The 144179-nt window shown below is 38.1% G+C and overlaps 1 pseudogene; it reads right to left on the reverse strand.

The window, feature by feature from the left end:
* Positions 1-5991: 5991 nt before the first annotated feature.
* On the reverse strand, positions 5992-74721 carry LOC131276043 (signal peptidase complex subunit 2 pseudogene; annotated as a pseudogene).
* Positions 74722-144179: the final 69458 nt, after the last annotated feature.

Raw genomic sequence — 144179 nt, forward strand, 5'->3', positions numbered from 1 at the left:
TTTGGCTATTGAGCACAATGGAGCATAATATTTCAATTTAAAATTTCTTTTTTTTAAAAAGGTACCGGGGATTGATCCTGGGACCTCATACATGAGAAGCAGGCACTCAATCACTGAGCTACACCTGTTCCCCTAAAATTTCTTTTCTTTAATTAGGTTCTCATGTCTGTGTTTTGGTGAATATCTTTGGTTAAAAGTCAGTAGTTACTGCAGGTGGCCTCATCAGTGGAGTGGGATTTTGACATTTAGTTCCAATATCATAGGCTATATATCCTATATATCTGGATAAAAAGAGTTTTAGGTATTAATTATTTTTTTAAATACATAACTCCTAATATCTTCCCTACAGTTTAAAAAGCTTGAAAATCAACTGACTTGATAGAAGTTAACTATTCTTGTGTTTAATATGAATCTCACTCATACAATTCCACATCTCTAACTGTAGCCACTATAATTGGGTTGTGCAGGTTGTGTGGGATGCCTTTCACAATGGGATATTTTCAATGGGACACAGGAAAGGAAAATTGATGGTAGTACCAGGCTTCTATCTAGTTCTATCTAGTTCATTGACACCTTTTATGAGGATCATTAATCTTTAGTATTCTTACTTGGTTTACTAGAGCAGAGTGACTTTTTCAGAGTTATCCAGCAATCCTTAGGTGCAAAGTTAATTGGATTTTAAATCTCCTAGCCTCCCTCTTCCTCCCATACATAAGCACATTACTTAAAAAGTACCACTGGGAACACAAGACTTGTTAAAGGCTGCAGGCATATAGACAAAAGGCAATGGAGGGATTTACAGCTGACAACAAGGTGATATTTCCATTTAAGTTTTCCTTCTGTTTTAAATTCCAGGTTTGAGACGGTACGGGATCTGGTTAGGGACCCATAGTCTCTACAGAGTCTCTGCATATCTACATGGCTTGGAGGTTCACTGAGGGAAGTGATAACTTTGTACTCCCACCGTGCCTGGAGGTGGGAAGTCAAATAGGATACACTGCAGGAAAGGAATGGGGTGAGGGCCAGCAGTGCAGGGAGAGTGAAAGGCTTTTCTCTTCTCACATGCTCAAGTGGTGGGTAAGCATGGAATTTCAACATTTTTTGTTTGTTTTTGCAATGATGTAAGGAGAAAAATGTAGGAATAGCATTATTATTTTAAATCAGGAGGCATAAGTACCTGTGAAGAGGGCTTTAAATTATCATCCTAAAATATGAAAGTATCCAGAGAAGGGGAAGAGGTGGGTAATAAGCAACTCTGAGAAATATGGGAGTAAATATGGTATCTTGCTTATTTTTTATTAATATTTATTGATAACCCATAAGCAACACTGGAAGGTCAATTAAAAATATGAAAGTGTCAAGAAATTCCTAATAAATGATTTCATAATATCAGAATATCAATTTTGGGGGGGATCTCTAAACATATCTAAAAGAGTCAATATTTCCCAGTATTTAAGAAAAAGCACTCATTTATACAAACGATAACAAATGGATTATGAACTCACTGTGGTTATCTAATTACTCATTAAAACCTGGAGACCTTCCCAAATTTACAAATAATATCTATTTATAAATAATCAAAAGGAGACCATTTCTTAGTCTCATAACCCATACCTGTCTGCCATTAGCTTGAAGTAATAAAATCTCACGTTATCTCAAACTCAAATTCCGATTATGTTTAAACTAGCTTTTCTGGGTCTCAGCATTGGAAAATACACCTCACCTGCCTTAGCCATCTAATAAGGATGTGGTGAATGCAAAATAAGATAAGAATTCCAGAAGTGCTTTGAACCAAATGTATAAGTTAAGGCTAAAATCGTTCCCATGAAGTATAAAGCCCTGTGTGGCTCATATCCCCTTGCTTACCCCACTGACATCAGCTCTCTGGCGCTCTCTCTTGCTTTGCTCCAAAGCCTTGAAAGATGGGCAGGGAGGCTGGAGCACAAGAAAGCCCCCTAAATGCTAACTCCGTTCTCTTCTAGAACTATCACAATTCCTGTGCACTGATCTACATAAGGGCAGTGATCTTAAAACTCTCTGCCTCTAAAACATAGGTTGTGCCCACTCACGTTTAGTTCCCACCATGACTATTAGAATTTCAAGGTAGTATAAACTAATGATAACCAAATATATGCCATTAAACTCTCACTTTTCTCTTCTCACTACCTGTCCCTGCTTCTTAGCTTTGTTTTCTTTCCACAAGCATCAGAAGTGGAGCAAAAATTGTAAAACCAAAAAGAATTTGGGGTGTAAACTTGATGATTAAAGTAGAAGACTGCAATCAATCTTGTTAATCAGATTTACTGTGAAAATTACAGTTGATATAGAAGCAACAATCATATATGAAGGGCATTAACATGCACCATCCTAACAGGCTGTACTCTTTTCTGACAACTGGTCTTTGTTTCTGCGCATACCCTTCACTGACAAGGATTTTGAAACGCTTTAAAAAGAAGGGCACTTGCTGATGGCATTGCAATGACAGGAACTCGAGTGACTCTGGCCTTTCTGCTTCCCTTTAACTGGCTGATCCTATAGCTGGAGGGGGAGCTCTATCAGTTTAGCTAGAATTTTCTTGATACTTGCACAGTAGGGATTTTTAGGACTCCTTCAACCTGAAGGCAAAGAAAGCAAGGTCAATCCTCTGGGTAATGGAGCCAAGGAAACCAAGAAAACTGCACCAACTGAACAACACATGGTTCCTTTAATAGCAGGAATTTCTCAGATTTTTACCTTTTTTTGGCATAGAACTTCTCTAATTTTCTGGTAGAGGATGTAAAGATGCAAAGATCATTCTGAGTGTTTTCCCTCAAATCCTATTTCTGATAGAGTTTGATTAGTGCATTGGAATTGAACCATTTATAGCAACTTCTTTTCATAGCCCTGCTGCACTGGTGGATATGTTTTCCACAACTTTCCCTGGAATACAAGCAAAATCTAGAAGGGTAAACTTAAAAAAAAAGTTTTATTATAGTAACATACACATAACATAATATTTTCCACTGAAATACTCAGATCTTATATGAACATGTAATCAGTTTGGACAAATTATACCAAGACAGAGTATTTCCATCAACTCAGAAAGTTCCTTTTTTGCCCCTTTCCAGTCAACCCCTGTCCCCAAAAGCAACTACTGATCTTATTTCTATTACTGTGGGCTAATTTTGCCTATTGTAGAATTTCATGTAAATGGAACCATAAAGTATAAATTTTTGAGATTTATCCATATTTGATGCATCAGTAGTGTTCCTTTGTATTGCTGAGACCTCTCCCCCCATTTATTTATCCATTTTCCTGTTGACGGATATCTGGGCTATTTCTAGTTTGGGGCTATTATGAATAAAGCTGCTATGAACATTCTTGTACAAGGTTTTATTTGACATACATTTTCATTTCTCTTGGATGAACACCTAGGAGTGGAATTTCTGGATCACAGAATAGACATATATTTAATTTTATAAAAACCTGCCAAATGACTTTCCCAAGTGGTTATACCATTTTATACTCCCACCGATGACATATGAGAGTTTCACTTGTCCCATGTGGTGGTGTCTCTTGTCTTAATGTTAACCAGTCCATTATCCATGCATTTCCTTTTTTTTTTTTAATTCTTTTTTTAAATGTGTGTATTTTTAACTGTATTTTTTTTGAAGATACATAGATCACAAAAAAATGTTACATTAAAAAATGTAAGAGGTTCCCATATACCCCACACCCCACCCCCTGCCATTCATTTCCTTGATGACTAATAATATTGAGTTTATTCTTGAGTTGCAGGAGATTGTTAGATATTCTGAATATAGGTCTTTGTCAAATCCATGTGTTGCAAACACTTTCTCACAGTCTCTGTGAAAAACCCCACAGCAGCCAACTTAGCTGACTGGTCTTCAGGTCCTATGTAGTCCTCACCCCCTTTGAGCTGGGGCTAATGTGGGGAGCCATAGAAGGCTGTGGGAGTGGCATCTGAGGCTAGGTCATTGGACTCGGAGCTGGTTTGCTCAAGCAGCCTTGTGAGGAGGTCATGCCAAGAGGAACAAGCTCACAAGTCGTAAGTGAGCCATCTTGAAACGAATTCTCCTGCCCTGTCAAGCCTTCAGATGGTCATAGTCCAACAGCTGACTGCAACTTTGACAGAGGCCCTGAGCCAGAACAGCCCATCCAAGCCACTCTAAAAGGGCAGCCTTTTATTCCATATAATATTAGGATGGAAATTAAATATAGTGAAATTTTTAGAACCTATGCTCATTCTGTAGTGTATCGTGTTTTTGTTATAACAGCTTTATTGAGATATAATTCATGTCATAAAATTTACCTTTTAAAATATACAGTTCAGTGACTTTTAGTATATTCAGACTTGTGCAACCATCACCACTAATTCCAGAACATTTTTATCACCCATCACCTTACAATAAACCCTTTCCATTAGCAGTCACTCTTGATTTCCCCTTCCTCCCAACTCCTAGCAAACACTAACCTATTTTCTGTCTGTATGGATTTACCTATTCTGGACATTTCATATAAATGCAATCATAAAATGTGTGTTCTCTTATGTCTGACTTCTTTTGCTTAGCATTATGTTTTCAAGATTCAAGATGTAACATGTATCTGTACTTCATTCCTTTTTATTGCCAAATAATTGTATAGATATATCACATTTCATTTATCCATTCATCCATTGATGGGCATTTGGGTTGTTTCCACCTTATGGCTATTATGGATAATGCTGCTTTAAATATTAATGTACAAGTTTCTGTATGAACATAGGTTTTTCATTTCTCTTGGAGTCACATTACTAAGCCATATGGTAACTCTTTGTTTAATATTTTGTTAAACTGTTTTCCAAAGTAAATCCACTAGTTACAATCCTTCCAGCAATGTAAAGGGTTTCAATTTCTCCACATCCTTGTCAACATTTATTATTGTCTATCTTCTTAATTTTAGCCATCCTAGTAGGTGTGAAATAGTATTTCACTGTAGTTTTGATTCACATTTGCCTACTGACTAATAATTTTGAACATCTTTTGATGTGATTATTGGCTATTTTATATCTTTTTTTTGGAGAAATAACTATTCATATCATTTGCCCATTTTTAAATTGGGTTATTTGTCTTTTTCTTGTTGAGTTCTAAGAGTCCTTTATATATTTTGGATACAATTCTTTTATCACACATATAACTTGCAAATATTTCCTCCTATTCTATGCATAGTCTTTTCTTAAAGAAAAGCTAATTATGAAATTTGTGCATAGTTTTTTTCATTCTCTTAATAGTGTCCCTTGAAGCACAAACATTTTTACATTTTGACAAAGTTCTATGTTTTATTTTTTCTTTTGTCCTTTGTGCTTTTTTCACATCTTTTTTTTTACTGAAAAAAATTTAGAAAATGACAGGTGATTTGTTTAGTGGAAAACAAAGACAATAAAAACTAAAAATGCCACTAGCTTCTTTAATTGGTTAAAAGCATAAAATGTATCAGACAGAAGATATTGTTTTAAACAAATGAAAAGCTGTTTTTTCTTAAGTCTCCCCAAGTCAAGTATATACACACTCACAAAAATGGTGTGTGAAGGAAAGCTTTCATGCACTAAAAGTTGTATCCTGAATTCCTAAAGGGAACAGCTATTGAAACACGAATTAACACAATAACGCCAGCAACAGGTTTAATAATTTTAAAAGCTGATTCTTTAAATACTGAATACCACAAAGTTATATTATGCTAAGTATGAAGGAAGAAGTCTGTATGGCTAGTAGCAAAAATACTTTTCCAGGAAAGCAAATCAAAACTGCAGTCAGCAGATCAAGGAAGCTTCAGCTAGATAGCAGAGCTACAACTTCTTGTATCTGTGATAGAAAAACTTATTTATCTAAAAGACTAAAATTTCAGTACAAAACAGGAGCATTTTAACTTTACTTCACCTGTTTTAAGTTCTCTGTTTGTTTTCACCCCCACCCCGTAATTCAGCATGATCCAGCAGAAAGCTTTTAGAACTGACTATTTTACTTTTCTTTCTGTGGCGAGACTGTCATGGAGCCTGGATATTTCAGGCTCATATGCATCCATGACCAGTCTCCTGCTGTGTTTAAAGAACTTAGCAATGGATTCCGTGCATTTGGTTTCCTGCTGTTGCTTTGTTCTTCCACTGATAAAGGTCAACTTTAGGGTATATTTGTTATACAACTTTTTGAGACAGAAGTTCAGTTGCCAAGTATCCTCCTCAGGATCCACCCCTGGGTCTTTCTATGAGCCACAGGAAAGATGCTCTTCTCCTGATATGAGGTATAAGCAGTCAGGATTCCCATCAACGCAGAATAAGATATGACACATAAAGCCAAAACAGGCTTGAACTCTGGAAAGGGGTGCATATAATCACAAATCAAAGCTACTATGAGGAAACAAACAACAACAACAAAAACTCAGGAAAGTTAACAAATGGTGAGGCGACCATCAATTAAACGAAAATTCCCCACATACTTTTCCAGAGGAAGCTTGGTAGAATCATCCAAAGAATTTTTCACGGCTGATCCATCCCACTTGTCAATTTTTACAGGCTTATCATCAATTTCCCTGTATCCAACAAGCCATTGTGGCTACTGCCTGTCCCGCTGCTGGAGCCGACACCAGTCTATCACTGCTTTTGCCACCACCATTTATCCCACCCTCTGCAGCCACTACTGCCACCTTATCCTCCTCTCTGTCCTTAGTGCTTTTGATATCATGTCTAAGAAACCCATGTATAATGACAAATTCATGAAGACTTACTTCTTTGTGTTCTTTTAAGAATTTAAAAGATTTAGTTCTTATGTTTACATCTATGATCTATTTTGAGTTAGTTTTTGTATATGGTATAAAGTAGTGGCGCAATTTCATTCTGTTTGGGGATATTCAGTTGCCCTAGCACTTTTGAAAAGACTCTTCTTTCCCCATTGAATTGTTTTGACCACTGTGTCAAAAATCATATGGCCAATTGATTTTCAACAGGCTACTAAGTACATTAAATGGGAAAAGAATAGTCTCTTCAACAAATGCTTCTGGGAAAACTAGACGTCAATAAGCAAAAGAATGAATTTGGACCCCTACCTCATAATTACATACAAAAATTAAACATAAATAGATCAAAGACCTAAACTAAGAGCTAAATACCATAAAATTTGTAGAAGAAAACATAGAGGGAGACTTTCATGACCCTGGATTTGACAGTGATTTATTATATATGACACCAAAATCATGAACAACAACAGAAAAATTAGATAAAATGGACTTCATAAAATTCAGAAATTTTTAATGTCACAAGACACAATCAAGAAAGTGAAATGACAACCTACAGAATGGCAGGCAGACAATAACTGCTAACCTTATATCTGATATGACTTTAATATTCAGAATATGTAAAGAACTGCTACAAATCAACAAGAAAAAGACAAATAACTTAGTTTAAAAAATGAGCAAAGGACTGGAATAGACATTTATCCAAAGAAGATATTAAAAAAAGCCAATAAGCACATGAAAAATGCTCAACATCACTGATGATTAGGAAAATGCAAATCAAAACTACAAGGAGATACCACTTCATATTCACTAGAATGGCTATTATTTAAAAAAGAAAAGAAAAACAGAAAATAAATGCTGGTGAGGATGCAGAGAAATTGGAACCCTTGTATATCGTTGGTGCGATTGTAAAACAGTGTAGCCATGTTTTGTAGAAAAGAGTTTGGCAATTCCTCAGAAATTTAAGTATAGAATTACCATTTAACCTGACAATGCCATCTCTAGGTATATGCCCCAAAGAACTGAAAGCAAGAATGCAAACAGATATTTGTACACCAATGTTCATAGCAGCATTAGTGACAATAGCCTAAAGGTGAAATGACTCAAGTTTCTACAAACAGATAAATGGTTAAACAAAATGTAGTATATACAAACAGGAAATATTATTCAGTCATATAAAGGAATGAAATTTTGATATATATGATAACATGCATGAACCCTGAAGGTGTCATGTTGAGTGAAATAAGTCAGACACAAAAGGACCAATAGTGTATGATCTCATTTATATGAAATACATAAAATAAGGTATTCATAGAGACAGGAAGTAGATTGCAGGTTACCAGGGACTGGTAGGGGTGGAAGGAGAGTGAGATGCTATTGCTTCATGGATGCAGAATTTCTGTTCAAGGTGATGAAAAAGTTTGGGTAATTGATATTGGTGATGGCAGCACAATATTTTGACTGTAATTAATACCATTGAATTATACATTTGAAAATGGTTAAAATGGAAATTTTGAGTTGTACAGATATTGTTATAATTAAATTTTTAAAAACATAAATTGTAAGAAAAAGAAAGGAATGGGTGATGTACATGCAGATTAAAAAGCACTTGATAGAACTGTCAATTTTTTTTAATGGGCAAGACTAAACTATAGTGTCTAGGGATGTTACACTTGGATGATACAACTATAAAGAAATGAAGGAAGTTTTTACTGTGAAAGTCAGGATAGTGGTTACTTTTGGGGAAGAGGAGAAGGTGAGATTTAATGGAGCACATGAAGAGCCTTCTGGGGTGACCCTCAAAATTTTATTTCTTGACCTTAATGGTGACTACAGGTGTGTTGCTTTATAATTCATTAAGCTGTATTGTGTTGACAACTCTGATGTTAATCAATTGCTGCTGGTTGTTTTTGACCAATGTCCTAGGGATGAGGCTGTTTGCAGAGTGAGCACTGAGACCAGTCCAATAAAGACAAACTGTGAAAATGAAAACCATGAGACCTGCAATTCTTACTGAGATACAGCCATGCTTGTTTGTTTTGCATAAATGTTTCTTGGATTATTTAAAGTGTTAGGTTAATTTCCAGCATTCTGAAAAAGTTTATTTTGATTATTTTTGCCAGTATTCTTATTGCTTTTATGGAGGAGTAGATTTTTGAAAGTTCTCGTTCTACCATTCTGGAAGTGCACCTCCATACTGTATTAATGGCATATGCTTTGGCATGACTGAGTCACTACCATTTTAAACTCTCCCAATCATGGTGAGAACTATATGAAACTCAAGCACTGCTGGGACATCATCATCTTGCTATTCAAATGTTTTGCTTTCCTAACTTGATCCTCTATTTCTTCTCATGCCTCCTTTCTTAGATGTAGTTTTTTTTCAATTAATTTTTTAAATTTATTGAAATATATCACTCATGCATAAATATAAACAATAAAAGTATAATATTTGTGAACTTACAAAACAAACATATATAACATCAAACAAACATATATAACATCTCAGCCCACCAATAACTTGCATTGTTTTTAGACTTTTTAAACTAATGATTAAAGGGCATGGTCAAAATATCACTACTAAACAAAGTAGTTTTCCCCTAACCAATCCAATTGTTATTATCTTTATATCATTTATATATGAACATACATAAAAAATTAAGTGTATAGTAAAAGTTGTGAACTTACAAAACAAACATGCATAACATCATACAGGGGTCCCATATATCAACCTCCCACCAACACCTTGCATTGTCATGAGACATTTGTTACAAACTGTGAAAGAACACTGTCAAAATCTTACTACTAATCATAGTATTTATCTTATATTTGGGGTGTTTTTCCCCTAACCCACCCTATTATTATTTTTTAAATATACATATTTTTATGACAGAAGTTGTAAACTTATAAAACAACCATGCACATTTGCAGAATTCCCAAACAGCACCCCTCCATCAACACACCACAATGTGGGGTGTCATTTGCTACAGATAAAATATCATCTGATTATTGCCATGTCCATAGTGTACATTTGGCTCACATTTTCCATACTGCCTCAGTATCAACACAGTACATCTTTTGTATAGATGCAAGAATATTATATTATTACTACTAACCACAGTCCATAGGTCACTCCAGCTATATTTTTCCCATGCTTCTCCACATTCCCAACACCCCGAAGGAGTGATATACATTTGTTCAAGCTAATAAAGGACACTCTTGCATCTGTACCATCAGCCACAATTCTCACCTACCTCTTGGTTTACTGTGCTATCCAGTTCCTAGATTATTCTCAAGAATTCTGTCATTTGGCATTTACATAATTAGACTACCATTTTCAGTCACATCCCCATTTATAAACTAGCTGTTACTCACTGTGTTACCATTTCCACAATTTTACAGTAAAGCCAATTAAAACTTCTACATACATTAAATATCAGTAGTCCATTCAGTCCTTCTCTTATCTCCTTTAAGAATCCACCACCTACCACCAGATCTTGAAGATATTTTCCAATAATTTCTTCTAGAAGTTTTATGGTTGGTTCTTGCTTTTAGTTTTAGTTTTTTTTTTCTTTCCATTTTGAGTTAGTTTTTGGATAAGGTGTGAGATAGGGGTCCTCTTTCCTTCTTTCAGCTATGGATGTCCAATTCTTTCAGCACCATTTGTTGAATGGATTGTTCTGCCCCAGTTGTGAGAGTTTGACAGGCTAGTCAAAAATCACCTGACCATACCTGTGAGGGTTTGTTTCTGAACCATAAATTTGGTTCCACTGGTCTGTTGTGTCTGTCTTTAGGCCAGTAGCATGCTGTTTTTACCACTATAGGTAGGTATTATGATTTAAAGTCTGGAGATGAGGGTTCAATTTTCCTTTTTATGATGTTTCTGGCTCTTCAGGACTCCTTACCCTTCCAAATAAATTTAATGATTGTGTTTTCAATTTTTGCTTTAATGCTAGTGGAATTTTTATTGGGATTGCATTAGATCTGTATATCAGTTTGAGTAGAATTGACATCTTAATGACGTTTTGTCTTCCAATCCATGAGCATGGAATGTTCTTCCAGTTATTTAGGGCTTTTTTGATTTGTTTTACATTGAGTTGCAGTTTTCTGAATACAAGTGCTTTACATCATTGGTTAAGTTTATTCCTGACTATTTGAGTTTTATCTGTCATATTTTATTTTCACCACTCTTTTGACCACTTTTAGTTACTTTTAATGATATAATCTTCATTTCTAGACTCTTTTCCAGGTGCCTCTCTCCTGTCTTTTCTTTTCAGGCTCTAGCACACCCTTTAGTATTTCCTGAAAATCTGGTCTCTTGCTTAGAAATTCTCTCAGTTTCTGTTTATCTGTGAATATTCTAATTTTGCCCTCATTTTTGAAAGACAGCCTTGCTGAAAAGAAGATTCTTGGCTGGAAGTTTTTCTCTTGTAATATCTTAAATATATCAGACCACTGTCTTCTTGCCTCCACGGTTTCTGGTGAGAAATCAGCACTTAATCTTATTGGACATCCCTTCTATGTTATGCATTGCTTTTCTCTTGTTGCTCTCAGAATTCTCTTTGTCTTTGGCCTTGGACATTCTGATGAGTATGTGTCTTGGAGTTGGTCTATTTGGATTTTTTCGGATGGGAGTATGTTGTGCTTCTTTGATAGGGATATTTATGTCCTTCAATAGGGTTGGGAAAATTTCTACAATTATTTCTTTAAATATTCCTTCTGCCACATTTTCCTTCTCTTCTCCTTCTGGGACACCCATGACACATATGTTTGCATGCCTTTTGCTGTCATTTAGTTCCCTGAGAACTTGTTCAATTTTTTCCACTCTTTTTTTCATCTGTTCTTTTGTATGTTCACTTTCAGAGACCATTTCTTCAAGCTCACCAATCCTTTATTCTGCCTTCTCAAATCTGCTATTATATGATTCCAATGTTTTTTTTAATTTCATTGATTGCACCTTTCATTCCTGTAAGATCTGCTATTTTTCTATGTATGCTTTCAAATTCTTCTTTTTGCTCATCCAATGTTTTCTTAATATCCTTAATCTCTTTAGTCATCTCATTGAATTTTTTAAGGAGATTTGTTTGAATATCTATGATTAGTTGTCTCAACTCCTTTATGTCATCTGGAGGCTTCTCTTCTTCCTTTAACTGGGCCATAGCTTCCTGTTTCTTGGTGTGGATTGTAATTTTTTTGTTGGTGTCTTGGCATCTGGCTTACTAGAGTATTTTTTCTGGGTGCAGTTTTTCTCTGTAGCTTAGGACTTTTTATCATTTCTCCCTTGCTGGTTGTGCAGTAGGAGCCAAGTATGTAGTTGGTGCTGTAACCTGTGGAGGCTCAAGCTGCTCTCATTGCACAAGGGACCAATGAAGCTTCTTCCAACTTTCTCCTTTGTGAGGGGAAGGAACAGAGTCACAACTATGTGGAATAATCCATGTGCAGGCCTAGACTGTAGTTGCCCAGAAAGACTGATGAAGCTTCACATCCCTTTCTCCCTCATGTGGGCAACAATCTATGCAGTGCAGGTCCTAAGATGACTGCAGTCGCCCTGGTAGACTTCTGGTTTTCAGTCTCTGCCAGCCAAAGTTACCTGCAGTTACCTGTACAGGCTAGTGCAGGGCTCCTCAGCCTCCTTCCTGCCAGAGGCAGGGTTGAAGCCTAGGCAGGCTGCAGGCTGATCTGCATGAAAGAAACTGTCAGCCTGGCTTCCCCTCAGGCTGGGGGCTGAGTCAGAATGGTGATTACTGGCCTCTTTCTGACTTGGACTGGTTCCCATCCCAGCTGTTCCCAAGGTTATCTCTGAGCCAGCCAAGTCTCCCAATCAGTAGCTGAAATCGGCAACCAGCTGTCTCCTCCTCCCCTCTTTATGGGAAATGGAGCTTCCAATTCCTGTCACAGAGCAGCTCCTGGGAAGGCTTGTGCCCCCAGAGTAGGATATAATCACCAGCCTCCACGGCTTGGCTGTTAATTTCCCAGAGAGGCTGTTGTAGGTCTTAGCAACTTCCTCCCTGCTGGAGGTGGCTCTGGGGCCTAGGCTAGACCTGCAATATGATCTGGATGGGAAGAAGCTGGTTCTCACCAGCACTGGGGTTTTCAGTCCACCCCGCTTCCCCTCGTGCCAGGTGCCTAGTTAAGATGGTGGCTCCCAGCCTCTTTCTAACCTGGACTTAACTGTTCTCAGGATCAAACTGTAGCTCACTGAATTTCCTCATCATAGCTGAAATTGGTGCCCAACCGTCTCTTCCTCCCCCATTTTGGGGAAGTGGAGCTTTCAATTCCAGCCATGGAGCAGCTCCTGAGGCAGCCTGTGCCTCTGGTGGAGGATGGGCACCAGCCTCCAGGACATAGAGCACTCTACTTACAAATCTTCTCTGCAGATGGGCAGTGTCCTCCTTCCACTCCCCCAAGGATGTTGCAGGATGCTCTTCTGACCTCCTGGAGCCCCCAAACAGATGCTTTGGCTAGCTTCAGAGAGCTCTGGGTGTTTGCTAACTGCCCTGTAGCAGGAGTTGACTCTAGGAGATCCTTACTCTGACACCATCTTGCTGGTTTTCCTCTTAGATGTAGTTTTAAATGAAGAATAAAGGAAAGAAGTTCTTCCAGAATACAAGGGAATGGAGGCTAAATCCATTTATAAGAAACTCTCTAGAATGAAACTTATCAGGCTTTCAGGCACCTCCCCCCCAAAAAAAAATGAAAAGTTTTTACTGTCATCATTTTCAGGTGGTTGTAGTTTTCCCTCTAAAGGCTTTTGAAGTGAATATACTATGTTACTTTTAAAAATAGAAGTACTGCAAGATCATATGTATTGGACTGAAGGCAAAGTAACTATTATTGCTTTTTTCTTTATTTAAAAATATTCAGTAGTTCTGTATATTTTCTCAAAATAGCAAGATATTAAGATAAGATTTTGTCTTTAGGTCTCTTGTTTTGACACTAGCTTATATACTGCAATTAAACACATATATTTTTTTAAGCCCAGGCTGGACTTAAGGGAATTAATTATATTAAAATTGGTAATAATAATTTAGCAATGTTTTAATAAGAAAGAATATTGGGTAGTATTTCTTATGATTTAAGATAGCCAATCTCACCATAAAATTTGGAGATTGTGAATGTTTTCTATCAGACTAATTACCACAGTTCTTATTAGGAAGACATTTCCTATTTTTAAGCAAGGAGCAAAGGACAGTGATATAATTAAGTGTCTTAATTAATTCTATAAAGCAACTAAATTCAGACCACAGTAATTTAGAATGTCATTATTCTCATAAGGCAGAGCTGAAGTTACCTTTAATCTCTCGATATTAAAAAAAAAGTGTTTGCTGAGCAAATTAATTGAGTAAGTAAATTCTCAGGAATAAACTATAAAGTGTAAGAATATATGTCACTAACATACTACTTTGAATTATTATTATTTATCTGTTAAAGCTGGTCAGAAAAATCCTTTATTTGGAAACAGTTTAATAATTTGCATCAAGGTATTTATTTGGTCATTTATCCACCCAATAAATAGCTATTTAATGCCAACTCTGTGCTAGACACTGGAAATATAACAGTGGCAAACATGGAACATCTTCCTAAAGGTAGCAGAAATAAAATGAATTTGAGCTGAAAGAAGTGGGGCAAAGGCACCAAAAGAGACTGAGGTATAAAACAATAACAGGGGTGGGAATGGTTGCAAAGTACCTACAAACTGGAGACACGCAGTCACGGGATGCCCCTCTGAGGGGAAGGCCGAATGGATGAAAAGTGCTGGGTGACTGAAGAGAACCATGTTAGGCTGAGAACCCACATGAGCAAGAGTCCTGAAGTTGGAAAGACCTTGGAGCATTCTAGGGACTGAGAAAAGGCCAATGATGCATAGTGAGTAGATGGCATGGGACTTGGGGTACAGTGGGCAGGTGAGTGTCATGAGATAAAATTGGGGCAATAGGCAGGCTACAGATCAAGCAAAGCCTCATAGGTCATAATATGGATGAAGTTGAGGGTTTTCCTTCAAGATATAGAGCTTACATTTATTTAGTGAATTAAAATATTTGGGGATAAAAGCAGACTGGACAATCCTTAGGAATTGTTTCTTTGAAAATAGAACAATACAAACATTGCTTCCCAAAGTATCTCTGTCAGTGAATTAGAAAAAACTGCAATCTCTTTTTTGGTTCTTTAGAAACCCTAAACTAATTTAGAAAACTGCCAGGGTATCACCTACACTGGATATATTTACCTGTATCTGTGGGAGCTCAGAGGACTTCCTGAGTCCAATCCTCATGGCCTAAAACATCTTGGATAGTATAATAATGAGATAAGACCATTTAGGACTGAAAAGCAAAGAAGATATCAAAGTCCCAACAAATAATAATAACAATAGTAGCTAACACTTATTGAGTATTTACTACATGCCAAGATCTGCTTTCAGCGCTTTGTATGAATTAACACATTTAATCTCCATAACCTGGGCAACTACTATATTTATCCCCATTTTACACATGTGTAAACTAAGGCAAAAAGAACTTGAAAAGTGACTGAACTGGGATTTTAAAAATTTTTAAATTTTATTTTTAAACAAGCTTTAGATTTACATAAATGTTACATAGAAAATATAGGGAATTCCCATATACCTCACTCCCCACTTCCTCTCCCTCCCCCACTTTCCCCCATTAACAACATCTTTCATTAGGGTGGTGTATTTGTTACAATTGATGAACACATATTGAAGCATTGCTACTAACCATGGTCTATAGTTTACATTATGGCTTATTACTTTGAACTGCACCATTTTATACATTTTGACAAAATGTATAATGGCCTGTATCTGTCATTGCAATATCATGCAGAACAATTCCAGTGTCCCAAAAATGTCCCATGTTACATCTATTCTTCACTGTCCCTCCCCTCAGAACCTCACTGCCTATATATCACTGTTACAAGTTATTCCATTACGAGAATAATAAGTATAATTTAGTCCGTAGTTGCATTCTTCCCTTATAATGTTCCTTTTTCAGTCTTGAGGATTTGGGGATGGTGATGCCCACCCTGCTTCCAACTGGGAGAGGATTTAGATCCTGTGGGGCAGATGGATGGGACTGCCTTGCTTGAAGTTGTGGATACTCTGTTTTTTGTGATGGGTGTTGCCCATCATCATTCTTTTATTAGTTGGTGATTACGGTGAACTGGAGAGTAGGTGTTGGCTGCAGCTCTGCTGAGATTCAGGGCTTAGCTGGCATAAGAACAGCCAGAAGATTTAAGTCTCTGGGACATGTATTTAATGGGTATAGTGCTAATTTCAGGTTCAAGTAAAAGGGGCATAAGAACCATGACCCAGGGTTTGATTCCTAGGGCTTCCTGGTGAAGGCAAGCTGGCCTGTGTGACAAACTGGCCCAAGCATAGAGTTGGCCTGCATGGCATGCTGGCCCACACAGGTGTGCTGATCCATGCAGAAGAGCTGGCCAGCAGAGTGCCGGCCCATGCGGAGAGCTCGTGCAGCAAGATGATGCAACAAAAACAGACACAGAGGAGAGGAGAGACAATAAGAGATGCATCAAACCAGGGAGCAGAGGTGGTGCAAGAGATTGAGCACCTTACTTCCACTATGGAAGGTCCCAGGATTGGCTTGCAGTGCTGCCTAAAGAGAAGACAAGCAGGCATAGAAGAGTACACAGCGAAATGAACGTAGAAAGTAGACATTGAGCACAAAAACAATGGGGTGGGGTTGGAGGGAGATAAATAAATCTTTAAAAGAAAACCATGCTATTATAATATCTAAAAGAAACTTAAATGTATTAGTTATTTTGCTTTGAGCATGTAATGTTATTAATACAAAATTGAGTTAGTTTCTGACCACAGAAATCTTTAGAATGCTTTAAAGTATTGCCTTCCTACATCCACAGTTATTATAATTAAATGACTGTATTAATGCTTCCTACAATGTGTTAGCATAGTCAAAGTATTGCACTTTACATGAAAAGATGACATTTTATATATACTGTCTTTATATATATAAGACAGTAAAGTGTGACAGCACAAAAAAGGTATTATTAAAACTATGTTGAATTGAGGGACATGATATAAACATACTCATAAACCTGAGATTAATACTGAAATTATGTAGAATTAGTAACAATTCACTTGCTCTGTATGTAAACCAACAGTCGTGACATTTCAGAGCTCTCGGAATTGAAACTATACTTGTCCAGGTTGATAGATACCTTACAGATAAGCCCAGTACTCTAAAACTTCACTATGAAACATTTTAGATTCCAGACATTTTCAGGTAGAATGGCAATCCTTGAACCTTTGCTAATTTCAACTTCTAAGTGGTGAGCAGTTTTAAGTAGACATTGTTTTCCATTCCAAGTTATAATATAATCTGGTGCCTTTTGAAATGCACATCTTGGTCAGTTGGTTAGAAATATTTACCATGTGAAATGTATGGACACTTTCTTATCAAACATGCATTTTTCTATCCAATCTATATTAATCCACAACATGAAAACAACTGCATATAATTCCACAAGTATTATCTGCTTTACTCATTGAAATGTGAACATCATAACTTTTCTACATAAACCTAATTTAAAGCTGTTCTTTAGAAAAGGTTTCCAGAGATAATTTTGTTAATTTTAGATTGTCAGCTACACATGAAGCATATTTGTGGCTAGAAATACAAAAGGTTCTAGTTATTATTATTTCTTATAGGGGTAATCTTCACTGGTTTTGAAACGTTATGACAAGTAGTCAGTTTTTCAAAAAAAGCTTAATTTGTTAGCAGCATTTTGCATTTTGTTTTCCTCTTTGTTATTTCGAAGAGATATGACATTATGTCTTAAAATATCAGCATTAGTTGATTTCATGAAACATTACGAGGTCTGCAATTCTAGAAGCTTGATATGTAAGTAAAGGTAGTAAATATTTGTTTGTAGAAAACATGAATTTCCAATAAAATTTTCAAATTCAAGCCCTTTGTTGCATCATACAAGATTCAGTGGTTTCCCACAGAAAAGCTTCAAGTATTAATATAAAGAAGAAAGCTTTCAATTAATAATCAGTAGAAGAGAAGCAGGTACAAAAAGGATGCCTGAGGCATAAAATATTATTAGGATGTGAAAATATGCTGGGAATCCTCCACTGGAGAGAATACAAAACCACAGATATGGGAAGATGAACCAAAAGCAGTCTTTTAGAAAAAGTTAATAATAGCAGTTGGCAGATAAGAATAGTGGGTGCAGTTCTTGAAGGAGCACTTCCTAAACTATGCTCCTTTAGATACTAATTGTTATCAGTTGAGTAAAGGACTCCCGGGTCAAGTAGATATGTGTGAGACACCCGGGGCTAACCAACAATAAAATGACTCCACCACCCCAAGACTACTCAGAGTTTGCAGTAGGTACATTTGTTAATTACCAAGAGGACACACGCGGTAGGCAGGGTTTCTGAGAGCGCTTTGCCTATGGATCTTTTGTAAATTTTTACATCACCAACTTTATTATAAAATACACTTAATGAGGTTAATTTAAATCTCAGAAGAATGAAGTAATAGTACATGAGTTTCAACTCTTTTCTCCATGAATAGTCATTTCTCTGTACTTATTACTGTGGAATGAAGGAAATTTCATCTATTTTGCAAAATATGAAATTATTAATTAATAAACAAAAGATATTAATTTCAGCTTTTAAAAGTCTAATTAAAATCTCCACCAACATAGATCAATGGAGCAGAATAGAGAGTTTAGAAATAGGTCCAAGTAGATACAATCAATTGATTTTTTTTTATAAAGTTGCAAAGGCATTTCAATGGGGAAAGGATAGGATTGTCAACAAATGGTGCCAGAACAACTGTATATCCATATTCAAGGAAATCAAAATCTATACCTTATATACTATATGCTAATTAATTAAAAATGGATCATAGACCTAAATGCAAATTTTAAGAGTATAACATTTTAGAAGAACACTTAGAAGATCTTGGTGACCTTGGATTAAGAATTGAGTTTTTAGATATGACACTAAAAGCATAGCCCATTTTTAAAAATTGATAATTTTCACCAAATAAAATAAAAATTTTGCTATAGGAAAGACACTGTTAAGAGGACACGAAGACAAGCTACAGGCTGGGACAAGATATTTGCAAATTATGTATTTGATAAAGGACTTGTATCTATAAAACTCAAGAATAAGAAAATAAAGATTTGAATAGATACTTCATCATATAAGATAGAAGGATAGTAAGTAAACACAAGAAAAAATGCTTTAAAATTGTTAGTTGTGAGAAAAGTGCAAATTGGAATCACAATAATATACTACTACATGCCTATTAGAGTGGCTAACATACAAACAAAAACAACAACAAAAAAGTTAACAACATAGAATGCTGGCTAGCATGCAGAGCAACTGGAACTCTCATACACAGTTGGGAATGTAAAATGGTACAATGACTTTGGAAAATAGTTTGACAGTTTCTTATAAAGTTAAACATTCACTTACTAGACAACCCAGTATTTCCACTCATGGATATTTACCCAGGGGAGAAGAAAAGCACGTTTACACAAAAACCTGTTCAGGAATGCTTATAGCACCTCATAGTAAAAAGTTGGAAACAACCCAAATGTCCTTCAGTGGGTGAATGGATAATCTGTGGTGCATCCATACAATGGGATACTACTCAGCAATAAAATGGGACAATATTATTACATGCAACAACTTGGATCATTTCAGATGCACTACGCTATGTGAAAGAAGCCAAACTAAAAAGCCTGCATGGTTCTATTTATATGACATTGTGAAATAGGCAAAACTAGAGGGATGGAGTAGTTACCAGGGAATAAGGGTCAGTAAGGTTTGATTGTGGTGGTGGTTATGTGACTTCATGCATTTGTTAAAACACAAAGTACTATACTCGCAAAAGAGTGAATTTAAATATATGTAAATTTAACGACAAATTTTTAAAACCCACCAACAATAAAAGGATGAAGGGGAAGAAGAGTTTTTAACTACCTGTACAGAAAACCATGTGGCAAAAAGGAGACTTTGTTGCTTTCCTGAAGATATAAAATGGGCTGTAGTGAGGTATACAATTAGTTAAATGGGTGTTTAATATAAAATAGGGGTAAACTCAAAGCAGAAAATTTCAGTCATTCAACAAATATTTATCGAGATGCAAGGAACTGTTCTAGATCATGAGTATACAGCAGTGAGCAAAACAAAATGTTGACATGTGGCTGGCTTGTAATAGGGAAAAGGGGCAATAAAGATGTGTGTGTGTGTTTTCAGCACATTAGATAAGTGATAAAAGCTAAAAATAAAGCAGGAAAGTGGGATAAGAAATGTTGGGTACAGCTCACGTTTTATAGAGACCAGAAAAGGCTCCCCTTAGGAGATGACGGGGTAAAGACTGAAGGAGTGAGGGAGTTAGCCGTGTGAAGGACTGGAGGAAAAGCCTTCCTGACAGCAGGGTGCCTGATAAGTTCCATGACAGCAAAGAAGCCCATGTGGCTGGTCCAGTTAGTGAAGGAGAGAGCAGTAGGTACTTGGGTAAAAAAATAACAGGGGGTGCAGATTGTGTGGGTTATTTAGATCATGGGACACCTCTGGAGGGTTCAGAGCAGAGGAGTGACATGGTCTGATTAAGGTTTTTAAGGACCACTCTGGCTGCCTTCTTAAAAATACTCTGCAGCTAAAAAGGAGAGAAGCAAGGAGGTGAATTGGGAAGCTATCACACTAACCCAAAGATGGTTCAGACCAGGGTGATGGGTAGTGGCGTGAGGCTGGGTATATATATATATATATATAAAAGCCAAGTGCATTTTTTTTTTTTAAGATTTATTTCTTATTTATTCTCTCCCCTTCCCCCACATCCCCATTGTCTGCTCTCTGTGTCCATTCGCTGTGTATTCTTCTGGGTCTGCTTTCATTCTTTTCAGTGGCACAGGAATCTGTGTCTCTTTTATTGTGTCATCTTGCTGCATCGGCTCTTCATGTGTGTGGTGCCACTTCTGGGTGGGCTGTGCTTTTTTTCTTGTGGGGCGGCTCTCCTTATAGGGTGCACTCCTTGCATGTGGGGCTCCCCTATGCAGGGGACACTCCTGCACGGTACAGCACTCCTTGCACGTGGCAGCACTGCATGTGGGCAGCTCACCATATGGGTCAAGGAGGCCCTGGGTTTGAACCCTGGACCTCCCATAAGGTAGATGGATGCTCTATCAGTTAAGCCAAATCCTCTTCCCCAGGCTGTGTATACTTTGATAGAATAGCTAATAGAATTTGCCAATGGATCAGACGTGAGTGACAGGAAAAGAAGTCAAGGATAGCACTGCTGGATTTAGTGTAAGCAAACAGAGGAAAGGAACTTTCATGAACTAAAAAGACATAGGCCACTAGAGGAGTGGGCTTTGGGAAGAAAGTCAGTTCAGTTTGTGGCTGTTAGACGTGCATGTGGAGATGTCAAGAAGGCAGTTTGACATGCAGGACTACAGGGCAGAGGAGTGGTAGAGAGCCACCAGAAATTATAGTCCTGAAAACCGTTGCAATCACCAAAGGAGAGGGTATAGACAGAATGGAGAGTATAGCCAAGGGCTGGATCCTGGGGGCTCCACCTTTAGATGTCTGAGAGATGAGGAAGGCTAGGGGAGCCCCTGAGAAATGGGCGGACAGAATGAGAGCCAAGGGCACTTGCCACATTGTTTAAACCTCTAGGCACCAAGGAACTGGGTCCTTTGAGGGCAGCATAAATTCTAATGACCTTACACCTGCAAAAAATATCTCCACTAAGGGAATATCAGAGAAGGGTAGTTGCTAACTAGTGAAATAATGGCAGTAGCACATCTTTATTGAGTGTTTGCCTGTGTCAGCAATGGCGTTAAACAAATTTAGGAAATTGGAACTATTTTTATCTTCATTTTATACAAGAAAAAAGTGAAGATCAAAGGGTTTAAATTACTTGCTTGAGATTACACCACTAGGATTTGTTGAACTTGGATTAAAAAAACTCAGGCAGTCCACCTTCTGAGCCAGAGGAAACTGACAATTTATTGATACTAAAATTAACGCATACTGATTAGGATCATGACTATAGTGTCAGGATGTCTTGGGTTCTATCAAGATCCCTAAGAGAATTGTACACATGTTAAAATTTGGGAAGTACTATTTTAGAGGACTGTCAGGGAAGATGAAGACACGGGTGGTTCTCAAGGTGTGGTCCCCGTATGAGGAGCATCAGCATCACCTGGAAACTTGTTAGAAATACAAACTCTCAGGTCCTACCCTAGACCTAATGAATCAGAAACTCCAGGGGGCTGGGTCCATTATTCTGTGTTTAACAAGGCCCTCAGGTGATGCTGAGGCTCCCTACTGTTTGAGAACCACCTACCTACAGAGACTGCCAGTCATCAGTCAGGAGGCTGTCGGCATTGGGTTTAATGAAGTGGCATTGTCACAGCAGTTAGGAGAAAAGGATGCCGGACCCCGTAGCAGTCTGCAATTAATTAGACTTATGGCCTTGGGGAGGTCACTTGGCTAGTTAACTAGTTACCTCACCTGCAAAGAGAAAAGGGTAGAAGTTCCTTAGAGCTAAAGTTCTCATAGTGTGCCTTGTGGGGGTCCAGGTGCATCCAGGTGGTTCATTGAAAGCCTTATAGGCAGTTTAGTTATTTCAGAGATATCAAATAATAACAATAATAAGCAACAATATATTTTGCTTAAAAACATTTAATGATTTAAAATGTAAGCTATAAATGTTACAGAACTAACCTTATTAAACATCACTGTACATTTGCTGTGAGGATTGGGTTGATAGAGGCTGATTAGGTTAATCTAAGCTAACTTTCAGTTAATGGCAGGGTGCAATCCATTTCATTACTGTGCTTTCACATTATTTGCTTAGTACCATTTACATTTGTTATTTTCCTATTTTTTATTTGTTGCATCTATATTACATTATACTTCCAGTTTATAAAAATGGTTCACTGGCTCATAAGTTATTCATTGATGCATGAAAGTGCCAATAAAGGAGCAACATAAATGCCATTTCAGAATAACCTGTGAATGTAGCAAACAGCACTTTGGTGTGAGTGTAGGATTCAGCCACAAATGAGTCATCAATAGGATGATTTTGCTCAAGCAATAGAAAGAGTATGAATATGAAGTAAAAAGACAATCTGAATATTTCTCTCTGTCTTCATCATGTTGTCTGTTGTGAAACTTTGAGAATAATGTCATGAAGCCATTGAAGCTATCTTTTCATTTTTAGACAAAGTCCAGTGATTGCTCCAGTGGACTAATCAAGTTTCTCAGATAAATAACTGCATATTAGTATGTTTAAAAACGAAAATAAATTATGCCCGTATAGGCAGAGAAAGTTGTGGCTTTGCTCACTGCCAAAAGAGATAAATGCCATACTACTTCAAATGAGTGTGAAACCACATTAGTGACATAATATTAGATAGAAAGGAGATTAAAAAAAAACCTCTGGCATGTTCTTTATGACAGTGTTTGGCAATAGCACAATCCCAGAAATGCATAACAAAGAAGATCCATTTGTTCGGTCCCACTGAACCAGCAGTAGGACTCACCCTGAAAGAAGCAGTAGGGGGAGAACCAGCTGGGACTGCCCCCAAATGCTCCACAGTTGGGAAGTAGATGTGGCTCAAATGATTGAGTTCCCACCTACCATATGGGAGGTCCTGGGTTCAATTTCTGGTGCCTCCTAAAGAAGATGAGCCAGAAAGCAAGCTAATGCGATGGGCTGGCATAACAAGCTGATGCAACAAGAGACACAAAGAGGAAACACAATGAAAGATACAACAAAGCAAGGAGTAGAGGTGGCTCAAGTGATTGAGTGCCTCTCTCCCACATGGGATGCCCCAGGTTTGGTTCCTGGTGCCTTGTAAAGTGAAGATGAGCAGACAGAGAGATCACCCAGCAAATGGACACAGAAAGCAGATAGCGAGTGCAAAACAAAGGGGTGGAATAAATAAAATAAATCTTTAAAAAGAAGTGCTCCACAAAGGGGCCTGCTGAAATTCCAAAGGAGACACTGACTGTCAGGGTGATCAGGCCTCAAGCATTTATTAGAGGAATTTTCTTAGCGAGAACTTCAGCTACTTCAGGATGGACAGCAAGACAGCAAGAAGTTCACTAGATTATGTCTGCAGTATGGCAACCACTCTAAAGATTATATATGGCCGAGGGACAAAACAAGATATGCTCAGGGTGGGCAGCCTTCAAGGTTACAGCAGCCAAAGCTCTGCATGCTTCCAAGGACTTATGGAGAGGAATGGGTGAGGAGAGGAGGCAAAGGTGAGGTCAGTCCTCAAGTGGGAGATGCTATATGTATCATACACTATTATGAATATGTGTACGCTAAGCTGAATGAAACCACCAAAATGCAAAATATGAATCTCCTCTGAGCACACATACCTCATGCACATACAATGGAGAAGAACTCAAAGACTTTTTATTCTTCTTTTCACCTGTCACCCATGTCACGTAAGAAGAGGTTTCTCACCTAACCAGGGCTTATTTGTTTTCTATGATGTAGATTGAAAAGATACTTTGTGGTCAGTACTGATGGAATGGCAGCAAGCTAAGAGCCCTCCCTGCTTTGGGAACAGAAGACCTAACTTCTGAGTGCAAACTGGTCACTGCTCCATTCACAGGGAATATTGAACCTTCAGTAATATGCCTCCTGATCTGGACTCAGCGTTGATGAGTTGAATAATTGTGGATATGATCAAATCATGACCAACAAGAGAATGCATGTTAAGTGGGTGAAGAAATGGGCAATGAGTTCAAGACTCTTTTCCTGTGCCCACTTTTCATTCAATTACTCCCCCTCATTCCCAGTTCCTGGCAACCACTGAGTTCTTTTTCTGACCCAATAGTTTTGCTTTTTCTGGAATGTCATAAAGTATGTGTACTTTGGAAACTGGCTGCTTCTCAAATATAAGTGAATTTCTGTATGTAGTATGAGATAAAATAATATTTTTAAAAGCCATTGGGGTTTATTTCTTTGATTTCATGTGGTATGCTCTACAGCAGAATTTAAGCAGAATGTTTTATCTCAAATGCCTAAACTCATCACTTCATAACTGACACACCAGGTTTATTAAGGAATCAACTGTGGGTCAGATGCCCAGATTGACAAGGGTCTGAATCTTTCCCACAAATTAGATCTCTTTTCCCTCACATACCTAAGAGAGAAATCCATGATTGCTCTGGAAACCCACAACTTTGCTAATAAAGAAGAAAAAAGCACACACAGAAATGCTTCAACAAAGTATAAAAAATGCTCTCCAGAGCTCCAAACAACCCGAGTGGGTTAAGGATCCATTAGCCATCATCTTCCAGGTTCCTTGTCCAATCTTACAGCTTTGTGGTGTGCTGTCTATTTGACAGTGCACTGTAAAGGGTCTTCAGTGAGAATCCTATACCATGATTCCTTGGTCCATTCTTATTCAATGAGCATATCTAAACTGTTTAAGCCAAAATTCCCTTGCCACTGTCTTACCTTTAGTTTAAAATGTTCATTTTATCCATAGTTTATAAAATGTTCTCATCATCTGTCTAGTTTTCCCTTATTTACATTTGTAGTATCATGATTACTTTTACTATACTGTGTGGTATAAACACTTTTGTAGAAATATCATGGCCCACAGTGGCTTTCGAAGAAACCAAGGATCATTTAATATTTGGAGACTGCTTTCATATTCTGGTGCTTTCTATGGACCATGGGCAGGCTAGTTTCCTAAAGAAGTGAAATTCTCAGCTGAGATGTTCAGGAAAGTATTGACTATTGGCTGAGTCAATGAGTTGCCATGAGAAATTAAATATGCAAATCATTTTTACACTCACATTTATGTGGGAAAACACCTGCACATCTGGATCCCCAGCAGTCCCTGCTGATTAATATGCATGTAACTCACAACTGCCCATTGCTGGATAATAAGACTTTAAAATATACTTGGCTTATTTTCAAGTAAATCCCAGGGTCTTTTGTATTGTAACTAAATGTGCCAAGTTAGATGATCATTTCATATTAAATCTACTTCTTATCCTATGAAAGAAGCCACTTTTGCATTCAATATTATTTTTTCCTTTCCTTTGGTGGAAAACGACTCTAGTTAACAGCAAATAATTGGCTTTACAACATAAAGAAAACCATCTGGTAAACTAGATTGTTTCATGGAGTGATTTTAAAAAGTAGGGAAAGATGGCTCCTGTCAAGCAACAGCTGAAAGCCCAAATGCCATAGAAAAATACAAACCAGCTGGCCAGCCTGCCACCGATGAATGATACCTTCCTTTTGTGAACTACTTAAAAATTTTAAATTGTACATGCATTCTTTCACTTGGTCATCTACAAAGCCTCAGAGGCAGGTATATAGCGAGTAGGTTATTTCTTGAGGTGAGGAAATTGAGGCTCAGCATTTCAGTGTCCCATTCCAGGCTTTCCAAAGCATATGGAAACAATGACCAGAAATAGGACTCATTATAATTCACTTCCCTGGCTCATGCCTCTGCCACCATGCCAGGCCCTTCTTTTCTTGCACTGCTTATTCTAGGTACTGTAGAGAATTTATTCTACCTTCACTAGAAAGAAAACTTCAAGCTCTGACTTTGTAATTTAAAAAATATCACATATTTAGTTCTTATTTTTTGAAACAGATCTCCAGAAATCTCCAGACAGAGAATTTCCAGGAATTCATGATCCTACCATATCAGACTCTGAAAAGTATGATGTTCAAACTGGTTGACATGACTTGCAGATAGGGTTACCAAAGAAAATGGTTTAAGAAATGAATAATAAGTAAGTCTGCTACTGTTTATTCCAAACGAAGTCTGACACATCTTTCAAAATAAAATATAGTATGTAATAAAATAAAATATAGTATGTAATAAAATATAGTATGTATAGTAAAATATACAATATAATATACAATAAAATATAGTTACTGTAGTTATCATTCTTTTTGTATCTCCAATAACAGCTAATGACCATTTACAATCTAGCCTTACATTAATATGTAAATACTGATAGAACTTGGTTTAAACCCATGTGCATTTGGGGTAAGTTCTTTCCATTTGCCAAGTGTTACGTACTTAATTTATTTCACTTAATTTAATCCTCAAAACATCTTTATGAGACAAGTAGTATAGTTATTTTCATTTTCCACATAAGGAAAATGAGACCTCCAAAGGGTAAGTAACTCCTTTAACTTTACTCAGCTTTCACCTGCTCCAGCAGTTTGATATTATTGATAAATTCCAAAAGGAAATATTGCATTATGTTTGTAAACTGATTTTTTCCTCCGGGCATATGAGATTATATTGGCTTCATAGGTTTCCTTGATATGGTTATGAATTCCAAAAATAGATATTAGATTATGCTTGTAATCTGGTCTGTACCTGTGCATGATTAAGTTATGATTAGGGCTTTGATTGAGCCACATCATTAGGGCATTGAGTTCCTACCCTTTTGTGGGTGGGGACTCGCAGATAAAAGGCATGGCAAAGGACAGAGTTGAGGGCTTTTAATGCTGGAGTTTTGTTGTTGGAGCTTGATGCTGAAGTTTTAAGCTGGAGCCTCGGGAGAGAGACAGAGCCATTTGCCTGATAGTCTGCAGCTGACCTTGTGGAGAAAACAGAGGTGCTGAGCCAGAGGAACACAGGAAACCTGAACCCTTGCAGATGTTGGCAGCTATCTTGCTCCAAAACATGAAAACAGACTTCGGTGAGGGAAGTAACTTTTGCTTTATGGCCTGGTATCTGTAAGCTCCTACCCCAAACAAATACCCTCTATAAAAACCAACCAATTTCTGGTATTTTGCATCAGCACCCCTTTGGCTGAGTAATACATCTGCTGCTTCCGACCCTGCCAATAAAATGTACCTACCCTTGCCTCCTTCACGTATTTCAACTTCTACTTACTTCTTTTGAACTCAAGCTAGTACTTATGATAGGGTGAAAACAAATTAGTGTAGAAAGTGTAGAAAGTAAGCAGCCTTGTTAAAGAACATAAAAAGGGGTGACAAGATCCATAAAATTTTCCGAAGAGTTAGTTCTAGTTTTCTAGCTTTTGTTTTACTAGTTTTGTTTTACATCTTTTATAACTTTTGGAGCTCTGGACTCTACAGTATTTCAGCTGTGTTTTTTAAATTTAATTTTATTTATTTATTCCCCCTGCCCCCATTGTTTGTACTCACTGTCTGTTCTCTGTGTCTTCTCTTTAGGAGGCACCAGGGACCTCTCATGTGGTAGGTGGGTGCCCAACTGCTTGAGCCACATCTGCTTCCCTCAGCTGTGCTTTTATATTTCACACTTTTATATTTGTCAGTGAAAATTTTCCACTTTCAAAAAATTTCCACTTCTGATACTATTCTACTCTCAGGTCACAACACAACATCTTCTTCTTCCAATTCTCTTGATTCTTCCTGATAATTCAGTTCTTTGACAAATCTGAGAACTTTGTTCCTTTCTGGTTCCTATCCTTTCCTCCCCTGCTTTTAATTTCTTGCACTGTTCAGCTTAAAATTTGTCTGTCAATAAATAAGCACCCTTAAACCCACTGGCCTCATGCCTTCTCTTCCACCTGACTGACCAAAACCCCACAGTTGAATGAGTCCAAGAATCTAACTTCTTATCCAGACTTTTGAGAAATGCTAGATACAGCTGTGCAAATTGGGGCCAACATGTATTTTGTTTACTGACCTCAGATGGCTTGTGAATTATCTCCAAGAATCCTACATTTCATTCTTAGACAACTCATGCCCGTTCTTCACAGTATTCACCTCAAATATTCTCCATTCTTGTCAAGGCTTCAAATCCCCATCTCACCATCATATTAGAAAAATGAAGGCCATCAGAGGAAAAGTGCCTCGCCCTTTTTTCCCTCCAAATCCAAAAGCTTTCCTGTATTGTTGGATCTCAGTTGGAGTTCACATGATACACTTAATTCACCCAGCTATAAATTGGGACAACATGTGAAATGCTGCCTCCCAGAGAAGATTATTATGGGGGACTAGTCATGTAGTTGGCCTCTGTCTTGCACAAACCTGAATTCCAGACTTCCAGAAGGAAAGCAGGTATTCAGCATAAACCACATCATGTGTACAGTTTGGGCATGGTGAGCCTTTCTTATCATGGAATGGTTGGAACCCACCTGAAATTGAAGTACTCAGGCACCAACCAAGGGCCAACCTTGTAAGCAAGGCTTTTTAAGAATACTGTGTTAGCTTGCTCTGTTAACTCATTTCAACACAGTGATGATCCCTTAAGTTTCCATAGCTTTTTAAATTTTCATTTTTAAAAAAACATTTTTATTCAGAAGCTCTGAACTTACAAAACAATTATGCACATGTGTAGAACTCCCATACAACAACCTTTGACCAATACACCACACTGTTGTGGAACATTTGTTACAGATTTTGAGATATCATCATCAGACTATTTCCACTAACTATAGTCCATAGTGTATATTTGACATAGTTTTCCCATACCCCCCTTATTATTAACACAGTACATCTTTGGCATCAATACAAGAATATCACAGTAGTCCTGTTAACTATGGTCCAGAGGTCACATTAATTGTATGTTTCCCATGCTTCTCCACATTCCCACCACCCTGCAATAATGATGCATGTCCATTTTAGTTCACAGAAGGACATTTTTGCATTCAAAATATTAACCACAATTCTCATCCATCTCTGGGTTCACTGTGTTATTCAGTCCCCAGATTATTCTTTCTTTCAATTGACATTTACATCTCTGGACTACCCTTTTCAGCCACAATCCTAGTTATAAAACAGCTGCTACTCACTATAATGTGTTACCATCAACTCTATCCATTTCCACACATTTATAGTCAAGTTAATTAAAACTTCTACATACATTAAGCATCAGTACTCCTTCACAGCCCTTCTCTTATCTCCTAATAACCTATATTCTAGGTTTTAACTCCATGCATTTATTCTTTATATTTAGTTAATATTAATGAGTCAATGCAATACTTATCCTTTTGTGTCTGGCTTACTTCACTTAGCCTAATGTCTTCAAGATTCCTTTATATTATTATATGTGTAGCAATTTCATTTCTTCTTATGGCAGCATAGTATTCCATCGTACGTATATACTTCATTTTGTTTATCCATTCATTGGTTGATGGACACTTGGGTTGTTTCCATCTTTTGGCTATTGTGAATAATGCCGCTGTGAACATCAGTGTGCAGGTGTCTCTTCGTGTCATAGTTTTCAGTTCTTCTGGATATATTCCTAGTAGAGGAATTGCTGGATCATATGGCAGATCTATATTTAGCATCCTAAGGAACCACCCAACTGTCTTCTACAGAGGCTGCACCGTTTTACAATCCCACCAACAGTGAAGGAGTGTTCCTATTTCTTCACATCCTCTTCAGGACTTATTTTCTGTTTTTTAATGAAGGCCATTCTATGAAGTATGAGATTGTATCTCATCGTCGTTTTGATTTGCATTTCCTTAATAGCTAATGATATTAACCTTTTTTTTCTTGTGCTTTTTTGCCATTTGTATTTCCTCTTTGGAGAAATGTGTATTTAAGTCTTTTGCCTATTATTTAATTGGATTGCTTGCTCTTTAATTGATGAGCTGTATGATCTCTTTCTATAGAATGGAAATCAAACCTTATCAGATACATGGTTTCCAAGTATTTTTCTGCCATTGAGTAGGCTGCCTTTTCATCTTCTTAACAAAGTCCTTTGAATCACAAAAGTGTTTAAGTTTAAAGAGGTCCCATTTATCCATGTTTTCTTTCATTGCTAGTGCTTTCAGTGCAAGGTTTACGACTGCACCACCTACCACCAGGTCTTGAAGATGGTTTCATAGATTTTTTTTTTTCTAGGAGCTTTATGGTTCTAGCTTTTATATTTAGGTCTTTGATCCATTTTGTGAGATAGGGGTCCTTTTTCTTTCTTTTGGCTATAGATATCCAGTTCTCCTAGCACCACTTGTTGAACAGAATGTTCTGCCCTGGCTGGCTGGGTTTGACAGGCTTCTCAAAAATTACTTGACCATATATGTGAGGATCTGTTTCTGAACCATCAGTTCATTTCCATTGGTCAATGTTTCTATCTTTATGCTAGTACCATGCTGTTTTTTCCATTGTACATAGGAAATATGATTTAAAGTCCTAAAGTGAGAGTTCTCCAAAGTTTTAAGAAGTTTCTGGCTATTCAGGGCCCCTTCCCCTTCCAAATAAATTTTATAATTGTGTTTAAAAAATGTTGGTGGAATTTTATCAGGATTGCATTGACTCTGTACATCAATTTAGGTAGAACTGATATCTTAAATGATATTTAGTCTTCCATTCCATGAGCCTGGAATCTTCTTCCAATTATTTAGGTCATTTTTTAAAAATTTCCTTTAGCAGTGCATTGTAACTTTCTGAATACAAGTGCTTCACATCCTTGGTTAAGTTTATTTCTAAATATTTGATTCTTTTAGTCGCTGTTGTGAATGGATTTTTCCCCCTGACTTTCTCCTCAGATTGCACATTACTAGTGTATAGAAACACCACTGATTTCTGCATATTGATCTTGTATCTGGCCAGGCTACTGAAATCGTTTATTAGCTCTGGCAGCTTTGATGTAGATTTTTTGGGGCTTTCTAGATACAGGATCATATCATTTGGGAAAAGCTAAAGTTTTACTTTTTCCTTTCTGATTTGGCTGCCTTTTATTTCTTTTCCTTGCCTGACTGCTCTAGCTAGAACCTCTAACGTTATATTGAACAATAGTAGTGACGGTGGGCATCCTCATCTTGGCCTTCATCTTAACAGAAAAGCTTTCAGTCTTTCACCATTGAGTACAATGTTAATTGTAAGTTTTTCATATATGACTTTTATTATGTTGAGAAAGTTTCCTTCAATACCTATCTTTAGTTGTATTATTTTATCAAGAATAGATGCTGTGTTTTATCAAATCCCTTTTCTGCATCAATCGATAGTATCATGATTTTTCTTCTTTTATTTATTAATGTGGTATATGCACTGATTGATTTTCTTGTGTTGAACCACATTTGCATGCCTGGTATAAAACACACTTGATCGTGATAGATAATTCTTTTAATATGTTGTTGGATTTAATTAGCAAGTATTTTGTTGAGGATTTTTGCATCTGTATTCATTAGGGAAATGGGTCTGTAATTTTCTTTTCTTTCTTTTTTTTTTTTTTGGTATTATTTTTACCTGGCTTTGGTAGTAGGGTGATATTGGATTCATAGAATGAGTTTGGTAGGGCTCCTTCTTGTTCAATTTTTTGGAAGAGCTTGAGTAAGATTGATATTAAATCTTCTTTAATGCTTGGTAGAACTCAGCTATGAAATCATCTTGTCCTGGGCTTTTCATTTTGGGGAGTTGTTTGATGACTGTTCCAGTCTTCTTACTTGTGTTCCATTTGTTGAGGTCTCTTTCTCCTAGGGTCAGTTTAGGTTTTTTGCATGTTCCTAGGAATATTTCCATTTCATCTACATTGTCTAGTTTATTGGTGTATAATTGTTCATAGTATCCCCTTACTTGTGTTTCATTTGTTTCTGTGGGGTCAGTAGTAATGTCTCCATTTTCATTTTTTATTTTATTTATTTCTATCTCTCTCTCTTTTTTTCCTTATCAGTGTAGCTAAGGGTTTGTCGATTTTATTAATCTTCTCAAAGAACCAACCTTTAGTTTTGTTAATTCTATTATAATTTTTTTGTTCTCAACTTCATTTATTTCTGCTCTGATCTTTGCTATTTCATTCCTTCTACTTGCTTTCAGAATAGTTTTTGTTCTTTTTCTAGTTCCTCCAGCTGTGTAGTTAGGCCATTGATTTTAGCCCTTTCTTCTCTTTTAATGTAAGCACTGAGGGCTATAAATTTCCCTCTCAGCACTGCCTTTGCTGCATTCCATGGGTTCTAATATGTCGTGTTCTTGTTTTCATTTGTTTAGAGATGTTTATTGATTTCTCTGGCAATTTCCTCATTGACCCACTGATTATTTAAGAGTGTGTTGTTTAATTTCCATATATTTGTGAATTTTCTCTTTCTTGGCCTCTTCTTGATTTCCAACCTTATTCCATATGATCAGAGAAAATACTTTGCGTAATTTCTATCTTGTTGAATTTATTGAGATCTGCTTTGTGACCCTACATATGGTCTATCTTAGAGAAATATCCATTTGCACTTGAGAATAATGTATATCCTGCTGTTTTGGGGTGCAATGTCTGTATATGTCTATTATACATATAGTCAAGCTCTCTGTTTCTTTATTGATCCACTGCCCAGATATTCAATCCAATGCAGAGAGTGGTATTGAAGTCTCCAACTATTATTGCACAAATATCTATTTCTCCCTTCAGTTTTGCCAGTGTTTGCATCATGTATCTTTGGGCATACCTGTTAGGTGCATATACTTTCATGATTGTTCTTTCTTCCTGGTGAATCATCGCTTTTATTAATATGTAATGTCCTTCCTTGTCTCTAACAACAGTTTTGCTTTTAAAGTCTATTGCATTCAGTATAAGTATAGCCACTCCAGCTTTTTTGTTGTTGTTGTTGTTGCTGCATGTGTGGAATATCTTTTTCCAGCCTTTCACTTTTAATCTACTCATATCTTGGGTCTAAGGTGTGTCTTTTGTAGACAGATTTTGGTGGATCATATTTTCATATCCATTCTGCCAGTCTGTGTCTATTGATTGGGGAGTTTAATCCATTAATGTTCAATGTTATTACTGTAAAGGCAGTTCTTATTTCACCCATTTTGACCTTTGGGTTTTATATGTCATATTTTATTTTCACCACTCTTTTTACACTTTTAGTTATTTTACTGACATAATCTTTATTTCTAGACTCTCTCCCAAGCCTCTCTCTCCTGTCTTTTCTTTTCAAACTGTAGTGCTACCTTTAGTATTTCCTGCAAAGCTGTTCTCTTGATTATAAACTCTCAGTTTCTGTTGATCTGTGAATATTCTAAATTCATCCTCATTTTTGAAAGACAATCTTGCTGGCTATAAGATTCTTGGCTGGCAGTTTTTCTCTTGTGATATCTTAAATACCACTGCCTTCTTTTCTCCTTGGTTTCTGATGAGAAATTGGCACTTAATCTTATTGGGTATCCTTTATATATTATTGATCACTTTTCTCTTGCTGCTCTCAGAATTTTTCACTTTGGCATTTCACATTATGATTAGTATGTGCCTCAGAGTTGGTCTATTCAGATTTGTTCCGATGAGAGTATGTTATCCTTCTTGAACATGTGTATCTATGTCCTTCAGTAGGGTTGGGAAATTTTCCACCATTATTTCTTCAAATGTTCCTTCTGCCCCTTTTCCCACCTCTTCTCCTTCTGGGATACCCATGACATTATGTTTGCACATCTCTTGCCATCATTTAGTTTCCCGAGACACTGTTCAATTTTTTCCATTAATTTCTTCATCTGTTATTTTGTATGTTCACTTTTGGAGGCCATGTCTTCAAGCCAATCCTTTCCTTTGCCACCTCAAATCTGTTGTTATATGTTTCTAATGTATTTTTAATTTCATTTATTGTGCCTTTCATTCCCATAATATCTGCTATTTTTCTATGTATGTTTTCAAATCCTTCTTTGTGCTCACCCAGTGTCCCCCCCCCCCGATGGTTCTCTCATATGTTCATTGCTTGCTTGCTGAACCCAGGACCTCCCACATGGGAGGTGAGTGCCCAATGGCCTGAGCCACATGCCCTCCCTGTTGGCTGCAGCATCTTCTCCCTTGTGGCATCTGTTCATTGTGGTGGTACAGTGTCTAGCTTGTTATGGCAGGTGTGTCATCTGTTTGTCTTCTTTAGGAGACAAATGGACCAGAACCCAAGACCTTCTATGTGGTAGGCAGGCACCCAACTGGTTGAACCATATCTGCTTCCCCCAGTGTCTTCTTTTTTAAAGTTTTTTTAAAGATTTATTTCTTTTTATTTATTTCTCTCCCCTTTCCCCCCACCCCCCATCGTCTGCTCTCTGTGTCCATTCACTGTGTGTTCTTCTGTGTCCTCTTGCATTCTTGTCAGCATCACCAAGAATCTGTGTCTCTTTTTGTTGCATCATCTTGCTGCATCAGCTCTCTGTGTGTGTGGTGCCACTCCTGGGCAGGTTGTGATTTCTTTGCCCATGGTGGCTTTCCTTGCAAGGGTGCACTCCTTACACATGGGGCTCCCCTACACGGGATTCACCCTTGCATGGCACAGCACTCCTTGCGTGCATCTGCCCTGCATGTGGGCCTGCTCACCACACAGGTCAGGAGGCCCTGGATTTGAACCCTGGACCTCCCACATGGTAGACAGATGCTCTATCAGTTGAGCCAAATCTGCTTCCCTTTTTTAAAAAAAGTTTTATTTACTGATTTGTACCTCCCTCATTGTTTTGCGCTTGCTGTCTGCTCTCTATGTCCATTCTCTGTGTGTTCTTCTGTGTCTGCTTGTCTTCTCTTTAGGTGGCAGCGGGAACCAATCCTGGGACCTTTTGGAGTGGGAGAGAGTTGCTTAATCTCTTGTGCCTCCTCAGCTCCCTGGTCTTCTGCATCTCTTATTGTCTCTCTTCTGTGTCTCTTTTTGTTGCATCATCTTGCTGTGCCAGCTCTCCACTGGGGAGGCTTGTGATGCGGGCCAGGTTGCCTTCACCAGGAGGCCCTGGAAATCAAACTCTGAACCTCCTATACAGTAGACAGGACCCCAAGTGCTTGAGTCACATCCATTTCCCACCAGTGTCTTCTTAATATCCTTAATCTCTTTACCCATCTCATTGAATTTATTAAGGAAATTTGTTTGAATATCTATGATTAGTTGCCTAACTCCTTTATGTCATGTGGAGACATATCTTATTCCATTGACTGGGCCATATATATCTTCCTGTTTCTTGATATGGATTGTAATTTTTTGTTGGTGTCTTGGCATCTGGCTTATTAGATGTATTTATTCTGGGTGCAGTTTTTCTCTTTAATTTAGGGCTTTCTTGCCCTTTCTCCTTTGCTGGCTGTGTAGTAGGAGCTAAGGATGTAGTTGGTGCTATAAGCTGTGGAGGCTGAAGCTGCCCACATTGCCTCAGGGACCAATGAAGTTTCTCCCACCTTTCTCCTCTGCCAGAGAAAGGGTCATAGCCATAGCCATGTGCAATCCAAGTTGTGCAGGTCAAGATTGTCTGTAGTTACCCATAGAGACTGTTGAAGTTTCACACCCCTTCCTCCCCTGCCTGTGGTAGGGATGAGCTGCAGGTGTGGGCATCAATCTATGCTGTGCAGGTTCAAAATGACTGTGGTTGCCTAGGTAGACTCATGTAGCAATGGGCCCCCTCCTTTTCTGACAGGGGAGAACAGGGATCCTATGGCATGCCCAACAATCTAATTCTTGTGGGCTGAATGCACCTGCAGTTGCCCAGAGAGGCTAAGGAAATACCAGTCCCCTCTTATCCTACTGGGGGGTGGGGGTGGATCCACAGGTACTCACCAGTCTAGTCTGTGCAGGACAAAAGTGCTGCCATTGCCCAGAAAGGCTGAGGAAACAGCTCCCCTCCTATCCTACTTGGGGGTGGAAATGGAGCTACTGGTGTCCAACTATTCAGCCTTTGTAAGGGTCAAAAGCACCTGCAGTTACCCAGAGAGGCTGGGGAAAAACTGATCCCCTCTTGTCCTATTGGGGGTGGGGGTGGACCCACAGGTATCCAACAGTCAAGTTCGTGCAGGCCAAAAATGCCTGCAGATGCCCAAATAGGCTGAGGAAACAGAGCTCCCCTCCTACCCTTATGGGGGGCAGGGATGGAGCTATAGGTGTCCAAGTATCCAGTCTGTGTGGGCTGAAAGCACCTGCAGTTGCCCAGAGAGACTGAAGAAACACCAGCCACCTCCTATCCCATGGGAGTGGAAGGGTAGAGATGGAATTGAAGGCACCCAACAAACTAGTTTTTGCTGACATAGAGCTCCTGCAGTTTGCCAGAAGGGCTGGGGAAACTCAACTCTTCTCCTATCCAGTTAGGATATGGAGATGGAGCCTCAAGTCCAACTGTTTAGTCTGTGCCAGCCAAAAGTGCCTGCAGTTATCCTGAGAGGTTAGTGCAGGTCCCATAAGCGTCCTCCCTGCCATAGTTGGGACTGGAACCTAGGCTAGGGCTACAATCCAATCTGGGTAGAAAGAAGCCAGTCCCTACCATCACTGTAATTTTCAACCAGCCTGCTTCCCTTCATGTCAGGGGTGGGGTTAAAATGGTGGTTACCAGCCTCTTTCTGACTTGGACAAGTTCAAACTTTAGTTGTTCTTAGGATTATACTTTAGCCAGCTAAATTTAGTAATCAGTAGGGGAAGTCAGTGGCCAACCATCTCTTCCTCCCCCATTTTTGGAAATGGAGCTTCTAACTCCAGCTACCAAATAGCTCTCAAGGTGGCTTATGGCACCAGCCTCCACAGCATGGAGTGCTCTACTCATACAACTTCACTGCAGATGGGCAGTCTCCTCCTTCCATTCTTTCAAAGATGTTGCAGGATGATCTTCTGGTCTCCTGGGCCCCCAAAACTGGTGCTTTAGATAGCGCTGTGTAATTACTAACTGCCCTGTTGGATAAGCTGACTCTTGGAGCTTCTTACTCACTGTCACCTTGCCCCTCTCAATTTCCATAGCATTTTGTACTTTCTCTGTAAACCCACTTGTTCAATTGCCTGTATTATACACATATGTAAATTCTATGAAAAAGGAAGAAACTCATTATGTTTACTCAATATTAGGTCTCCTGTGCCTAATATTGACACAAAGTAGATGCTCAGTAAATACTTGCTAAAAGAAGGCATGGTGTACTCTCGTGAAAGTCCTCTCTTATCCCACATTTACTTTGGTTCCACACATTTAACATCCATTTTCCCATCCCCTTGGTGCCCACAGTGACGGCCAACCTCCGTTTCCTGAGGAGCCATGTCCAGAGATACTTGCAACAGTGTTCAGGGCCTAACTTGCTCAACTGCCCCAATGCCCTGGGAGCCACCCTTTCTCTCGAGAGATACAGTTATTGTCACAGAGTCTCTATATCACTTTAAGTAAATATGATATGAATAAGGTATAAGAATATCGCTGTGGAAGGAAAAAGGTTTTACGGTGGATGTGTGGGAGTACTGCATATTGTATATATGAATTACTGTGGTCTATGGCTCTTGTGAAGAGAAGTTCAATAATTAGGGAAAAAAAAAGAAAAAGATAGGATGTAGAATTTTTCCAAGTCAACATGTATTCTATATCTAACCTTTAAACCCATCGCTATATGCCATCTTACTAGTAAGGGAACCTGACAATATATTGGGCTTCAATTTTCAGGAAGTTTTGGATCACAGAGTGGTTCAACAATGGCAGCGGAGGAATACTGGTATAGGATACTATTGACAGGTGATATATGGCTGACAGGGAGCTATACAGGGCATATGTCCAGGGTGCATGGTAATGTTTGGATATACTCATAGTGGCAACAATTAAGAACTACAGCTGGGGGGGGGGTACTGGGTTCCTGGCCGGGGGTGCTCTGTCGTGGTCACTAGGGGAGCAGCGGCAGTCCCCCAGGTGCAACGGTAAGGACCAGGAAGGAATGAGGGTCCAACAGTGAGAGCATGACACTAATGACTATGCTTGTGAGCCTATATGCCTGAAATAAGAACAAGGCCTAGAGCAGCACTGTGCCTGGGAATTTCCTCCTGACAGCCTTTATGTTACTCAAATGTGGCCAGTCTCGAAGCCAAACTCAGCATGTAAATGCAATGCCTTCCCCCCAGCGTGGGACATGACACCCGGGGATGAGCCTCCCTGGCACCGAGGGATCACTATCAAGTACCAACTGATGATGCAACTGGAAAATTACCTTGAATTGAAGGTTCCATGTGGATCTAGCAGAATATCCCTGTCTACATATAATAACATGACTTTAAAATGCTGTTTGACCTAATGTAAGGGGGAAATGGAAAGGAGAAATGAGTTTATATGGCTATGAGTCTCTAAAAAAGGGTCTGGAGGCTGTCAGAAGGATTGCCCTTATGCACAACCGAGCAGAATCTAAGAGAGAGATGAAGTAGATACAACCCCAGGTATTGGTTCCTTTGAGGGCTAAAGAGACCCACGGGCTCTATGGTCATGGCAGATGGGGTTCACTGCCATGTCAGATGGCCCTTCTTTGGAGCTGGTGTTTCTGTGTGATGAAACTGGATTCAGATGGAATCTCTTTTCATTAGACTTTCATGCTACTTTACTGGAATTGTAGTTGGTGTTGGGGTTTAAGATATATTTAGGGGATTTGAATATCTGGACTGACAATATGATAGCCAGGCCCTGAGCCTCAACAGACTTCAGCTCCTACAATCTGATTTACTGGACTCACCTCACTAAGCTAAGATGGAGTTGAAGAAGGACAACCACCACACCATGGAGCCTAGAGTGCCTACAACTGAAAGCAGGAGGATTGCATCCAGTATCCATGTGGAATCTGAGCCTCCTCTTGACATAGAGATGCCACAGACATAACCAATCCAAGGTCCACAGAGAAAAGGTGGCATTGGAGTGGAGTGGGAAAAGTGGACATGGTGGCTGATATGGGTATGGGGAATGGCAGGAAGAGATGAGATGTGGAGGCGCCTTTGGGACTTAGAGTTGCCCTGGATGGTGCTGCAGGGGCAATCACCGGACATTGTAAATCCTCCCAGGGCCCACTGGATGGAATGTGGGAGAGTATGGGCCATGATGTGGACCATTGACCATGAGGTGCAGAGATGCCCAGAGATGTACTTACCAAATGCAATGGATGTATCATGATGATGGGAGTGAGTGTTGCTGGGCGGGGAGTGGTGGGGTGGGGGTGGTAGGGTTGAATGGGACCTCATATTGTTTTTTTAATGTAATATTTTTACAAAATCAATAAAAAATAAATTAATTAAAAAAAAGAAGGCATGGTGTTAATATTGTGATGGACAAATGACACAAATAACTGCAAGTAAGCTAATATAGATAATTTTAAATTTAAACACTGAGAGACTTTTTTTTCATGTATCAAAGTGACAAAAGTTAAAAACTGTTAATATACAAAGTTAAGGATATGGTTAAATGGTAGCTGCTGACAAAAATATGTAAGTTATATAAATGAACAATGCAGTAATGTGTGTTGAATCGTACATGTTCATAACCACATCTCATAAAATTCTACTTATAGTAATTTGTCATAAAAAATCAAGAGTTTAGAAATGATAAAGTTGTTAATTGCAGCATTATTAATTAAGGACAAATATTTGCAAACACCATAAATATTCAATAATAAGGAAAGTTTAAATAATTTATGGGATGTAAATACAAAGAGATATTAAGAGGTCAAGTATATATTATTTTCAATCAATATTCCATGACATGGAAAAACACTCATGGTATAATAAGTGAAAAACTCAAGATATTAAGCAGTTGATTAAAACTTATCTGATCAAAATGAATCTGAACAATACAATAATCAGAACTGATGAAAATTCTATTATATATGTACCTTTACATATATAAATGGGGATTATTTAAAATATAATGTCAGGAAAGATACAAGCAAAAATGTTAATAACAATTATTCCTGAAGAGTTTAATCCTAAGATCACTGTTCTTTTCCTCTCTGCTTCTCTATGCTTTCTAAAATGGGTGTATTTTGTAATTAGTATACACACACTTTCATATGCATACATTCATACAAATGAACATTTATTTTCCTATTTGTTTCACTATTTGATAACTGGAGAGTAATTGTTGTTTGGGAAAGGATTTCATATTAGACATTTTATATGAAGCACATGAATAAGAATAAATTATACTTCTCATAAGAAGACCAATTCCCACTAGACACATTTGGGGAACTCATTAATTCTTCATTGGCACTTATCTGTCATTATTCACCATTATTAATGTTTTACTTAAAGACATAGTTCTTAAAGTGCAGTTGTTTCATTTCAGTAATTAAATACTTTTTTTTTGTCTCTGATCTTTATTTCCTTCCCTTATGATTTTAGGGTTATTTATGTCTATTTCTTAAGCCTGATGTCTTAAAGTGTTCATAAGATAGTTTATATTGCCTTTGACAATCTGATTTTCCTATCTTTCACATTTTAAATATTAAAGTATTTGCTTTCAAAATATAAGTGAAATGTGCAATCTTCAAAGGTTAATTAAATTCCTCCAATCTGGAAATGTGAATATTTATATAGGATTAAAGGGTATGGGGACACACACACACATACAAACACACAGGAAGAAAGGGAAAGAGAGAGAGAGAGGCAGAGAGAACCGGCTTGTGATTTCTGTTTCCAAAATCCTAGTAAGGAAGGCTATATATTTCAGAACTTGGAGTTGTTCTGGGTGGTGCTGCAGGGATTGTTACCGGACATTGTATGTCCTCTCATGGCCCACTGAGTGGAATGTGGGAGAGTGTGGGCTATGGTGTGGACCATTGACCATGAGGTGCAGCGGTGCTCAGAGATGTATTCACCAAATGCAATGAATGTCTCATCATGATGGAGGAGATTGTCGTTATAGGGGGAGGAGTGGGGTGAGGGGGGTAGGGAGTAAATGGGGACCTCATATTTTTTGAATGTAATATTAAAAAAATAAAGACAAAAAAAAGAGAAAAAATATTTAATGACATCATTTATAATTAAAAAGAATCTTTCCTGACAAGCTGTATACTCTGCAACATCTGTCCTTTTCCTGCCTCTTTATAATGTATGAATGTATTTCATTCAAACTATTACAGACAATGGACGATGTTTTGGTTTGGCTTCCTCCTAAAGCAAATCCTGAGCCAAGGTTTTGGGTGCCAGTAACTTGTGTTAGGCAATCCCAGGAGACAAGTTGAGGTAATGGAGAGGAAGACAGTGAAGAGAGGAGGGCCAACCAAGCAGATATAATGATCAGGATACTTCTGTGGGCAACTAGAGTTCATCCTTGCTGGACAGTCTGTGAGAGACTGCATGGGACACTTCAGAAATGTCAAGTACACTGGGGTATTAATCCTAGTATCCACCAACTCTCATCCCTCATTGGTTAAAAGTCATTCACTTTTAGGCATCTCCAGCCATCTCCACAGGCAGGCCACATATCCCCACAGGCAGAGTGAAGCAGATGATGTTCTGTACACGGAGGCTGTCTGCGGAGACTTCTGGATATGGACAGTGGCACTGATTATGACTTCTGTGCTGAACAAGATGTGGTAAGGGATAAGTAGTCATGCTTTGGCTACATTTTCAACTCAGTCTCTTATATTGAAATCTACCTGTGTCAGGTCTGGGTTTGCTAAGTACAGCTGGCATACCACTCATTGGATAGTTTGGGTCCAGGTTGAGAGCCATGGATAGGGAATGGCTATAAGAACTGAAGATAAGGAAGAATAGCAGAGCGAGGCCCATCATTTAGGGAGTTCCAAATAAGACTGGTGAAGGTGGGTAAGAAATAGAATATTGTAGGAAAGGTATGGGTTTTCAACAGGATTATTCTAATTAGGTTTCTCTGCCTGTGCATAACTGTATCAGGAGGAGGGATATTTTTGCAGTTAACTAATGTGGCCTGATCAAATAAGAGAAAAATTGTTAGGATAACCCAGAGAGGGACTCAAATGATTGTTCTTTGCAATGTAGTAGGTGACACTCAGTTTCTCATTTGTAGCTTTTAAGTTATTATAAGCATATATTGCTTGCTTCTACTGATAGAGTCTAACCATGTGAAAATGAAGAACACACAGCCCATGATTCAAGGATATCAAAACTATTTTCCACTAGTTGAATGATGCTGACTTTCCTCCAAGATTTTAGAGTATCATGAGCAGTCCCTTTTCCAAAGGTGCAGCAATAAAAATGGCTACAGATAAATAAGAGTTTGCAGGATACGTCAAGTGCATACTTATGAATAAAGAATACAAAATTATGTAGATGATGTAGAAATGATTTCATTTCTTATATTCCTAGGTGTTCTTGATCTTTGGTGGGGAGGGAGACTCAAATCATTTTGAGAATATGATGAAACCTAGAAACCTTCTACCCAGGAAAATCCACATATTCACATACACCATTTTGTACTCAGGTTCAGAGTCTATAGAATGCCCAGTATCCATCCAGGGAATTCCTAAGAGGCTTATCTGCAACAACCACCTCAAGGGATTGTGCATTCCCCCTCCAAATGCCAGTCTTATCTCAAATCCACTCAGACCTACAGCAAACCGCAGCATGTGTGAGACCCAATTACAAAGTGGTTACACCAAGGCCACCTTTAAATCCAGAATTGATTTTCTGTTTTATTAAGCTTTAGAAGCACCAGGAGATACCTGGAGGAATACAGACTTTGAAGACATAATTGAGCTTGAGTCCAGTTTTGAAATTCATCAACTTGGGCAATTTTACCTCTTGAACCTCAGTTTCCTCATCTGTAAAATGGTTGTTATCATAGAGTTTTGACAGAATTAAATGAAATGACCAAGTAGTATATCTGGAACATAGGAGGGGGTACAATGCTTATTACTTTTATTATAGCAACAGCTCAGATGATGTTTGATGTTATTAGAAGCCTTTTAAGTTAAGTGCACTTCAAATGAATCTATTTTTTTAAGAATCTGCTGACTTCAATAAAAATTACCCAGTGATAGTGGTAGCTCCTGATAAATCCATTTCTACTATGTATTCTCTGAGTTAAACTAGCATTTTCGATTTTTAAAATATTAATTGAGAACCTTCATCATCACTCCTTTTATTCATAGCACCTAGGACAGAGTCATCTGACTTCAGATAGCTGCTCATAAAAAAACATTTCCCCTGTTTCTCATTGAAGCTTATAAAACTATGGTACCTAAACTCACTGTTAACTCAGCAGGAAATTTAACCGCTACCCATCAAAACAGTGAAAATGTTATCCTTAGAGTGTGGGCAATGATGTGGACCATTGACTAGGGGTGCAGTGATACTCAGTGATGTACTTACCAGGTGCAATGGATGTGTCACGATGATGGGAGAGAGTGTTGCTGTAGGGGGAGTGGGGGGTGGGGGCGGTGGGGTTGAATGGGACCTCATATTTTTTGAATGTAATTTTTAAAAATAAATAATTAAAAAAAAAAAAGAGCCCCTTTTTGGATTGAAGGACTTCAAATGCTTTGTAGAATTTTAGAATCAAGCTGCTTTTAGACAGACACCATAGAGTAAGTTAAGAGCATGGATTCTGGAGCTGGACTGCCTGGGTCCAAAGCCTGGCTGTGTCATTTACCAGCTGAGTCACCTTGGGTAGGTTTTTAAAAACTTTGTGTGTCAGTAACCTTATCTCTAATATGTATAATACATACATAAAGACCATAGGGCCCAGAATCAAGTTATGATTCCAGTCTTATCACTCAGGGCTGTGTGACTTTGAGCCAATTAAAGAAACTCCCTGAACCTCAGTTTTTTCAGAAAAATTATATGAGACTTGGAAGTAGGCAAAATGACCATTAGATGTTCCTTCAGTACAGGTCTGATCTTGATTTTTTCCTACTCATTGTACTATTTCACAGTTCTGTGGGAACAGAGGTGGATTTTTAGATTTTTCTAGTAAAGATGCAAATTTCTGTCTGGTAGAACAGATAATCCCAAAATAACAGATTACCACCCTTGTGGACATTAACCTGTCCTGGAGGTAGCCTAGCAATATTATGCTAACATTGTCTATAAACATCTAGCTTCCCAAATGGTCTTTGAACTGGTTAATACCTCAATGGCTCTCTTGTTAATGACATGTATAAAATATTTGACATGTATTCATTTTATATTTACGTAAGAGTCATGATTTTGCCATTGTGGATAGCTCCTATCTAAGCTTCCGTAGAATCACAATACATGAAAGAGATGAGTGACCCGCTGGGCCTCAGAGATGCCTATCTGCAAGCCTCTAAACAAGGCCAAGTCACTTCTCTGGCTCTTTAGAGTGGAGTGTTCTGTATAAATACTGTTATAAATGATCCCCAAGGTCCTTTCCAGCTCTTTCTTTGCTTCCAATCCCTTCTCCTGCAGAGGAGAAAAAAACAGAGGCTTAAGAATATTCAGTTGTTAGAGGTCCCACACATAGTGTCTAAGGTAAGACTCCACATCTTGTGTGAATTCTTGCCTTAGCTCAACTGTAAAGAGCTAAAGTTACTTTTCCAGAGAACTACCTACAAGGAGCAAAAGGAGCAGAACAGAGCAGGAGAACTGGAGAGAGCTGCTTATGCACATACCTGAGAACCTCAGGGCCTTCCAAAGGTAATTGAGGAGACTTCAAAAGGGGTTGCAAGGAATGAAGATTGAGAAGTTCGCCTGAGTCATCAAAAAGTCTTAGTATTTATATGCTTGATCTCTGTAACCCCAGGGTAATGTACCCCCATGGAATTGAAGATTACATCTACTCTTATACTCAGGTACCTCAGTATTGACCAATCATTTTCCTTTCTCAGAAATCACCAAACAGCCCTTCACATCAGAACTCAGTTCCTTCCCTTTTCTGAGAATAGCATTACAAGCAGATTTGCTATGGGGATGGATTGAAAGACTTTTTGATCAGTTATTCCACTCATGTGAGCCTATCCCTAAAACAGGGATGGTAATGAAAGGAATTTAACATACATCTATAATTAATTTGATACACTTTCCTGCTGCTGGCAAATCATACCATCTTAGGAAAGTTCATGGAATTAATCTCCCAGAACTAAGATGAGATGAAAAGTCTTCAGAAATAAATGGTTTTGTTTACTCCCAAACATTCTCAGGGCCCCACACCAGACATACTGATTCAGAAACTCTAGAGCAGGGGCTCTTCACCTTCTCTGTTCCATGAACCCCTTTGTCCATCAGGTGAAAACCATGGACCCCTTACTAAGTCCACACCTCACTATGTATTATTTAATAAATATATCACACCCGCACCAACATGTCCCCACAAGAATAATTTTTTTTTAAAAATTTCTATTCAAGCCCATGGACCCCTGGTTAAGAACCCCTGATCTAGGGGGAGGGCAGCAATCTGTGTTTTAAGAAGTCCTCCTGGTGATACTGACTTATGCTAGATGTTGAGAACCATGTTCTAGAGTCACTTTCTCAGCAGGTCTGCAATCCACTCAGGACACATGTTCTAGCACACCAGATGGAAGGGAGTAGATAACTATACCTACTTTCCCTTCATGCCTATCATTCTTTCCACCTGTGCTACCAGCCAAGATGGTACCTGTAGCCAATAATGTACTCCTCCCTGCTTCTGATGCTGTTCAAAATTCCAGTAGAAACAGACATCAACATTCCTTTGTATAAACAGATTAAAACATAGTAATTGAAGACAAACTATGCACTAGATCATTGCCTCGATTATGTTTCCAGAAATGGAATCCTGGTATTGGGGCATCCTAAGGAGCAAATTTAGTCAAAGGATAGTGAAGGAATGAACCAGCAGACCAGGTGAGCCATATTGCATTGCATCTTTTTCTTTTTGATTGAATAGATTCTCTCTTGTGTTTTAAGAAAAGGAGTTTGGGTTTCTCTCTTTTGCAACCAAAGAGTGATTTTTCCCAAGTGTCTGAGTGGGGGTATTTTACTCATCAACAGAGCTGGAATCTGATCCATTGACAACCACAACTCCAGGTAGGAGTCTGAAAATGAACCCTGACACAGCTCAAAAGAACTCTCCGTTTCTTGTCAGTATCTCAATTTCCTGGAGAAATTAATTATTTGACTGAATTAACTGGCAATTCTGAATGGATGGATGATATTAACATATTAAACCAATATGTTTATGTGGGGAGTTGTGTCAGACACAACTTCAGTTGTAATGATGGATGCAGGCCATTATATATCTTGTCATAACTTACAAAATTGTGTGGGACAGAGTGTAAACTATAATGTAAACTATAATCCACAGTTAGTGGCAATGCTCCAAATGTGTTCATCAATTGTAACAAATGTACCACACTAATGAAGGATGTTGTTAATGTTGGAAAATGTGGGAGGGGGAGAGAGTGGGGCTTATAGGAATCCCCTATATTTTTTATGAAACATTTGTGTAATATAAAGTTTCTTTAAAAGAAAAAAAAAGAGCAAAGCCTCAAAGTGAAAATGTAGGTATTCTCACATTGAAAAATGTCCAGAAATATATTTTAAATTTCAACAACCACAACTGATGCCTTCCAGAGGGACCCAAGCCACTTGACTTTGTGAGGTTTTATGTGTCTTAGCTCCAAAGCAGAAACTTTCCTTAATTTGAAGATGGAGTTAGGGTAATTTAAAATCATTCGGCTATGAACTAAATTGGACAAAAATATATATCCAATTAGGAACAACTTCTAAAACATTCTTTTCTTTTCGAATCATCCAAACAATATTTTCAAAGCCTCAGTAAATTATATGGATCTTTTGGTGTACTCATTGTTTCTGTTATCCAAATTAACTCAATTGTGAGATAATTTTACTTCCATAACTTTTGCTTTTTCAAATTAGGTTGGTATGGTAGTTGCCTGTGAATGGCCCTGTAGCAGTTTGATATCATAGATGAATTCCAAAAAGAAATATTGGATTATGTTTGTAAACTGGTGTGGGCATATGAGATTATATGGGCTTCTTGTGTCAGTAGAGTGTTGTGTCCCCACCCCTTGGTGGGTGGGTATTCACACGTAAAAGGCATGGCAAAAGACAGGGTTGGGGGGAGGGGTTGAGGTAGGAGTTTTGATGTTAGAGTTTGATGTTAAAGCTTAAAGCTGGAGTCCGGAAGTAAGCTCACAGAGGAAAGAGAAGGAAACCCCAGGAAGAGAGGAACACAGAGCACAGGAAGGAGGAAGCCCTGGGAAGAGAGGAACCCTGAACCCAGAGAGAAGCAAGACCCTGGAAGGAATGAACCTAGGAAACCTGAACCCTCACAGATGTCGGCAGCCATCTTGCTCCAACATGTGAAAACAGACTCTGGTGAGGAAAGTAACTTATGCTTTATGGCCTGGTGTCTGTAAGCTCCTACCCCAAATAAATACCCTTTATAAAAACCAACCAATTTCTGGTATTTTGCATCAGCACCCTTTGGCTGACTAGTACATGCCCTAACTTTGAAGACTTTATATAACGCCAAAATGTGTCGGGAAACGGACTTGGCCCAGTGGTTAGGGTGTCTGTCTACCACATGGGAGGTCCGCGGTTCAAACCCTGGGCCTCCTTGACCCGTGTGGAGCTGGCCCATGCGCAGTGCTGATGCGCGCAAGGAGTGCCGCGCCACGCAGGGGTGTCCCCCGCGTAGAGGAGTGCACCTGTAAGGAGAGCCGCCCAGCGTGAAAGAAAGTGCAGCCTGCCCAGGAATGGCACCGCCCACACTTCCCGTGCGGCTGATGACAACAGAAGCGGACAAAGAATCAAGACGCAGCAAATAGACACAGAGAACAGACAACCGGGGGAGGGGGGAATTAAATAAATAAATAAATCTTTAAAAAAAAAAAAAAAGGCCAAAATGTGCACAGATGCAAAAATAGAACAATTTCCACAAAAGTGCTGAATTCCAAAGCTATGTTTTTGTTTAATGTATGGTCTTCAGTCAATGTTTTCTTACATGGGGGTGTTTTAGGGGCATAGGGTTTGTGAAGAGAATTTTTAAAGTAGGTATGTGGTTTTATTTAAACCTACTACAAGGATATGAAAATTAATGAGCCCATGAAACTTCAACACAACCTTAACTTCATACCTGTCTCCTAGAAATAAGCAATAGAGCAACAGTAGGCAAATGTTATCTTTTCTACAGGAATGTGCCATTCCTGCATGAATTGATGAACTGAGACTACTTTCCCCCTCTCTGATAACTATATCTGAGCTTCCACTTGTGTGTGTGTGTATGTGGGGGTTCCCTTTAAAATCAAACTTTAAAATAAAATCAAAAGTATGTCTGGAATGATTTTCACTTAAAGTAATTTTACAATAAGTTATGGGCAATTTATTAGAGTTGCTTTCTTCCTCAAGAGAGGCTGATGGTATAAAAGAACAGAGGGAGGGATGGTGATCAAAATGCCAACTTCCTGATTTTGTTTAGGTTAGAACTAGCTAGGTGCATCACAACTAATATAAAACTAAGTATTATTACAAGGTAATTCATTCAGATGAGATGACAACAATGGCTGATGGCGTTGATGAAACTACAACAGCATTTACTGTTTACTATGCCAAGCAATACACTGCCTTCATGACATTTAAATCTTACAACTCTACAAGTGAGATGCTATTATTAACCCATTTAAAAGCAAGGAAACTGAGGTTTAGCAGCGCTAAATAACTTACTCAAGCACACATAAATCATGGTGAAACTAGGAAATGATTTGGTGCTCTGAATGAGCAAATAGACTTCTCCAGAAAGCCAATACCTCCCCTTTCCTGGGGCAGGTATTTTTCTCAGTGGGGCATGTGTTGACTAGTTGACCAGTTAAGGTGTTAAGAAAAATATCTGAGGCCCACAGTTAGGGGGAGTTGATTTGCCTTTGAGTCAGATCACATGCCAAATTGGGAGGGAAGGGGGGCTCCTGGAATGAACAGCCATCTGCTCTCCTACAAAATTCCAGGCTTCTCATAAAGCCCTTGATTCAATCCAGAGCTCATAGAATTTGCTCTGTCTCTGGCACTCTTCCAATAAACTGTTATTTACTGGTTTTGCAGATTGGATCTCATTTGAAAACAGACAGCATTGTTCCCCCAGAATGTCTACCTCTGAGAGCAGCCTTCAGAAAAGAACACATTTCTCACTTCTCAGAGACAGTCACACAGCACATGTCCCCTGTTTAGAGTAGGACGGCGTTTTATCAGGTAGGCTAAAATGGAGAGTTGAAACAATTTTCTAAAACCACTCAGGCAAACCCTTTAGACAAATGATCCTGATGTCCTACAATGTCCTCATTAACTAAGTAATTTTCCAACTCTTGACTTGCTGGAATTTCCTCACCTTGATACTTTTTTTTAATTGAGTCCACAGAGAGAGTTTATACCATGGGAACAATTGTAAACAGCACAACAGCAGTATGTCTCTGGAAAGAAATGTCAGTGCCCAAATCCAGAAGTCTAACTGTTGGAGGCCTTCAATACTAGTAGGCTATATTTAGACATATATTTATTTCCTTGAAGAAGAATTCTTATTACCAGATGCAAACTGTAAGCAGGAAGTTCCTACCTTTCTCTTAATCTGAGTGTTTCCATTGTACAAGATTATGCCCATCCAGGGATTCTTGCAGGGTCAGATAGAAAAGGAGCAGAAAAGCTACAATGCCTGATTCAAGGTATACACTCCTCCCGCCAATGCTATTTCATACAAGTGTGCTGTGAAGAATAACTAATGAGTGATCATAAACCACCTGGACAACTTAGAGTACAGCATAAGTGATGGATCCTATTTTTCTCTTGTGGTTTTCCTTTCATTTTATATAGAGTGCTGAGAATCTGGGTTTTATGTCTATTCTCTGTTACGTGATCCCTGCGGCTTTTTGCAAGTAACAAATGCCCCACCCCAGTTAATACACGTGTTGAGCCCCACATGGCCGCGTTCCATGGAGACTGCTTTTATAGATGAGGTTACTGCACATGATTCCACCTTCTGTGATAATGACCGTGTAACTTTTGAATATGTGAAGGAAAAGCTAATGAGAGGTAGACCCCCAAATGTATTTCTGCTCCATATAAACTGCTGGTGAGCAAAAGAATTTTGAATTAGGAGTCTGTCGCTGTTAGAGTCAAGGCCAAGGTTTCTCTAGAATCCATTTGGCGGAAAGAGAACACTGCTTGGGGCTAACTACCTTGTTAAACAACAGGAGAGTCTCAGAACATCATATAAACATAAATTCCCTTAGTCTTCTGTTTGGAGAAGTATAGGGATCAAAAAAGGACTCACAGAAGCCATTTGCTGGGGACCAAGATTAACAGCCATCTGTGTAACCTCAGGGTTACAATCTTCAGAGTAGAAAGGAAAGGTAATAGGGTTCCTTTCCTAAATAATTTATTGTTAACAGGAGCCCAAATGAATGAATGAAATGGTTCTTTGTTTCAGTATCCAGTTGTTTATTCCAAATTGAATAGAGGCCACAGGAGAGATGAGAATTCTGTGGTGTCTTGTCTACAGTATGAGACTCATCTCAGCTCCAAAATAGCTATGGGGATGTCATTAAAACATGTACCATCACTTCTGTTTCAGTTCCAACATGGAAAGAGTTCAGAAATCACACTCACATCCTTATGAGGAAAATCTGGACAAACTAGAAATCAGTGACTTTTTGGGGACCCATCAGAGAACTGAGATTGCAGGACTAACTGTCATCCTGAGAGACAGGCTCATCCACAGAGAGCTAGCCAAGATATGCTTATCTGGAACAGAAACCACTAGAGCCATAAAATGGCTGGAACACGGAAATGGTAAGTTTAATGAATTGCTGGAGGCTGAGTGGGGATTACTGTGAGAGTGAGAAACTCCTGGGAGCGCCCGTCATAGAGGGGCCCTTATACTTTCATGGGTTTACCTCCAGGAACCCACCACGTTCTCATGGTGGAGATCCAATCAAGTTCCCTGTGGCTCTAGGAGGGTTGAGGAAGAGTAATCTTTGTGAAATATGTCCATAGCCTTTTACATAATGATTCTACTCTCCATGGATAAAAGCTGTGCCAGGGCTTAACCCAAGTTGGAGTAAGTACATTCCTTTCATTCTTTCTAGCTTTCTTTTCTCACTCAAGGGAAAAAATATATGTTCAACAGGGGTCAGGGATTCAAGGAAATAGATTGGGAATATTACAGCCAGAGAAGACATCAAGAAGCAGGAGGCAAAAAAAAAAAAAAAAAAAGGGAAATATGTGTGAAGATCACAGTACAAGAAACAGACCCACTAAAACAATGAGATTTAATCAGAGGACTATACAAGTCTCTTCCTTACCCATATAATACTAGGATACTAACAGGCCTCAGGTATCATAATGGTGATTAGAGCTGAAAGAACTGCAGGAGACAACTCCCTCTTAGAAGGCATATTTAGAAAAGCTCAGTGTCAAAATGGGAGATCAAAATAAGGACACCAGGGGAATTTGAAGCCTCTGTCACCTATCAGTACAGCAAACATGAAACACAGTCTAATTCCTGGACATATTAACATAAATCCTCACACTAAAGGCCCAACATGTCTAGTTTACAATGAATTTAAAACAATTAGGATTATCCTACCTCATACCGAATACAAAAATTAACTCAAAATGAATCAATAACCTAAATATAAAAGCTAAAACCATAAAAATCTTTAAAAGTCACAGGGTAATATCTTCTGGACCTTGTATTAGGTAATGGGTTCTTAAAGATGACAGCAAAGTTATGGGTAACAAAAAAAAAAATAAACTGGATTTCATCAAAATAAAAATATTTTATACATTAAAGGACATTATCAAAAAACTGAAAAGACAATGTACAGAATATGAGAAAATATTTGGAAATCATATATGGAGATAAGGGTTCAATATCCAGAATATGTAAAGAACTCCTAAAACTCAACAACTAAAAGACAAAAATCCAATTTGAAAAAGGGTGAAAGATTTGATTACATTTTTCTCCAACAAAGATATACAAATGACCAATAAGCACGTGAAAGATGCCCAACATCAATAGCCATTAAGGAAATGCAAAAAAAGCCCACAATGAGCTATTGCTTCACATCCACTAGGATGGACTATTACTTAAAAGAAAACAAACAGAAAATAACAAATATTGGCACAGATGAGGAGAAACTGAAACACTTATGAATTTCTAGTGGGAATGTACAAATTGTGTAGCCACTATGGAAAACAGTTTGGTGGCTCCTCAAAAAGTTACCATATAACTCAACATTTATTGGGAATTACCATATAACCCAACAATTCCAATCTTAGATATATACCCCAAAGAATTGTAAACAGGGACTCAGATACTTGTACCCCAATGTTCAAAGCAGCATTATTCATAATAGCCAAAAGGGAGAAACAACACATGTGACCACTGATGAATGACTGGCTTTTAAAAAAAATGTAGTATACACATATAATGGAATACTATTCATCCATACAAAGGAATGAAGATCTGATACATGCTACAACATTTTAAAATAATATGCTAAGTACAATTAAAGACTGTGTTATCCCACATAAACAAAATATCTAGATTAAACAAATTTATAGAACCATAAAGTGAATTTTTGGTTACCAGAGCCTGGTGGGAGGGAGTGGGAAGTTATTGTTTCATGGGTGCAGAGTTTCTAGTTTTGGGTGATGAAAAAGTTTTGGTAATAAAAAGTAGTGATGACTCAGCTAAGATGGAGTTGAAGAAGGACAACCACCACACCATGGAGCCTAGAGTGATTACAACTGAAAATGGGAGGATTGCATCCAGCATCCATGTGGAATCTGAGCCTCCTCTTGACATAGAGGTGCAATGGACACAACCAATCCAATGTCCACATAGAAGAGGTGGCATTGGATTGGGAAAAGTGGACATGGTGGACGATGGGTATGGGGAAAGGCAGGAAGAGATGAGAGGTGGAGGCATCTTTGGGACATGGAGCTGCCCTGGATGGTGCTTCAGAGGTAGTCACCGGACATTGTAAATCCTCACAGGGCCCACTGGATGGAATGGAGGAGAGTATGGGCCATGATGTGAACCATAGGCTATGAGGTGCAGAGGTGCCCAAAGATGTACTTACCAAATCCAATGGATATGTCATGATGATGGGAACGAGTGTTGTTGGGGGGGGGGAGAGGGGGGGCGGGGGGGTGGGGTTGAATGGGACCTCACATATATATTTTTAATGTAATATTATTACAAAGTCAATAAAAAAAAAGAGAAAAAAAAAAGTAGTGATGGTAGCACAGCATTATGAATGTAAGTAATGTCACTGAATTGTATCCTTAAAAATTATTAAAATGGCAAATTTTATGTTGTGCATGTTTCTACAATAAAAGCAATCATGATTAATACATTAAGTACTCTCTAATGGAGAAAAGAGACAACATGCAAGAACATATAGACAATATAAGAAGAGATGGAAACTCTAAGAAAGAATTAAAAGGAAATGCTAGAAATAAAAACCATTGGAACAGAAATGATGTTGGCCTTCCATTGGATAAAGTAAGAATCAATAATTTTGAAGACATGTCAAAAGAATTACCCAAACTATAATTCACAGTGAAAGAAAAGAATTTTAAAAAACCCAGAACATCCAAGAACTGTGGGACAATTGCAAAAGGTATAACATATGCATAATTGGAATATCAGAGAAAAAGAGACAATGGACAGAAAAAAATATTTGAAATAATAATGGCCAAGAACTTTCCAAAATTGATAACACACAAAACCACAGGTCTGGGAAGTTCAGGGAACAACAAGCAGGATAAACACCAAACACACACACACAAACACTCAACAAGTATACCTAGGCATATCATACTGAAACTGCAGAAAGCTAAACATGATGAAAATATCTTGAAAGAAGCCAGCGTTAAAAAATAAAGCTTTTCATATATAAAGAAAAGGATAAGAACCATGGTGGACTTCTCATTAAAAAAAAAACAACATGTAAATAAGTAGAGAGTAGAGTGAAATATTTAAAGTGTTGAGAGGGAAAAACCACCAAACTAGAATTCTAAATCCAGCAACATTATTCCTCAATGAATGAAGCATAAATAGAGACTTTCCCAGGGGAACCCAGACTAAGAGGATTCACCAACAGATCTGCCCTACAAGCAATGTCAAAAGAAGTTCTCCATGCAGATGGAAAATTATACAGTTCAGAAAGGTGTATCTACAGAAAGAAATAAGTAGTAAGAAAGAAGGAATAAATCAAGGTAAAATAAAATATTTTATTTTTCTCATTCTTAATTAATCTAAAAGATAATTGCTTAATAATAGTTACAATGTACTGGATCATTATAGCATGTGGATTAGGTAAATAAAGAACAGCAATATCACAAGGGATGGGAGGGAGGAATTGGAAATACTCTATTTTAAGATGTCTGCACTACATGTGAAGTAGTATAGTGATGTTTGAAGGTGGATTTTTGTTAGTTTAAAATACATATTTAAATCTAGAGTGACCATTAGAAAATTTATTTATTTATTTATTTAGGAGGTACCAGGGATTGAACCCAGGGCCCCATATATGCAGGGCAGGTGCTAAACCATTGAGCTATACCTGCTCTGCCATTAGAAAATTTAAAAAGAAGTATAATTGATATGCTAAGAGGAATAAAATGGAATCATATATATAAAGCTTAATTAAAACTAGAGAAGGGAGAAAATTAGGGAGAAAAAACAAAGAAGAAATACAATGAACAGAAAGCAGACATGGTAGGTTTTGTCCAACTACATCAAAAATCACTTTAAATGTGAATGGTTTAAATATTCCAGTTAAAAGAAAGAGATTGGCAGAGTGGGTAAAAATATCAACATCAGAAAATATTATCTACAAGAGACTTACTTTAAACATAAATAGTCAAATAGGTTAAAAGAAAAGTCTTGGAGAAAGATATACCAAGTTAACACTAATGTAATGAAAGCTGGATGGTTATATTCTAGACAGAGCAGATTTCAGAGCAAGGAAACTTAAACAGGTGGATAGGGGCATCACATAACTATAAAGTGGTCAGTTCTCCATGAAAGTATAATTATCTGAGATGTATATGTACCTAAGAAGAGGGCATCAAAATATATGAGGAGAAAACTGATAGAAATGCCAGGAGAAATAGACAATCCACTACTCTATGGGAGACTTCAACAGCCTCTGTCAATACTGATAGATTAAGCAAGCAGAAAATCATAAGGATACTGAATATCTGAACAGCACTATCAGTCAACTTGATCTAATTGACAGTTATAGAATGATCCATCCAACAATAGCAGACTACACATACTCCTCCAGTTCTCATGGAGCATTCACCAAGGTAGACAACATTTTGGACCATAAAACACACCTTAACAAATTAAAAATAATGGGATTTATACAAATGGCAATGGAATAAACTAGAAAGTAATAGCAGAAATACATAACATAAAAATTAGTGGCATACAGTGAACCAATGCTCAGAGGTAAATGTTTTAAAGCAAAATGTACTTTATTACTCTTACAGTTTTCTGTTAAGTAAAGCATTTTTTTCCTTCCTAAAACTTTAACTCCTGTCCTTGGTTCCATTCTGGAATGATCCTGATATTTGCATCTGCTTTCCACTAAGATGTGAGGTTATGTTTAGAGGGAAATTTAAAGTATTAAATGTATGTGTTAGAGAAGAAGTCTAAAATCAATAACATAAATTTCTATCATAGGAAGCTAGAGAAAGAAAAGCAACTTAAACCTAGAGCAAGCAGAGAAAAATAAATAATAAAAATTAGAGCAGAAATCAATGAAATTGGAAACACAAACCAATAGAGAAAATCGATGAAAGCTAGTTCTTTGAGAAGTTCAATAAAAGTGATCTCTAGCCAGGCTAACCAAGGAAAAAAACAAGAGAGAAGACATAAATGACAACATCAGAGATGAAAGAGGTTTCATCACTATTGAGTCTATGGACATTAAGAGGATAATAACAGAATACCATGAACTAGCTCCATGCCCACAAATTTGATAAATTAAGAGGACCAATTCCTTGAAAGTCACAAATTACCTAAATTCACATGGATAAATGGATAATAGCCTTATATCTATTAAGTAAATTTAATCAATAATTATCATTTAAAAAAGCGAGCTCTGGGCCGATACTTCCTCTGGTAAATTCTACCCAATATTTAAGGTAGAATTATGCCAATTATCCACAATATCTTTTAGAAAATAGGAGCAGAGGGAACACTTCTGAAATATCCTGTGGGGCTAGTATTATCCTATTATCAAAACCAGATAAAGAAATTATAAGAAAGAGAAACTACAGACCAACATCTTTCACGAACACAGACATAAAAATCCTCAACAAAATATTAGCAAATTGAGCCCAACAATATATAAAATTTATATAACATGATCAAATTGGATTTATGCTGGGTATGCAAGGCTGGTTCTTTATTTGAAAATCAGTGTAATTCACCATATCAACAAGATAAACAAAAGTCATATGATCACATAGATTGATGCCAAAAAAGGATATGACAAAATCAAACACTGAGTCATAATATAGCAATTCTCAGCAAGCTAAGAATAGAGAGAAACTTCTTCAACTTGATCAAGAACCAAAAAATTCTACACTTAACACCATGCTTAATGGTAAGGTACTACACATTTTTCCTTCTAAGATCATGAACAAGACAAGGATGTCTTCTATTACCACTCCTGTTAGACATTGTACTGGAAGCCCTACCTGTTCAATAAAATAAGAAAAAAGAAATAAAAGGTATACAGATTGGAAAGAAAGAAGTAAAATCGTCTTTATTTACACGTAACAAATTGCCTATATAGAAAATACTAAAGAACTGATAAAGGCTGGAACTAATAAGAGATTGTAACATGGTCACTGGATACAAGGTTAAGATACAAAGTCAATCACTTTCCTATGTACAAGCAACAAACAATTGGAACTTGAAATAATAACAAAAGTACCACTTGCAGTAGCACCAAAACAATGAAACAGGTATAAATCTAACAAAATTTGCTCAGGTTTTGTATGAAAAAAACAAACAACAAAATTCTGATGAAAGAAACCAAAGAAGATCTACAAAAATGGAAAAATGGAGAGATATTTCTTTTCCTACATTAGAAGACTCAATATTATGGGCATCACCATCCCAGAATCCTCAGAATTGGGGAACGAACAATGGACTCGAGTAGACTTACTGGTAGTCTACTATAGATGTATTATGATTCTAGCAATGATAAAAAGGAATTTTATCATTGATGTGGAGGCAGTGGCCACTGGAGGTTCTGAGGGAAGGGAGAGGGAAAAACAGCTGTAATATGGGGCCGTTTCGGGACTTGGGCATTGTCCTGAATGACCCTGCAATGACAGATAAAGGCAATTATATATTTTGTCATAATGTAACAAAATTGTGCAGGAAACAGTACAAACTACAATGTAAACTATAATCCATGCTTAGTGGCAATGCTCCAAGATGTGTTCATCAATTGTAACAAATGTACCACACTAATGAAGGATGTTGTTAATGTAGGAAAGTGTGGGAGGGGTATGGAGTGAAGCATATGGGAATCCCCTATATTTTTTATGTAACATTTATGCAATCTAAGTGTCATTTAAAAAAATTCAAAATATTTAAAAAAAGAAGACTCAATATTGTTAAGATTCTTCCCAACTTGATCTATAGATTCAACTCAATTCCATTCAAAATGCTTTCAAGATTTTTGTGGTTATTGATAAACTGACTCTAAAGTTTATTTGGAAAGGCAAAAGACCTAGGACAGCCAAAATCACACTGAAATAGAAGAACAAAGTTGGAGGACTTCTATAACCTGACTTCAAGACTTACTATAAAGCTACAGAAATCAAGACAATATGCTATTGGCCAAAGAATAGACATCAACAGAACAGAATAGAGAGCCTACAAAAGATCCACACTAATATAGTCAATTAATCTTTAACAAAGATGCAAAGGGAATTCAATGGAGAAAGAATAGTCTTCTCAATAATTGGTGCTGGAACAAATGAACAATTGGATGTCCAGACACAGATCTTACATGTTTCACAAAAATTATCTCAAAATGGATCGCATACCTAAATGTAAAAGGCAAAATTAGAAAACTTTCAAAAGAATGTGACAATTTACACGAGCTTGGGTTTGGTGATTAGCTTTTAGAAACAACACCAAAAGCCCAATACTTGAAAGAAAAAACTTGGTCAGTCAGACTTCATTAAAACTAAAACCTCTGCTCTGTCAGATACTGTTAAGAAAATAAAAATCTACAGACTGAGAGACAATATTTTCAAATTGGTAAAGAACGAGTATTCACAACATACAAGAGCTCTTAAGCTAAACATAGGTTTACAACATGTTCCAGCAGTCATGCTCCTAGGTATCTGTTGAACTGATGTGAAAACTTATGTCCATACAAAACCCAGCATGTGAATGTTTATAACAGCTCTATTCATAACCACCAGAAACTGGAAGCAACCAAGACGACCTTCAATAGGAAAATAGATAAACTGTGATACATCTATGCAAAGAATGAATGTTCATTAATAAAAAATGAGTGAACTATCAAATCTCTAGACTTAGGGTTGGAGAGAATTTTGGAGTGGGATAAGCTTTGATGCTTTAGAGCTGAGTTGTCCATTATGACAGCCACTAGTCACAGGTACCACTGATCACTTGAAATGTGTCTAATGTGATTGAGAAACTGATTTTTTTTTTTTTTTTGAGGTACTGGGGCTGGGGATTGAACCAGGACCTCATATATGGCACTCAACCACTGAGCTATATCAGCTCCCCTGAGTTGGTTTTTACATCTGTTTGCTTGTTGTTTGGTTTTGTTTTTTTTTTTTAGGAGGCAGTAGGGATTGAACCTGGGACCCTCCCATGTGAGAAGCAGGCATTCAACCACTTAAGCCACATCTGCTCTCCCAAAAAAACTGAATTTTTAATTCAATTCAATTTAAATATCCATGTGACTGGTGGCTATCACATTGGAAAGCCCAGCTCTATACTATCAAATTCTTCCTCCTCCCCCTAATTTTATCCAACCCCAAGTCTAGCGAACTTTTCCTCTTCTCTCCATTCCTTATTATGAGGATCAAATTTAGCTCTCTCTTAGTTCTTATCTGATGGTATGTCATGGTGGAAGGCTGGTATTTGGGACACGAGTCCCATTTCAAAGGCAAAACTCTCTCTTTTTTTGTAGAGTGCCAGACACTGCTCTAAGAATTCTGCATGAATTGTTTCATTGAATTCTCATAAAAATCTTCTAAGTACCATTTTTATTTCCATTTTATATATGTGAAATCTGATGCACAGAAAGTTTAAGTGGTTTGCAATAGCCACCCAGCTAAGAAGTGATGGAACCAGGCTCAGAATTCACATTGTAAACCACTGTGCTGTAGTGCTCTAATTTCACCCATTTTTGTGGAGGCTTCCATGATCAGCCTCTATCTAATTTAGTTCTCCCTTTATTTTCTTTTCCCTTACTTTGCTTTATTTTTCTTTGAAGCAGTTAGCATTGCTTAACGTTATATGTTTATTTTGTATTGTTGTTGTTAGTCTCCCTGTTAGAATATTATTCTGTGAAGGCCCAGAAGGTGCCTGTTTAATTCACTACCTGGGCACTCAGTATTGAACATTTGCTAACTGAATGAGAAAATGTAAAACAGAAATCACAATAGCTCTAAAAAACAGACATCCTGGTCACAAGGAATAGAAACCTAGGAGGAACAAATGACACAGATGTTTCTCTAGAGTTGTCTTTCTCAAACTGTGCAGGAAAGAATACCAACCCTGTAAAATTTGCTGAGAAAAACTGTTATGTGAGCAAAAATGCTCAATAAATGCTACATTTCATATCCATTTCTTAGAGATTCACTATGCATGCTAACATATAAAAATGAACTGAATTATTTTAAAAATTCTTTAAAATATGTGAGTACAGAGTGCCTTTCCCAAAGTATCCCTTAAGAGGAGACCCAAATTGAGATGATTACCTGATAACCAATTTTACCCCACCTTCTTCTGATACAGACACTGGTCTCCTGGCATAGGGGTGTGCATATGACTACGATAGGCATGAGTCAAGCATAGTGCCTCAAGATTGCTATAAAGGATGTACACAGTAAGAAAACAACCCTAGACTTAAAGGCTGGAACTTCTCTTGCCTCTCAGACCATGAACCTAGAAGGCTGGACATTTAAAATGGCCTGTTCTACACTCTTTGCTGCATGGAGGAAGCCAATTAATGGTAGGAGAGAGGCCAACATTCAGGGAGAGGCTGAGAGGAGAGACAGAGAGAAAGAGGAGGAGAAAGCAAATAACTGGGGAAAATGGGGAGGAATACTAAGTCTCTAAACCCAGCCATCTCTGAAGCCAGACCTACCCCCAGCCCTGACCTTTGCTTACGTAAGAAAATACATCATCTCCCATTTGTTTTCTCAAAGTGGTTTACCAATACATATCCAATACCATATCTGCCAAGTATGCTTTGAGAAACACTGCCCTATGGCAACCTCAGCAAAAGGCCTGAGGTGTTGACCAATCCACTCAAAAAAAATTTTTTTTTTAAAAGATTTATTTTTATTTATTTAATTCCCCTCCCCTCCCCCGGTTGTCTGTTTTCTGTGTCTTTTTGCTGCGTCTTGTTTCTTTGTCCACTTCTGCTGTCGTCAGCAGCACAGGAAGTGTGGGCGGCACCATTCCTCGGCAGGCTGCTCCCTCCTTCGTGCTGGGCGGCTCTCCTTATGGGTGCACTCCTTGTGTGTGGGGCTCCCCTACGCGGGGGACACCCCTGTGTGGCATGGCACTCCTTGCCCGCATCAGCGCTGCGCATGGGCCAGCTCCACACGGGTCAAGGAGGCCCGGGGCTTGAACCACGGACCTCCCATGTGGTAGACGGACGCCCTAATCACTGGGCCAAAGTCCGTTTCCCTCCACTCAAAAATTAAAAGACAAAAAATGGTCAACCAACCAACATGAACAAATATTACCCTTGCTCTTAAATGGCATCAGAATTATAAACATAGACTTCTTCCTTCTTGGATGAAATCCCCCTAGATTCTTAGATTCCAATCAGAGCAGGATATTCAGACACAATATGATATTGTGCAAAGACCAGGGCTAGCACATACAGGTTTTATAGTATACAATGTCAAGGGATAGGGTGGGTGTTGCTCATAGCTGTCTTTGAAGTCTTTTTAGTTAAATTTGACTATATGCGAGTTCTCTCTACCTACCTCTGCTTCTGCATCTGGGTGAAATAATCTTCTACTCAGGAAAGCAAGAACCTTGCCTATTACTTCTTTAAGTCTTTTCTAACTGTATCTGGCCCAGAGAAGGGACTTAATTCATGTCTGTGGAATGAATGACATTTGGGCTGGTTCTGTTCCTTATTAACATGGTTATAGTCAAGGTTGACTTAAAAAATCTTTAATAAAATTTATTTTCAGCACACTACTTCATGAACGCTATCCTTGTAGATTCATATATAGTCAGTGGTTGCTTTTAAGAAATCTAAAAATACCGTCCCTTGGCATTTGCCCTAGAACAGTGTGTTGCCTTGACATAGCCATAACAGTCATGCCATATGGGAGGAAACCTGGGTACTTTCAGACAGACTCCTCATTTAGGATCAAGTCTGCTGCTGTCGCTTGGAGTTGAAATCTCCTGCACCTCTTTATTTAGGTACAGCATTCCAGGGCTATTATTTCATATGCAGAGATTTTAAATAGCTTGTAGTTTGGTCTCTTCACCACTAGAGTTCAATCTTGCTCTAATCTAGATGATTTCATAGAAGGGATAAAAGAAGCAAAACAAAACAAAATAAAACCAACCAACCCCAGTACCCCCACTCCCCACAACAAAGCAAAATGCAAAGAAAATTCCCAAAGTACTTTCTCTAATTCACATCCTGACTTTTGGTTACTAAGAGCTGAATTTATTAATGTGCCTTTTCTTTCTGACACATTTAAGATTTCCCAGTTGCTATTATTATCAAGCATACAATTTTTGAATGCCCTTGCTTAGTTACAGGTAATTTGTTGATGTTTGATAAATAATTTCCTTTTAGAGTCAGATTGTTTATTTCTAAATACAATCTTTAGTTGTAATTACCTGGCTGATTTATGGTCAGTGAAACTTGGGGACTCATGGTAGGGCAGGTGGAGGTACAGTAAACACAACTGCTGCTCAGGGTCTCAAAGCTGATGCTTTTTCAATTTTTTTATTGTATAGATTTCTCCATGATCTTGTGCATTTCAAGGTTCACAGATTATCTCTTCTTTCCTCCCTTGTACCCATTGTATTCAGATACAGTTCTGAGAAGAGCAAAGTCAAATTAAGGGCATGAAACCCAACCTTTGACCCTGTATAGGAAATGCCTTCAGTACTTCTTGTATTAACACAGCCTGGAGTACTTCAATCAAGTACACTTAGAAAATACATTTTTATAGGATGTGGACTTGTAAATATCATCATTCTAGCTTAAGTTCTCAACTCTCTGAAGTATCTCATAGGTGTCACAGAGCACTTGAAGGACATGTTGGGATGAGTTCATCTTTGCTATGTGCAGAGGCCCTCTAAGAAGTTGGACTCAGTAGGACACAGAGAAAACCACATTGGGTTCCATAATATTCATTTTTTAACAAAAGGCTGAGAAAAAATCTGAAAACCCCATCTCATATCCCAGATTTCATATAGCCCCATTTTACAAATTAAGATACAAATATGTATGAAGTAACTTTTCCCATTTTCTTTTTTGATGAGCTGGATTTAGGGACATAACTACAGCAGAAAGGAAAAGATTGACACACAAGGGTAATAAAGACATAGTTATTTTTGTCACAGTATTGCTAAGAGTGGTAGTTTGACACTGTATGTACCCCAGAAAATCATGCGCTTGATACTGATCCATTGCTGTGGCTGTGAACTTATTGTAGGTGGAACCATTTAATTAGATTACTTCAGTAAGGCATGACCAGGTGTGTCTTAAATCTCTTACTGGAGTCCTTTACAAAAGGATGAATATGGAGATAGGGGTTACGTGAGAAAGCCCCAGAAGCCAGAAGCTGAAACCAATGGAACACAGGAGGAGAAAGAACGTCATAAAGCAGGAAGTGTGGGCAACAGCACCTGAAGGTAGAGGGAGAACCCCAACTGATGCCTCTGCATGCTCTGCCATGGGAGAGAGGAGTCCAGGATCTCCCACAGCTGTTCTTCATGGAGAAAAAGTATTGCCTGATGAGGCCTTGATTTGGGCATTTTTCTCATCTTCAAAACTGTAAGTTTTTAGACTAATAAATCTCCATTGTAAAAACCAATCCATTTCCGGTATATTTCCTTGGCAGCCTTTAGCAAACTAAATCACTAAGAGTCAAGCTAAAATTCCCAGGAACATTAAAAATGACCTTGTGCCAAATTAAGCATATATAATAAGAGATATTTACTGAGCATTTACTATGTGCCTAGCACTTTGTGGTTTATTTCATGTGGCCTTTATTTGATGTCATCTTTATCTTCTTAATGCCAACCTCCGTAGTCCCATTTTACAGAAAAAGAAACAGACTAATAGATGTAAGTAATTTGACTAAAGCCTCCCATCTAGGAAATAGTACTGGGAGTCAAACTGAATGATGTGGTTAATAAAGATTCCACATTCACAGGGTTTGAACTTTGAGAAATTACAAGTGAAGAGACCAAAACAACCCTGATATAAGAAATGGCCATTTCTAGGCAGAACAGCAAAAACCTTGAAAAACAATATCAGCAAGGACTAGATATTGAAAGAAGATATGCTAACAGTGAATATTGTCTTCAACTGGAGTTTTGTAAGAGAGGCAGACACACTGTTCAAATGTGCCTAATAATGCTCTAAAAATGGAGAGCATGACAACTTGTACAAACTTCTCTCAGTCATACTGACTAAAGTTTTCACCAAAAATGTAAAGGAGAATTTTGAAACTGATCTTTAAAACTCACTATTGGTATTTGGAATTGTCGCAAATAATTATGCTCTGGTTAGCACTACAATGATTTATCTACATTTTCATTCCATAGAGGGATTCAAGCAGTATTATGTATCCTTTTAATTTAATTTAAAAATTCTGGGTTAAAGGATCCCAGCTTCCACAAATACTATTGCACACAGTTACCCAGGATTAGCTCTTCATTTATTCATTGATTCATGTGTTCATTCATAAAATATATTTTTTAGTGCTGACAGTATGCCAGGCACTGTCTAGGTGCTGAGGAAATAGAAGAAGAAAATCCCTGCCTGTGGTAGGGGAGATAATAAAGGAACAAACAAATAAGTAAAACTTAAAGTATGTGTGATAGTGGTAAGCGCTGTAGAGAAAAATGAAACTGGGGAGGGAGATAGGGAGTGCAATTTTGTTTGCTTGTCTTGCAATTTTAAACAGGGTGGTTAGGGAAGGATAGTAGCAGTAATAGTAATAGTAGTTCTTGTTATTGTGTCTTCCTAGGTATAGTAGCAGCTAACATTCTTTGAGCACACTATGTACCCAGACACTTTCATTTATATCTCAAATAATCCTCATAACTGCTCTAATTCACACATAAGGAAATGAGACCAGAAAAATCACACAACTTCTCCAAATCACAGCTAATAAGAGAAAGAAATGGGTGTTTCGACTCTGAGCCCAGGGTCTTAATCCCACCATCATTCTTCTCTTTGGGCATCTCTGCTGTAACTGCAATTTCCAACAGGATAGAGAAAGAACACTGAGTGAACTGTCCTAACCTAATTTTCTAGTCTTCTTTAATTCGCCCATGGTAATATAAAGATTAGCTGCTTATTTTCCAATAATAACTCCTCCAATGCACTTGTTATATGGAATAGATTTAAGTTAATTGGAATCATGGTTTATTTATATGCCTAGAATATGTACCTCATACATTAAAATATTTATAGTAGCTGAAAAAATGTAGTAAACTTTACATTTATTATTTGTAAGAACTGTAAATTATAAATAAATGAACTTTTAGAAGGCTGTGCATGGAAAAAACAAACAAAATAGATCAATTAGTAATAAAAGTAGAATAAAGATCATTTGAAGTGAGTAGGGGTGCGGGTGCAGGTAATATTAGACATTTAAACTCATTACTATTGTTAGAAACTGAGTTTGGCCATACTTTTCCTAGCAGCCCAGATACTGAGAAAATCACCTAGGGTTATACAATACTCTTTTTTGACAAAAAAAGGTACAAAAGTTCCCTTTAGAAAATTTTTTTCTTGCAACCAAATCCTTGTAAAATGCCCATTGGATTACAGTGAGTAATTTGCAGGAGGCATAGACTTTCTGATCAAACACAAGAATCATATTTACCAACCTTCTATAATAAATGGGCTTATAAATGAAAATGGCAGTTCTGGGGGAAAATAACTGAGATAATATGATCCAGATATTCTGCCTTCTGAGTGCTTTATTTAATAATAAGTTAGAGACTGGGGAAAATGGATAGTTAACATTTATCTGGATTCTTCATCAAAATACTAGAGTATGCAAACCTTTGGCTGATGCTATATCAAAATTCATTCCTTATTTTACAAAAAAATTATAACAAGACTAGCAACACTAACAGCAGCAGCCACAAAATGATAGTGGCAGCTAATATTTATTACATATTTACTAAATGTCAGGATCTGTGCTGATTATTTTATGTATATTGTTTCATTTAATGTTTCTCATGACTTCTGGGTTAGCTACTGATATACACCCATTCTACATATAAGAAAGCTGAGGCTCAGAAAGGTTAGATAAGTTCCTCAAAGTTGCCCAGATTGTAAATACAGCTCAGATTCAAACATGGTCAGATTGATTTCAAAGCCTGTGTTCTTAGTTACCATTCTTTGATTAATCTACTGCCTTTAGTTTAATTAATATACATTTTTATCGAACTGTTGCCAACAACCTAGAGCCACAAGACCTGTGTGGACACCAACAGGATGGGGATGTGGGGCCATAGAGAAAAAAGTTCATGTGTTCCTAATTTCCTAGAGAAAAATAATACACATAATAAAAGTGACAGAACAGTAAACATTACATGAAATCAGCTCTAATGTTTATCAAGATAGAGAAAGGAAATGGGGAACAACTCTGGGCCCTGGAATCGTTCGAACCGGAGTCCCTCATCATGTCTCAGGAAAATGAGAAACAGCCATGACTCCCGACTGACTGGTGCTTCAGCACCAAGGATAGCGACAGGCATCCCTCCCACTAGGGGGCAGAGTGATCATTACATTGGGAACATTTGTGCGCTGATTTTGATTCTCCAGCAGACTAGGCAAGCTCAGTTTCAACAGCCTCAGGATACGCAGCTAAGCTGCTCAAGCGCCCATACTTTCAACAGAAAAAAACTGACTCTCTTTAAAAACTTGCCCAAGCATATTGCATACACCTCAGATTTTGCACTTGGTAACCACAGTGTCAAGAACTAGAAAAAGTGCAAAATACCAAATATTAGAAGAGTTTTTGACAGTGCCAGCTAGGAGGGGCAGTTTCGTTGATTTCATATTTTCCTACTGACTGACAACAATAAATGGCCTTTCCAGGACATATTTCAATAGCCTCATCTAGGCTATTAAAAGATCAGATGGTTAAGTTCTGGGAGGAAATTGTAACAAAAGTAGTTAAAACCATGGGCTCTAGAGCCAGACAGACCTGGGTTTAGACTTGATTCCAACTATTTATTTGCTATGTGAGTTTGGGTAAGGGATAACCTCTTTGTACCTCAATTTCCTCAACTTATAAAGTATATTTAATAATTTGTGCCTCACAGGGTTGTTACCATGATTAAATGAGTCCTGAAAGCACTTGATCCAGAGACTGGTGCACAATGCTTAATGGATGATTATGATGAGTTTGCTTTGTGAAGGAAAAAAATAATAATAATCTCAATAAGTGTCAACTTAAATCAATCCAGATATTTACTACATTTCAGACAAATAAAATAAATATACAAAACCAACCATTGATTCATTTACTCATTTATTTAGCAAGCATTTATTAAATACCTGTTGTGTGTCAATCAAAGTGAAAATACATTGGCCTATGGTAAGGATTGCTATAATCAATGATGTGAGCAGTGACACACATCATTGCCAAGCTTCCAAGCTTCAAAAGTCAGTTCATGCTTAGCCATGCTTTCCTTCTCTCTGCAACAGCAACACATGTGCTCCAGACAGCATCTGCTCTGTCAGCCTGTATTCCTTAATAAGAATGATAAGAATGTGGAAGAGAGACCTCAGCTGATTCTTGAAGGACATAATGTGTGCATAGGAAATCAAACGTTGTTTGTTTTTTAAGTCATTTAGATTTGGGGTTATTTATTACCTCAGCATAACATAACCTATCTTGCTTGATGTAAGGCCACTGTTCTCACAGCAAACTATCACAGTGACATCAAGGTAAGGGGGGAGGAAATCAAACAGGTAAACAACTATCTAAACTTTAACATAAATGCCACAATAGATCTAAGAGCCAAATGTCAGAGAAGAAGCCAAAGTGATAACCTTACGGCATGGCTGATGTGAGGGAGAGTGTCACAAAGAAAGTGACATTTTATTTTACCTGAAAGGATGAGTCTACCTGGTAGAGAAACACATGGTGAGGGTACAATGGGGAGCCCCATTCCAAGAGAGGAGATACCACCAGCATAGACCTAGATTCAGGGAACTGAAAAGCTTTGAGGGGGGTAGTGGTTAATAATCCTGTGCTATAACACTGTAAGAAACACTAAGAAGAGAGGCAAGGTGGATAAGTTACAGTATAATAACTCTGTGACAATATCAGCCTTATTAGCATACCAACTCAGATGGTATTTTGTGTAACATTTTGCTTGGATTGTACCTTTGACCAATAGCCACAGACAAGAGTTAATTACAGACCACAGAATTTGATCAAAACAATACTAGAAATCAGAATCTCTACACAGAATTGCTAATACAGGTTCTGCTGCTCACTAGGGGAACATGGACATATCACTTGTCTTCTCCAGACTTCAATTACCTCATCAGTAAAATGAGTTCATGGCCCTAGATAATTTCTATTCTCTTAAAACTCTAAGACTGTATGTTTCTAAAACACATTTTAGAACTTCATTGCCCTCTTGAAGAAACTACACACCTCTGAGAAAAATCAGGTTGCTAGCATGATGTAAATGGAGAACCACTGGCTCACTGTTGCTAAAACTAGTCAGTATTGCAAAAATAGACTGTAGCAGACCCTTTTAGGACCTACCCATGTAACTGTAACCACCTCTGGAGTACATTCTTACTTTCCAATAGCTTGAGGGCTTTCTTATGCCACACAGGTTGGAAGTCCAGAATGCCTGCTGGGAGCATTCTTCAACAACTACTGTTGTAAGCTGGCAAATAAAAGCCTAAGCTCCCCTCTCTACAAGCAGGATAATTCTAAGGCTGGAGATCCTTAGCGTTCACCAGTAAGATTACATTTCCATTACCCACAGTGATAACTGGCTTGATAATGCATATTTTATTGGCTGCCTCTCCTTTTCTTTGGCCTCCTCATTCACTCGTCTACTGGATTATTCTGGATTCATCTCTCAAATAAACCACTTGCATTTGAATCTTTGTTTCAGGATCTGCTTCTAAGGAACTGTAATTAAGACATGTGCAAGTACACATGTGAATGCAAACATACACTCTTCTGTCAGTTCCTTGTATATTTGGTATGATTTTGCACTGACACTTAGGTGCAAATAAAAATATTTAAAATCAACTAAACCTGGCTCTGAACCCTTGACCCTGTTCTTTCCATTATCCCAGGAGGCGTATGCAATTCAGAAAACTTGGAGAAGGCTTCTGGCCTCAGTTTGCATGGTGGTACAGATGCTCATTGTACAGATCCCCAGAGTGTTGCAAAGGTGAGCACCTCTACCATCTGCATGCCTAGTTTGAGCATGGAGATTTTTGAAGTCATTCACAAACACATGCTACTTGGTATTAGTCCCTGCCGTAGATGTGTTCCCCTTGTCAAAAGCCTTATTACTTGCTATTACTACACCTCCTGGACACTCTGGAAAACCATCATCTCTTTCTTCTGTGAGAAGCCCTGTCATAGTTCGCATACTCCACCTTGCCCCCCTTCGATTTCTAGTGCTGGTATCCATCACTGCTGTCTCTGAAGTAATTCAGCCTCCTCTTCTACAGAGTTTGAAAAAAAATAACTATTATGTCTGAATGTGTGCATGTGATAAGAGTGTATGTGTGTATAAGAGAGAGAAAGGATAATTTAGTCCTGAAAACCCAACAACAATCTCTTTCACCTGGAGAGGAGAAGTGAAATATTTTATTCCTCCCAATAGCTTACAGTCTCCCCTCATGCCAAAAAGAAACTAATTGAAGTTGGAGTGTTTGGTTGTGATTGTTGTTGCTAAAGTAACTCATCCTGTTATCTTGTAAGAGTTTGGAGAACTTGATGTGCCCAGGAACTGTCAGGAACATAGAAAAATGAAAGGGAAAAGAGGCATTATCTTCTCTATGGATAGAAAAGAAGCCTTTTAAATATAACTTTTGCAGAAGGGGGGCTCAAGTGTTCAAGTTGTACTCTCTATGGTATTTGAATTATGAGCAAGTTGTCTATTTCTTTCTATAATAATCTTGGGAGAAATAATCACAGATATAGTGACAACAGGTTAAAAGTAAAATGAGCCAGGGACTTTGGGAAGCTATGCCACTCTCTGTGAATAAATATTTTTTCAGTAAATATGACTAAAATTTCAGACATTAATTTTGTAACTGATATGGCCATTTTAATAAACTGGATGTTTATTGAACCCATCAGTTGAATAAAAAGAAGCCCTTTCAGGGGAAAATTTTTCTAATATAGGGATTTTTCTTTTTCAGCCAATCAACTTCTTTTTTCTATGTACTATGACACACGGCTTCAACACAGATCCAAGCATTTAAGTACTTGACTAAGTAGAAATTTATATACCTGAACAAAGCAGTCAATTCTGTTAAGAGCAGGCTGCTAAATTATGTCAGTCACAAACCTGATTTTTACCAAATTTACTAATTTCCATTTGATCCATGTCCACATTTTCTCCTCTCAAGGCCTGCTGAACATGTCGCTAATGCTTTCCACAAGCTAACTATTATATGTCTGGTCATCAATGCAAGTGTTAATACAAAAACAAAAGCAAAACAAACAAAAAATGTACCAAAACAAAACCATTAAACAACACATACCACTAAGGATGGAGCAGGAAATAAGTAAGTAGCTACAATATGTTTTGAGAGGAAGAATGAGGTTTTAAGTGATTTACTCAAAGGTAGGACAAGTCATGCAATTCTGCTGTTACTTATTAACATAATCTTATTCTAGTTGTTATGGCAACATACAAGAATAACAGTGGAAAGAGTTCACCATTAAATTTTTCTTGAAATAATCCAAAACACTCACTATAAATATGTGAATTCTGAAGAAAATATTATTTTAACTCTTCTTGCTGCTGCTGAGCTTTAAGGGATGTCTGCCTACAGCTTTTGGGGCAGCATGATCCCCTCTGAGATGAGAGCCTAAAAGTCATGAACATTTGAAGAAAAATAGAAGTCTGTCTTGCTTTGTCCTCAGGACATCTCTTTCTAACTCTACCCTCTCTATTAATGTGTAAGGCATGAAACATTAAATGTCATATCCACGTCATAGGCACTGTAGAACCAAAGTGTAGAACTCTTTTGCCAATGTGATTGGGCTTAAAAAAAAATACCATCAGCCATAAGAAAAGGTCAAAAACATAATTCTTAGTTTTCCTACAAATTCTCTACCAAAATGAAGACAAATTGGGAAGGGGGGTAAATGCTCAGGCTTTTAAGACATCATTTTCTCAGTTTTCTAGTAGATAATAGTGCCCTGAATAAAAAGGTCATGAAAACCATCAAATCTTCTTATAGCAAGTGAATAAAACCTATGTCTTCATACAGAAAAAGAAACTCTTAAAACCTTTTAGGAAGTGAGACCACAGTTGTATCTTCCTTTAAAATGTATTTTTATTGCTATTGTTTATCTGAGGAGAGGTCTGATATTTTCCCTATAACCATGCACTTAAAGATGGTACTAAGAAAGGAAGAATGTGAACCACTGATCATTATTTCCTTTCACAGAAAAACAGAACTAACTCTGTCAATGATAGACCATCAGTATCTAATTCTGGAATTCTCTGGTACATGGCTCTCCTATGTCTATTTCTTGCATGGATGAGGAGTCAATTGACTTTAGTGACCAGCATTTACATGAAAATTTGAACAAGTTTAATTTTCCCAGGGACTTGCCAAAAATTTTCTGAAACAGTCAGCATTTTTGTACACAGGCTGCTAGATGGGATTAAGTGTATTTCCATCCACTTCTTAGCAGATTGGAGTTATCAAGGTCATCCAGGAAACATTTCTATTCCAACATGATTACTGTACAGGCTTTGGTGTACATGCTTTTATGAAAGCTTCTCAGAGCAGGGTTTCTTAACTGTTTTTGTTCCACAGACCCCTTTGCCAGTCAGGTGAAAACCATGGACCCCTTACTAAGTCCACACTATACTGTCTTATTTAATAAATATATCACACCCAAACCAACATGTCCCCACAAGAATAATGCTTTTTTGAATTTCAATTCAAGCTCATGGACCCCTGGTTAAGAACCCCTGCTGTAGTGTAGCTCTGTGCTGGAGGGATATGCAAATATTCAGGTGTTCCTAATTTGTTGTAAAAGATCTTTCGGATTAGTTTTCCTTCATCCTTCTCCAGCTTTAAAAATGTATCTGTTCCATTCTCTCGTCCCCTCTAAAGGGAGATGAATTCACTCTTCAAATTCTGCACTACTGGTTTTTGAACTTTCTGTATGTGCAACACACATTGAAATACAAACTTTTGAGCAGCACCCCCGAAGTTAGCAATAATTGCAACCTACAGCTTATTACAAAAGGACAATATTTTGCGGCTTCAGCGTGTGTGTCTGATACCGCATTACTCTTTTGGTCACTATCAGGCCTCTTTAAGTAAAATCATCGATTGCCTGGAATGAGACAAGAATCAATGGCAGGTCCTAGGACTGCAGTAGTGAACAGACAGGCATGGCCCCTGTCTTTAGAGAGCTGATGTCTTGGAGATGGAGACAGGTGCTAAGTAGATAATTACGCAAGCTACTTAGCTGCATCGTGATTAGTTTAATGGGAAGACTGACAAATCAAGTGAGAAACAAATTTAAATACTCCTGCAAATAAACATTTTCTCTCTGCTTTTCCTCTGCTCTTTCTCCTCTAAATTGCTTGGGGGAAAGTGATCAGTTTATTCTGTTTACATTACCAATCAGCAACAGTTAAATACCCTGACAATGCCAGATGTCAACTCCCACAGGAACGGCATCTGGTCTCGTACATGAGGAGCAGAACATGCCAGAGCAAGCCTGGGCTCTTAAATGTGCCCGAAAGCATCTGAGAGGATCTTGGGGAATTTCGCGATGGCGCCTGCAACTGGTACTGCATCAGCCTTGGCCCTGGGAATTTCCTGTGGCTACAAAATGCTCTCAGCGATATTGCTTTCTCCCATAGCGTTTGCGTGTTCACCACAGCCAGTACTGTATCCTTACGGCCATTGTAAATGGCTTATTTTTCTTGGTAAGTTAAGGGGAAAGACTGAAATGACATTTGAAGTCCTTGACTCTGTGAAAAGATCTGTGAATTTCGGGGAGGAAGGAAAAGTGATCTTCAAGATTCAGGGAAAAAGCTGAAAACCAGGAGACTCATGTCTCATCCTGGCTCTATCACTAAAAATTTGCTCTGAAACAGCAGGTAGGCCGTTTCCCCTCTCTGGGCATCGTTCACAAGAAATGAGTCAGTCAGATCATCTCTAAGAAAGACAGGTGAATAAAGGGACTAACAAAATCGACTTTGGAGACAGATTTAGATTTGTATCATTTCTCTTCCATTTTACTACATGAATGACTTAGCAAGGTTACTGAGCCCCTGTAAGCCTCCATTTCCTCATCTGTAAAATAGAGATGACTATAGCACCGACCTCACAGGGTTGTTTTAAGGATAAAATTAAATAAAACAAAGTGCTTATCACAGTGCCTAACTAGATGATAGCTTTTTTTTTTTTTTTTAGTTTTAAAGGAAATTTATGTAATTGCTCTGCTTAGCACATGATGGAAATGTTTGCGTGTTCATGTAACTATGATGAAATAGTGCTTTTTATCAATGCATTCTCTTGAGGGCTGCATGTGTGTGTGTGCACATGTGTACACGAGTGTATGCATGTAGGGGTAGACCAGGCCACTTATTTATTCAGTAAGTATTCACTGAGCACAAAAAAAATGAAGATAACACCCTGCTAGTGCTATTAACATAGAGATACACATATGACGTAACTTTCACTGCTTAAAGCATAATTGGGAAGGGGTAAGATAGCACAAAATAACGGAGTCTTTAAAAATCAAATTTAGAGGGAAAATGGCAAGTACTATGGGATACATACAAAAACAATTACATCTATTACTTTACTGACTTTACAAAAGAGTAAATCAGACTAAATTTGGACTTTGTCTAGAGGATTAATCATAGATGCATTGGAAAGGGCCTCTGATTAGACAGCCTAACTCATAAAATAGTCCTCTCCTCTTTAATTAAAGGAACACTCTTGGATGTGTGTGTAAAGTATAAGGCTTTTTTTCATACATTATAATTTATTATTAAAAGATATAAAAGGAAATAGTAAAACTTGTTATAAATTAGATTGTGTCATCTTTTATATAACTTATAGCTTGGCAGATTTTGCCAAATAAGATAGATCATCAGTTGATTAATAAAAATAAGTGTTTCTAAGATGTGTGTCAGTCTTTAACATGCTGCAGAGATGTTTGTTACTGTTCAAAAATATTAAGGTTAGTATTACTTTCTTTTCACCAATGGTGTGGGTTATGATATTCAATTGATTTTATGACCTTTTCTGTTCCATTTATAATTTTAATGATAAAAATGTACCATCTGGATGTGACGCCACCATAAATAGTAGCTAGTTTTTACACATGTATTGTGGTGAATGACTCCATTCTCCCCCTCTATATCACTGGTAAACACAGCTCAGGTTGTCAGTCAATCAAAAGAGGGTTCACTGGAAAAGTCAGTGTCATCCTGCATATCACCCCATTATCCAGAACCTAATGGACATCTTAATTCTGATATACCTCTCCACAAGGCTGTAATTAGGCAATTCCTTGGACCATTGCCTCAGTGGTCCTTCACCCCCTTTTAGGCTGATTGTTCCAGGAACAGTGGTGGTTGCATTTGTTTCAGACTCCATCTTAATACAAAATTCCATCTGCCATTCTCAAAGGAGCAAAATTATTAATAACCTTTCACCTCAAACCCCCCTCCCCAAACCCAAAGAATTTTCCTTTAAAATAACACAGGTATTGATTCGAGTTTAGAACAGATCCTCTCTTTTAATTTAGCCTCCTTGAGAAGAACTACAGAGCTGAGTACCCACATGTAAAGTAAAAGTGAGGCACTAGCTCTGGCTGCTGCTATTCTTAATGAGAGACTGTTTAACAAAGCCTAATTAACTGTCAACTGTTCACTAGACACTACTTTTTGTGGCCATTTAGTATGTTCCAGGCACAGGTCTATGCTCTTTACATACATTATTTTATTTAATTCCTATAGGGACTCTATAAGTTGGGTATTTTATTACCCACCATTATTCTAATGGGAAATGAAGCTTAAAGAGGTTAAGAAGCCCTGGGAAGTAAGCACACAGTGGAGCGTGGTTGTGAGGAAAGAGGAGAAAACCCTTGAAAGAGAGGAATGCTGAGCCCAGAGAGAAATATGCCCCAGGAAGAGAGGAACCCAGTAAGCCTGAACCCTGGCAGATGTCTGCAGCCATCTTGCTCCAATATGTGGCAAAAGACTTTAGTGAGGGAAGTAACTTATCCTTTATGGCTTGGTAACTGTAAGCTTCTACATCAAATAAACACCCTTTATAAAACCCAAAAATAAATAAACAAACAAATAAATAAAGAGGTTAAGAGATTTGCCTGGGAGAATATAGAGAAAGTGGGATAGAAACCAGAAAGTTCTGATGCTGACACCCATGTTGTTAATAAGTATACTGAAAGTTGGCTAATACTGGATGATCATCTTGCATTGAAATAATTTTCCGAACTATTGCATAACTCATGGAATAGTGGAACAGTGATTAAAAGAATAGGCTCTGGAGTCTAATTGCCCAGGTTTTAATTCTTACTCTAACACCTACTATCTTTATGGTCTTGGGCACCTGACTTAACCTCTCTGAACTCAGTTTATGCAAGTGCCAAAATAGGAAATATAATGGAAACTTATTCCAAGGACTTTTGTGAGGATTAAATATGATAAAGCAGGTCATGAACATAACACAGTGCCAATGACAAGTACTCAACAAATATTATTGATCTGTTATATAATAAAAATAAGGATGTTATGATCAATTGTTTAAAGAGGCCTCTAGACATCTGATAATTAAGGACTTGATGGTGATGAAGAGGAAACGAGGAGAGAGGGCAGTTTGCTGCTTAAAAAAAAAAAAAGAAAAGAAAAAGCCAAGTACTTGGAAACAGGTGCTTGAGGCAGCAGTTTCAGCTGAACCCATCATATAGGTTCCAGCTCCAAGGAATTATTATGCTTCTCCTTTCCTATTAAGGATTCACATCTGGATATAAAGTTCAAAAGCAGTCTTTGTCAGAAAAAGAATGCACAAGAGCTGCTTCCACAGATCTCTTGGCTGTTGTTCATGGTGCTTGGGTTTTATGTCTCTTGTTTCCCGCTGAATTATTTATCCCGACCATCTGTGTTACATTATCTTTATATAATGTCACAACAGAAATGGGAGAATGGGTGCTTTTTTTTCATTTTCCCACTGACAGTGAGTATGCCCTGCAGCTTCCAGGTGTCTTTCCTGCATTTCTTCACTCACTTATTCAGCCATCTCCCTGTCAAGTGAGGCACATCCTTCCTCCTTGGGGCCTTCATGAAGCCTGGCTCCAGTCAGGTTAGGGATGACGGAACAGTCCCAGCTCCACTTAAACTTAAGGCCAATTGATCTTTTCTGAAAGCTCCATGGCTCAGAAACTCCAGTTGCCTAAACAACCTATTCTGGAGACTGAATTTCACTTTTAAACAGCAAAACACAAATGTCTTCTGCATGTTGGTTCCTATAGCCCAGACCTAAATGAAAACATCCTGGACACGGTGACTATTTGGTAAGCTATTTCAGAGTGTCCTATCTAGAGTCTCTACAATAAACCTAGAAACAGTAATAACAATTCAATAAGTACTAATATTCATTAGGCAATTTTATATACTAAGAATTGAATAATACGCTTTACATTAATTCATTTAAATTTTACCACAATCTTATGAGACAGGTATCTTATTCCCATTTTAAACAGATGGAAGAAAATGACATTTAGAGAAATTAAGTGACAACCCTAGAGCTAAGGTTCAACCCCAAATCTCAGCTCATGCTCCTTTCTACTTACTACCTTTAATTAGCATTTGCATGGTATATATATTTTTGCCATCCTTTTCCTTTTAACCTGTATCTTTATATTCAAAATGAAGTTCTTACAGACAGCATAGAGTTAAGTCTTGTATTTTAGCCAATCTGATTATCTCTGATTTTAATTAGAATGTTTGGGCCATTTGCACTTAATGTAATTATTAATATGGGGTAGATTTAGATCAATCATCTTAAGACTTACCTATTTGTTTCATTTGCTCTTGGTTCCTTTTTACTCTTTTCTTGTCTTCTTTAGGATTGAATATTTTTTTATGTAATTTTTATCTCCACTATTAGCATATTGGATCTTCCTCATTATTTTTAGTGGTTGCTCTAGAATTCAAAATAGGTATTTATCACACTCTCCTTTCAAATAATGTTATATCACTTTATATATAGTAAAAGAACCTTACAAAAGAACACTTCCATTCTTTACTCCTGTTTTTGTATTTTGTATATGTATGTGTGTGTATATATATACATAGCAAACATCTTTAAGAAATCAAATAAATAGGGTAAAAAATAATGGCCACAGAGAGAACCAGCAAGATGGCGATGGAGTAAGGAACTCCTAGAGTCAGCTCCTGCTACAGGGCAGTTAGCAAACACCCAGAGCTCTCTGGAGCTGGCTGAAGCACCTGTTTGGGGGCTCCAGGAGACCAGAAGAGCATCCTGCAACATCCTTGAAGGAGTGGAAGGAGGAGACTGCCCATCTGCAGAGGAGACTCGTAAGTAGAGCACTCCATGCCACGGAGGCCGGTGCCCATCCTCCACTGGAGGCATATGTCGCCTTGGGAGCTGTTCTGCGGCTGGAATTGAAAGCTCCACTTCCTGAAAACAGGGGAGGAAGAGACGGTTGGGTACCAATTTCAGCTACTGATGAGTAAATTCATCGGGCTAGAGTATAATCCTGAGAACAGCTGAGGTTTGAGCCCGTCCAAGTCAGAAAGAGGCCAAGAGCCACCATCTTAACTCAGCGCCTGACATGAGGGGAAGTGGGGTGGACTGAAAATTCCAGTGCTGGTGGGGACCAGCTTTTTTCCATCCAGATCATAGTGCAGCTCTAGCCTAGGCCCCAGTGCCACCGCCAGCAGGGAGCTGCAGGGACCTGCACCAGGCTCTCCAGGAAATTACCAGCCTAGTTGTGGAGGCCAGTGATTATCCTACCCTGGCAGCACCAGCCGCCCAAGGAGCTATTCTGTGGCTGGAATTGGAAGCTCCATTTCCCAGAAACAGGGGAGGAGGAGATGGTTGGCTCCTGATTTCAGCTACTGATTGGTAGACTTGGCTGGCTAAGATATAACCCTGGAAACGACTGGGGTATGAACCAGCCCGAGTCAGAAAGAGGCCAGTAGCTGCCATTTTGACTCTGCCCCCAGCCTGCGTGATCATCCTGTGTGAAGCCCTAGCCTAGGCTTCAACCCCGCCTCTAGCAGGGAAGAGACTGAGGAACCCTGCACTAGCCTATACTGGTAACTGCAGGTAACTTTGGCTGGCATAGACTGAAAATCAGAAGTCTACCAGGACAACTGCGGTCATTTTGGACCTGCACTGCATAGATGGCTGCCCACATCTCCAGCTCTTCACATCAAGGGATGTGAAGCTTTTTCACTCTTTCTGGACAACTATAGTCTAGGCCTGCATGACTTGGATTATTCCACACAACTGTGACTCTGCCCCTTCCCCTGGCAAAGGAGAAAGTGGGAAGAAGCTTCATTGGTCCCTGGTGCAATGAGGGCAGCTTGAGCCTCCACAGCTTACAGCACCAACTACATGCTTGACTCCTACTGCACAACCAGCAAGGGAGAAAGGATAGGAAGCCTTAAACTAAAGAGAAAAACTACACCCAGAAAAAATACTCTAGTAATCCAGATGCCAAGACACCAACAAAAAATTACAATCCACACCAAGAAACTACGGCCCAGTTAAAGGAACAAGGTAAGCCTGCAGATGACATAAAGGAGTTGAGACAACTAATCATAGATATTCAAACAAATCTCCTTAATAAATTCAATGAAATAGCTAAAGAGATTAAGGATATTAAGAAGATATTGGATGAGCAAAAAGAAGAATTTGAAAGCATACATAGAAAAATAGCAGATCTTATGGGAATGAAAGGTACAATCAATGAAATTAAAAAAACATTGGAATCATATAATAGCAGATTTGAGGAGGCAGAAGAAAGGATTGGTGAGCTTGAAGAATGGCCTCTGAAAGTGAATATACAAAAGAACAGATGAAGAAAAGAATGGGAAAACTTGAACAAGTTCTCAGGGAACGAAATGACAGCAAAAGGCATGCAAACATATGTGTCATGGGTGTCCCAGAAGGAAAAGAGAAGGGACAAGGGGCAGAAGGAATATTTGAAGAAATAATGGTAGAAAATTTCCCAACCCTATTGAAGGACATAGATATCCCTGCCCAAGAAGCACAATGTACACCCATCTGAAAAAATCCAAATAGACCAACTCCAAGACACATACTCATCAGAATGTCAAATGCCGATGACAATTGTCAAATTCTTCTAAGCAAGAGACCAGATTTTCAGGAAATACTAAAGGCTGCACTAGAGCCTGAAATAAAAAACAGAGAGAAAGTCCTGAAAGAGAGTCTAGAAATGAGGATTATATCAATAAAAGTAATTAAAAGTGTCAAAAGAGTGGTGAAAAGAAAATATAACAGATAAAACTCAGATAGTCAGGAATAAACTTAACCAATGATGTAAAGCACTTGTATTCAGAAAATTGCAACTCTATGTTAAACAAATAAAAAAAGCCCTACATAGCTGGAAGAACATTCCATGCTCATGGATTGGAAGACTAAATATTATTGAGATGTCAATTCTACTCAAATTGATATACAGATCTAATGCAATCCCGATAAATATTCCACCACCATTAAAGCAAAAATTGAAAACACAATCATTAAATTTATTTAGAAGGGTAAGGAGTCCTGAATAGCCAGAAACATCATAAAAAGGAAAAGTGAACCCTCATCTCCAGACTTTAAATCATAATACCTACCTATAGTGGTAAAAACAACATGGTAGTGGTCTAAAGACAGACACAATAGACCAATGGAACCATTTATGGTTCAGAAACAGACCCTCACATGTATGGTGAAGTGATTTTTGACTACCTGTCAAATTCACACAGCTCAGGCAGAACAATCCATTCAACAAATGGTGCTGAAAGAATTGGATATTCATAGCCGAAAGAAGGATACCTTCTTTCTCATACCATATCTCATACCATATCAAAAAATTAACTCAAAATGGATAAAAAAACTGAAAATAAAAGCAAGAACCATAAAACTTCTAGAAGAAATTATTGGAAAATACCTTCAAGACCTGGTGGTAGGTGGTGGATTCTTAAAGGAGATAAGAGAAGTACTGAGTGGACTACTGATGTTTAATGTATGTAGAGTTTTAATTAGCTTTACTGTAAAAATATGGAAATGTATAGAGTGGATGCTAACACACAGTGAGTAACAGCTAGTTTATAAATGGGGATATGACTGAAAATGGTAGTCTAGTTCTGTAAATGCCAATTGACAGAATGCTAGAGAAAAATCTAGGAACTGGATAGCACAGTAAACCAAAAGGTAGGTGAGAATTGTGGTTGATGGTACAGATGCAAGAGTGTCCTTTGTTAGCTAGAGCAAATGTATAGCACTACTGCAGGGTGTTGGGAATGTGGAGAAGCATGGGAAAAATATAGCTGGAGTGACCTATGGACTGTGGTTAGTAGTAATAATATAATATTCTTGCATCTATGCCAAAGATGTACTGTGTTGATAATGAGGCAGTATGGAAAACGTGAGCCAAATGTACACTATAGACACAGTAACAATCAGATGATATTATTTTATCTGTAGCAAATGACATACCACATTGTGGTGTGCTGATGGAGGCGTGTTGTTTGGGAATTCTGCACATGTGTATGATTGTTTTATAAGTTTATAACTTCTGTCATAAAAATATATTTAAAAAATAATAATAGGGTGGGCTGGGGGAAAAACACACCAAATGTAAGATAAGGACTATGATTAGCAGTAAGATTTTGACCATACTTTTTCATTATTTGTACCAAATGTGTCATGACAATGCAAGGTGTTGGTGGAGGGTTGATGTATGGGACCCCTGTATGATGTTATGCATGTTTGATTTGTAAGTTCACAGCTTTTTCTATACACTTAATTGTTTATGTATGTTCATATATAAATGATAAAAGATAATAATAATAGGATTGGTTGGGGGAAAGTACTTTGTTTACTAGTAATATTTTGACAATGCTCTTTAATCATTAGTTAAAAAGGTTTAACAACAAGGCAAGTTATTGGTGGTAGGGTGAGTTATGAGAGTCCTGTATGATGTTATATATGTTTGTTTTGTAAGTTCACTATTTTTATACACTTATTGTTTATGTATGTTTATGTATGAGTGATATACTTCAATAAATTAAAAAAACCAAAATCAAACAACTACAACAAAAAATAATGGCCACAATTTCATGTAAGGAATTAGAATTACTTGTTTCTGATATTCAAAATGGAACAAAATTTTTCAAATGCTCATATTAGTGCAGAAATATCTGGTTAAATTATTTACTTTTCAGTGGATATTTACTATTTTACAGTAAGATCTCATACTTACTACAATACAATACAAAGAGATGACCCCCTCCCTTTTCTGGTGTATAGCCTAAAAGGCTAAGAATGCAAATGCTAAAGTAATCCAACCTTCTGATTACAATTCTAAAATAGCCTTATAAGTTTTAACTAGGATACATAACAAAAGGTTCACTTACTCTTTACTTGACTGAGGGAAAGGAAATAAAAGGTGACAGATGTCATGCATTTCATTGTGGCCCTCTGCCTCTAACTTTGGTCCAAGCCTCCCATTTTACAAATGAAGATCCAGAATTCTTAAATGACTGCAGAATAACTATTCTCAGTCTCTGACAGAGGCAGACATATGACATTTAGCACCATAAAAACTTTTTTCTTCAGCTTCTCTGGTGGTGCTATGCACATTGACTATTAACTTTTACAACATCATCTCTAAATGTATAAGTAAACTGATGTGTGTGCTACCAAATTCAGCTCCTACTGCAGACACTTTTAGTTTGAAATCTGCCTACCAAATCTTGATTACGACATTTGTTTTACATTGCTAAATTAGATAAAGCTATCTGAAAAAGTTAATTTTCGGCTTCTAAGACAAGACTATTTCAAGATTATTGATAAAGAGCTCTTTAAAAATGCACAGTTCACAAGTAAATAGTGATCTGTAGATGACTGACAAGAAACTAAATGTACTATTTTTAAAATATAATAGGAATTTCATTAGGTTTAGAAAAACTGAGGCTGAGTTTCCCCAGCTAGTTAATCAAATTATTTACAATGTACACATTCCTGAGTATATCCCATCATACATATTAACACTTCATTTCAGAATTTTCTGGCATTCAGCTTAATAGGTGCTTCTTCCCCCGAAAATGAATTTTTCTGGAAATGTGATGGATTGAATAGTAAAACTGGGTTCATAAAATGGATTCATTGCAAACTTTACATACAAATCACTGACACAGGTAAAGAAGTTCTTTATTCTGTCTTCTTGCTTTATATCATGAAGCACAATAAATCTCATAGGACCCACAGTAACAATTGCTGAAACAAACTACTCATTGAACTTGTCCACCATTTTGAAGTACATGTTGTTGGATAGCCACATGTTCTTATCTATGAGGTCGAGGGTGGCGTGCGCAATGAACTGGCTCAGATGACAATAACTGTCTCTGGATTCCACTTTTCCATCTGGCAAAAACTCCATTTAGAAAACTGGATTATCACGACAGCCAACAATGGCAAAATAGAAGCTTCCAGACATTGTCTTCAGTAAGTGGCTCCTACAGCTAGACCCAAACGAGGTAACTGTAGAGGAGTTCAACGTGCCACATCTTCATCCTCCAAGCAGTCATCGCGAGATTTCCTGTTATCTATTTTATCTATTCTAATTCTACAATCTATAAATCCTATAATACATTGTTAATATTTTTTTTGCTTTAAACATTCAAATATATTTTAAAGAGGGTTAAAAATTAGGAAAAAACTTTTATATTTACCCATATACTTACCATTTTTTGGTACCCTTCATTTCTTTATGTAGATTAACATTTCCACCTAGTAACCTTTTCCTTCTGCCTGACAGAAGGGGTTAAGTGTTGAAAGATGGGGCTCCATGGTCTGCGTGTAGCTGCTTTTGAAGAAATAGTGTCCCAGTGTCAGCATCGGGGTCACTTTGTGGTTGTTGAGGTGGACAATGTTGAAGCAGGCAGCTGAGTCTCAGGTATAGAGAAGCTCATGTGTACTGAACCGATTAAGTGGGAACCTTGCATGAAGCCCGGGGTGAGCTCTTGGAGAAGAAGTCTGCATCAGGAAGCCCAGTTCAGCAACTTTTGGGTCTCCTTGTTCTTGAACAGTTCCTGAGGGAGTCTCAGCTCAGACTACAGTAATATTTCAGGAGTGTCTTCCTTTCCTTTCTATATCTTAATTCCTTTCAGGGACAGACGATTAAAATGTGGAGGCCTATGGCAGCCATCTGGTCTTTATATTAGCCAGGGACACCAAGAATGATGGTGTATCTTCTATACAGAAGTTTCTTATCAGGTCCCCAAGGACCTGGAACAGTTCAATCTTGGGAACTCTGCTTACTGGCAATCATTCTGCTTAAAGAGTAAGATCCAGAGCCAGGTACTTCCATGCACTAGTTCCAAGAGCTAGTGACAATATGAAGGACAATAATAATGATATAGCTAGTGACAATATGAAGGACAATAATAATGATATGATAAATAACACAAATTAAGGATTTGGTTATACTCAGGCAGTGTTCTAAGATTCATTTAATTCTGATAATAGCCCTACAAAATAATTACTATTATTTATTATGATCCCCATTTCCAGGGCACAGCGAAGTACTTTGTATAAGGCCATATGGTTATTGAGTGGCAGAAATGAGATTTGAACACTGGACGCTTGACCTGAGAGTCCATACCTTAAACATGAACCTAGAATGCTTCTATCAAGATGGAGCTTCCCACCTCCTCCAAAGCTGCCTTGCTTCCCTCTCCACAAACCCCAATATCTTAGATGTTTCTTCTTTCTGACTCCAAAGAAGCAATGGTTCCCTTGGTCTGAGTAGATCTCAGAAGGAAATTCCCTGAGTCTCAGTGCTTCCTAGCACCAGTTTAGGTTCTCCATGTTAGCTAAGACATTCAAGACATCTTTTTCCTTGGGGACATGTGGATATTGTTTCTTGTGTTTCCCCAGCAAGAAGGCCACAGGCCTGAAGACTGTGGAACTCTGGTTCCGCTAGAACTTCCACTTGAGCAGCTAAGCCTCCTGGAAGACTTAACCCTCAAAGTGAAGAAGCAGATGATATTTGCTCCCTAAGTTTCATTAGCGCTGTCACAACCTGTGGACTTGAGTTCTTGCAGAAAGCAAAAGTCACAAAATACATTAACTAGCCCAGACACAGCCCTTATGGATTTGGGAGCCTAGGTTAAAAAGGCCATAATTTTTGTTGGTATCACATTCTTTTGGAGGGGAGGCCTTTGGTGTTATTCTTAAAGAGCAAGCATTTTTTCTTTCATGGTAGATTAGTGGTCCTGGAAGCTTTTTGAAATATGACATGCAGAAGCATAAGCTGAACTGTGTGAGTTGCTGAGTATCTTCAGACAAATAGAACAGAGACCCCAGACCTTGAAGCTATGAAGCTTGCAGCTATAGCTCACCTATCTGCAGCTTGGAATTTGGGCCAGGGAGACAAGGACCAGAACTTTCTCCTGGACAAGACATGGGATGTCCTACATGAAGAGAACAGAGGGATGCTGTGATCCCATTTCCCTTTGACTCTAAAGGACTCCTCTCTTCCTGGGGACTGTCTGCAACCCAACTCCCAATTCAAGTTTCACCAGCTACAACATTCTTCCTGTAATGTCAGATGACAAGGTGATTCTCAAGGTGACTAGTCTTGCACAGGGAATTCATGGGAAAGGAGAAAAAGTATACCATGTGGCAAGTTTTATTCATGTGGGTAGTTTTGCTGATCAATAGCCAGTATCTTTCCTCCAGAACCTCTGTGCCAGGTAGCTGGGGAAATCATGGTATATCCAACCACTCAGTGTTACCATACACTGAATTTGGTAGGATTCTATCAAGTTTTCCAGCAAGGAGAAGAAATAGCACCTACAAATAACTAGCTTTCTGACAGTGGGCATGAGTGCCATTACTTGTTGTAAACAAGTTTAACGTTTAAAAATTTCAGTTTTATAAATTAATTTTCAGTTAAAATTTATAATTATGATTAGCATATAATTAATATTAATAAGTAGTTTTAGATAATTAAGAAAAATGACTTTTTTGAAAGTACTTGACTATGATTTCTATCTGTGGTTCATAAATTTTCTGTGATAAGGGACCAGGAGAAAGAGAATTCTGACTCTTCATTCTTCTCTCCACAAGACTATCTGCAGGTCCCAAATTAATTTTTTATATTGGGGTGCAGGGGCTATGTCATAGTCCTTCCTGTTAGGACAATGAGATCTGTTTTGAAACATGGATGATACAAGTTCAAGGATTTGAGGCATTAAAATTGGTGCCCAAGATCAATAAGATAAGCCAGCAAGGCCCCTGGACCCTGACAAGGAGGGCTCCAGCCTTGGGATCCTCACATTAGAGGAATCTACAAATCAAAATACTAAAAATATACTATTAAAAAGCATGTGGGCCTTCTATCACTTAGCATCCAGCCCTCCACACTGTTGCTGCGTGACCCTAAACATGCACTCTTGTGGCTAAAACTGTGCAGGCCCAGGGAAAGACTCCATACATCTTTTGTTGTATGTACTCAAAACAAAAAGTGATTATTTCTAAATGTTGCAGATTTGTGGGTTATTCTGCTACTGACAAAACACTGCTATGGAATGTGGAGAAGTTTTGAGAGGTAGAAGGGCTTAGGTAAGAGATGAGACAAATTAACTTGTACAAAAACTTCTCTCAGATTATAAGAATGCAAGAAATTCTTGTATAAAGAATTATTATTTTCCATTTGTTTTGAAGATTTTGTTGCTACTCTTGGTTTTCCAATTTATGGTTCTGGAGGCATTCACAAATTAGCATGATATTCACAGAAATTTCTTTTGGCAGCTGAGGGATATTTTACAATATTAAATTATTCATATTACTCCTAAGTGTGTATATATGTTGGTCTATTCTAGACATATTTTACATGAAATGTAATACTAATGATTTATACTGGCAACTAAGTATGTATTGAAGCCTTGAATTTCAAATAGTACTATTTTTATAAAATATAGACAATGTGATTCAATTAAAATAACCTGCAATGCTTTAGTTTCTAAAATAATTTTGTTATAATTTATAATTATAATTAGTATATGACTTAACTTTAAGAAATACTTTTGGATAATTAAGAAAAACAACTTTTGAAGGCAGTTAAAATTGATTTTAAGTTTTTTACATTTCATTTGCATTTCTGATGAAAATATAGTAAAAATGTAAGCAGATTGAATACTCTGTCAATAGAATACAAAATAAGTGAATATTGTGATTATAACAACCTAAGTAGTAATTTCGCTGAAATGAAGGCTAGAAAACTATTTGCAATTAATATATAATCATTTAAGAATTGTGTCTTTATTTTTTGCTCCTCCAGACATCACTACCTCAACAAAAGAATCCCTAGAACAGTACTCAGTAATAATTCAATTCAGTTGCCTTTGCTATTTGGCAAACTATCAGTCATGTAAAAAAGATACCTACATATTTTTATTTGGCACAATGAAGATAATATTTGCCAAGGTAGGAAGATAGACTGTTTTATTTAACAGTTTGTGAGACTGATTTATAACTTTTAAACATTTAGAGCTAGAACCATTGTTTGTGAGCTTCCATTTATTTTCTTGCCCTAGGCCCCACAAATGTTAGGGCACAACCGAGGGAAATAAGAATTATTTACAATGTCACAATTTGTGATGTCTCTTGATAAGTAGCCTGTCTCAAGTTTCCCAGCTGCTAAGACAAATGCCATACAGTGGGTTGGCTTAAACAACAGGAATTCATTGGTTCACAGCTTTGAGGCGAGGAGAAGTCCAACATGGAGGCATCAACAAGGTGATGCTTTCTTGTGAAGACTGTGGCGTTCTGGGCGTTGCCTGCTGGTGGTCCTTGGCTTTTCCATGACAAGGCAACACATGTGGAGGCTCTTCTCCTTTCTTTTCTAGGTTCATTGACTTTCAGATTCTTGTTTCCCAGTGGCCTTCTCTATTAGGCCTCTAGTAATGGAATTAAAATCCATCTTGGGGAAGAGGATGTGGCTCAAGCGGTTGGGTGCTTGTTTCCCACATGGGAGGTTCAGAGTTTGGTTCCTGGTGCCTCCTAGAAACAAAAAAAGCAAACAACAGGCAAACAGATGAAAGAGCCAACTTGGGGATGCTGATGTGGCTCAGTGGCTGAGTGCCAGCTTCTCACATTCAAGGTCCCAGTTTCAATTCCTGGCCCCAGTACCTCAAAAAAAAAAAAAAAAAAAAATCAAACCATGATTTAGTTGGCCACAATAATAATGTTTTCAAAAGTTCCAATTTACAAGGGGGTCACACCCACAGGAATGGGTTGAGATTAAAATCTTATTTTTCTGGAGTATATAACTCAACCTACAATATGACCATACCTACCTATTCTAGTATTGCCTCTTACATTCATATTCAGCATGAAACTTTTACTTAACATGATCAATTCCATTTTTACAGCTAGAAACTTTTGGACATTGATTTGCTCTTCAATTAACTTTGACAGACCTATAGGATTTTAGAGTTTGAAGAGCTTGGAATTCATACCTGGAAACACCACCTCTGAATCCAGGTCACACATCTTTCACTGATCTTGGAAAGCCTCAGAGACCTGCCCTATTACTGCTTTCCTCAGACCAAACTGGGTCACTACCCCTTTTCAGATTCCCCCCTTAATTGTCTGCCTTGGATCTTTTTCTACCTCACCTCTTCTCAACGTCAAAATTCTCCTGCTGTTTCCCATTCCTTCTGGGTTTGCTCTCTGCCTGGTATTAAGGTTTCTCTATGCTCTGAATGATCTCATTAAATCTTCTGCCACAGAAAGGAGCAAGGTGAAAACAGCAGGGAGGACATGTATCTCTACTTAGAGCAGAAAGTTGTAAATCCAGACTCAGGGAAGGAAGAAGCCCGGGGCAAGAGGGAAATGGTCCATGTATCTGTTTCTTTTGCTGTAGGCAAAGGTTGAGGGAAGAGGAGTGGGGAAATCACAGCCATATTTACTTTATTAAGATAAGCTACTAAAGCAGTATGTAATTCTATACATGGTGGGAAATTTTATTTTTATATCGATTTGTATTTATTTTCACTGTAATGTCCCCTCCACTCCATTCTAAGCATGTAGCCAGAGTATTCCTTGTGCTGGGCAATTTTGCAGGGTCAAATAAGAAATGGCAGGAAGGCAACTCTCCTTCCTTTCTTTTTCTTTTTCTTTTTTTTTTTCCTTTTTTTGAGGTACTGGGAACCAGGGATTGAGCCAGGACCTTGTATGTGGAAAGCCAGCACTCAACCACTGAGGCACATTGGCTTCCCTGAGTTGACCTTTTCATTTTATTTGCTTGTTGTTTGGCTTTTTTGACAGTGGGAACTGAACCTGGGACCTCCTGTGTGGGAGGTGGGCACTCAACTGCTTGAGCCACATCCATTCCCCACCTTCCTTTCTGTTGTGAAAGCTTGAGGTTATGGGAAATAAGATGTTAGGCATTCCCAGGAAGGAGGAAGAGGAGGAGAGAGAGGGAGCTGCCTTTAAGGACAGCAAGAAAAGAAAGACAGGGGCTCTTACTCTCAGACTGGGAAGTAGATAGAAGGTAGGCGGTCCCATGAGCCATAGGGGCTTGAGCCCTTCCCTATGACAGTTTCTTACAGGTAGATCCAAGGTCTTAAGGGAATGACTTTGGGGTGTATCTACATAATCTGAACTGCAGCTCTGTGGTTCCCGTTCTTGCTTGTGCCTCCTCAAACATGACAGCACAGTTGGATTTAAGAGACCCTGTGGGGGTGGGCAATGTGGACAACTAGTGTGGAGAGAAAAGCTGTTGCCTTGGTCCATGACCCTTGAAGTTCCAGAGAGCTCCAATAATGACTAGGTTGAATAAGGGCTCATGTTTGGATGTAAGTTTTTTTTAAAATAAACTTTATTTTGAAATAATTTTAGATTTACAGAAATATAAAAAAAATAGTACAGAGAATTACAATATACTCCTCACCCAGTTTTCTGATTACTAACATCTTACATTACCATGGTACATTTGTCAAAACTAAGAAACTAACATTAGTACATTACTATTAACTAAACTCCAGACTTTTTTTTGGATTTCACCAGTTTTTCCATTAATATCAGTTCCAGAATCCAATCCAGGGTACCACATCGCATTTACTTTTCAGGTCTCAGTTTTTCCTTGTTTTTCAATGGCCTTGACATTCTCAAAAAGTACTGGCCAGGAATTTTGTACAGTGTTCCCCAATGTGGTTTTGTCCAATGTTTTTCTTATGAATAGACTTGGTGTTATGTGTTTTTAAACAAATATTGTAAACACTTGTAAAGCTTTTAACAGATCTTCTTGTGAGTTCTGCTGTGACTCAGGGACTGTTTAGATAAGGATTTTCTTAAATATTTGAAGGGGATATTGCAATCTGGTCAAAATCAGCTTCTTTGCTTTCTATGTTATTAATGACTTTGTGACCAAATATAATCAGTGTTGTTAAAATCTTCAGGAAAAAGAGAAAAAGTACATAAATCCACAACGTATTGAGTATCAGGGGCTTAAACCAGCAATCTCTTGTGGTTTCTAGGATACAGGAACTCATTTGTAATAAATTATCCAGACTGGGTTTTAAAAGTGTGGAATACATTTAAAATTCATGATAAGAACCACTAGAAGGACAATCAGCAAAGTTATTAAAAAACAATTATTCCTTACCTCATTTTCACCACAACTTTCAGCCCTTGGCATCATCTGGGTCACCATGTAGGCATTAATCAAAATGTTCCTGTAGCCTTGCTGGAAATTCTGACCCGTGGATGATGATTGATGGTCCCATCCCAGGGACTGGATAACTGTCTCCCAGAGAAGCTGAACATCTGACCGGGGCAGAGTGCACTCACAAGGCTGAGCAACGGTTCAGCAACAGGCGCACCCACATCTGTTCTGCCAGGCTGACACCTGCCTTTTTTTTTGTAAGTTACTTATTATAAAACTGTTCTAGATGTTGAGATACTTTTCCTTCAGCTGGACATACAGAAATCTAGAGACTTTTAGGAATGTGGTAGCTTCATTATTACTCTTATTATTTTAATTTAGCCAAAAAAAAGTCTGAGATTGGTGGTTTTAATGCATATTTTGACCTGTAATGATAGAGAGAAGTTTCGAGAAGGTGTAGGTACCCGTAGTTCAGTGCTGTCCCACAGAGCAATGATTCAGTGGAATGCTGGTCTGTTGGTCAGTTTAGGACCAACAGCACCATCTTTTATTTTCCTCAGTACTTTTCTCCATTGGGGCTAGGGAGATCTCTGTTTATTCCATGATGGAGTCTCTGCTATTAACATCTTTCCCTTTGACTGTCTTTTTTTTTTTTTTTTTTTTTAGGTACCAAGGCTAGAAATTGAACCCAGGACCTTGTATGTGGAAAGCTGGCACTTAACCACAGAGCCACATTGGCTCCCCTGAGTTGTTTTTTTTCCATTTATTTGCTTGTTTTTGTTTTTTCAGAAGGCACTGGGAACTGAACCCAGGACCTCCAATGAGGGAGGCATGTGCTCAACTGCCTGAGCCACATCTGCTCCCTTGATTGTCATTTGATTCCGAAGAATTGTTTGATGATATTCTGAAGCAGAGAAAAATAAGAGATGTGAGCAATGGTTAAAACACCCAATGGATGTCAAAATGCAAGTTTTACTGCAGGTGTTGTCAGGGGCAATGTGATTCAGGCTAGTCCATGGCAGAACTATGTAGAGAACATGCTTTAAGAAGAGGGAGGAGCTAGCTATACCAGTGAATAAACCCCGAATAAACTCCTAACTCATGTTCTGATTATAGGTAATGAATCAGTTAGAGCCTGATTTTCAGGAATACAAATCATGTGCTAAATGAAGTTGGCTTATACTAATGAGTCTGCCAGGTACCATTTAGGCTGAGCCACTAACACAGAGATAAAATGAAAATGTGTTTAATTTTGTTCTTCAAAGATGTGGAAGAAACTGCCAGGTCCATGGTTAGGCACAAATTTTAGTTGTCCGTGGTACTATTTTCATTAACACAGTTCGATGGAATTAGAATGTAATTCATCTATGAAGCATCAGGTGTGTAGTCAATAAATATCCCAGAAGATAAGATCACACTCTGCTAGGGTCATTGTTGTTTCTCTGCTCACTAACTTGGACACTGTGGAGGTTTTCAGGACCCTTCCAAGAATATCAATATCAAAGCCACTTCTCCCAAGTTTTACTTGTTGGTTATATATTTCTGATATATTGTTTAAGAAGAGCAAAATGGCAAGCTGATCAGAGACATACTGTAAAGTGGACTGATTGTGGGAGTAAAAAAATGTCCATATTTTAATGCAAGGAGGTAATAGCAGGTAATCTGTACAAAATACTAAAGGTCAGTTTCTGTGCTATTGTGCCTCTTTTAATCTCCTTTAATCCTTTCAACAATCAATAAGGAATATACCTTTATTATCCGTATTTCATAGACAAGAAGACCAAAGTATAGAGAGGTGGAATCACTTGCCCAAAGTCCAACAGTGTGTATGTGTTGAAGTCAGAATTCAAACTCTGGCAGTCTGGTTCTAGCAACCATGTGCTCACCAGGCTTTCCTCCTCCCTTTCTTTCCTTTCCAGGAGAAGACAGCTAAGATAAAATGTTTGAGATAAGCCAAGATTGAAATCATCTGTAGAAAAGAAAATCAGTTATGAAATAACCAGGTGTTACAAAGTTCGACTGTAAAATACCTTGCCAACACTGGGTAGTAAAAATTTTTTGGTTGACTTGACTTTAGCTATGTGTTGTAACCAATCATTCTGCTTAATGATACTTGCAAATTTGGTCCCCATCCTCTTATAGTAGCAAATTTACTTGCAAATCCCAAGCCCAACTCTGGTTATAGAAACACCAGGCCAATAATTCTAGGAGCTTTTGAAATACTGTTACGACTGGATAGAGAGAGAAATGATTGCAGCTCCTGAGCCGCTTTTATTTGGGTTAGAAGAATGGAGGACTGGATGGGGAGATTCATATTGCTTTTCCTTTCACTCTCTCCTTTGGAATTTATTAACTCTTGCCTCATCCCTAGAATCATGCATTCTTTGCCTGCTATCTGGCTGGTCCTGACTTACCACTTTCACCTTCTGCCTGGCATGCAAAAGACTTCTGACATGCCTCTGCTTCCATCCACACACCCCTCCATCCTTCCACTATTACGTTAGACCATGTGAATGATAGCTATCTTATTCACTCTTTTCACACCTTGGAGCATTCAATTAGAAAATACTCAAATACACTTTAGACACTGTGGATGCCTAGAACACACCGTTCAGATTTCCTTTTGCTTGAGGAACCATATGAGTATAGTTGGCGGACAGCCTCCAGCTGTGTCACCTTCAGATCCACCATGACAATCATTCCAAAGCTGTGTTTTCCCCCAAGTTATTGCCAGATAATACCTGGAGCACATGGCATGAGTACCAGAGTCGAGCCATTTCTACCTGATGCAGAACTCTTCCAATGGGCGATCTTTGCTTATAGTCTCACCATCAGCTGGCTGAGACTCTCTCAGAGCCACGCTGCAGTCTGAGGATCTTTCTACCCAACACCCTTGCCTTTTCTTTTCCCTTTCACAGGTGTCGGACCTGCACTGTACTCACCACACCCCCTCCCCAACACATACCTTCTGCTTCTCTCCTTTATCCTTGGCAGGCATTTCCCTCAATAATTTTCTTCCACATTTCCTACTTCTCAGAGAACCTGAGGGAAACAAATACCAACTCCTCATAGTTATACACATCACATAAATGTATGTTTATCCGTTTGGGGCCCATTTTCAAGCCGTACCTCACAACAATTCCAAGGTTGGTACATCTATACAAAAATGACTCACAAATGTATCTTGTTCGAAGCTCTGCTCTGAAATCTGAATGCTTATATCCAATTCTTTATGTGACATATTTACTCAGATGTGTAATAGGTATCTCAGTCTTAAAGTGGCCAAAACAGAATTCTAATACCTAACTCCAAATTATTCCTCCTTTAGTCTTCTTTATCTCACTAAATGGTATCACTATTAACCCATTAATTCGGGCTAAGAGTCTTGGACTCATCCTCGATTCCTCTCTTTCTCTTATACTTCATATCTAGTCCATTTGCAAACCCTACTCACTCTACCTTTTCAGATCTTACCTCCCTTCTTCACTTCTCATACTCACCACCCAACCCCAACACTACAGCACAGTTTGAGCACCATCATCTCCTGCCGGATACTTACCAAAGCCTCCTTCCTGGTCTCCCAAGGTCCACTCATTTCCCTGCATAGAGCTGCCAGAGTGATCCTTTACAAATTTAAAAGTGTTTTGGATCAGGGAGCAGATGTGGCTCAGTAGTTGAGCACGTGCTTTCCATCTAGGAGTTCCTGGGTTCAAATCCTGGTACCTCTTTAAAAAAAAAAAAAGCAAGCATATTGGATCTATCTCCTGCTCAAAAATACTCCAGTGGCTTCCCATCACACTCAGCACAAAAGCTAAATTTTCCTTCTGGCCTACAAGGCCCTGTATAATCTGGCCCTGCTAGAACTATCCTGCTGACCCACATTATCACCAGTCCCCTGGTATACTCTATATAAGCCATACTGGCTTCCCAGCTGTCCCACTCAATACTGTAAATGATTCTAAATTGAGGTTTTTGCATTTGCTGTTCTAACTGCCTGGAGCCCTCTTTCCCCAGATATTCACATGGCAGACTTCCTCCCTTCATTCAAATCTCTGCTTCAATGACACCTTCTCCCAGAAGCCTTCCCTGACCACCCTCAAAGGAACATCCCTCATGATTCTCCCTTCTCCAACCTTGCCCTATTTACTTTAACTGTCTTGGCTAATTCAGTCAACTTAGAGTCTTAGTATATCGTTTGAAAAAATGATCTGCCACAAACTGAAAGTTCATTATTTAGGAGATTTAGGAGGTATTTCCTGTGTGTCCTCACAAATAGGCTGAGAGTGGTGATATTGCAAAATTTGATATCATAATTGAGTATGGCGCTTTCTGAAATTACATGATGGATGGATATTGCCTGTAAAATCCCCAAATTTAGAGCCAAGAATAAAAGCAAACTCTTATTTAAAATCTCCAATACAACTATGATTTGAATCTATTTTCCACTGAACTATGTGACATCAGTAAACCCTTGGGGACAGAGACTAGACTCTTTCACATCTCTGACATTTTATCCTCAGCCCACACAAAAGAAATACAGTATATTGCCTAAAAATGTGCCTATCTTCCAATATTCCACTTACAAGTCTCTCTCCCACAGAAATATCTGTGGCAAAGATACATGTGCATGGATGTTGACTCCCACATTGTTTACAAGAGAAAAAAAATGGAAACAACCTAAATGTCCATCAATAGAGGACTGGCTAAATATATTATGATACATCTACATAATGGAGTTCTCTGCAGCAGTTAAAAATTGCATAGATCTGCACTTTCTGTCATAGAGTGATATTTGTTATTTATTACATGTAAAAATGGATAGGTCCAAAATTTGTGTATAGTACAGTCTTCTACTGAAAATATATGCATGTGTACATGTGCACATATATACATGGATGCATATGTATGTACATGTATACACATACCTAGTTATTTACATTTAAACACAGAGGAAAAAGTTTGAAAAGACATTGCTTTGAGTGTTAACAGATTACTGAATGTGTAAATTACAGCTCTTAAATTTTTTTCTTTACATTTTTCTGTAAATTTTAGATATTTTAAAAATAATAAGCATGTATTGCTTTTTGGAATTAGACAAAAAGAAAGATGAAAATGTATACAAAGCTTGTGGTATAAAATTACAGATTATAGGAGTTGATGGCATTCATTAAATATTATCCAGTTCAAGAAACATTGCCATTTTACAGAAGAGGAAACTAAGACCAAGAAGGGAAATTAAATTATCCAGTACTCAGATTTATGACTCTCCCATCCAATGTTCTATTTTAACACTCCAGCAGGTGCTCAATTAATGTGGTGATGGATATCATTGATTGATATTGATGTGAAAAAGCCTGAGAGTGATCTCAATCCACTGTTGAACTGAGGCAGAAAAATTCACAGTGGAACTAGAGATGGTTCAATGTTCCCCTCTGCACCAATTATGCAAGCCTCTGATTTACATCGATCAGGACATCTCTGTGGGTAGCAAAGGAGTTGATAGAAATTGCTCTTCTAAGATTTGCTCTGACTGTGAAAGGATCATATTATCCTTTCACTTATCTGGCCATTTTTTAAGTGTGAATGCAGAGAAATTTTTGCCTTAAAAGCACATTTTATTTAGACCTTCTTAATTATTTTCTATTAAGTCCATCATGATAGAGGGACCAGAGATGAAGTTGATAATAAAAGTGTCCTAAATCAAATTTGTGTTATTTTTCCCCCATAAGTTTAGAGTAGAAAATAATGAATTGCTGAGAGAGAAAGTACATTGCAAATGCAGAATGTGATCAATTATTTTCTAAGGGGTCAAAATGCTCAGAGCAGAAGCATTTCATACATACTGGGTTTGTGGAACAGATTTGTGTGTTCTCTTAATATAATGGAATATCCAAAAAAGGTGGGGGAAAAAATCAGCCTGCTGGAGCTTCATCATGGTCAAAAGACCATTTAATTTTTCAGTCTGAAATGGAGCAGAACTCTTGCATTTTTGCCCAGTTTCTCAGTTCAGTGATACACCAGGAAAGGACCATAAATTATGGTAACCAGTGGTAGCATCTCCTGCTATCTTGTTTTGGCCAAGAACTGAAAGTCACACAACTCTGCATCTTTATCAAAGAATGAGATGAGGCATAAAAAAAGCCTTCTTGCTACAACTTCAGTGTCACTGGATGTCACTGGAGTTATTTGCACATAATAAGGGGGGAAAATAACGATTATAGGGGAGAAATAACTCTACCACTGTGCTTCTTGCCAGATAGTTTACTGCCTGCAAAACTGTTATTCTGAGAGAGTTTTATATTTATTAGGTAAATCAGAGTCAACCCAGGAGGTGTTTAACAGGAGACATTTAATTTCCTCCTCAGTAGGACATCTTATTCAATAGGCGGTGTCTTAGCCAGTCCTTTATCCTGCCTTCTGTAGAAAAGTGGTGTGAACTGTCAATTGATTGCACTAAGTAACCAGAGCACTGTACTTTGTTGTCCTAGGCTTGTTTTTCTTTCTTTTTTTAAAAACTTTTACAGAATGAGTTATCTCCTCAGCGGTGTGACTCACAGTTTCTGCCCTTTACCTTTTGGAACATTACCTACTTTGCACAAAATACTATAGTATAAAATTGTTGGTCTAAAACCCGGCTTAAATTCCATTGCTCTATGCAGATAATTTTGAAGTATTCAGCACATCTAATTCTCTTGAAAATATGTGGCTCTGAAATATAAAAGTGCACTCACGCACATGAATGGAAAAACTGAATGAAAAATGCAACTTAAAAAGAGTCTCTGCTATATACTTTATTTTATGCCAGTATAATATTTTATATCAATAAAATTAAGCAATATAATTTAAAGAACCCTAGAATGGAAGGCAAGAGACCTGGGTTTTAGTTTCAGCTCTGACTTTAGGAAGTTGTGTGACTTTGGACAATTCACTATAATAGTTTTTTGCTGATGCCATAACAAATTATCACAAACTTAGCACCTTAAAACTATGCAAATTTATTATCTCAGAGTTCTGTAGGTCTGAAGTCTAAGAGGCTTGATGGGTTTCTGTGCTCTGGGTTCCACAAGGCTGAAATCAAAGTGTCAGGATTTGAGGGCTCTTATCTGGAGCCTCTGGGGGAGGACCTGTTTCCAGCTCATTCAGGTTGTTGGCAGAATTCAGCTCTGCGCAGTTGTAGGACTGAAGTCTTCACTTCCTTTGCTGGCTGTTGGTTGGGTTCTCTATGTTGTTCTCTATGTCCAGAGGCCACGTGTATTTCCTGGCTCAGGGTCCCCCTTCATCTTCACAGCCAGCAATGGCAGCTTGTGTCCCTTTCACGCCTTTGAATTCTCTTCCACTGCATCTCTCTAACTCTAGTCAGAGAAATTTTTCTGCTAGGAGAGTCTCTCCATTGCCAGGTCTGTGACCTTAATCACGTCTACAAAGTCCCTTTTGCCATGTGACAAGATGTATTCACAGATTCTGGGGATGAGGGTGTCGATGTCTTTGGGGGGCTGTTGCTCTGCCTACCACACTTAACTTCTCTGGTCTGCCTTGGCTTCCTCACTTCTAAAAGAAAGGGATTGGGTGAAACCAGTGTTTCCCAAAGTGTATGGAGGCGTTCTTCTGGAAGGCCACAGCGTGTGTTTAGGTGAGACTGGGTGTAGGTCTGACATTATGCAACATGAATGACACATTGAGAATGTTATTCCCAGGTCAATTTCTTTCAATTCTTCATATTAAGACAGGGGAAAACCTGTCTGGTGCTAGTATTTCTTTTTAGATTACACTTTTACTCGTCCTTTTTCAAACGGGATGAGGGAGAGGGAAGAGAAATAAAGGAGAGAGAGAGAACGGGTTTCAGCCTCCAAGTGTGGGGGCCAATGTATCTAGTTAAACATGCTTTTGCTTTTATTGTAATCATTTAAATAGCCACCTTCTGTTTATGGCAAATTGATGTTGATTTTCCATTTATGGTGTCTACGTGGATTTTAATTTTAAAATCAATGTATGTAAAAAATAAAGTGAAAAATATTTAGTAAATAGTATACAGCAGAAATACACATAAAGCAGATTTTGTGAAGATGATGTGAGAATGAGGAAATATGGTGACATTCTACACTAGACAATCTCTTAAGTCCCTTCTAAGTTCTAAAAAGCCATTGTAACCAATTGGAAAATGGGCCAAAGTTTGAATAGGGATTTCAAAAAAGAGGCTATCCAAATGGCCAATAGACTTATGAAAAGGTGCTTGATTATATCAGGAATCAAGAAAAAGCGAGTTGGAACCATAATGAGATATCAGACTGACAAAAATTAAAAATCCTGATACTACCAAATTTGGCAAGAATGTATAGCACTGGGAACATGCATATAGAGCTGGGGGGAGGGGGGCAAACGGGTACTACTGGGAAAAATTGTGAAAGATTTGAAAAGCACCAAATTACTAGGTATCTGGGCTAGCACACCTTTCTGGGTTTTCTCTGCCTTTCATTGTCTCAGAGGTAGTTTAAAGCTCTTTATATTCTAGGAAATTGATAGTTACACAAATGATTCTTGCCCATAGAAATGGAACTCGTCTTCAGTGGAATGGAATTAATTATTGCCCAATAGCTATTGATCAGTTTTGCCAGTATTGTTTTGCATCTCTTTGTAAATTCTTTTCAGCATTCCTCATGTCTATATGCCTGTTCTTTGAGTTTCCTTTGAACTCTTTATAACACTTCACATCCTCCCTTATTGATTAATGAGTTAAATAAAATCTTTGATGATTGTTGATTTTATATTTGCATGGGAATCTTCTTTTTAGAAAAATATCCTTTAACAGTACAAAGTAGAAAACAATTGGCTATTAACTAGTAAAGATATGCATAGCCCAGAAACTGCATTTTTGATATGTATATCCTAGGGAAATTCCTTCACACATCCAACAGAAGATACATTCAAGAATACATTGTTTCTAAAAGCCAGAAAACCAGAGAAACCCAAATCTTCCTCAACAGTAGAACTGATGAATAAGTTGTGGCATATTCACAGGAATGAATACTATATAATTATGAAAATGAATGAACTATAACCAAACACAATATGGATGAATAAGGAACACGATAGTAAAAGAGCCCAGACACAAAAGGATGTGAACTTATAATTTCATTTATACAAGCATCAGGTAAAGGGCAAAGCTATTATAATCTACATCCCAAGACCTCATCATTAAGTACTGTCCCAAAATGACCTGTAATACTGAAGTTTTCATAAACAGCCTCATCCCTACCTTCTTTCCTACATGTATTAGCCAAAGGGGTGCTGATGCAAAATACCAGAAATCTGTTGGCTTTTATAAAGGGCATTTATTCAGAGTAGATGCTTACAGTTACCAGGTCATATAGCATAAGTTACTTCCCTTACCAAAGTCTTTTGCCACATGTTGGAGCAAGATGGTTGCTGATGTCTGCAAGGGTTCAGGCTTCCTGGGTTCCTCTCTTTCTGGGGCTTTCTTCTCTTCCCTCACAACCAAGCTCCTCTGTGTGCTTACTTCCCAGGGCTCCAGCTAAAGACTCCAGCATCAAAACTCCAACATCAAAACTCCAGCATCAAAGCTCCAACTCTGTCCTTTGCCATATCTTTTATCTGTGAGTCCCCACAGGGTACTCAACACCCTACTGATGTGGCCCAATCAAAGCCCTAATCATAAATTAATCATGTCCAGTACAGACCAGTTTACAAACATAATCCAATATCTATTTTTGGAATTCATGAACCATATCAAACTGCTATACTGTGTTAAGGGACAAAGACATTGAAAACCTGAGAAGTGCCTTCAGTCTGTACCATTTCTGGAAGAGGATGAAACTACTCTTGTAAGTTCTCATCCCAAGAAAGAATGGGATGCAGATTTTATTATTTTAATTGCTAACCACCTGGAAAAGTTTGAGTATTTATCTTACTGCTTATTTTGGTGCATAGAGGGCTATAGTAGGGTACTTTTTTGCAGTAATTTGCCAATTCTCTTTGTTGCAAATAAAATGACTCAAATTTTTGTGTAGTATCCAATTAAAGGGACCCTTTTTCCTTCCCCAGAGATTTATGGGTGGGTCTTTGTGTGTGTATGTGTATATGTATACATATAAGCACATGGAGACAATGTATTGTCTTTATGAACTATGACAAAGTTTTGTGCAGGGCTTACACCCGTCTTATTTCATTAGTGTCACTCCTTGTCAAATGTGTTTTAAAGTGCCTTTTCTGGTGATTATGAATGCTGATCTGTTAAGCTCTGGCATGATTAGGTGGCTAGACTTTCTAAGTTCTGAAAAAATATAGTCAAATTCTTTGATCCTCTGCTTTAGCAAAGAAAAATGTTTATACTCTAGAGTAAGCCAGGGCTTATGTTTCAGAGTCTGAGCCTCTTGCACAGTCAGATGGGCTCAGGTGTTATTCATGTTGTCATAGAATAGATGTGTTTCATCCCATGGAGAGCATCTTAGAAAAAAGAAATGTTTTCCTTAAGAGCATGTGCTATTCTGATTATTCTGATAATGGCCAGTATGATTACCAACAAGAATAGTTTTGATTCCTTTTTCTTAAAATAATTGCTTTTAAAGAAAAATAAAGCTTTCTACTCTGAAAAAAAGAGAAAGAATGGGAAAAAATGGACAAAGTGATAAAGCAAAAGGGAGGAGAATTCCTGGGCCCAGTTTGTTTTGTGGGTTCAGATTTTGAACTTACTTTACGGGATTAGATAATTAACATGATTGCAAATCATATACTTTTTGAATTGAAATATATACTACTCAAATTGAATTTTCTTTAACAATATGTTCCCTTTACACCTATTTATCTACTTTTCAATTCCTATTGATTTTGGATATTGTTTAGTGGGATGGCAGTAGATTTGAGACATTAGCTGTTGGGGTGGTTTGAGCTGTATATACTCCAGGAAATCATGTTATTAATCTAATCCATTCCTGTGGATGTAAACCCCTTCTAAGTGGGCCTTTTGATGAGGTTAATTCAGTTAGGGTGTGACCCACCTCAATCAGGATGGGTCTTAATCCTCTTACTGGAGTCCTTTATAAATGGGATAATACATACGCACATACACACAGAAAGAGAAAGAGAGAGAGAGACAGAGCGTGCAAGCAAGCCATGGAAACAAGAGGCTGAAAGCAATGAAACCCAGAAGAGAAGGGAGAGTCCAGCAGATGCCAACATGAGCCTTGCCATGTGGCAGTATTCAAAGATCAATGGCAGCCAGTGTTCAGGAAGAAAGCATAGCCTTGATGATGCCTTGATTTGGAAATTTTCTCTTCTTTCAAGCTGTAAGCAAATAAATCCCATGTTTAAGTCCACCTATTTCATGGTATCTGTTTTTTTTCCAGCATCCTAGGAAACTAAAGCAGCTGTGAAAGCATTTTGTACCTGTAAAGTATAATACAAACACAAATGGTACTACATAGTGCCTGGTACCATGAATATACCTGTTCAAATTTACCAAACCTTTTTGGGTAGTTTCATAAAGGAAATGGTTTTGGCTCATGAAATTCAGATAAACTTAGATTTTAAAAAGCATAAAAATTACCTGTATATCTCTATATTTATAAATGTCCTTAAATATATACCTAGGTAGAAGATAAAGGGGGACCTTTTGACCTTTAATACCTAAAAGCTAATCTAAGTTGCTCTGGATGTTAAAATTAAATTAAGCAGAGCAAAACTCTAGCTGTGTTTCAGCCTGACACCTGATAGAAGCTACATGATTGCAAGTAACCTATAATCTAGAATTCCCATTATTTCTTTAGTTTAAACTGTGCTAGAAAAGTTAATAATTAAACAATCTGCAGGATAAATGAATGGCCTCACTTGAAAAATCACCAGTTGGATGTAAGTGTAATGAGATTACAGCCAGAAAAAAGAACTATCTCTGTGTAAATGACGATTTATCACTCCCATAGAAATAATCTTCTAAAGGAACCAACATCAAATTCTAAACTGCTTAATTATTTGGAACAATTTCTTAATTAGGATGCCTAGAAACAGTTTAACTTCCATGACCATGAGCTCCAGTTTGGCTTGTACACCCCCTAATATTTGTTTAAAGAGAGCTTTTTGTACCCCTCTGATTACCACTAATGATTCAAGTACTACAATGGCTATGACTAAATGCAACAGCTCCTATTTGGGGGCTCTTAGTATACTCTGAGCCTTATATGTTGTGCTTGAACCAAGGAGATGATCCATTTATGGTAACATCATCTCTTAGGTAGGGTTAAAGGTTAAGGAATACATACAAATTGAAAATTGTGTATGATCAAAATTATTCTTGAAATTTCTTTTACTTGCCCATTCAATATAGGTAATATTTTTGTCTACCAAACCATCTCTTAATAAGTCACAAAGTCAGTTTTATTTTATTTTTCCTGCAGCATTAGATCTGGTCACTTTCCAGTTACCTGAGATAGTGTGATAATTTGGGGAGGGAGCTATACTTTTTTTTTTGCTAAAAGCCCATAGTTGGAGTTGATGAAGTTAAATATGAATATGGTGTGATAGCTATTTTATTTTTTAAACATACATTATTGTGAAATAAATGCAATCCTTTCTCTCTCTAAACTATATTCTTGCTGTGTAACATAATTCTTCTTTGGAATTATTTATTTCTTTTGGGAGTAATTTGTTATACTCAAATGTATGTGTTTAAAATTAAAGGGCTTTAACATCATTGAGAACCCACTGGCCCTACCATGCAAGATCTGGAATGGCTGACTTGCTAGCTTACTTCGCGACCCAAGTTGAGGTCTCAGGCTTTAGGTAGGATGGCTGGAGAGCCTGGGATTTAAACTAGTGATTAATGAGTCTTTAAATGACTGGCGGCTTGTATACAACTCCTAAGTCCCCTACTATATTACTTATTTATTTTTAAACACCCCTCAACAAGACAGTAAATCTTCCAGAGAAGACATTGTAAAGAGAGAAATCATACTCATGGAACATTAAATATATTGATTACGCATTCCCATCCCAGTGTTCTCATAATAATTATTCAGTGGTGTTCTAAAAGATATAGATCATGTATGCTTTGTGTAGTTTGTAGACAATAACTTTGCGATATATTTAGCCTGCAAAGAAACTCAAAGTTCTGTCTTCCTCAAGATAAGAGAGAAAAGCCTGTAGTACTAGCCATAAAATAATATAAAGTAATATACTCTGTGCCAAGTTGTAAATCTTGCTTATGGTTTTTTTTTTCCTTTTAATCTCAGTTTTGACCAAAACCTCTCTCCAAACCACCACATCTTTGGAGCAATCTCCTACTCAATAATACTCATAGCAACAGATTTCTGGAGCAATTTTAACTTTACCAAACACTTCTACAATGGTACCCATTTTACCCTCCCAACAGTATAGGAAATAGATAGGTCCAAATATTTTCCTTATATTATTGGTGCAAAAGCACTTTTAGACAGAGATCAAATGGCATATTTAAGGTTTCACAGTTATTCAGGATCTGACAGGAACGAGAACCCAAATCTTCCAACTTCTGACTCTTTGCTCTTTCAGCCAAGCTTACTTAGCTCTAGTACTCACTGGGTACAAAGTTTCTGGAGTTTCCCAGAAAAATTTCATGAGGTAGCCTACCTGACATCTCCACTTGCTGAACAAAGATCTCACTTCTTTTTGTTGATTTTACAGCATTTAAAAATACAGCTGTATTGAGGTATAATTGACTTACTCTACATCTTTAAAATGAGGAAGCTGATGTATAAAAAGTGTGAAATCAATACCACAATTAAGAAAATGAACATACCTGCAACCCCCAAAAGTTTCCTCATGCCCCGACGTAATCCACATTACATACACAGAAGAGAACTTAACTCCAAACAGTCTCCAAAGAGTTTCTCCCTTAGCCATTCCTTTTGTAGTAAATTGTGCTGCCATTTACCCTGTTGCCAAAGGCAACATCCTCAATCTTTTCCCCGCCCCCTGACACATGCTATCTACAAGCAAGCTCCAAATACTAGGACTCCACCTATGTGCCTTCATCTCCCCTACTCCAGGCTACCTGGTCTAAGCCTGTGCTGCATAACTAGTATCTGTTCTTCAGTCCTGCTAGCCACAATCCATTCTTGATATGGTAGCTAAGTTGAGCTGTCAAAAATATATATCCAATCAAGTCATTCCCCTGCTCCTCACTGCCCTGGTAATAAATTGCAAACTCCTCACCAGGCCTTATAAGGCCATATGTAATCAGATGCTGTCAACCTCCCTGAGGCCATCTCCTTCCATTCCCCCTCCCCCCACCTGCCCCTAGTGCCCACTCCACTCCAATAGCCTTGGCTTTCTCCCAGTTTCTCCAAAGGGAAAAGTATATTCCTGGCACTGTGCCCTTGCACCTGCTCTTGCCTCTTTCTGGAACATTCCATCTCCAGATTTACATAGCTGGCTCCTTCTATCCCTCACATCTCAGCTCTAATGTCACCTCCTTGGAAGAGTCCTCTTGGACCTCACTATCCCTACTCTTCAAAGTTCTTCTAATATTTGGGATGATTTATTCATAATTTTTACAGTTTTATTATCTGGCTCTCCCACTGAGAACTCTCATTCATTCTGTGCTCTTCCACAGCTAGAACATTCTCTCAGCTTTTCATGCATCATCTCATTTCATCTTCACAACACCCTGATGATGGAGGACCATTATCATTACAGTTTTAAATCAAGGAAACCGAGCCTCTGAGAGTTTAAGTAATTTGCTTGAGATATACAGCTAGGATATACTGAACCCAAGTAGCATGGCTTCAACCTTTCTGCATGTACCCAAGCAAATTAATTTCTCTACTCATTCTTGTCTTAGGCAATACCCCTAATACCTGGGGGCAAGCTGTGGACTTAACCTCTCTAATTTGGTTTCCTCATATGAAAAATGGGGATAATTTAGAACATAACCCAGAGGATAATAATGAGGTTAAATTAGTGCAGGCCAGTGGATCTCAAAATGTGGTTTCTGATCCAGCAACAGCAGCAGTAGCAGCAGCAGCATTACCTGGAAACTTGTAAGAAATGCAGATTCTCAGCCCCAGCCCAGATCTGCTGGAATCAGAAACAACTCTAAGAAAAACCAACTGATGTTGGAGTTCTGGAAGAGTAAACATTTGCAGAATAAGGAACTTGGTTGATGAAGGCAATATTTGAGAGCATAAATAAATGCCTTTAGCTGAAAAAGACTGAGATCTTGTCAGCTTACTTGTAATGAATGATGACACTATCCATTTTTGTGGATAAGAATAGCATATCTGTATGTGGATGAAAGAGAAGTTGGGACAAAGAAACAAAGTAATTATGAGGGAAAGAAACCCTTGCAGATCCAGTGTGGTCAAATTCAAACCAAACAGAAAATGTTTTGAAAATGCCAGCATCACCCTAACAATCCACTTGTTTTGGACAAATTCTTGCTGATAGAGAGATCTTCGTGACTACGTATCAACCAGTGAGAAACTCCAATAGCCTTTAAACAAATGCTGCCTTCCTCATCAGGGATGGAAACAGATGCTTCTATAGAGTTTTAGAAGTGTTTGAGAGATAAGTCCAAATGTTTTCAACTTTTAAAATTCTCCTGCTGCCCTCATTCCACTGCAGAAATTCAAGAGAAAGGGGCGGGGAAGTTGAGAAGTGAAGAAAATGCTTTTTTGAGATGTTGAAGTTTCCTTAAGGCTGGTATGACAAACTTGTTACTTGAGAGCCAACTCTAATCAATTTTTAATGGCTGTCTGGAAAGAATGAAGAGGCCACAGTTAGGAAAGACTGCCATAATTAAGAAGTAACATCTGCCTTGAAAACGTGTGAACTTTTGTGTTGGTTACCAAGTTTGCCTTGTAATGGTAAAAAAGATATCATTCTAGAGCAGACAGGATTTGATCAACATGTAATTGAATCTGTGCTATATTGTGATATTAAAATTTTGAATAAGTATTTGATTTCAGCTTAAACACACAGATTTCTAGAACATATTCTTCCATCTTGATTCCAACCCCTTCTCTCCATTCTGAGTCAGACTGGAAGAAATAAAGCCATACATTATTTGTTTGTTAGCTCATTCATTTATCCAGTCAGTCACCATTCTGGTTATCTATTGCTAGTGTAACAAATCACCCCAAAAGACTTACGGCTTAAAACTACAACAATCATCTTATCATCTCTCTTAGTTTCTGTGGGTCAGGAATTTGGAAGGCACTCAGCTGGGTGGTTCTGACTCCGGCTCTCTCATGTGATTGTCAGTCAGATGGTAGTTGGACCTGAAACAATGTGGGGCTGTGGCATTTGGGGTCTGGTTTGTGCTGCATAACTAGTATCTATTATGTATCAGCTTGGCATCTCCTTCTCTTCAGGTAGTCAAGGGCTCTCCATGTGAGTTAATTTGGGTTTCCTTACAACACAGTTGAGTCAGGGCAGTTAGACTCCCTCCTTGGCAGCTCTGGGCACTGGAGGCAAATGAATTGCCTTTTATGACTTGGCCTCTGAAGTTATGCAGTATCACTTCCACCACATTCTGATGGTTTCATATGAGTCAAAAGCCTACCCAGCTTGAAGAGGTGGGGAAAGACTCTACCTCTTGATGGTGGTATAACTAGGTTTTAGAAAAACATGTAGAATGGGAGATATTGCTGTATTTGGAAAATACAATCTACCATAGTCACAAATATTTATTTAGAACCTGCTATATGCCAGGCTACATGCTGGGAATACAGAGGTAGAGAGAACAGACAAGATCCTTTCTTCCTGCGAGCTTCTATTATATGAGCATGAGTATAGAGATGGAGAGTAATTAAATAAATAAACCAGATAATTTTGGATAGTCATATGTGCCATGAAGACATTTAAACAGAGTAGAGTGGCTGGGTTTGGGGAGCTCCTTTAGCTAAGAGAAGTCATGAAAGGTCTGTCTTAATCAGAGATCTGAATGATGAGAAAGAAGTCACATGAGATCTGGGGAAACAGTTCAAGACAGATGAAAGAACAAATACAAAGCACATGAATTAGTAAAGAGGTTGATATGTTTGAGAAACAGCAAAAGGCCTGGGTGGCAGGTGGGCAGTAAGCAAGGAAGAAGGAGATGAAGTCTAAGGAGTGGTCAGGGGACAGGTCATGGAGAGCTTTGAGGCCAGGAGATGAAGCAAGGATTTTGCTTGTCATTGTGTAAGTTCCCTGAGAGAAGGAATTAATCTGCCTTACTCACCATTGGAACTCTAGTGCCCAGAACTCTGCCTAATAAAGAGTTGATGTTCAACAGATACCTGTTGAATAGAGAATGAATGAATCAATGTCAACCCTCACCTCATCCACCAGGCCACATCCCAATGCCAGTTCTACATCGCGGGTATTTTCCATGGGCAAAAAGTGGTTAAAATTTCACTTTAAGGCTTCAGCTTAAGACTAGCTGGGCAACTAAACTGCATCTATTGAAGAAGCTTAATAGGGAGCTAATTATAATGTGTCTTGCCCTGCTCTTGAATAATTAAATGTTTTATTGTGATGCTGCAATTTGAATTTATTATCCTTTGCTGGGGAACAAAATTAAACATAATGAGGGCTGTTAGTCTCCTCTCAGTTCTGCTTGTATCCTGTACCTTATATCATTTTTACCACTTTGATTAATGGGTTTAATTTACTTTGACTGGGATATGTAAGAATCAGTAGAGGGAGGAGGTGAGACTGTTAAAATCCTTTTAATTAGACCAATAATGCCAAATCTGCATGTGTTAACAAGGGTGCACTATTAATTAGCTTTTGTAGGTAGTTTCTGAAAGGATAACAGAGTAGCTTTGAAATATCCATGGTGATACTAGGAGATCTATTATGTTGACAAACAGAGCATGACATTACATATCACCTCAAACGAAGGGCCTTTAATCTCTCAAGATGTAGAGAATTGCACATTACCGATGGACACATCCCTGCCTCGTCGGGTGGGACATCTTGTTTAGCCCTCCACATCCACTCTTCCCCCTTCACCCTGCTGTCTGCCCCAGTGATGTCTGGATCGCTGCAATCTGGTTGCTGGTTGGATTTAGCCAGTGAAAATCCCAGCAGGAGATCAGAAAGTTGGAAGAGGACATCAGGATATTATTCCATGGTTTTCTCCCTTTGGGATCACCTGATGTATCTTTGAGGTTGGTTGTGTCCCTTGATCTAAGGTCACTGCTCCTCCAGAGAACTTTCTCTATCCTTCCCTCTTGCTTGGGTTCTGTTCACCTCTCCCTAGACCCAAAGAGGTAATAGCATTCTCTCCACTTCTAGTCCCAGGTCTTCGCACTACCTCTTGTTACTGCTCTACCCCCTACCCACACCTTTATAAACAGATCTTTGAAATTGCCTGCTTTGAGTGTGCTGTTTCCCACTGAGATCTTGACCAACATGTCTGTGTTAATGCCAGCATTTATCATATTTTAATTTTGAACAGGTTTCATGAAAATTGGCTGCATCATTTGAATAGACCTCCATTTTATGTTACTGACATGAGATTGGGTTACAGTCATTTTTAAGATTTCTTTACTGAAATATTCATTTGCACAGGAAATCAGGAGTGATTTTGGTGTGGGGGGGGTTGGAATTCCATCTTTAATAGCTGAAACAAGTGTTTCTGAAAATAAAGCATATTTTAAATTAAAAATTCCAAAAATGTACTAAATATCTCAATTCAATGAATTTGCTGTTGGTTCATTATTTTCAAACTTCCACATGAATTATTCTCTAGGAGAGGAGTATACTGACTTTAGTGCTTATGTGAAGAATTGGATATTAAAAATCCACATTAAAACAAGTAAATGTATATTATATGCATTCACATACAATGTGATTCAAGGTTTTTGAAACTCCAGTTATTTGAGAAGAAACATGAGGAAGCTTCTTAGCAGCCACGTTTGAAGGTCAGTCACAATCTTCTTTTTTACTTTGCCTGAGCAAGGATATCTGTGGGGAGATTCATCAGACTTTGGTCTCTTCATGACTTCCACCTTCCATTCACACATACCGTCCCCTCCCCAAAGAGGTCTCACCATGTTCTGGGTGTCTCAGCCTTCGGTTGAGGAAGACATCGAGTCTCCCCTGCATCTATTCTCCTCTTAACACTCTGCTAACAGTTTTTACTGGGAGCAGAAATGGGGGTGGTCACATAATATGTTTTGGCCATTGAGAGGCAAGTAGAAGTTTTGGGGTAGGGTTTTAGAAAATACACTTTTTAAATGTGCCTTTTTTTCCTTCCCCACCTACTTCCAATCTGGAAATCAGATGTGATGGCTAGAGCTTCAGGAAACACTTAACAACTCTGTTCTTATGGAGGGATATTGTGACAGTTTGAATTTTGTGAATCCTAGAAAAGATGATGTTTTTGAACTAATCCATTCCTGTAGGCGTGAGACCCTTTCAATTGGCCTACATCAGAGTGACATGACTCAGGTTAAGTCTGATATAAAAAGAGACAAAAAGAGACAGATACACATAGGAAGAGGGAGCTCTACCATATTTTATGCGGCCATATGAGAGAAAGGACTCTAAGTATGCCCACAGCTGCAGGAGGCAGAGAAGTCCAGAGAGACCGAGAGAGAAGACCTGGAAAGAGATAAGCCTTATGTCTGGTTTCCCACAGCTGATCTCTGGGGGATGGTAGATTCTGGAGGGGAAGGCAGGACCTTAGCAGAGATCAGTGGCCATCTTTACCACGTAGCTAGACAACAGGATCACCAGTAGCTGACTTTGGTGAGAAGGCATCTCTGATCGTGCCTTGGTTTGAACAGTTCACCACCTTTGAACATAGGCTTTTACCCCATTTTTCCCCAATTTACCCCTAATTCCCATTATGGGAGTGGGTGTAGACCAGTGGTTGAGTGCCTGCTTCCCACACACAAAGTCCCAGGTTCAATCCCTGGTACCTCCTAAAAAATATCCCATTATAAAAACCATCCCGTTTCTGGTACTTTGCATTGGCAGCCTTTGGAAAACTAAAACAGCTACTTTATAGTAAAATAGAAGGGGTAGAGGAATGGAAGGATGCTGGGACACTAATGATGTCATGGACCTACTGCTGCAGCCCCATATGGCTCATAACTGGCCTTCATGTTATGGGACAGATAAATAAAACTCTCTCTTGTTTAACCTACTGTTACTTGCCATGAAATGAAATTTCTGGTACCCAGAGTAAACTACCATGGGTACCATTTGTTCCATCTTTGAGAGAAGATTGGTCTCTTCTATGATTAAGTTAAATAAAGGGACTTTCTGAAATGTAGGCTTCGGAGAGCTTTCACTCCTGAAATGGAATTAGGATGTAGTACAACCTTATTTTTTTGTTTTGTTTTGTTTTATCTAAGCCTTTGTTCTAACCAGACTAATTTTTCCATTCCCAGAAGCTCCCTGAAAATTTCTGTGCCCAGCCTCTTCTCCAGATTCTTGATATATTTTTTCACTCTAATCTTTCTTCTATATGGTTTTACCAATAGTCTTATTAAATATGACTTAAATGAAGTGCCAAATAATATTAACATGTTAGCAAATGACTTATATTTGTAATGACTTCTTAAGGGTCTCTCTTTCCTGACCGATTGTGGATTCATGAGGCAAGGACTTTATTTCCTAAGTACCTAGTAACATGGCCTTAATAGACATGTTGAGAGAATGAATGAATAAAAGAGTGAAATTAACAAACAAATGAGCATAAGTTGGGATATAAAGATTTTTAAAATATTGGAAGCACTGAGGGGAACTGTATAATATCATTTTATAGTAAGTGGGGAGGTACTGATATCTGGATGAGAGGATTACTAACTGGACTCTTGTGCGTTTGTGAGGTGGAGTTGCCAGGAGTTTGGGGACTAAGAGACAATGTTTGTGAGTATTATTCTGTCTGGTCCTAGAAGTAAAACCATGACAAAAGGCCCTAAACCAGGAATAATGTCCTCAAAAACCCAAAACAATCTCTAAATACTGCTCAACAGTATTTAGACTCATCATGACAACAACAAATTGGGATTGGAAGGGGCACCTTCAATCAACAAATAATTCCAATCACCACGTGGTAGCAGTAGGAAACTGGACAATAATAACTTATTTTACAACTGTGCCTGCTACCTTGGAGCCTCATGGCCCATCTGCTGGGATTTAAAAGTTCTCTTCAATAAGGAGTGCCTCAAACCAAGGACCAAAACACACCTGGCAAGTCTCTCCCAGGTTTGACAGTCGTGCTTTTAAGCATTATTGCCCGTCTGTTTTTTGTTCTACTGGCTCACTTATGAGAAGCATTATGTAATCATCTGACCCTGTGCCAAGGACACAGGTCCACAGTGGCCACAGCTAATGTGGGAACAAAGCTTCCAGCTTTGTGTGGCTGCATCTGCTGAACTAAGCAGCCTCCTGGAAGTGTCAGAGGGTTGGCTTTACTCATAGACAGTTATTCCAGTATATTCTTCTCCTAAGAGCTGTATGAGCATTTGCAGATGAAGCACTTATTTGTATTTCCCTAGTTCCACATGGGCCTGTTTATAACATATCACAAAATGTGTTTTTCATCAAATCCAAAGCTTTGCGGGGCTCTGTATAGTGATGCATGATTTCCTCTGGCCTGGAATTCTGAGCCACTCTGTGATTTGCAGGAACCTGCTTTGCTATCTGATAATAAAATAAAATTTACAGTTGGTCAGATTTTTTTTCTTGCTAGAGTGACTTTGCCTACAGCTGTCCTTATGGAAGGTGTCAGGCAGGGAGCAGATCTGCTAAGGTTGATGAGCAGGTAGATGGCTCAGTGTAAAGGGCACTGAGTCGAAAGCAAGGATGGCTGTGTTCTGGGACTAGCTCTGTTATTATCCAGGAACATGATGCTGAGATAAAACTCAAGCAACCACTCTTTGGAGAAACCTTCCCTGACCTCACTCCTCCTGCCTCCACCCCCTGTGCAGGTTCGATACAGCTGCTATTTGCTTTGTAGTACCCTGGATTTTACTCTAGGAAGCACTTAGACCAGGTCAAAGTATACACACTCCAGAGGGTAGAATGAGAATATAAAGTACCCCAAAGTTAAAAAAAAAAAAAAGAAGTATTTCTCATCTCTTCTAGTTTAAAATATCTTATTTCATATCAATGCAATCCAAAAACTGTAGTTTTGGGGAAATAAGCCTAACTGATTCTGGATTCTCCTCCTCTTCCTCTTCCCAGTTCTTACCAGTTAGACATGACAGAGGTAGTCTACCAATGCCGGGCAAGGATGTGCAAATGCTTCTGACTCCTCTGCTATCCTTAGCTCCTCCCCGGCCTCCACTGAGATGGTCCCAGCCACCCATCTGCTGAGGTGTGTCTGTCTGTCCTTGCCTGTTCTTGGGGCATGGCTGGCTCTCACTGCTGAAATCCACGGTCCACCCTCCACAGAGCGACTTGACTACACTCAGCCCAGGGGACTAGAAACACATGCATAGCTGTGAACATGGCCCTCCATTGGGATACCCCTTTTGTCTGATATAAATGTGCTTTTCATAGTCAAAGATTGTTCTCTATATGCTTTGCCTTTTCAATGACCATCAATAGTTCATAGGGATATATTCTAAACTCATTCTGTTTATACTGTTTATACTTTGTGAAACATGCATTTACTCTTTTGTTCTTCTCTCAAAAGTTTGATCATTTAGGTTCATTAAGTGTTGTATTTGAAAGGAACAAAACTGGTACCTATTTTAATAAAGTATATAAATATTGAAACATGTAAATATTATATTAATAAACATTGTTTTTTCTAAAAGAGTATATTCTACTCTGGTTATAGGTAATTAATTATTTTTTGCACTCTTATTTTAAAATAAGCTAGAACTTCAAAATAAAGAGTTGTGGAATGTTAAGTTTGGCTTTTGACCAACTTATTTTACAAAGAATAATAGTTTTCATTCACATAATCAACTATACTTTTCTATGTTATGATGAAAATATTTGTCCTGAGCTAGGGAAAGCAGAATCCCATCTCACTTCATATTGAATGCCATCACCCTGAGATACTGCATAAGGATTGACAAAGGCATTCAAATTTTCATGTTGTTTGTGTACTTTGGGGGTTGAAATACCTTGAAAATAAACTCAGAATTTTAGGATACCAAATCTTGATTTTTTTTGCAATAACTAAAAGTGGAGGGATAAATAATCCCGAACAACAGATAATGTAAAAATAACTTAAATTTAACTGCTAAATATGTTATACATCTAATCCTCTCCAGATGCATATAATTATTATGTTTGACCTAAATTCATATTTCAACTTACTTGAATACTCATTAAGTAAGAGGAAAGCTAAATTATATGGTAAATGAGTCCAGAATAAGTTACCCAAGGAAAGCAGAATCAAAATCCAGACATAATGTCACTTTCGGTTGCATTTAACTTCTAGGCCAATCTATTATATTAAAAAACCACATTTGAAAACTTGTTCTCAAAGGACATGCCTTTTATTTTTCAGATGAAAGTGAATCATACATGTTAAACAGCCACAAAATACAACCAAATAGCAGCTTTTATTTCATCAACCCATGCTCACCATTAGCCCACCGATTATTTCTATCAAACCTGACAGTTTGACATGCCCCAAATGGTCTATTGTTTCTCATCTCTGAGTAATGACTTATTTTGTTTTCTTTGCCTGACACACTCTGTCCTTGGCACATGATTCAAGACAGGAGGGTATGGTAGAAATGGCTGCTGGGGTTTGGAGTCCAAAAGAAACAATAAAATAACAGTAATAATAGCCAATAATAATTGACTTCTTCCTCTGAGACAATCATTGTGCTATTTCTTTATACCAAATATTGGGAGCACAACAGAGTGGATCTGTTAGTATATAAGAAAAGATAGAGCATAGTTACACTGAATTTTACCAGACCGTTACATCTTGTTCTACTTTGAGTCATTACAGTAGTTAGCATATTCCACCATGCGTTTTCTTTCTGCTTTGTGGTTTATCATTTGTATGTTTGTCTTAATCTTTCTACTAAAGGCAAAGCAATTAAAAATAGGGAATGGAAATTTATTTTCCCATGAGGGAAAAATAATACTCTAGCTTCCCTTTCACACGCACAAATCTGCTCAGGGTCTGTTGTAATTGGGTTGGCTAGGCCCCGAACTAATAAATTAGTCCATCCAACTGAACTTCTTGAAAGGGAATCTGAGTTAAGCAACTTTTACTGCATAGAAAGCAGAGCCAGTGAGCTAATATGACCCATTGGCTAATATGTCGTATGATGGGAATACCCCTGACCCCACCCACTGCTCTCCCTTTTCCTTATATGCAAGAAAGTATAGGATCTCTGAGTAGGCAATTTTGTTCCTTCAATCCAATTTTTATTACATGAGAGTTGCTAGACTTTCTAAACTGTACATGTCTTGTGACTCTTCCCCCAGCAGTCAGGCAATCAATGTTCTGTGGGAAAATGTAAGGGAAGTAATTCAGGTAATAAAAGGAGCACCACGAAGCACTACTTTGCTCTAATAATCCTCTTACTAGCTGAGATCCAAAATGTTGTATTGAGTTAAATAATATGATTTGAGTTAAATAAACAATGACAGGTAAGAGAAAAATAGGCCAGAGGGGTGTTATTTCAGCCTATTCATAAAGAAGCTTCATAGGAAAAAGGCTCTTAACTATGAGTCTCTAAATAAAGAAAGGAAAAATGAAATAGATAAATTCTGAAGGGTATGCTAAGATAAAAAAGGAGTGGATAATTTTAAACAAACTGCCTTATACAATGGGATCTGAAATGAATGGGAGGAGGTGCATTTGTGTGAGATCTGGGTTCCTTGATTTAGACTGGGGATCAACAAACTCTTTCGGCAAAAGGCTAGATAGTAAATATTTAGATTTTAGGTTTTGCAGGTCTGTCTCTCTCACTGTCTACAGTACTATAGCCCTGTGATTATAGTGCGACAACACAAAATGAATAGGCGTGGCTATGCACCAATAAAACTTTATCTATACGAAGAGATGGCAATCTAGATGTGGACCTTTGGTCACAGTGTTCTGATCCTTGTTTAGAGCATCAAGATTGTGGTAGTTCCCTAATCTTCAGTTCTTTCATCTGTAAAATGGAAATGACAGTGTCCTGGTTTGGGCTGTTAAGGGGATTAAATAATAAACACAAAAGATCCCAACACACTGCCTGGCACAAGGGAGGCCCTCAAAGGTTAACTCACCCTGCATCCTTCAAGTCAGTGATCATTATTCACAAATGAGCACTGCTCCCAGATAGTCATGCATACATATTAAAAACAGAAAAGCAAATAGAAAGAATGATAGATGGGAGGTAATTATTGATGTTGGTTGTAGTTTTTCTACACATACAACTCAGAATAAATCATTAAAAAGCATCTTCCCACAAACTGAAGAAACAGCGCAAAATAGAACCACAGCTAAAGTTGATAAAGGAATTTCCAGGACAAAAAACTCATTTTCCCCATTTGTCTTTAATTGAGCTTTTCAAACTTTAAAAAAAAAAAACCTTTACTTTTAAGATCAAAAAAAGAAAAAAGAGAGAAGGAAATTTATCAGTTCAGATACTTTACCAAAAATGTAAAATAATCTATTTAAGATGATTAGTTTCAGTCAGGATAGCATCTTAATTCTGACTGGAAATGGAATCCTTCTGGTTTTAACTCAGGAGGCTCTATGGTCTCTCTGGGTAGCTCTACTGCAGGTTCTTTGAGGCATTTCTAAATGAGGTAATTTTATTTTACACAGGGTTTCTTGTAAAAATTATTGTCTTTCTGTATATCTAATTAAAATAAAGATGTAATAAAGAATTTACCATTTTAATTAGAGCATAGATCTTAAAGCAATTATTGTGTCATTAATAATTCTTTAACAGACTTTCTTGCATAAGATGAATGAAAATATTTCTACACCATAAAAAATCAATACACATTACTCATTTACATTAGCAAAACTACACAAAGCAATCTGAGTCTTCATTAAATTATTTCTCCAGTAAACTAGAGGAGTTTGGAAAGTCATTAGCTATTTATAACCTTATAGAGTTTCACTTAAAAGGGAGAAATATTATCCATGACTGGATACTTAGATCACTGTCATTTAAAAGAAGTGCCAAATAATACCAACATGTTAGCAAATAAAAATAGATTGATGTAATCCATAAAATGAACTAAATGATGAAAGACAGCCACCATCAGTGTTATAATATAAATGGTTCAATACTCAATTTTAAAAGTAAAATTAATGTATATTTTTAAAGTTGTGATTAAGACTCATCCCTGCCCCACACATATATTGGGCTGACTTTAAAGAAACTTAGCATCTAAGAGTAACTAAGACCAGTGATCTTAAAATGTAATCATAAGGACATCTTACGTAGTATTTTCAGAGTTTAGTATTTTCTAGAATTTCATCTAATATTATTATAAGAAAATCTGGGAAGGACAAAAAGTAAAACAAAATAAAAAGCTCAAGAGATTTTTTGTGTGTCAAAAGAGTTTATGTTGCCTTTAAAAGCCATTAAACAGAAAATTTCTGGCAATTTTAATTTTAGTCATCTTGTCCCTACTTGATAATTCAGAGGTTGAGCTGCACCCCTGTACAAGAAAGCAAAGGCCCAAGGTTCTAGAAGGTCCAATTAAGTTCCCTTGGGGAAGAATTGTCTAAGATAATGACATAATTGAAACAGTGTCTTTGGATCCTTGAGTTGTTTCCTGAATCCATCAAGGTGGTAATTGATGAGAAGAGGTGTTAACCTCGGTTCTTGTTTGGTCACTTGGTAAGGCCCTCAGTTAGCATGGCCAGGTTTGAGTGAATGATACGTATTGTTGATGAAATTAAGATCATCATCAGAAGAAAGAATCAAACCAGTCTGTGAATATAAGGCTGAATTGCTGTTCCTGGGGTCTTGGGAGAAATTTGCTCCAGAAGTCTTATGAGAATTTGAAGAGAATTTGTGAATTGTTCAACAACTTTTCAAGAGAAATCATTGAATATCAGACTTGTGGTTATTTACCTTAAAATTCTCACAACTTGGACAGGAAGAACTCTATTGGAGTGGAGGGGTGTGGACAACTCTGCAGAAGGGGTGCCTGGCAGGCTCTCCATGTGATTGGAGGGCACAGTGCTATGCCTTGTAGTGCTGTAATGAAGCAGATTTGAACTTGGCACTCTCAAAGGTATTTTCCTCAATTATAAGTAGTCTTCTCAAATGTTAGGAGCATGCAAGATGCAAGAAGAAAAGTTTATGGTACTTTCCATTTCCTCTAACATCTTGAAAATATTTTTTAATGTTATTTATAATTCTGCTTGTCATAGTATAATTAGCTAAAATATTGGTGTCATTTTGGTGAACATAAAATATCTTGTTCTACGTACCAGGAAATACAAAGGCATGAAGATTAATGAAGACACAGGGCAGGCGATAGAGACTTCTAATTGTTCTCCCAATCTCCCTTTTCCCCTTCTTCCCAAGTGAGAGTACCCATGCATTCTAAATGAGCTCACAGCTGGCTCTTTGTGTAACTTCTGCCCAGCAATACCTATGGGAAAATCTCATAGGGAATCTTCCTGGAATCTTCTTAAAAGGCAGCCAGAGCATGCCCAGTCCCCTTGTGTTTCATCACACCTTCCTCCTATTTCTGGAATGTTGATGCGATGGCTGTTGCTGAACCAGCCACCTCTAACCTTGCATTGACCTTGGAAATGGAGGCCATGCATGGAAAAGCATGCAGATAAAAAAGAATCTGGCCCATGAGAACTTCATGGAACAGAAATAGGGGTTCTGGAGAACACTTATTGCTATTGTAGCCTGCCTGCTAAGTGAACTTCAAAGTCCACGATCTGCTGTTTCAAGAGAGGATTTACATCTGGATTCTGCAGAAATCATAAAGTTAACCATGCTCTGTACAATCAGGGATGTAGTTTCATCTCTGATGCCATCATTAATCTGTAGCCTAATTTACCCACTTTTTTTCTTTATAGCTTATGAATTTGATTTGCTAAGGCTTTCTTCTTTCCAAGAGTTATTAAAAACAATTATCTATATATTTTCCTCCAGAAGTGGTTGGTCTTTTAAAATATTTAAACATTTTGTTCATATAGAATGAATAGTGTTAGGGTTGTTTATATGGCAGAGTACCTGCATTATTTATGCTAAGGTCAATTTTAATGATCCTGAAGAAAACATTTTTTTAGTACCCATTCACCCCTACCCACAACTATTACAACCAGATTTCTTGTGCTTAGAAGGATATGAAATTATGTCACAGAAGTAATTCAAATAGTAAACCTATGAAAAATGTTAATTTTTTATTAGCAATGTTAATAAAATATTTTGCCTAATAAATTAATCAAAATAAAAAACCTTCCTGGCTTGGATTAAGAGAGACAAGTATCCTTTTATCCTTATGGTAGGAGTGGGAATTACTCTGGAAAGCAACTTGCAATATATTACAAATATCTTATAAAATTTCATTCCCTCTAACCTGGTAATTTCACTTTAGAAAATTTACCTTACAGAATTAGTTCAATTTTTCAACAAAGTAGTTCAGGATATTCATCTCAGAATTAATCGTTGTAGTGAAATATTTATTTTAAAAATCTAAACATCTCTCAACAGAAAAAAATTGATTATGGCACACTTATAACTAGATTACTACACAACTACTATAGTAATGTTTTTAAAGAATTTTTAATACAATGGTGCAGTGGTTATAATAAGATGATGAGCACAAAAAAATAGCATATATGGTTTAAAATAGTCACAGAAAAATTACTTGAAGGAAATATATTATCAGACAACTCCTTGAGAGGTAGAATCATGTTTACTTTTTACTACTTTATACTTTTCAGCATTTTCAAATTTCCAACAGACCATAGATTGTTATTGTAATTATAAAGAAGGATTACACATATAAATACAATTTGGGGTCCCAGATTGAACAAAACAAGGAATAGCAATACTTACAAACAGTTGGCTTTACCAAGATTTTTTCCTCACTGCTACATGTAACACTACCACTGTTTTGCTGCCAAATCCAGTGTTATCTCTCTCATTAATAACTTGATGAATACAAAATGAATTATAAACCAATTATAAAAAACTCATTACTGCCTAATAGACATAAAAATAACATTAACACAGAAATGCATCTGTTCGGATACTAACACTCTTGATGATCAAACTGCCTGTTAAATGCCGCTCCTGTAATTTAAATGTACTGTATCAGGAAATCTCACCAGAAACTTAACAACTTCGTCATCGGGCAATATGGACTCCAGCTTGGTTACTCACTAATGATCATTAAAGCTTCCTAAACAAAGACTGGTTTTACCAAAAGGGGTTTGAAACTTCAGAAAGTCAAGGAGGTAGAAATTTTGACATTCTGGAATAAATGGGCTTGATAGCTTCAGTTAAGAGCAACACAATCTTGGATTGAATAACATTCTATTGGGATGGGAGTTGAGTATAGAATAAAAGACCATTTTGTTCTTATTAATACAAGATTCTAATTTGCTATAAAATCCTAGCAAATTTATCTAAAATGACCCTAAAGTGTACCCAAAGATTTATCCACAAAAGCTTCTTGCAGCAATGTTTATAATGATGAAAAGGGAAAATTTAATGTCCACCATTTGAACTTTAGTTACATAAATTAATATATAAATTATGTTTCTATATAATGAAATCTTGTGCCATCATTAAAAAGATGTTGTCCCTTATATCCAAGGCTCAAGCAAAAAAAGAAAAATAGATAAATGGGACCTTCTCAAATTTAAATGATTTTGCACTTCAAGGGACTTTGTCAAGAAGGTGAAAAGACAGCCCACTCAATTCGGAAACCACATATCCAATAAAGGTTTAATATCCATGATATATAAACAAGACCCTACACCTGCATGCAGAACATAATCAAAGACATTATCATTTAGAGAGATGATCAAAAACTTCCCAGTTTTTGCCTTTCCACTTTCTAAGAGCTTCCAGTCTCCTATGAAACATAAGATACATGATAACTACAAACAAGGTAGGATATGCTCCTTAATAAAGAATACTAATGCGCTAAGGCCTAGAAATCATCTAGAGAATTAATAATCACATAGATTCGGAGGGCAGGAAAGAAAACTGTTTGAGTCTCTCTCCTTCCTCATCATTTGTCATTATCTCCCATATCAGCTAAGAATGTTTATAGCTGTAATAGAAAAATCTACTAAGAGCCACTAAAGCAACACAGACATGCATTATGCCATGCAACGACAGGGCAGCTGCAGGCACTGGGCCAGCTATTCGTCAGACACTGTCTCTTCTTTCCTATCTGCTCTGCCACCCATCGCATGCTGGAGTTTTGTTCTTGGCTTTGCTGCCTCGTGTCTGCAAACTGACCGCCTGCTCTGGTTAAATTTGTATTATATTTGCACTCAAAGACAGAATAAAAGTAATAGAACAATATATCTGACTTTTAGTCAGAAAGCAAAAAGTTTCCCAGAAATACCATCCATATGAATGGAAATGCCCTAGTAGAACTGTGACGTCATCACCCATGGCTGAAAGGGGGGCTAGGAAAGTGAGTATTTTAATGGAGTATTCAATAGAGTTGGGTCAGTGATGCAGGGGGCAGTTAGCAGTGGCCCTTTGTAGCAGCTCCCACTTCTCATGACTTTGACATTCACATAATAGTGATTTGGATCTTTTCTAGTTCCTTTGGTTGTTTCCTACAATTGTTATGGAATGTTTCTATTTTTCCATTTGTCTGGTAGGTGTAGGCAAATAGACACCTACAACTTAGGTAACTTGGAATCATCAAAATACGGTGACAATTAATCACAGTATTGTATATCAGAAAATACAAAAGGACAGACACAACCTCTGGACAAGATAACATCACAAATGTTTCTTTCTGCCATGGTCATGGAGAGATTTTAGGAAGAGGCACTGCCTGATTCCCATAGTGGTGCCAACACGATTTTTAAAAAATTGCTCGGCTACTCTTTACCTGAGAACACTAAAAGAGCAGAGTTGCTAGAGAGGAGTCCTGGTACTGGCAATAAAGAATAACCAAGGAGTTGCCTCTATTCATGTTTCTCAACAGTTTTTTTTTTTTTTCATTATTGTCCCCCAATAAGTCTTTGTGGATATTTTTTCCTAACCGCATACTCATAAAATTTTAATATACAGATAAACTCTATATCTATCTATATACTATATTCATATCTGTATTTTACTCATAAAAAGAGAAAGATTTTTTTGCTCCCAAGAACCAATTTCCCCTGCTTTGGGACAATAGCACCCCTCCTAAAAAATGCTTGGTCTGTAGCGGGAACACTTCCTCTTGGGTAGGGGGGTGGATGGATAGAATTAAGAAAAATCCTGTCCTGATCCTCATAGGATGAAAGGGGCTTTGCATGCAGAGCTGGAAGGAAATGCATTACAGGTTGTGGGCATGCAGGAATAAAGCCGAAAAAGTAGAGATGGTAAGGCCTGAATCAGGGGATGCAGAAGGGAGCAACTCGGAGTAAAAATTTACTTTGATAATAATGAGAAAAAACCCTAGAACATGTATTATTTCTCAGATTTTACAATAAGGGATCTCAATGATATGAACTGTAACAGAGAACTCACTAAAGGGAAGCAAAACCATTGAGTAATGGTGGTTTGGGTAATAATTTCCAATTTCACTGGTCTTTATTTTTTGCTTCTCAAACCCATTGCTTCCAAGTTAGAATAAAAGAGTGTCTACCTAAATCATTTTTCTAGACCATTAAGAATCCCTCTAAATTTCTACCATGCAGGAAAAATTTAACTTACACAGATAAATTAATGTCTGGATATCTACCGAAGCAGCGCTTAAAGATCTGATAGCACGATAAAAAAATAACTGAGTCAGGAAAAGACTGTATGAATTATCAAATGGCAACGTCTCCCCTGAGCTTCTTACTGCAAGGAACACCTAGAAGCTTAGGCATGAATGAACTTGCTCTGTGTTTTACTTTTCTTCCTAAATGGTCATAATTAATTTTGTTGACAAAAATACACAAGAGATTAAAGAGGAATGGTACCATGTTGGAGAGAAGACAAACCCATTCTTGCCTAATACACTGGAGAAAAGTATCCAGAACCATCCACCCATGTAAAAGCAATCTTTCTAGTGCCTCCAAGGTCAGTAAGACCTCTGGTTAAAAACAAACTAAAAAGCTATTGCAAGAATGCAAATATATTTGGATCACATTATGTATCTAACTTAATCAACATTTCAGACAAAGTTATGTAATAAAAATGAATGTGAAAGTCACAAAGACTTCCCTCTTTCATTTGCTCTAGTATTATTTCACCCTCCATGGGATAACTTTTGAACATATACACATACACACAGAATCAGGATGAGATAATTCAATCTGTCTTGGGGTTCAATGAATGAACACATTATAGCTAGAGAAATTCCTTTCATCCTTGAGATAGTCATTCCATTAAAAAAAAAAAAAAAAAAGGAAATCTTGGTGATTTTTCCCACTGATTTATTGATTCTTTTGTTGTTACAACAAAATTTTGAGATTACCTTATGGGATTAGATGCTCTTTTTTGCTTCAGTCTGGGAAACAAGTGGGTGGAAGGACTGTGCCACTCAAAGCTCAGAGGCACCCAGCTCATCCTTTCTGAATAGATAGGAGAACCATTAAATGAAATGAAATGCTGACCCCATTGTTAGCACTCAAGATTTATAAATAGGGGCATGTTTTAGTCAGTGTAAGGGGTCCTGATACAAAATACCAGAAATCTGTTGGCTTTTATAAAGGGTATTTATTTGGGGTAGAAGCTTAGAGGCCATATAACATAAGTTATGACCCTCACCAAAGTCTATTGCCATGTATTGGTGCAAATAGCTGCCGACGTCTGCCAAGAGTTCAGGCCTCTTGGGTTCCTCTCTTCCCGGGGCTCCATTTCTCTCTGGGCTCAAGTGCTGTGCTCACTCCATAAGGCCAGCTATAGATTATCAGGCAAACGGCTCTGTCTCTCTCCCTGGGGCTTCTGCTGTGTCTCAGGAGCTGTCTCTCTTCCTCTGTGTTCTTCTCCTGTGTGTTCATTTCCCAGGCTCCACTCAAAACTACTAACTCTGTCCTTTGCCATGTCTTTTTACGGTGAGTCCCCATCCACCAAGGGGCAGGGACTCAACGCCCTACTGATGTGGCCCAATCAAAGTCCTAATCATAATTTGATCAGTTAAAATTAAAAGAGATACCTCTGACGGACCAGTTTACAAACATAATCCAATAACTATTCTTGGAATTCATAAACAATGCCAAACTGCTACAGGGCACAAATTAAAATGTCTTAAATTAAAAAGCAGATGTCCTGCATTCATTTTGGTGTCTGGAAAGGATCCCAGAAAATGGACATTCATGAAAAAAACAGTGAAATTTGCATAAAGCCTGTAGTTTCGTTAATAATGACATACTAGTGTTAATGTCTTAGTTTTGATAAATGTACCTTGGTTATGTAAGATGTTACCATTATATGGGGATACTGGATGAAAGTCAAATGAAAATCTCTGTACTATATTCACAACTTTTTCTGTAAATCTAAAATTATTCCAAAAATTTTAAAAAGACTATTTTAAGAAAAGCAGTAGTGTAGGGTTGAAGGGGGGAACTTCTCGCCAGTTCACTGGTCCCAGAGATTACTTAGTATTCACTGAAGAGATCCATCTTTTTTGGTCATAATAACACATCAGAGAATGGATATGGCTCAAACAGTTGAGCACCCACCTCCCAGATGGGAGGTCCTGGGTTTGGTCTCTGGTGCCTCCTAAAAACAAAAACAAACAATAAGCAAAACAAATGAAAAAGCCAACTCATGGAAGCCAATGTGGTTCAGTTCAGTGGTTGAGTGCCGGCTTTCCACATATGAGGTCCCAAGTTCAACCCCAAACACCTGGTTCCAAAAAAAATCAGGGATCTGCTCTTTTGGGATATAGAAACATTTGGTAAATGTTTTCTCAGTTAAGTTCTATAAATAGCACAAATGCTCTGGGCTTGGAGTTGGAGCCATTATGTGCTGTGAGATCTCAAGCAAGTCATTTCCTCCTTAGTAGCTCTCCCTCTCCACTGTAAACCCATACAGCACTGGGATGCTCTTGCTCATCTTTGCAGCCTTCAGAAACACTTCCAGGGGGAATATGAGACAGATGGGGGCTACCAAGTCAAACATACTTTGAAATTCCAGCTCTCTCATTAATCAGGAATTGTACTTAAGGCCAAATTGCTTAACATTTCTGAGTCTGTTTCTTCATCTATATAATGAACTGCTGAGTCAATTTAAAATGCAATAATACTGGGAAGAGAATTTGGCTCAATTGATAGAGCATCCAACTACCACATGGGAGGCCCAGGGTTGACACTCAGGGCCTTCTGACCTGTATGGAGCTGGCGCATGTGCAGCGCTGATGCGTGCAAAGAGTGCCATGCCATGCAGGGGTGTCCCCCACATAGGGGAGCCACATGCAAGGAGTGTGCCCCGTAAGGAGAGCTGCCCTGCATGAAGAAAGCACAGTCTGCGCAGGAGTGATGCCGCACACACGGAGAGCTGACACAGCAAGATGATGCAACAAAAAGAGACACATTCTCGGTGCCGCTGACAAGAATGCAAGTGGACACAGAAGAACACACAGCGAATGGACACAGAGAGCAGACAACAGGAGGGCGGGTGTGAAGGGGAGAGAAATAAATTAAAAACAAATAAATAAAATAAAATGCAGTAACACATGTTGAGCACCCAACAGTATCTGTCACAAGCTAGAAGATCGGCGTGACTTCTCCATGGGGCACCTCTCACATGGAATTTTATTTTTAATTTTGAAACACTTTTCTAGTACTTCCTATGTTCAGGAACCTGTACTAATTTTTTTTATAAATAGTAATTCATTTTATTATCCTAACAACTCTATGAGATATGTATTGTTATTATCCCACTTACAGAAGAGGAAATGGAGACAGAGAGAGTAAGTTACTTTCCCAAGCTCAAGGGATTTGCCCAGGCCAAGGGACCTGGGATTTGTACTCAGGAAGTGGGCTCCAGCATCTATATTCCTAAAACTTTAAGCTTTAGAATATGTTCTATTAAAGAGATGCTCAGAGGCAGGTACAATGCTTGCCCTGTTCACTGCAGTACTCTGTAGAAGGCCCAGCACACAGTAGGTGCTCAAATACTTGCTGACCCAGACAATGAGACTCTGCCAACCTATCTTCCAGCACTGCCATAAAGATTTTGCAGAGGAAGGGAATGACATTTGCCAAGTGTCCCCTATATTCTATGAAGTGTGTTGGTGAGTTCACAGGTCCTCTCATTCAAGTCTAAAAACTATCTTGTAAGGGGTATGGGATATTTCCTTTTTCTAACTAGAGAAATCAGATTATACAGAGAGATTACTTTATTCCCCAAAGTCTCATAGGTAGTCAGAAATGCAGCCACAATCAGATCCCCAGGATTCCTGCTTCCAAAGCTCAGGCTTTTCCCAATCTGCCAGGCATTCACACAAATGATATCTTTATTGGGAATGTGTCTTGTCACATACATGGCTCTTTCTTTCACCTGATTCAGGTCTTTGATTAAATGCTATCTTAGAGATACTTTCTCTGCCTTTTCCAATAAACTGTGCCCCACTCACTTGCTAAGAGTTACTCTGCCATATTCTTATCTTCACTGCATTAATCATTACATTTGCTTGTTTACTGTCAAAAAGTTCTGAGGGCAGGGAGCCTGCCTGTCTTGGTCACTCTTGAATCCCAGAGCCTACTGCAGAGCAGGTACTTATGGTGGCTTTTGGAGTTACATACTGTGGGAGTCTGGTATTATTTATAAATTCCAAAAATAGATTTTGGATTTTGTTTATAAACTGGTCTCTTCCTCTGGGTGTATTAGATTTAAAGGTTTCACTTTTACTTTTAAAAATCAAGATTAGGGCTTTTATTTGACCACATCATTAGGGAAACTTGGTTTGAGTCCCTGCCCCCACCCTTTGTGGGGTATATCAATAGATCTCAATCAAAGACAGGGTAGTAAATACATGGAGAAGGAGAACACAGAAGCAGATACACAGGAAGAGAGAGGGCCCAACAGACATGTCTCTAAGAAGAGATTTGAGCCTGATAGTCTACAGTTGACCTGTGGAAAGACCAGAACAGCTGAGCCCAGAAAGAAACGAGCCCCAGGGATAGTGACGAACCTTATGCTAACCTACAGCTGAGATTAGAAGAAGCTGGGACCAAGGAGCCTTAAGAGGAAGGAAAAAGGCTGAACCCTCACAGACATTGCCTGCCATCTTGCATCAACACGTGGCAACAGATTATGGGTGAGAAAGTGCCTCTTATTGTACCTTGAGTTGGACTCTTTAGGGCCAGGTAACTGTAAGCTTCTACCCCAAATAAATACCTTTTTAAAAAGCCAATAGAATTGATACTTTGCATCAGCACCCCTTGACTAATACATATACCCTGAGAAAACCAGTTCTTAATCCAATCCCATGGGTATGAACCAATTTTAAATAGGACCTTTTGATGAAGTTACTGCAGTTAAGTGGCTCAAATGAATCAGAATGGGTCTTAATCTTATTACTGGAGGACTTATAGAGAATTCCACAGAGAGTCACCCCAGGGAGCCAGAAGTCCATGGAACCCAGAAATGAAAGGAGAAGATGCCACCATGTGCATTGCCATGTGACAGAGGAACCAAGGACCACTGGCAGCAGCCTCAGAGTGCCACAGACTTTGGGGAGAAAGCACTGCCTTGATCATGCTGTGATTTTGGACATCTCCTGGCCTCAAAACCATGAGTCAATAAATTCCTGTTGTTTAAGTCAACCCATTATATGGTATTTGTTTTAGCAGTTGGGAAATGAAATAGCACTCAAAGAATATTACTGAATAAATGAGTGTTCAGGCAAGAGATTACAGTCATAGATTATTATTATCATCCTTATTATGATTAGTAATATCTTTTTATCAGTGAGGTTATCAGTTGGGACAAAGTTTTATTTCACAAGACAAAATGGATGGAAAAATTGAGTAAACAATGTTGGTTTCAATCAGATGAAAGCACAAAGCCCAAGCATACCACTTAGGGCCAGGAGACCACACGGGAGGGCCTCCAAGGCTGTGGCACTGAGTTACCAAACAGAACCCTCTTTTCACTCCTCCTAAATCCCCTGTGAGATCAGAAATATCCCTCTGTTGCAGATCACAAATTATTATTATTTTTTAGTTTTTAAAAATTTTTTTCTCTCCCCTTCCCTCCCCCGTCCCCCAGTTGTCTGTTCTCTGTGTCTATTTGCTGTATGTTCTTCTTTGTCTGCTTCTGTTGTTATCAGTGAAACAGGAATCTGTGTTTCTTTTTGTTGCATCATCTTGCCGCGTTAGCTCTCCGTGTGTGCGGCACCATTCCTGGGCAGGCTGCACTTTCTTTCGTGCTGGGTGGCTCTCCTTATGAGGCACACTCCTTGCACATGAGGCTCCCCTACACGGGGGACACCCCTGCATGGCATGGCACTCCTTGCGTGTATCAGCACTATGCATGGTCCAGCTCCACATGGGTCAAGGAGGCCCGGGGTTTGAAAAGCGGACCTCCCATGTCGTAGACAGACGTCCTAACCACTGGGCCAAGTCCGCTTCCCCATGATCACAAATTATTTTAATTCGCATCTCATTTTTTCATCAGGAAACAATTGGCCTTGGTCTATTTTTTTAAAAAATCACTTTATTTACATGTTTCCTGCAAGACTGAAGCATTGATTTTCCTAAGAGATCGTATTAAATTGGATCAATAAACCACAATGAGCATGAATTAATTGTCATTCTTCTCCTGAACCTGGGGCAGGAGGTGCCAGAGCAGGTAGTCTGTGCTGAAATCCGCCCTCTCCCTCTCCAGCACCTGTGATTTTGCTTATAAATTATGAGCAAGCTCAAGCACGTCAATAACCCCGATAACATGCCAAAGACGGCAAAACTGAGAACTCTGTGAGGAGTGTGGAAGCTATAATTTGAAAGTTATCTTTAGAGTCTACGCTATAGCCACAATATATGGGAGAGGCAACCAGGGGCAAGGGTCTTGCAAAGGATTGTGCTCCTTTGCTGGAATCCTATTTTGAGTGATGGGGGGTAATTGGAACAAGGCATTTCCCAGGTGACCTCACCTTTCATCTACTTCCAGAAGCTTTGCATTCCAGCCTGATGGACACGGGCAGCAAAAGGCAGCCAGAGAGCCCACTGCAAAGCTAACTGGGCCTTTCAGCCAGGCTTTCTGCCCAGCCCAGTCTTATTTCCTCCTTTCTCTAGATTCCAGTGCCACACAAAGGCAAGCAAGCCTGCCCTCCAGACAAGATACAGGCCAGAGCATTCCCACCCACTTCGAACTCCCACCAGTCTGTAACTCTCCAGAGAGGCCCTTAGCAGAATCACTTAAGGAACGCTCCTGAAAACACTTCCACCTGCCTGGCATAGATGAGCTCCCCTCCCACCTAAGCTGGGAATCACTCAGACTCTCTCACCTGTGGCTCCAACCCAGAAGTTCAGTTGTATCAGCTGGAGAGCTTTGGAAGCTAAACAGCCCCCCGTTTCACATCAGACCTACTGGTCAAAGTGTAGAGGGGTAGGGGTGGGGAATGGGAATCTAGAATTTTTAAGTGCTCCCCAGGGATTTTAATAGAATTCTTTAGCTAACATATATTTGAGAACCAGTTATCTAAAATTTCAATGCTGTTCCCTCATGGCTACACATTACCTGAATTATCTGAGAAAGTTTTAATCAACTTTGAAGCCCTTGCTCTTCTCTAGACCAGGATTTCTCAACCTCCACACCATTGACTCTAAGGCTGGATACGTCTCTGTTGTGGGGAGCTGGCTCCTACCCACTAGAGCTGGGGCTCTTAACCTCTTTTATTCCACGGATGCCTTTGCCAGTCAGGTGAAAGCCACGGACCCCTTACTAAATCTACACTATACTGTGTATTATTTCATAAATATATCACACCTGCATCAATATCTACACTCAGTTGCAGTTCAGCTGGCCTGCATACATCTTAGTATACATTCATAGCCAAGATTTGCATTTGCATTTGCATTGACCTAAAGAAACTGTTTGCAAAAGGAAATGGACAACAAAAAATGAGGTTGGTAATTTTTAAAAAGTAAATTAAAAGAACCAAGTCCATTTTTTTCCTCTACCAAATTAGCAAAATAGATTCATTTATCAACTATCCTATGAGTGTCTACAGTGTAATAGCCAGGGAGCAATACAGACATGACTGTTGTCTTTGTGGAATAAATATTCTAAAAGGAGACAGATAACACAAAATTTACACATCAGTAAGATAATTTCCAAAATTTAAAGGGCCATGAAAGAAATAAAAGAGGGTGACTTGGTCAAGAATATAAGGTACTACTTGTGAGCATCATAGGACAAGGTAGAAATGATGTTTAGGCACAAGATGTGTCATCACACATTGCTAGGAGTAGTCTTCTAGGAAAGCAATTTGTTACTATGTATCAAGGGTTATAGTAAAGTTAGCTTTATCCAGTCGCTGAACAAATTTGGAATATCTCAGAAATGATGACCTGTCAATACCACTGCTGGGACAATATATGAAAAAAATTTCCACAATCCTGCAAAATATCCAAGTACTCCAAAAAAAAATTACATTATTTCCTAAAACTGTAAGCTACTGAATTATCCAACAAAAGAGGAAACTTGGATAAATTCTTATGTATCTACTAAAAATGTGGAGAATGTTTAAAATATGTTAAAAAAAAGTCCTAATATAGAGAACCCTTAAAATATAATCTAAAGAAAAATAGATTGCAAACTGTGTATTCCAAATGACTCTACATAGGACTAGACATGTAAGAAATACAGAGAGAAGATTCAGCGAAATAACAATGACAGTGCAGCAGGTGGCTTTCATTGGAGATGTTTTCTTTTCCGCTTTCCAAGTTGTCTGATTACGGTTACTTTTTAAACAAATTATTAAAATAATACTTTGGACTTTTGATCATGATTTTGCTTGAATTTTACCTAGGCAATTCAAGTAGTCTTCCTCTTTGGAGTCTCAGTTTAAATGCTATATTCAAGAAGCCTCACCTGAATGCCCTGTTCCCGGTCAGAATTCATAGCTTCCTGCCCCTTGCTCAAAAGCATTTCCCCCCTACTATTGTGGTTCTAAGCAAGCCCTCAACATTGTTGCAAATATCTTTGAACAGGGCCCTTCAAGCAATGAAGATTGATTGGCACTGTGGGCCCTGAGGGGAGGGGGAAAGAGGTATTGAATAGATAGAATCAATGTAACTGTGGGGCAATGGAAGTGTTCCACAAGCTTATGCAAAGATGGATATAGGACATGCTAAATTACACCAAAAATGTATGGGAGCCTATAAGCTAAGATGTAAATCATAATGTAAAACATAAGATAACTAAAAATTTAGAAAATCGTATAGTCTAAAATATAAACCACAATGTAAACCCAAGTGTAACCTTGTTTGAAAGCTATTGTCACAATATCTGTACATCATTTGCAGTAAATATAGTATGAACATGTAAAAAGATTATTGCTAGGGAAGGGACAAAGTGTATTATGTTGGATATGTGGGAGTACCGTATATTGTATATATGAATTACTGGGATTTAAAACTTTTGTGAAGACTAGTTTAATAATTAGAAAGAAAAAAAGAAAAGAAAAAGGATGTAGACACTGAGGAAAAGATGGGAGAAGTTGCCTTGCCAATGTGCATTCAGGGCAACACTTATTGCAGTGATGGAAGGCAAAACATCAAAAACAAAGCTTTTTCATTTTTAAATTTTTTGATACCCTAATTTATTTTTACTTTAATTTTTCTAAATTAGTACGTATTCTATATCTAACCTTTAAACTCATCACTATATTCCATTTTACTATTAATGGAACCTGGAAATATATTGGGCTTCATTTTTGAAGAAGTTTTAGATCACAGAGAGGTTCAACAATGGCAGGGGAGGAATACTGGTGTGGGATGCTATTGACATGGGACACGTGGTTGGCAGGGAGTTCTCCAGGGCATATATCCAGGGTACCTGAAAATGTTTGGATATTTTTATAATGGTTACAGTTAAAAACAACAACTGAGGGAGTGCTGAGTTCCTAGCCAGGGGAGCTCTGTCACATTCCCTAATGCAACAGCAACAATCCCCCAAGTGCAACGGCAAAGACCAAAAAAGAAGGAAGGTCCAACAATGAGCCCTTGATACTCATGACTATACTTGTGAGTCTGTGTGCCTGAAATAAGAACTAGGCCTAGAGCTGCAGGATGCCTAAGAGTTACCTCCTGAGAGCCTCTGTGTTGCTCAAATGTGGCCAGTCTCGAAGCCAAGCTCAGCATGTAGATGCATTGCCTGCCCCCCAGCATGGGACATGACTCGCAGGGATGGGTCTCCCTGGTGCCGAGGGATTACTACCAAGTACCAGCTGATGATGTAACTAGAAAATGAACTTGAATAAAAGGGTCAACTCAGACCAGCAGAATATCTCAGCCTACATGTAATATCAGGAGTTAAAAATGCTTTGTGACCTTGAATAAAAGGGGGAAATGGAAAGGACAAATGAGTTTGTATGGCTGTGAGTCTCCAAAAAAGAGCCTGGAGGTTGTCAGAGGGGTCACCATTATGCATACTTCAGCAGAGTCCCAGAGACAGCTAAAATAGATACAACTCCAGGTATTGGTTCTTCTGAGGACTACAGAGACCCACAGGTTCTATGGTCATGGCAGATAGAGTTCAGTGCCATGTCAGCTGGCCCTCCTTTGGAGTTTGTGTTCCTGAGTGTGATGGAGTTGGACTCAGATGTGATCTTTGTTCACAAGCCTCTCCTGTTACTTTTACCGGACTTGTGGTTGGCGCTGAGGGGACCTGAATCTCTGGACTGTCCATGTGATAGCCAGGCCCTGAGTCTCAACAGACTTGCAACTCCTATACTCTGGTTTATTGGACTTACCCCACTCAGCTAACAGCAAAGTGAAGAAGGTCAACCATCACACCAGGGAGCCAAGAGTGCCTACAACGGAAAGCAGGAGAATTGCATCCATCATCCATGTGGTATCTAAGCCCCCTCTTGATACAGATGTGGAGTGGATACAACCATTCTAAAGTCCACAGGATGGAGGAATAGAGTATGGATTAGAATGGACTTATTGATATTCTATTCATGAACTATTGTGATTAGCAATAGAAGAAAATGTGGCATTGGTGTGGAGAAAGTGGCCATGGTATGTGCTGGGGGTAGGGAGTGGGAAGAAGAGATGTGATGTGGGGGTATTTTCAGGACTTGGAGTTGTCCTGGGTGGTACTGCAGGGACAGTTACTGGACATTGTATGTCCTCCCATGACCCACTAGGTGGCTGGAGGAGAGTGTAAACTATAATGTGGACCATTGACCATGTGGTGCAGCAGTGCTCAGAGATGTATTCACCAAGTGCAATGAATGTCCCATGATGATGGAGGAGGTTGTTGTTATGGGAGGAGTGGGGTGAGGGGGGTAGGGTATATGGGGATCTCATATTTTTTGAATGTAACATTAAAAAAAAATAAAGACGAAAATAAAAGAGATTACTGTTAGCAGTAAGTTTATCTTTCTGTTCCCCTAGCTAATTTGCTTATTGTGCATAGGGCTCTATCTTTATCTTCATAACGAACTCCTATGTCTTTTTAAGGTCCCTACACATGGTAGGCATTCAATAAATGTCAGCTCAAATGAATATTCTGAACGTTTTTCTTTTCTTTGACAAACCTGGAGACATTGTATCTCTGAAATTTTAAATAAGCTGAAAAATAAATTGAGTAATAAAAAGGTTGTCAATTCAAAGGAGGAATTGATATCTTGCAAAAGAACAAAAACAGAAACCATCAGTTGGTAGAGATTCTCTATAAAATAATTGTGTAATCAGCAGTTATTTCTATGCCAAAATAATCACATGATATGCTTCAAAAGCTAGGCAGCTGTGAGGCACATTAAAATTTTTGTATTGAGTATTTTATATTGCATTTTTCAAAGGAATAATTTGGCAAATAATCTCTAATTTCTAAGTGTTGAAATGGAATGTTTTTTAATATGTCCTAACTTCTGACATAAACCTTCATATATTATGTACTTCATATTTTCCAAGTGTGTAGCTCAAATCAAATAATAAGTCTTTGTTCTCAGTATTTTAAAAACTTCTGATCCTTGCTATCCCAAGTTTAGTTCATGAATCAAAAGCATTAGCATCACCCAGGAACTTGTTACAAGGCAGAAATTTAGGTCCCAACCTGACTTACTAAAGCAGAATTTGCTTTTTAACAAGCTCTCCAGATGATGGGTATGCTCATTAAACTTTGAGAAGCACTGCTCCAGAACAAGGGATTTCAGGATAAAATGACTTGTGCAACTTCCCATCCTTTGCATTTGTCTAGAGAGACTAAAAGATTATACTTTTTCATAGCTAGAACCAGAACTATTGTAAAATTTCTTTATGGTCTTTGCTTTAAGACAAATATAGAACAATGACAACCAGGTTGGCACAAGCTGAACTTAAGAAATGTATCTAGTTTAGCTTTTCTGGATCTCCCTGTAACTCAGAAAGAGTGTCCTAGATATGGGGATGGATGGTATAAAGAAATCCAGCAATTGTTAAATAAATCACAAAGTCAATAAAGAAATAGGTGAAGGTACAAATAAAGAACACTCCTCGTACAATCTTTCTGAAGTCACTTAAAGCTAACCTAAATATGACAGTTCAGTTTTTAAACAATAGAAAAACCCTGAGTTTCAGGGACTTTCAGGCAATTGCTAAGAGCCACTTTTCTTTAACCTGAGATTAGTCAAATATATTTTTAAAAAGGTTTTATACTCTATTCGTACATTGTAAATAAATACTCAAATGGATATTAAACATTTCTCTGATACATAAAGACAAAATATTGACTCTTCCTTTTTTCCTACCTCCAGGCACAGATTTCAAAGAAGAATTCAATTGGATTTATGGCTCATGAACAAACATGATGGTAAAAATACTTTTGTGGATATAAAAAAAAATCTCATCCCAGGGGCTCAAACTGCATCCTAGACATTATCTCATTAATTGCTCCCTTAAATCTTTCTCATTGATTTTTATATTTTTGAACCAACAAGTTCACTATTTTTGCATATGAAAGTAAAAGTTCACTTCAATTAGAATTTGAGTTCTTAAGCATTTTTAAAACTCTGATGTTATATCTCAACCGATAGGTTACTGGAATAGCTTCAGAAAACAAAGTGCCCTAAGATTGTTATCTATTTATTTATTTATTTGTGAATTAGCCAAAAGTTCTGCAGAAAACTTGGAAAGACTGTATCAGCAATGTAAATATTGGACTAATGTACCTTGGCTGCATCAACCAGGAAGGATGTGTCTGAGGATTAGAGATATGCAAATGTCTCATTTTTGATACATTAGTAAATAAGCCGTCTGAATTTTTAGAAAATAATCCAGTGATCACTAGGGAATGGTATGGATTCACCAAGAACAAGGTCATTCCAAGCCAGCTACTTTCCTGGTTTTGATAGAATTATCAGTTTGGTAAGAGGAGAGAATATATAGGTATCATAAAATTCAACTCATAATTCTTTGTGGAATGCTTCCCATGTGCCAGAAACGGAAAGAGGTGGGGTGGCGTTATAAACATCTGATTGAATCATTTGAAACCTATGAGAAAGTATTATTACTGCCACTTTCCATATAAATAAAAGTAGTCCAAGGTCACAAAGCTTTTTCCAAAGATCATATTCTTATGCATCACTTGGTATTTGCTTCAGCAAGCCCAATTTGCTGTGAAATTGTGTGGTCACTTGTTCTCCTTAGGAGTTACTATAATAATGCTGTCCACAAATTGCTGTTATAGAAGAGCCTGGGAAGGTGATTGTGGATGGGGGGACAAAAAATGGACTTTAGTTCACTTTACACATTTAAATGTCTTACCATAAAGTAATATTGCATATGTTTTAAAATATACTATACAGTCATTGAAAAGAACAATGTGGTTGAAGGAGTGCTAAGAGCATGAGTTCTGAAAATTCCTTAGGAGGATTCAACTCCCAATGATGCCACTTAGCAGCTTTTCATCTTGGGCAAGTTACTAAACTTCTTGGTACCTTGGTTTCTGGCACCTCTAACTCTACCTAGAGAGTTATTTTGAGAATTAAATGAGCTAAACCACACAAAACACTTAAAATGTTGCTGGTACATAGTAAGTGTTATTTGTCAGCTGATGTTACTATCTTCAGGTACAAAATGGAAATAGATTTTTAAAAAGTTGCAGATTATGTATGACATGGTCACTTATACTTATTAAAAACTACATTTATTTGAATAAATTCAAAGGCATTGTTATGGTTAAGTTCACATGTCAACTTGGTCAGTTTATGGTGTCCAATTGTTTGGTCTAGTAACAATTGGCCTGATTGTTATTATGAGGATCTTTCTTGGATTTAAATCATTAGTTAATTGTTGCATCTATAGCTGATTACATCTACAATCAACCAAGGAGAGTGCCTTCAGCAATGAGAGAAGTCTCATGCAATCAATTGAAGGCCTTGATTTCAGCAGTCAGAAGAGAGAATTTCTATTCTCTGCTTCAGCCAGTCAGCTTCTCCTGGAGGGTTTATTGAAACCTTCATTGGAGTTCCTACCTTGCCGCCTGTCCTAGGGAATTTGGATTTTGCCAATCCCCACAGGCATGTGAGCCAATTCTTATAATACCTTTCACGATATTTACACACATATATATATCCTGTTGGTTCAGTTTCTCTGGAGAATCTGACTAATAGAGACATAGTCAGGAAAGATGTATTGCTCTTTGTGGCAACCTTTTAGGACAGAGAGAGTGTGGGAGCCATGGAGAAATGAATGATTTTTTTCCTGTGTCCTTCTTTCTACATTATTTCAATTCTTTTTTGCCCTGAATTTATTTTGTAATTTAAAAATTAATTTCTTTTTTTTTTTTAATGTTGAAGGAATAACAGCCAGGTAGCTCTGTAATCTTTCCACCCCCACCCCAGAGAAACAATGAAATCATATATGCAAGGACCCAGAACACCACTTGCTAAGCTACAGTTGTCCAGCAAATATTTATGCCCTGCCCTTCTCCTGATTTTCAAAAAAGCACAGCAGAGAAGAAACAGGACTTCGTGCCCTTGCTCAGCTCAGTCACTGGAGAGCTTTGACTTCAGTCTTTTGGAAAAAAACTCCAAATCCATGTGTTTTCTCACATTCCAATATCTGAGACTCCTCAACACTAGGAGGAAAGCTTTCACCCCTGAATTTTCTCATAGACTACGGCAAAAGGGATCCAATGTTATTTCATTAATGTAGACGAAAAAATTGGCTATTCAACAGGCATTGACCACTTTGGAGAGCTGTTCTCCAGGTTGCTCATGGCAACTATACCAGTCACATCATTCTGAAGGTAATCAAGATTTCCAAAGGCCATTTTGTAAAAATTGGGTCATCACAGCTAACATCCAAGAGCCTACTACGTGCTCTCACCATGCATTCAGTAACTGACAGACAAAATTATCATCCCTATTTTATAGACTGTGACTTAGAGAGATTAAGTAACCACCCAAGGTTGCATGGCATGGACAACAAGGCATTCAGACTCTAGAAGCCAAGCTCTTAACCACTGGAGTATACAGTACAAGCCATTTCTTATTGATGCTAATTACTATAAGCATCAGTTTGCAGATTGATGCTTATAGTAAGCATCAATATCAGGTTGCAGAGTTTACAATTTATGAAATGCTTTCATATGTTAGTTCTTTTAATTCAACAGCTTCGCAAAGTGAGGAGGTAAATGTCATTATATCCATTTTTTCAGATGAGGTTATGGATATATAGATGTTGTTTGAGATCACATTTTTCAATAAGTGACAGGGCCATGACTTGGACCCATCTCATTTGACATAGTGGTCAGAATCTCAGCAAGAACTTTGTTGACTGTAATTTATATCCTGGTTTGGGAAGGGTAGGTATACAAATTTTAATTTGGAAATTAATGAGATAATAATTAAAATTCTGCTGAATATTTTAATGTGTAAATAGTATGTGCACTCTAAAAGTGTTCTGTTTGCAAAAAAAAAAATTCAAACGAGAAAAGAAAGGAGTATAAGAGTGAAAAATACAGGACAGGAAGAGCTAAAAATAGAGCTTGTTGGTCTCTATCAAGGTAATATATTAATGTTATATAATGGAAAAATAAAAAGAAAATGGATAATTATTTTCTATATCACTTATTAGCTATGTGACTGAGCAGATATTTTGACCTTACTGAAGATCAACTTTCTCATCTATAACGACCTTGACCTTGACAACCTCAAAGACAACCATGAGGATGCAAACAGATGCTTAACATGGAAGTGCTTTGTAAACTTTAAAATCCTTGTTTGCTTCATCCACTTCCATTGCTTTTATTGCAATCTGAGAGCAGTTGCCTCCGTCTAGATTTTAGCTGCATGGATCATGGCTGATTCATATATACAATTTTCTCTCTTTAGAGTCTCAGGGGACCACTAATTTGAAATGTTCCAAACTGGACTCACTACTCTTCTCTTCCATTTCTTTGCCAAAGATCCTTGTCTTACTGAATGGCACCATCCCTATCAAGTTGTATTTTCTACTTCACTCTTGTTTTGTGAACATATAAACAAAGACAATATCTTGCCCATACTCTTGCTCACCTTTGCACTTGAAATGCTCTTTCTCGTTTATCTAACTCCTAGTCATCCTACAGGATCAGCTGAGATGTTGGCATCTCCAGGAAGCCTTCCCTGCTAACCCCAATTCCACATCAGGTATGCTTCCATTTTGCTCCCATTTATTTCTGTGCAGACCCCCATTGCAGCACCCATCACAATGTATGGTGTTTACTGTTTGTCAGAATTCCCCATTAGCCTGAAAACCAGTGGGGGAAAAGCTAACCTAAGCCCCTTTCACCACTCTGTCATATCCTTATGTCTTGCTTTGTGTCAGCCTTTGGGCTGTTGTGAACAAAAGAGACACTATCACCATCCTCATGGAGCTGCTGTCCAGGAGAGAAGTGAAGCAATAAAAAATTAGACAGACTTTTTCAAAATAGGTGAATACTATGGAGATAAAGGTCAGGGTGTGAATTAGATCATACTGGAGAGAGGAACCTACGTTAGCTGGACAATTAGGAAAGGCCTCTCTATAAGAGAGTCATTTAAGCCAGGATGTGGTAGTCGAAAGAACCAGTCATACCTTGGACAGAGAAAGTGCATCCAGAGAGAAGGAATTGTTTCCGTGAAGACCTCAAGGCAGGAAAGAGCTTGAGGAGTTAGGAGACTGAAAGGAATCCAGTGTGGCTATTATCCCTGAAGAGTGATCCTGGTGAGCAGGAAGATAGGCATAGGCCATTTTGAATGTGCTTGGCGTCTTGAAAGTTGCCTTCTGGGCACTGGAGATCTTTGAAGAGTGGTAAGCAAGGAGTGGATGTGATACAATTTAACTTTTAAAAAAGACAACACTTTACTCTGAAAGACAGCAATTAAGAGGAAATATGCAAACATTTATCTTGCCTTTCCTATATGAATATAATCTAGGGTAACCAAACAGTCTGACTTGATGAGAAAAAGTTCTTCTTTACAGAAGAATTTCAATTATTAAATGGAGGCAAAGTGGTAGAATTTTTTTTTAAAAAACCCACTACTTTATGATACCCATATTTTTTTAATGTAATATTAAAAAAAAATAAAGACAAAAAAAATAATACACAGTATAGTGTGGACTTAGTATGATTTTTATTTTGCTGTAGCCTGTTCTGAGTGCCATGGATAACTGCCTGCAAAAAGGTTGGTAAAGATGGCAGAGATGGTTTTATGGCACTGTGGGAAAACTCGAATTTCTAAATTTCTAAATTTCTAAATAGATGTTGAACTATGTTAATCAGGTATTGAAATTATGGGAAAGATGTAGAACTTAATTTTGAATAATTCTAAAATTTAATTTAAAGACATACCAATGTTGAGTTCATAAAACTATCTGCCACTGCATTCTGAAAAGGGGTCTGTGTTTTTACCTGACTTGCAGAGGGGTCCATGGAACAAAAAAGGTTAAGAACCCCTGTACTAGAGGAAAATTTGAGTGAGAGCTTTACCATGTAGACCCTTCCTCAACCCTCTAATCAATTTAGCAACACTGATTTTATGTTATTGTGTTGGTCTGAGTCTTTTATGGACCCCAGAAACTTATGTTCTTAAATTGAACCTGCTGCAAACACTTGGGTAGATTAGCTCAATTAAGGGCCGTTTGATTAGATTGCTTCAGTAGGCCATAGCCCATGGTGGGTCTTAATCCTCTTACTGGAGTCATTTTCGGCAACTTCCCATCAGATCACAAATTTCAATGGACAAAACTACTAGGTGAAAGGTACTAGACAAAACTACTAGGTGACCAAGGGTCAGGATGCAGAAACTCTGTGAGGCAAGGAGGTCTGAGGCCTAAAGGGAAGTTGGCACATAGGCCAGGCAGCATGGTACAATTGCTGGGGGCTCAGGGAGGCAGCAGGGGTGGAGCAGAATGCTCATCAGCATCTTGCAGATCTTGGAGAGGAAATAATTGGCTACCAGAACTCCAAACTGGCAATGCCATCCCTTAGGAATTCATTCCAGCTGAATCAAGGTAGAAATATCCCAATTATCCAACAATAGGGGACTTGATTAAAAATGACGTTAGATCGTTATATCCATAAAATGGATCACATTGATGCCATCAAAAAGAAGCTAGAGGACTATCTTTACTGACTTTGAAGAATCCCCATTATATATGTAAGTGAAAAATGCAGGTTAACCAGTAGCATCCATGCCAAAATTCTGTCTTTATATATAATAGCATATTTATTATGTAGAAAATTCTGAAAGAATTTACAGTAAAAGGCAAGCAGGCAATGAAAGGGGTAGTGTTTCTTTTGTTCTATTTCCTCCTTATTAATTTTTCAGTTGTTGAAAATGTATTCTTATAAACTTTAGAAAAGGTAAACACTTGCCTGATGGGGCACATCTACATATTTGAAGGAGAAATTGCGCACTGGAGGGGACAACAGAAAAACCATGCTTTGGGAAATAAAGGAGAAAGTGGTTCCAATGTCAACTCTCTTTTGAGGCTTCAGAATATACAGCAGGATTTCCCAAACTGGTGTGTCCATGGGATGTTAAGAAATAGTTGTGCGGGTGGGGGAGAGGGACTTGTCTTTGCTAAATTAAGATTGGGGAAACAGTGAGGAAAATAAGGGTAAATGGGTTTCTTCATGCCAGGATTTCTCAGAGTCGTGCATATGTTGATGTTCAGAGTAAGGTTCAAGAGGAAGATTGTGGAACCCTCCCCTCTCCTCTCTATCCACTAACGTATTGGGGCAATATGGGAATCCTGGAACAATAAAAGGATGAATGAGGCAGCCGTTAGATGCCTTACATTGTACTTTGGTGTCATCTAGACATGCGAAGCAGCAATTTCCTTTAGCCACAGCTTCTTCACTTGTGACACTGGTGCAATAAAACCCAACTCATATTGTGTGTTATCACTTATAAGAGGTAATTAGAAACAGCAGATTTGCAGTGAAAGAAAGCAGATTAGCATTTACCAGAGGAAGGGGGGGAGGAGAGGTAGTATTTATTTGTAAAAAAATTTTAATTAAAAGGAAAGAAAAGAAAACGCCGTAGATGTAAACAACAGCAGCCACCATGTGCAGGAACTTGTTTTTTGCCAGACCTGAACTAGGTGCTGGGGTGACAAGAACAATTTAGCCATGGTCCCTGCCCTGGGGGAAAAAATAAGTACATATTATTGGAAAGCTGGTAACTGCCATTCATGTGATGCCTTTCAATTTCTGAAGCAACTTTCTTTTTGCATATGCTATCTTACCAGTTGTTTCAAATGAAATATTTCTAAAAGTGCTTTGAAAGTCTGAGTTATACATGTATAAAGTAAAAATAATGTTTGATAGCAGTGACACCACCAATGATCCAATATCATCTAACTTGGGGTCAGCAAACATCTTCTGGAAAGGGTCTGGTAATAAATATTTTAGGCTTTAAAGGCCATATGGTTTCTGTCACAACTCCTCAACGCTGCCATTGCAGCATGGAAGCCACTGTAGATAACGCATAATAAATGAATGAGCATGGTTGTTTTACACAGGCTGTGTGTTTATTTACAAAATCAGGCAGTAGGTTGGATTTGACTCATGGGCTGTGGTTTCTTGACCCCAGCTAATTCTCTGAGGAAAAACATTGAGAAATTTTTAATCTTTCATGACCTCTGTGTACATTTCATGTTTCCATAGAAAGTTATTCTAATCATGAACTATGGGGGAAAAAGCACCACTTCTGCCATCCCCTCTAAAAAAAAAAACAAAGGCAGGGTAAAAAACCCTGAATGGCAATGAGGAACAAGGGGACATGTACGCTAATTTAGACCCAATGAAATCAAATTAAGTTTTCTTGTCTTTTCAAAATTATGAACGTTAAAAAATTCATGCTAGTAATTTTGAAGGAGGACAGCTCTCTTTAAGTGTTTATTTTTAACATCATTACTTATCATTTGTGAAGGGAAGGACACATAAAAATTGTCTCAGTTAATTAACAAAACAACTCCTAGAGAGAAAAAAATGTATAGTTTTGGAGGAACTCTTTAGTCTGTATTGATATTTACCAATATTTTAACTGTTGGGCTGAATTAACAGGATGTTGGACTATTCAGCCAAATTAGTAAGAAACTTTGAATCACATAAACTTTTTTGGTTTCAACAAGTTAAATATTTTAACCCTTATGAAGTCGTAAGTGCAGACTCTCAGTTTCTAACCATGTATCTTAAGGCTGGAAACCCCTCTATTTCTATCATCACTCATACTTAGATTATACTTGATTTTTATATTTGTTATAAAGCCAGCGATGCACTTAGTTGAGATTCCAGATTTTGTTTGAGGCAAATAAAATAACCATTTCACATCCAGCGGCATGTGTAAATTTAAAAAATATCTGACAGTAAAGATGAGCTGCAATATTTTTTCTCTTTCATTAATATAAATAAAATAGTTCATACAATTTAATTTTAAGGAGTTCAGTATTCATTTGCCTGTAGGATAAAGCCTAACTACCCCATCTACTACTCACGGTCCTCCACAATCAGGCACTAAACCTTCCAACACTTTTCCTACCTCCTTGTACCAAGTTCTGTGATATGGCACTGCTCTCCAGACATATCGTATTGTCTGACCTCTTTGCCTTTCTCCCTCTACTTTGTTTATTCAAACCCTATGCATCCTTCAATTCCAACTGAAATTCTACTTCCATGAAATCTTCGTCGATGATTCTGACCTAAGGCAATTGCCATGAGTCATTTGTCACTTAGCACACGTTGCCTAGTTTTGTTAAACACCTCATCTCTAAATGCCTAGAAAGCAGGGGAAATTGCTTTTAAAGTTATATTCTTATAATATAGCATATTGCCTGCCTCTTAGAGTTATTCTCTCAAAAAGTTGTTGGAAAACAAAACAGTGGAGTGCTGGGAATGTGACATTGGAGTAGCTCAGTAGGGTTCAAATCACTTACGAAAACAATGGAGGAAGGGTAAAAGTTGTCTGAGGGAGCTGCTTTGGGGATCTGCAGATCAAGAGAGTGCCACGTGCATGATCCAAGAGAGAGGACAAAGAGACAAAGAGGCTGAAACAAAATCCATGAGTTACTTGCCCCTGAGACTGGGAACAGCATCCAGCCCCAACCCTTGAGGCAAACAGCCTTAGTAAACCCCATGGCTGATAGCACCAACTAAGAGGGGAACAGACATTTTCCTTTCTGGGAAGGTGTGGCAGACGGATGACTATAGTTTCAATTCAGTGAGTATGGACATCAGACCCCACTTTGAATTGCAGATCTAGCCAGCCCAGGAACACCAGCAAGTAGAGGTTTAAATAGTCACCTCCTTGGAAAGGTTCATCAAAGAGCACCATCTGTTGGCAGGCTTTGAAAGTGAAAGATGCTAAAAGCCTTTTGGAGTCTCTCACCTTCCTATCCCCAAGTCCCCTTGGATCTGGTCTATGCCTCAAGAGTGGGCCCCTGGATGTGTTTTGATAACTTAAACAGGGAAATTTTAAATATTTGGATTAGGTTAACCAAAAATCAAAGAAATACCATGAAACAAAACCAAGAGAGAGAAACTGACCATCAGAGTAAATTCACAGCATAATCAGATGCCTAGATATCAGCAGAAAATTCCAAGCCATACTAAGAAACAGGAAGAGATGGTCCAGCCAAAGGAACAAATAAAGAATCCTGATAAGACACAGGATTTCAGACAACTACTCAATGATATTCACACAAATCTGCTAAATCAATTCAAAGAGTTGAAGGAAATATGGCTAAAGAGATAAAGGATATTAAGAAAACACTGGGTAAGCATAAAGGACAATTTAAAAACCTGTGAAGAAAAGTAACAGACTTTGGGAATGAAAGACACAATAGCTGAGATAAAAAATATGAAAAATATACTTCAGTTTTTAAAAGTGAAAAAATATATTAGAGGCATATAGCAGTAAATTTGAAATAGCAGAAGAACAAATAAGTGAAATAAAGGACAGGGGACCTGAACTTGAAAAGACCAGAGAACAGACAGAAAAAAGAATGGGAAAAATGGAACAAAGTCTCAGGGGATTGAATAACAATGGAAAATGCACAAACATATACATTATGGGTGTCCCAATAGGAAAAAAGGATAGGATGGGGGAAGAAAGAATATTTGAGAAAATAATGGCTGAAAATTTCCCAATCCATATGGGGAAGATAAATATTATTATCCAGGAAGGAAGGTGTACTCCAAACAGAATAAATCCAAACAGACTTACTCTGAGACACCTTCTATTCAGGGTATCAAGTGCCAGAGATAAAGAGAGAATTCTGAAAGCAGCAAGAGAAAAGCAATTCATCACATACAAGGAACACTCAATAAGACTAAGTGCCCATTTTTTATCAGAAACCATAGAGGTGAGAAGGCAGTGGTATGGTGTATTTAATGTAATGAAAGAAAAAAATTGCCATCCAAGACTTCCTTATTCAGCAAAATGAAGGTGAATTTAAAGTCTTCAC

This window comes from Dasypus novemcinctus, chromosome 26 (genome assembly GCF_030445035.2).
Source record: "Dasypus novemcinctus isolate mDasNov1 chromosome 26, mDasNov1.1.hap2, whole genome shotgun sequence".
NCBI lineage: Eukaryota > Metazoa > Chordata > Mammalia > Cingulata > Dasypodidae > Dasypus > Dasypus novemcinctus.